Source organism: Dama dama, chromosome 8 (genome assembly GCF_033118175.1).
Source record: "Dama dama isolate Ldn47 chromosome 8, ASM3311817v1, whole genome shotgun sequence".
NCBI lineage: Eukaryota > Metazoa > Chordata > Mammalia > Artiodactyla > Cervidae > Dama > Dama dama.
In genome coordinates, this window is record NC_083688.1 from 7574074 (window position 1) to 7717500 (window position 143427).

The 143427-nt window shown below is 44.4% G+C and overlaps 2 protein-coding genes, 1 long non-coding RNA gene and 1 other non-coding gene across 16 annotated transcripts in view; 3 read left to right on the top strand and 1 right to left on the bottom strand.

Moving 5' to 3' along the window:
• The first annotated feature begins 206 nt into the window (after nt 1-206).
• RCAN3 (RCAN family member 3) lies at nt 207-108700 on the top strand. 6 transcript variants are annotated; one of them, XM_061148217.1, is made up of 5 exons: nt 207-374; nt 13019-13273; nt 98546-98636; nt 102867-102951; nt 105371-108700. In XM_061148217.1, the coding sequence occupies exons 2-5, from the start codon at nt 13079-13081 to the stop codon at nt 105510-105512; spliced, it is 513 nt and encodes a 170-aa protein (XP_061004200.1). In that variant the 5' UTR covers nt 207-374; nt 13019-13078; the 3' UTR covers nt 105513-108700. The 6 variants fall into 6 exon arrangements, with proteins under 6 accessions (XP_061004200.1, XP_061004197.1, XP_061004198.1 ...); XM_061148214.1 differs by lacking the exons at nt 98546-98636; nt 102867-102951; nt 105371-108700 and adding exons at nt 38218-38391; nt 39428-39599; nt 40842-46540 and having other exon boundaries at nt 216-374; XM_061148215.1 differs by lacking the exons at nt 207-374; nt 98546-98636; nt 102867-102951; nt 105371-108700 and adding exons at nt 4320-4516; nt 38218-38391; nt 39428-39599; nt 40842-46540.
• LOC133060627 (uncharacterized) lies at nt 90944-103682 on the bottom strand. The gene is made up of 4 exons (XR_009693792.1): nt 103081-103682; nt 102822-102998; nt 100085-100298; nt 90944-91371 (listed from the first exon to the last, which is right to left on the bottom strand). It is a non-coding gene; the product is annotated as an uncharacterized LOC133060627 (long non-coding RNA).
• A 19351-nt stretch (nt 108701-128051) lies between the features above and the next one.
• Nucleotides 128052-128123, top strand: TRNAE-UUC (transfer RNA glutamic acid (anticodon UUC)). The gene has a single exon. It is a non-coding gene; the product is annotated as a tRNA-Glu (tRNA).
• A 12618-nt stretch (nt 128124-140741) lies between these two features.
• SRRM1 (serine and arginine repetitive matrix 1) overlaps nt 140742-143427 on the top strand; it is a 29356-nt gene continuing 26670 nt past the window's right edge. For 4 of the 8 annotated variants that reach the window (XM_061148223.1, XM_061148227.1, XM_061148224.1 and 1 more), the window contains exon 1: nt 140742-140893. In XM_061148223.1, the coding sequence (XP_061004206.1) occupies nt 140873-140893 (21 nt within the window). In that variant the 5' untranslated portion in view covers nt 140742-140872. The remainder of the gene's footprint in view (nt 140894-143427) is intronic. The other 4 variants (XM_061148221.1, XM_061148225.1, XM_061148222.1 and 1 more) reach the window with 1 other exon arrangement.

The window sequence follows — 143427 nt, forward strand, 5'->3', positions numbered from 1 at the left end:
TGTCCAAGCCGACATCATTTCTGGTCTACCTCATTGTAATAACACTATCAAACCAGTATTGCCATCTTATCGCTGGTGCCTGATCTTTACTGATTTCCCTTTCTTTGGGTAATAAAAACTTGAATTATCTTTGGTGAGTGTAACCGTCAAAGTTCCAGCAGAAGGTTAATCTGAGCTGAGTTTGGTAAAGGGTGTGTACAAATGTGTGGGCAGGGTTAAGGGAAACAGGAAGAAATGATGGGATGAAACCCCAAGGCTGCCAGCAGAAGGGAGCTATTAATACCACCACTCCTAGGAAAAGAGAAGGGAGACTCGACCAGAACCAGGGGCAAGAGCGGTGTGAAGAGCGGCACACGACAGAAGACTCAGTAGAGGTATGTAGCCAGCCTGCAATGACACAGAAAGGCAAATCCTGTGGGATAATACTCTTACTTCATCCTCCCCAACTCTCTGAGTTCTTCCAATGTCTTTTATGGATAAATCCAATGATAAGCCAGAGTATAAGGGACCCATTGAAGCAGTGTATGCAGGTCACCCCAGAGACACAAATCAGGAAGAAAAAAAGTAGAGTAGATAAAGGGACCAAAAGAAAATTTTTCGTCAAAGAGAAAGCCCCCTTTCCCCAGTTCTCAGAGATTTAAGAGCTGCTGATCACACCTTAAGGGCTTCCCAGTGGCTCAGTGGTAAAGAATCCACCTGCCAATGCAGGAGACGTGAGTTCCACCATGGGTCAGGGAGATTCCCTGGAGGAAGAAATAGCACTCCACTCCAGTATTCTTGCTTGGAGAATCCCATGGACAGAGGAGCCTGGTGGGCTACAGTTCATAGGGTCGCAAAGAGTCAGACATGACTGAGTGACTGAGACTGCATGCATGCACACACGACCACACCTTAGCTCTAGAGGTTAGTACATGACCCAGGTCCGGGCCGTCAGAGTATTCAATCCCCCTTCTGAAGAGAGTGGCTTAATGATGCACAAGAAACCCAAGTTAGATCAACAAAACGTAGTTCTGGGACTTTCTTTGAAAGCATGGAGGAAAAAAAACCTCTCTGCCAGTAAGGATATGATTTGAAGTTGTTAGCAGTCATTCTCCCATCTCCTGAAGAAAGACAGCCTGGGAATGAAGTCAACACAAAGGAAAACAGAGTTAAGAAATGGAGATCAAATTCTGATGTCATATTTTTAAGCCCCTAGATCCAGCCATGCCTGAAGCCCACATTTCTGAGTTACATGAGTTAATCAATTCCATTTATTGTTTAATCCAATTTGGGTGGCTTATTACATGCAAAAAAAACCCTGTTGAATAATATTTAATACTTATCCCAAAGACCAATGCAAAGACATACCTTTATATCTCTAAATATGCCACCATTTCTAGGGAATGTCCTTTTCCATATTCTCCACCTAGAAAACTCCTCCTCAAATAACTTAGCCTTCCCTCAGTTTTCCAGGTAGAATTGCTCTCTTCTTCCTCTGCATTGTCAGCACTTTGCAAATGTCTCTCATAGTGTATATATAAAACTGTGTTGCGGTTAGTTGTTTGTTTACCTACCTGTGAACTCCTGAAGTGTAGATTTGTATAAGCCTAGTACCCAACACAAGGCCTCATATCTCAGGGAAACCCTGAGTTAAACAAGGCTAAATCAGTCTTTTTTTAGGTTTGACTAGCTCCTTCTAGTCAAGGCTATGGTTTTTGCAGTAGTCATGTATGGACGTGAGAGTTGGACCATAAAGAAGGCTGCGTGCTGAAGAACTGATGCCTTCAAACTGTGGTGCTGGGGAAGACTTTTGAGAGCCCCTTGGACATCAAGGAAATCAAACCAGTCAATCCTAAAGGAAATCAACCCTGAATATTCATTGGAAGGACTGATGCTGAAGCTGAAGTTCCAGTACTCTGGCCACCTGATGCAAAGAACCGACTCATTGGAAAAGACCCTGATGCTGGGAAAGATCGAAGGCAGGCAGAGAAGGGGACGACAGAGGAGGAGATGGTTGGATGGCATCACCGACTCGATGGACGTGAGTTTGAGCAAGCTCTGGGAGCTGGTGAAGAACATGGAAGCTTGGCTTGCTGCAGTCTGTGGGGTCACAAAGAGTTGGACACGACTGGGTGACTGAACAACAACAAACCAGTCTTTTTACTTTAGGATCTCTCAGAGCCATGTCTGTGTAAGATGGATTAGTGGATCCTCATGCAGTGGTACAGAATGCAGCAGTTTCCAAATTCATTTTAAACTAAAAACTCAATTTTTGCTGAAGTTGCTGTGTTTGAGAAATTTAGAGAAGAAAAACTGCAGTTCTTAGGGGGACTGTAACAGATGAAGTGGCTCTCAGTAGATGTTTAAGTGTATGAAAGTGAGAACTTGGTAGGGGGTAGAAGGCAGCAGGGTTGGAAGCAGCAGAAACATCAGAAGCAATGAACAGGAAGCCAGAGGGGTGATCCCCTGGACATATCTCTGTGATGGTGCCAGGTCAATTGTTAAGAGTGATTGGGACCATAGTTTCCTTAGTTTAAATCTAACGGAGATTACATATATTCTACACACATTATTTTTTAATTTTTATTTTGTTTTCATTGGAATCTAGCTGCCTCACACTGCTGTGTCAGCCTCTGCTGTCGAGCAAAGTGAATCAGCCATAACTATTCATATATCCCCTCTTTTTTTGATATCCTTCCCAATTTAGGTCACCACAGTGCAACTAGCAGAGTTCCCTGTGCTACGCAGTAGGTTCTCATTCACTTCAGTTCAGTCCCTCAGTCGTATCCAACTTGTGATGTTGGATGAGTCGGTGATGTCATCCAACCATCTCATCCTCTGTTCCCTTCTCCTCCTGCCTTCAGTCTTTCCCAGCATCAGGGTCTTTTCCAATGAGTCAGCTCTTTCCATATTGGAGCTTCAGCTTCACAGTCCTTCCAGTGAGGATCCAGGGTTGATGTCCTTCAGGATTAACTGGTTTGATCTCCTTGCAGTTCAAGGGCAAGAGTCCACATACATACATACGTACATACATATATATGTTTATACACTATATTTCTTTTTCTCTTTCTGACTTACTTCATTCTGTACGAGTCTCTAGGTTCATGTATTCTACACACCTTAAACCTTCTTCCTGTCCCCTGAACCCAGAGGCTAAGTGCCTAGCAGCAGGGTTTCCTTGATTTTGACCCTCAATTTGCTTCACTTTGCCTCAGAGGCAGCTATGTGTGAGAGATCAGAAACTGGTTTTCTTCTAATTTCACATCCTTCAGACAAATTCCCTTCCTGTTCTGTGCCACTGTTTACCTCTCTGTGAACTAACAGGAGACACAGGCTCCCTGCCAGGCTTGGCTCAGATGCCTGGGGGGAGGGGGGCGGAATTTTTTTTTTAATAACCTGCCAAAGGAAGCCTCGGTCCTCAGCACTGTAACTTTGGGCAACTTATTGAACAGCTTAGGCCTTTGGTCTTTCTATTTGTAAAATAAACGTAAGTATGCCCCCACTGCTTCCGGAGAATTCAGGGAGAATTAAGAAAGACTATGCCATGAAAAGTGTTTTGCAAACAAGAAACAAAATATTAGAAATATAAATATTATTAGTATTGTACATACTGGAGAGAAGGGAAGGGAGAGTGGAGAGAAAGGCAGGTGAGAAGGCACCAGAATTCCACCTTGGCTCAGAGCCCAGAATAAGGTACAGCACTCCGATGCAACCTATAGTTCAGCCACCCACCTAACTAGCTGCCTCTCCACGGGCAATTAAGCCCCTGGAAGCCCATCTCGTCTATAAAAGGAGGATAACAATGTTCGGTTCGCTGCTTGTGAGGTTACATGAGGTAAAAACTGCAAAGCACGCGGTGCAGTGTACATAGTAACTGGCTCGCAGTAAATGTTCGTAATATTCCTACTAATTATTCTTGCCATCGACATAATGGGGCCAAACTGGATTAAAAAAAGGGGGAGATAAGCTATTTTTGGTCACGATGCAAGACGCAAAGTTCGCCTAAGGTCCAGCCGTCGGGGGAACCTTAACACCCCACCACCCAGCGTGACGGCCCAAGCGCCCTAGCTCTCCGCCAAAGAGAACACCCGGCCAGGCAAGCCAAGTGCGCGCGCCCGTACCCCGCCCACACGGCCGCGCCCCGCCCACACGGCCGCACGCGAGGGGCGTGGCCGCTTCCCGTCGGCGTCGGGGCCCGGCGCGCCCCCGCTGGGCGGCCGACCTCCAGCGCCTGCGCCGCGCGCGCTCGCCGGAGGCGGGGCTGAGCCGCGCGGGGCCGGGCGCGCGCGCCCGACGCCGACCGCCCAGCTTGCCCGGTCGCGGCTCGCACCCCGAGCCCAGGCAGTAGCTCGCGCCGGGGTCGAGGGCGTGGCGGCCCGGCAGCCGGCGCCGCACAGACTCTGCCGCGGCCACCTCCCGCCGTGTCTCCCCGGAGGCCCAGCCCCTTTGCGACTCCCGAGCTCCCGCATAGCCCGTCTGGCAGCCCCGGCCTCTCCTTCCCTTACCTGCCTGCCTGCTGCGGCGACCACGCGCGCAGGTGAGTCTCCGCTTCGCCGGGTGGGGCCCGCGCCCGCCTCTCCTAGCAGGCTCTGCACCCGGCTCTGGAGAGGATTGGGGTGCACTGGGTGTGGAAAGTTTTAAAAAAAGCCAAAACAAAACAGTCCGCCTGTGCCCTGGAAGGGTGGGCGCTCCTGTGCGCCAGACCCCAGAGATGCTGCGCCTTTGCCTCCCGGGTCCAGCCCTTCTCGCGCCCAGGGTCTTCTCTGACAGCTCTGGGGTGGTGTATTTGCAGAACACAACTAAGAGAAGGGATCTGTCTCGCAACAGCTGTTTGACTTTTTGAAAAGCTGACAGATCCAGCCTGCTCCTGAACGCAGAAGGGGGGCAGTTGGTAAAACGGAGCGACCAGAAGGTGGAAGCCCATCTGTGGTGTTGTTGCTCCTTTCTCAGTGATGCGTCGGTAACCATCGCGTTACCTGTTGGATAACTTCTTGAAACTTGTCTGTCTGCTTCCTTCTGCTGCCTGGGCCGATAGAGCAGTAGTGGTCTGTTTTCAGCTTGCTTCGTCTCAGCTTCTGTGCAAAATCTGATCATCTCCTTCAGGAGATTAGGAGTCTAGGGCACGGAGCAGTTCAGATCCGTGTTGCAGATACTAACAGAATTATTTAACGTGATGCTTTACTGCAGTGCTCGAAAGTATTAACTCCCTCTTATTGAAAGTTACCTGTTGTTGTTGTTGTTTAGTCTCTAAATCGTGTCCCACTCTTTGTGACCCCATGGACTGTAGCCTGCCGGGCTCCTCTGTCCATGGGATTCTCCAGGCAAGAATACTGGAGTGGGCTGCCATTTCCTTCTCCAGGGGATCTTCCCAGCCTTGGGATGGAACCCACGTCTCCTGCATTGGCAGGCGGATTCTTTACCGCTGAGCCACTGCGGAAGCCTGGAAGTCTCTGCGTTTCATAGAGTCTCACATGTACAATTTGATAATGGATTGAGGGATTCCCTGGTAAAGAATCTGCCTGCTGGTGCAGGAGACTCAGGAAACACAGGTTGGATCCCTGAGTCGGAAGATCCCCTGGAAGAGGAAATGGCAACCCACGCCAGTATTCTTGCCTGGAAAGTCCCATGGTCAGAGGAGCCTGGCGATTACAGTCCATGGGCTCACAAAGAGTCAGAACCGATGGAGAACACACGCATGACTCGTTGTAGCTGTGGTTACACAGGATTTACAATGATTAGTTTTAAGAGTGTTTCATTAGTTGAGGTTCAAAATACTAAATTAGAAAACACAAAATATTGAGACTCAGAATATAGATGTTTGTGTATCACGCGACGGTCGTGCTTTTTGATGGGGGTTTTGTATTGGTTTTCTAGAAATTGACTTTTGATGCAGGAAGACAGTGAAAGGCTTGAGAACTCAGCTCCCCTTCTTTAGCCACGCTGTCAGCTTTATGTTTTACTGGGTTAGCAAAACTTATTTCTTAGAGTGGGAAGAGATTTCAGTGCTTTTCGAGAAGGCAAGATTTTTTTCCACTGTTGAATTATAACATTTGTAAAACTTTTAAACATGTGCATGTTAATGGTTACAAATGAGTACAGGTTGTGTATGGTGCTGGAGGATACACTGGTTGAAAGACTTCAGCAAAGCATCATGAAAAATAGTGTGATTTGGAAATCCATTAGACTGAAGTCTGTGAGATAATGGGAGCTCTAAAGTTCAATGCCATTTATTATCTAGACCCAGAGAACCACAGGAGGTGGAGGTCAGACAGTGGATCTCCACTTTTCCCCTCAAATGTAGAGCTTATAGTGAGGGGAAATGAATTCTGTGCTGTGAAAGAAATAGCATCAGTCCTTTTATCTCTACTTCAGTTCTTTAAAACCAGTTACTTTCATTTGTTCTGTCAGTTGGTTATTGTTATTTCTCTCTCCCGCTGAAAAGTACTTCACTGCATCTCAGTAATTATAACAGGACCATTTCTGAATTACATATGAAAAGAGGGCATAGGTCGTTGAAACATACAAAATTCAAATATCTAATTTTCGCCTTTACTGTGGCACCATTTTTTTTTTCTTACCACAACTACTAGAAAGTAGTAAGATTATCTGCCTGCAAGTAGTGAATGGGGAGGAAGTGGAAGATAACAGACTTACAAGATAGCTATTTGAAACCCTCACACTGACAATCCAGAAGGTTCTTTTTTTGGGAAAAAAAAAAAAAAAAGGAATTTAGTCTAAACTTATAATATGGAAATTTTAAAAAGGTATTTAGTAGTTCAACAACATCTCTGAGTATTTTGCTCATTTTATACTGAGAGGACAAATGTAACTCAAAAAGCCAGATGACTTTTCCCAGGTTATTCAGTAGGGCACTTGTGGAGCTGGAAATGAGATATTTGTTTGCTTCCAGTATTGATTGATCACATCAGAAAATAATAAATTGCATTTAGCTAAGGTATGTTAAATATTCACCAAGTTGAGAAGCATACTATTTTGAAAAATTATTATTATTTTTTAATCCTGGAAGAGGAATTTACCTTTTCCTGATCAGAATTTAAAATGCAAAGTCAGATTCATGTGCTTGACATTTTCCCTTGATGATTACTTTTGTCACAAGACTTGTATCTGAGCAGATGGTCATGCTCCTTGGAGTTTTCCACTCATTTAATATTTCCATGAGGAAACAATTTGCTAGAAGCCAGCCACAGCTACAGTTGTGCTGCAGATGATGCTAGACCCTGATTACCACAGACTTTTGCTTATAAAAGCTGATGGATATTGGTCCAGCCCTTTCCGATCCTATTTCCCTGAATTAGGAAATTGAGGGACACACTAGTCTTGTAGGAGTTGCAGCAGAGCAGAGTTAACAGACTCCAGTGTACTTCTGTAAATTTTTTTCTTAATAAAATCAAGCTATTTCTTAAGTACCAGCTGAAATAACTTATGATTTCTTTACAGATGTGCTAAGATTGTTTTTTCCACTGGTTGATTCTGATCATATCTCTGTTCACTTCTAGCTGCATTTGTAATATCAGAAAATTATGAAATGGTTGACAGTGTTAATTGAAGCTATATCCAAAAAAAATCTCACAGGAGGCCTTTGGCAAGAGAACCATCAGGTGATAGATAATGTCTCTAATACTGCATGTGCTGAATTACAACATAAAGTTCTTTGAGGTCCTTGAAAAGTGCACTGTGGACTTTTTTAGCTAGCTCTTTGTTTTTAAATCTTTACATGATTTCACATTGGAACTATAGCACCATACCAGTGGTTGCCCTGGAGCTGGTTTTATTGATAGCTGCGACTGAACAGTTTTCTTGAAATGATTCAAAGTGTTAGTTTTGTTTTTGTAGCTTTATTTTTGTGTCCTTTTTGTTGCCTGGCATTAGATCATTTGGGTGTGTATTTTTCTCATTTTGTAATTTTAATATCAGTTCCATCAAAGGTTCTGATATTATTGGGATCCTTTCCACCCAAAAATATGTTGGCATAGATCGTGCCTGTGTAAAAATAATTAATTATTGAGCACCAACTATATGCAAAGCATCATTCTGAGCACCCAATATGTATTCTCTGATTTAGTACTTATAATATCCTTATTGGATAAGGATTATTATTACCCCCATTTTATAGTTGAGGAAACAGAAAAGGAGGCAAACTAATGTACCTAACATCGAATACTGGGGCGGGCCTCCCAGCTGGTGCAGCAGTATCCATCTGCCAATGCAGGATGTAAGAGACGTGAGTTCGATCCCTGGGTCAGCAGTACTGGGGGCAGGAGACAGAGTTTAACTCTAGAAAATTCTGATTATCGAGCCCAAATCTTCCTGAGATGTATATTTAAAGATTGTTCAGACTTATTTGTAGTTACTATGGGATTTCATTAATCCATCCTTTTAAACTGTATCAAATATACACTAATGTATAAGTGAAGAAAATGTAGCAATACTATAAAGATTATTGAAATAATTTTTGATGAAAGGCAAATGATTTAACAATTATCTAAAAAAATTGAAGGGGAAATACCTATAAAATAACCTATGTAAGTTATAGGGGATAACCGGCAAAACTTGAAAATAGACTCTGATTTCAGTAACAGTGTTATATCATTGTTAAAGTACTTGGTTTTGATAATTGAACTGTGGATTATACAAGAAAGTGATCTTGTTCTTATACAATGAAGTATTTGAGAGTGAAAGGAGCAATACTGTCTTAATCTCAATGGTTCCAGGGAAAAACGTGTATATAGAAAAATGAGGGAATGATTTTTAAAATGAGTCAAAATGTAAGTAATTGGTAACTCCGAGAAAAGGGTATACAGGACTTTCTCGTACTATTCTTATAGTTTTTCTGTTTGAAATTATATCAAAAGAAAAAGTTGCCCTGAAATGAAGGTAGAAAACAGGAAATGAAGGTGTAACATTCTAAGAATTTTTTCTTTTAAGTCAGGTGAAGGATTGTTTCTTGTGCCCTGATTTTTGGTTTTTGTTTTTTTTTTCTTTTTGGAGGTTGGAAGAAGGTACTTGAGACCAACGGAAAATCTTACCAAACATAGCTTGACTTTCTCAAATTTTAAAATCTAGCCATTCAGAGCTCCCTGACTCTCCAACCAAATCGTGTTTTCCTTGCCTCTTTTTAATGGGGCGGGGAATAAAGCTTTAGTGTCTCTAAGAGTTAAGAGATAAAAAGACTGCCCACTTTTAGTGATACTGGAAGTTTAATTGCCTAAAACTTTCAATACCATGCTACTATTGGCTAACTCTTACATTTGTATTTACTTTTGTCTGCGCTGGGCTCTCCTCGCTGCACACAGGCTTTCTCTGGTTGTGGGGTGTGGGTTGCTGCTTGTGCTGTCTTCTCTAGCCGGGGAGCTCGGCTCCAGAGTGCAGCCTCAGCGGTTGTGGTGCCCAAGGTTCGTTGCCCTGCGGCATGTGGAGTCTTCATGGACTGGGGATCGAATCAGTGTCCCCTGCAATGGCAGGCGGATTCTTAACCACTGGACCACCAGGGAAGTACTAGAATTGACTGCTTTTAATGTCGGATCTCTGTAACCCTACTTTCCAGGCAGCCTGGCCCAACCCACCTTTCTCACTGTGTTTCCTGCCGGACCATCAAACGTGGTCCACTCCGGCCACATCAGATCTTATATCTTGTGCCTGCTGACCTTTTTGTCTCCCCGCCTTTGTCCATGGACTGTTGGCTTCGCCTGGAATGCACCCCATTCTTTTCTTGTTGAAATTCTCTTCCGAGAAGCTGTTTTTCATCCTCCTGCAGAATGAAATTTTCCTTTGTGTGTGCTGCCGTATCACAGCGCTATCTGCTTTCATTCAGCAATCCTTACGAAGCATATACTGTGAGCCAGAAACTGGGCCAGGGACTGGGATCCAAAGGCATTCATGCTCTGTTAGCTAAGAGTGATCTGTGAACAAACAATCATAAGTACTGTAACAGCGAAATGAGCAAAGTGCTGTGAAAGCTACAGACTACCCTACACAACTTAGTCTTGAAGAAAAGGTTACAAGGAAAGTCACAGTGAGATGCCACGTGCGCCCTATCAGGCCCCTTTCCTGATTGGAGATTTCCAGCACAATAATGTACTGGAAGAAGTTTTGAACAATTGTAGTGCCTGTGGGCTACCCAGTTAGGCATATTCAGTGGAAAGCTAAAAAGACGAGTCTGCAAGTCTAGATCTCAGGAGAGAGAGAGGCGGAGTCCGGGTATGTAACTCACACAGACCTGTGATTTTCTGTGTGCACAGGCAGGAAGGACTTGGGGGCAGATTAGAATCTCTCAGGGTCACGTTGTTTTTCAAACCACCATCCCCTCCAGAGCCCAAGATCCTGCTTCCCCCTTCACTTAGGTGACATCTTTCCTGACTTAAGAATAATTGTCGGAAGCGAGAGACCGTCTTGATAGACACGTGTCACGCGGGTGAACCACAGGGAAGCAGGAAACCAGTTGAGAAACACTGGTGGCGGAGTAGTTAAATGCTGGGGCGTGGATAAAAGCTCAGGAAGAGTAAGATGACGAAGAGGATGGGGTTGAAACCTCAAGGAGACAGAGTTGTAAAGGGTGAGTGGAGAGAGCGGAGCCACTGTGAGGACAGATGCGGAGGAAGGAGAGCTGGGAGAGACGGGGCGATGGGAGGCAGGGGCACAGAGACATCCCACGGGGCACGGGTGGGACCGGGGGCCGCCCGGAGGCAGGTGCCATCCCGAGGAGGCTGCTGCTGGCCAGTCGGGGCCGGTTCAACCGGAAGGTGGCGGCCGGAGTCCAGCTGCCCGGAATTTAGGGGTGATGGGAGTCAAGGAGAGTCCTCTTTCCAGGACGCCCCTAGAAAGGGGGAAGGAGGGACAGAGGGAGGTGGATTGAGGGGCAGGCAGACTCCAAATAGAAGATTTTTCTTTTTTCAAGACTGGGGCGGGGTGGGGGCAGGGACTCAGGAAGAAGTGTGTTTGCTAAGAAGGAAGAAAGAATGGGTGGAGACGGATACATTAAAACTATAGGAGGCAGGACTTCCCTGGCAGTCCAGTGGTTAGGACTGTGTGCTTATAATGCACGAGGCACAGGATTGATTCCTGGTCAGGGAACTAAGATCCTACATGCAGTGCAGGGCAGTCAAAGAGGAAAAAAAAAAAGTCTGAGCTCTAAAACAGTGAGAGAATAAATCTGTGTTTAAAGGGAAAAAAAGTATAGGAGCCCATGGTTAAGAGCCTGCACTCCCAATGCAGGGGACCCGAGTTTGATCCCTGGTCAGGGAACTAGATACCGCATGCCACAACTAAGAGTTCACATGCTGTGAAAAGGAATGAGTTTGAATCAGTTCTAGTGGAATGGATGAACCTAGAGCCTTCATACAGAAAGGAGTAAGTCAGAAAGAGAAAAATATCATATAATAACGCGTATATATGGAATCGAGAAAGATGGTACTGATGAACCTATTTGCAGGGCAGGAATAGAGACGCAGACTTAGAGAACAGGCTTGTGGACACGGTGGGGGCGCAGGGGGAAGGAGAGAGAGGGGGGAATTGAGAGTAGCCTCGGAACATATATATTACCATATGCAAAATAGACAGCTAGTGGGAAGATGCTATATAACTCAGGGAGCTCAACTAGGTGCTCGGTGACAACCTAGAGGCGTGGGATCGGATACAGGGTGGGCCGGAGGTTCAAGAGGGAGGGGACCTATGTGTACCTACGGCTGATTGATGGTGTTGTATGGCAGAAACCAACACAACATTGTAAAGCAATTATCCTCCAATTAAAAAAAAAAAAAAAGAGTTCTCATGCTGCAGCTAAGACCCAGTGCAGCCATATTAAAAAAAAACACACACACACACACACAGAAAACAAAAAATGTGTTGGTGCCAAGATCCTTTTGAGGTGGGTGGTGGTGTTGAGGAGAAATTCTTGCTGGGTGGGAGCTCCTTGAGGGTAGGAAGCATGCTTTATTCATCTCATATCTCCCTGTACCTGGCATGCAGTATATATTCGGGAAATGTTTATAAAAACAAGTGAAGATTTACTTTTTAGAATTAGTGTTTCCTGATTGATTTAGTGGAATAACGGGAAAATCACTATTTTTCCCCATAATTAACATTTTACATTGTATCTATGTAAGCAATCTATTTGCAACTTCATGTTCTTTAAAATAAAAGAGAAAAATCACAAATTAGATAATATTGAGGTAGTAATAATCATGCTTATTTAATTTTCCTGTGCCTGATAGGTATGACTTAAATTCCAGCATCTTGAAATGTGTTATGGTCAAGGCACCTGCCTAGTGGGTGTTGTGTTCAGTTCATCCAAAGAGATAAAAATGGGTTAAAACAGTCTTATAAGGCAGTCACTGTTCATTATTTAACAGGGGGACACCATCCACTCCATGCTGGTAAAATGATATATTTTTAAGCATTCAGAGAAAGGACATTTTTTAAATGTCTTCTATGTCAGATTTTGTCTGTAGTAAATATTTCTGATATTAACAAAGACTGACTTTATATAGAGCTTTTGGTTCTGTGTAATTTAGTTCTTCGAGAGTATATTCAAAAGAACAGATTGGTTAAAAAAGGTAAAGTCAGCTCATTGCAGGCTATATTTCAGGGTGCAGATGGTGAGTGGATCCGTGTGGGTTTTCTTCTGCTCTGCCAAGTTTCAGTCTTGTGGACTTACATCCCAAACAAATATGTGAAGGAGGTTCTGGTTCACATTTTCCTTCCCCCTGCTTGTAAACTGGTGTATATGTTGATAGTATCTTATTTTGTATTATTCCCCCCCACCACCACCTCATTTCACTAGAAAACTTCCAGCCTTTTTTTTTTATAAGTCATTGCCTGTGAAATATCTTATGTAAAATATGCTAAGCAAATCAAATTAGTATATATAGAATTCATTGCTGAGGACCGTGATGAGTTGATTTCAATGTTGATTGATCTTTCCTGAATAAAATTGCCTCATTTGATGAATTGCTGTCTTGAGAACTGATTGGAACGTTATTGGACCTTCAATATCGTTGTTGTTTTCTCTTTTTTTAAACAGTTGATGCCTGGTAGACATCTTTGAACTTTAAAAACGGAGAAGACCTGCTTTTAGAGGAAAATGCTGAGGGACGCTATGAAGTCTTGGAATGATAGCCAGTCAGATCTTTGCAGCACTGACCATGAAGAGGAAGAAGAGATGGTTTTTGGTGAAAATGAAGATGACTTGGAAGAGATGATGGATTTAAGTGACCTGCCTACCTCACTTTTTGCTTGCAGTGTCCATGAAGCAGTGTTTGAGGTGCCGGAGCAGAAGGTAGGCATACACCCTACCTTTCTCTGTCTTAGGTAGTGTGTTGAATGTGTGTGGATTCGGGGAAACAGCTGATGGCTGCCTATTTGCAAAGTTTGTTATTGGTCCATGGCAGGTAGAGAAGTGTGCACCAAACTTTAGACATTGCTTTGGCATTTTGGGGCTCCCTGGTGGCTTAGAAGGTAAAGATCTGCCTGCAGTGAGGGAGACACAGGTTCAATCCCTGGGTTGGGATGATCCCCTAGAGGAGGGCATGGCAACCCACTCCTGTATTCTTGCCTGGAGAATTCCATGGACAGAGGAGCCTGGCCGGCTACAGTCCATGGGGTCTCAAAGATTCGGACACGACTGAGCAACTTTCACTTTCAGCCTTGCTGGCATTTTTATTATGTTTTGTGAGAATATCAGTCTGCAACAGACAGGAAATGCTTAAAATCCAGTCCTACCCCATGAATATTAGAAGCACTGGTTTATAGTGAATGCTGAATGAAGTCTTAATAAGTTCATCTATTGATTCACTCAGTCATTCATTTTTGTAGCTTGTGGTTAAAGAAAAGCTAAGTGACTTTTAGCCTGGCTTCCTATTACTTGGTAGTAAATTCACAAAGGAAGGACTTACTTTAAGCCTTTTTCTGAGGCTAATAACATAATTAGGACTGTTTATGATTTCATTTGGGGCTTCCCAGGTGGCTCAGTGGGAAAGGATCCTCCCTCCAGTGCTGGAGATGCAGGAGACGTGGGTTTAGTTCATGGGTAGAGAAGATCCCCTGGAGGAGGAAATGGCAACCCACTCCAGTTTTCTGGCCTGGAAAATCTCATGGACAGAGGAGCCTGATGGGCTACAGTCCACAGGGTTGCAAAAGAATCAGACACGACTTAGCGACTGAGTATGAGCACAATGATTTCATTTTAACAGAGTTCTTAGTATTTCTTTTTTTACTTCCTGCAACCTGCCCAGGGCAAAATGATTGAGTTTATTTGTTTATTTTTTTAAAGATGGCTACTCTTTAGTTCATTCATTATTTGCCTATAAAAAAAGAGAACATGTGTGTGCGTTTCATTCCATGGTGGCCTCACAAAAGCCTGTAGAGCTTAAGTTACACAAAAGTAAAATATTTCTGCCATTGGTATGAAATTTTGCGTGTTCTAAGACTTTGTTTCAAAATCCCACCATGCTGCTTTTAATTTGTTATCTATGTCTTCCAAGTATTTTTCTTTCTGGTGACTCTTGTGGAGCAGAACTTGATACGATGAATAGTTTGACTCAGTACATACTTGAATGCCTTGAGTGTATAAGGCACTGTACCAGTGGCTTCAGGGGATACAGCAGGAACTTAAATAGTTCTGCCTTGAGAGCCCTGCAGTGGAGAGGATAAGTAATTTGATGTAAAATATAATACTTATGCCTTTAGAGATGCCTGAAAGTACTGAGTGTAGGGAAAATTAAATGTTTCCTTTGTAGTTTTCTTCTGTCAGTGTCTTCTTTTGCTTTAATTTCTCCTGGTCTAATCTGTTTGTGCAGCTTGTCCACATGTGTGCAAAAGACAAAGCAAAATAAAAAACCCTTCTCTTGGATTATGGGCAGAATAATTCTGATTGCAATTAAATGCCTTATTTTCAAAAGAATTTTAGTTTTTTCCTGATTTGAAAAGGTTTTTGTTTCTGTATAACTTTGTAATTGTTGGAATGAATGAGCTTCTACCCTCTTCTGAGTGGTCAACCAAGTGACACAGGGACCACTGTCATCTGAAGCTGAATCTTTATTTCAGTTGCTGGATTGTGGCTCTACGTTTTCCCCAGTGTTTCCTGGAAATTGTGTGACGTGGCAGAGGAAAAGTAAAGAATATAGTAAACTGTAAGAAAAATAAGCCAAGGGAAAATTTATCTCATAACTGCTGTTTCTGCAACAGCCTGGTTGTTGGCTTTTTTCCTTGTGCTCAGCTAATCAGCGGCTCAGGCCAGAGCACTGCAGGTTTAGATCCTAATTTTCCCGTAACAGGTTGGAATTCATTCCAGTGTTATTGACTTGCTGTTTTTAATCCCAGTTTTCCCTTTCTTAAAATAAGGAAAAATTAAGCAGGCTTCTGATTTGAACATGAGAGATTTTCAAGATTTAATTTAGGTTTTTATGGTGGGGGAAATTGGAGTGCTTCTCCTTTCTGCTTTAGGTCTATGTGTCTGAGGGATCTTGGTAAATGTTGATGCAAAGCAGCACTCCAGCTGGGGCCTGACTTTATAGAGAAATGCATGTAGCTTTTGGATTAGTCTGTTCTCAAAGCACTACCCTTTGTACATAAAACTGTTTCTCCTGACCTATTTACCGTACGATTTTGGATTTGTTTTTCTAATGACAAAGGTTGGGATATATTAGGACATCTCTACTTGCTCTCCTGGTCCTGCTTCTTGATCAGTGATACCTAGCATCTAATATAGTTGCCTAGTACAGAGCAACACCTGTTAGGCTGAATGAATGGATTCTGTAAGATATCTGTTGAGGATTAGTGATACAGAGTTGTGATGGAGAGACAGACGTACTCAGCTGAGTGAGGTTCAGTTGAACGTAGGAGATTTAACCTGAAATTGTGATTTTAGATACACTGGCACAAATTTCTCTGTGGTCCGTGTAATCATATGCATGATACAAACCTTCCTGTTGAGCATCTGGTTTCTATATCCTACATTTAAAGATGAATAGAACATATTACTTAAGAAAAATAAATGATATTTGGAAGTTAACTGAAATCCTCTGATTCTCCTAATCAGTTGTTGAATGTTCTAATACAACGTTCAGTCCAGAAGAAGTAAGTCTTTTGAGGAAACTGATTTGTTTTAAATCTGGAAATTGAAAATGGAGATTCAAAGGAAGAATGTTTCTATTTAGTGAACTGTATTTTTAACAGTGCCTGGAAGGTAACAGTTTCAGTAAATAGTTAATTGAATCTGTAGTATCATTCTGGCCAAGAATTAGTAAAAATTTAGTTAACTTCAAGGCTAGATTAAATACTAGAGAATCATAGAAGTTTAGAGCTAGAAGAAATCCTATTCAAGTCTTCTATACAGTAGTTCCAGAGTAACAGAGTAATTGAGCTTGCTTTTAGAACCCATTTATCACTTATTCACTGAAAACTACAAAATATTGCTGAAAGAAATGAAAGACAATACAAATAAATGAAAAGATATTCATATCCGTGGACTGAAATACTTAATATTTTTAAGGTGTCAATACTCCCTAAAGCAATTTACAGATTTGGCACAGTCACTATCAAGATCCCAAAGATATTTCCTGCAGAAATAGGAAAACTCTTCCTAAAATGTATAGACTCTCAGGAGACCCCCAAATAACCAAAACAATTTTGAAAAAGAACAAAGTTGGAGGACTCAAACACTTTCTGATTTCAAAACTTAATACAAAGCTATAGTAATCAAAGCAATGTGGTACTTAATGTCAATTGTATCTCAGTTAAAAAAAGAACAATATGGTATTGGCATAAAGATAAACAGGGGCTCTGCGTCAGCCTAGAGGGGTGGGATGGGGAGGGAAATGGGAGGGAGGTTTGAGAGGGAGGGGACATGTGTACACCTATGGCTGATTCATGTTGATGTTTGACAGAAAACCACAAAATTCTGTAAAGCAATTATCCTTCAGTTAAAAAATTAATTAATTAAAAAAAAGAAAGCTCCCCCCCCCAAAAGATAGACATATTGACCAGTTAAATAGAACAGAGTCCAGAAATGAATCCTTGCATATATGGTCAAATGATTTTCAACAAGGATGCCAAGACCATTCAATGGGGAAAGGACAGTCTTTTCAACTAATAATGCTGGGAAAACTGGAAATTCACATGCCACAGGATGAAGTTGGACCCTTACCTTACACAGTATACAAAAGTTAATTAAAAATGGATTCAAGACCTAAACGTTAGAGCTAAAGTTATAAACTTAGAAGAAAACATCGAGGGAAAGCTTCCTGACATTGGATTTGGCATTAATTTCTCCAGTAGGACACCAAAAGCACAGGCAGCAATAGAAAAAACAGATGCAAAAAAAAGAAAGGAAAAACAGACACATGAGGACTTCATCAAAATTAAAACAGCGTGCATCAGTTGACACTAACACTATTCACAGAGTGAAAAGGCAACCTACACAATGGGAGAAAATGTTTTCAAATCATATATCTGATAAGGGATTAATACCCAGAATATATAAAGAACTCTTAAAATTCAACAACGAAAACCAAATTGGGTATATACAACCAATTATTGGGCAAAGGATTTGAATAGACATTTCTCCAAAGAAGATGTATAAATGGCCAATAACCACAGGAAAGAAGCTCAATGTCACAAATAATTAGGGAAATGCAAATCAACTTCACAATGAGATACTTCACACCCAATAAAATGGCTTATCATAAAAACAGAAAACAAGCATTGACAAGGATATAGATAAACTGGAACCTTTGTGCGTTGTTGGTGGAAATATAACATGCTGTGACTGCTGTGGAAAATGGTAATGGCAGTCCTTTAAAGAATTAAGCATAGAATTATCACACAATCCCATGATTTTACTCCTGGCTTTATACACAAAAGAAAGGAGAGATTTGACTATATATGTGTGCAGCAGTGTTCACAGCAGCATTATTCATAATAGGCAAAAAATGGAAACAACTCAAATGTCCATCAGTGAGTAAATTAATACGCAAAATGCAGTGTATTCAGACAGTGGAATATTATCCAGACTTTAAAAACTAATGAAATTCTGATCCTGTGGATAAATCTTGAAAAATGCTCAGTGAAATAAGCCAGGCACAAGAGGATAAATAATGTACGATTCCACTTACATGAGACAGAAGGTAGAATGGTAGCGGCCATGGGCTATGAGAAGTAGGGAGTTAGTAGTTACAGTTTATGAGTACAGAGTTTCAGTTTGGATGATGAAACATTCTAGTGGATAGTGCTTATGTACAACAGTGTGAATATACTTAATGCCTCTGAATTGTACACTTAAGAATGGTTAAAATGGTAAATTTTATGTTTATCACAATCAAAAAATGCAACCCCCTGTTTTTCTTGAGTTGATTATTCTTTGTAGTATGCTTTTGTACATATGTATAGAATATGTACACATGCGTGTACTGTGTATGTGTACATATGTATGTAAGGTGTTGGAGAAGACTCCTGAGAGTCACTTGGACTGAAGGAGATCTGACCTGTCAATCCTAGAGGAAATCGGTCCTGGATATTCATTGGAAGGACTGATGCTGAAGCTGAAGCTCCAATACTCTGGCCGCCTGATGTGAAGAACTGACTTGTTGGAAAAGACCCTCTTGCTGGGAAAGATTGAAGGTGGGAGGAGAAGGGACGACAGAGGATGAGATGGTTGGATGGCATCACCGACTCGATGGACATGAGTCTGAGTAAGCTCTGGGAGTTGGTGTTGGACAGGGAGGCCTGGCGTGCTGCAGTCCATGGGGTCGCAAAGAGTCAGACATGACTGAGCGACTGAACAGAACTGATGTGTATATGGGCACCTCTCATGCCCCACTTTGCATCCTGTTGACCCACGTGTGCGCTCCAGCTGTTGCCAGAGCACTCAGCCGCGCGGATGTAACCTGGTGGCAGCTGTCCTGCACAGCGCAGGGGCATCTTGCCTTTGTCTCAGTGTTTCTCTGCTGCCTGTGCACATTTTCTTGGCCATGCAGAGAGGGCCATCCTTGGCTAGTGGGGGGGCTGAAGCCAGTGAGTAAGTCCCTCCTCTGACTCTCCAGCCTCCAATTCCTTGGCTCCTTCCAGAGCTCCTGGCAGGATCAAGCCCCCGTTACTCACAAAGGTGACCAGCTTGGTAACACAACCTGGACAGGAGGACAGACTTTTCCTGTCTTCCTTCTTCCAACCTTACCCCATGGGGTCACTTCCCAAAACAAGCTTCCTGTGTGTGCCCTTGCCTTGGATTCCACTTTCCCTGGGAGCCCAGGGAAGACACAGGCTAATGACTTCCAAGTTTGGTGATTCTTCCTGTGCGGAGGCACTATCTCAAGCTCTCAAAAATGGGCAGTTTCTAGGTTGTGCGAAAAGGTAAAGACTAATGTAAAGAAAAACCATGGGCCCACCGTATTTAGCAAATAAAATTTTACTAATACAGTTGAGCCTCTTCTCTCATCGCCCAGAGATAACCATTATCCTGAACTCTATACTCTTTGCAACCCCATGGACTGCAGCATGCCAGGCCTCCCTGTCCATCACCAACTCCTGGAGCTTACTTAAACTCATGTCCATCACGTCGGTGATGCTGTCCAACCATCTCATCCTCTATCGTCCCCTTCTCCTCCCACCTTCAGTCTTTGCCAGCATCAGGGCCTTTTCCAGTGAGTCAGCTCTTCGCATCGGGTGGCCAAAGTATTGGAGTTTCAGCTTCAGCATCAGTCCTTCCAGTGAATATGAAATTGGTGTATTTTTAGACCAAAATGGTCTACTTTCCCCCTCTCTCTGAAAGTAGTTTTCCTATGAAACCTTCTGTAAGCTGAAATGGTATAAAGCTGAAAAGCAGTTCCTTGGGGCAATCTTGCTAACAGATGCACAAAATAAATTAAGGTAAAGCACAGATGCTCACAGACCCAGTTCCAGGCTAATGTGCTTGATGCTGCGAAGCTGAGGGTAGTTTCCTAGGAAGGAGCTTGGTGGAGCCACTGTCACCACTCGGGGCACGCTGCCTCCATGACAGCTGCTGCAAAACAGATGTTGAATGCGATTTTCACCTTTTTTCATAAAAGGGAGAATCCTCGGACTTTTTTCTGTTATAGAAAGTAGGTACTAGTGCAGGTCTTTTGTAAAAGCAAAGTGGCATAAAACAAATTTTTAAAAACTGGCAGATGCCTGAATTGGCATTTCTTCTAGTTCACACTTAATACTCTATGTATGTGTATATACAAATTTCAAATTTTGCTCTATTTTCAGTTGACATGATTGTCTATTTAGAAAGGAATCCACTTAAAAACTCTACTAATAAGTGAGTTTGGCCTTTTATACAGGCATCCTGCAGTCCATGGGGTCGCACAGAGTCGGACATGACTGGGTGACTGAACCACAGCAATAAGTGAGTTTAAGAAGTTTGTAGGATATAGGGCCAATATATAAAATCAACCACATGTCCATTTACCAGCAGTCAACATTGGGAAGTTGAAATTTAAAAACATAACAATAGCACCATGAAATACTTAAATCCAATGGAGTATATGCAGGATCCATATGCTGAAAACTATACCACCAATGAAATACATAAGATTTTATATTTTTTAATTTTATATAAAAGGCATAATTAGATCAGTTTTTTTTCTCAATGTTGTATCTGTAAGATTAATCCATACTGAAATATATGTTGTTTCCCTTGCTATATATACTGTCCTAGTTTACAAATATACCATTATTTATTTATTCATTCCTATGTTGGACATTTAGGTTATTTTTGAGATGTTGCTATTGCAACAGTGATGTTGTGAATGTTCTGTATGTGTCCTGTGTATGTCACAGTGGAAGTAGGGGAGTCTCCTCAGGGTATGTAAACAGTAATGATGTTGCTGGCTCATCAGGTTGTACTTTTTCACAATCATAGCAGAGATTGTCAAATAGTCTGTGAAGCTACAACAGTTTGCATTCCTACCAGCCATTCAAGAGTTCTCATTGCTCTATAGCACCAGTTCTTTATTTTTTCAGAATTAAGCATTTTTGCCAGACTGGTAGTTAACATTTTTATTCCTTTTAACATGCTTTTGCATAAACTGTAGATAAAAGCTTCTCAAATGTATTGCTTTGTGAAGGACCAGGTTTTCTCCCAGACTATCACAGATTTATAAAATGCAGTAAGAATATTATAGCAGTGCAAACTTTCTATAATGTTCCTAGACACTTCCTCTCAATTTCTGTACCAAACATTGTTGTGGACCAGAAGCAAAGTTCCTGGACTAGTGCTGGGTCCTCTGCTGCCCCATGTTAGATAGAACATTTAGGAATTTTCAAATGTAAGATTTTGAAATGAAGAAGCTATCTTCATTTATCTTCTATTATATTTGTAGCTTCCCTTGTGAATACTTTGTCTCAAAACCAAGAGTTAAAAAGTATCTTAGATCATTTAGTTTGGAATTTAGTTATCCTAACTATCAGGCATATTAAGAGATCACTGAAGAGTCAGGTTAGCTGTGACGTTCTTAGAGACCATTGGTTTACAGACTCTACGGCTGACCTTGAATTGTGTATTCAGTAAGTGTTTATTGAGCGTTGTACCAGTCAAGGTTAATGGTTCTAGGGAGACAGTGGTGGACACAGTGAAGCTCCAGCTCCAATGGAACATTAGAAGAGGAAAATATTTAACATGCAAGTAAGTGAATCAGAAGTTCAGATAATACAAGTACTATGAAGAAAAATAGGCTTTCTCTTTTTTTATTTTTTTTTTCATTTATTTTTATTAGTTGGAGGCTAATTACTTTACAGTATTGTAGTGGGTTTTGTCATACATTGACATGAATCAGCCATGGAGTTACATGTATTCCCCATCCCGATCCCCCCTCCCACCTCCCTCTCCACCCGATCCCTCTGGGTCTTCCCAGTGCACCAGGCCTGAGCACTTGTCTCATGCATCCAACCGGGGCTGGTGATCTGTTTCACCATAGATAATATACATGTTTCGATGCTGTTCTCTCGAAACATCCCACCCTTGCCTTCTCCCACAGAGTCCAAAAGTCTGTTCTGTACATCTGTGTCTCTTTTTCCGTTTTGCATACAGGGTTATCATTACCATCTTTCTAAATTCCATATATTTGTGTTAGTATGCTGTAATGTTCTCTATCTTTCTGGCTTACTTCACTCTGTATAATGGGCTCCAGTTTCATCCATTTCATTAGAATTGATTCAAATGAATTCTTTTTAATGGCTGAGTAATAGTCCATGATGTATATGTACCACAGCTTCCTTATCCATTCGTCTGCTGATGGGCATCTAGGTTGCTTCCATGTCCTGGCTATTATAAACAGTGCTGCGATGAACATTGGGGTGCACGTGTCTCTTTCAGATCTGGTTTCCTCAGTGTGTATGCCCAGAAGTGGGATTGCTGGGTCATATGGCAGTTCGATTTCCAGTTTTTTAAGGAATCTCCACACTGTTCTCCATAGTGGCTGTACTAGTTTGCATTCCCACCAACAGTGTAAGAGGGTTCCCTTTTCTCCACACCCTCTCCAGCATTTATTGCTTGTAGACTTTTGGATAGCAGCCATCCTGACTGGCGTGTAATGGTACCTCATTGTGGTTTTGATTTGCATTTCTCTGATAATGAGTGATGTTGAGCATCTTTTCATGTGTTTGTTAGCCATCTGTATGTCTTCTTTGGAGAAATGTCTGTTTAGTTCTTTGGCCCATTTTTCGATTGGGTCATTTATTTTTCTGGAGTTGAGCTGCAGGAGTTGCTTGTATATTTTTGAGATTAATCCTTTATCTGTTGCTTCATTTGCTATTATTTTCTCCCAATCTGAGGGCTGTCTTTTCACCTTGCTTATAGTTTCCTTTGTTGTGCAAAAGCTTTTAAGTTTCATTAGGTCCCATTTGTTTATTTTTGCTTTTATTTCCAATATTCTGGGAGGTGGGTCATAGAGGATCCTGCTGTGATTTATGTCAGAGAGTGTTTTGCCTATGTTCTCCTCTAGGAGTTTTATAGTTTCTGGTCTTACATTTAGATCTTTAATCCATTTTGAGTTTGTTTTTGTGTATGGTGTTAGAAGGTGTTCTAGTTTCATTCTTTTACAAGTGGTTGACCAGTTTTCCCAGCACCACTTGTTAAAGAGGTTGTCTTTTTTCCATTGTATATCCTTGCCTCCTTTGTCAAAGATAAGGTGTCCATAGGTTCGTGGATTTATCTCTGGGCTTTCTATTCTGTTCCATTGATCTATATTTCTGTCTTTGTGCCAGTACCATACTGTCTTGATGACTGTGGCTTTGTAGTATAGTCTGAAGTCAGGCAGGTTGATTCCTCCAGTTCCATTCTTCTTTCTCAAGGTTACTTTGGCTATTCGAGGTTTTTTTGTATTTCCATACATATTGTGAAATTATTTGTTCTACTTCTGTGAAAAATACCGTTGGTAGCTTAATAGGGATTGCATTGAATCTATAGACTGCTTTGGGTAGAATAGCCATTTTGACAATATTGATTCTTCCAATCCATGAACACGGTATGTTTCTCCATCTGTTTGTGTCCTCTTTGATTTCTTTCATCAGTGTTTTATAGTTTTCTATGTATAGGTCTTTTGTTTCTTTAGGTAGATATACTCCTAAGTATTTTATTCTTTTTGTTGCAATGGTGGATGGTATTGTTTCCTTAATTTCTCTTTCTGTTTTCTCATTGTTAGTGTATAGGAATGCAAGGGATTTCTGTGTGTTAATTTTATATCCTGCAACTTTACTATATTCGTTAATTAGCTCTAGTAATTTTCTGGTAGAGTCTTTAGGGTTTTCTATGTAGAGGATCATGTCATCTGCAAACAGCGAGAGTTTCACTTCTTCTTTTCCTATCTGGATTCCTTTTACTTCTTTTTCTGCTCTGATTGCTGTGGCAAAACTTCCAAAACTATGTTGAATAGTAGTGGTGAGAGTGGGCACCCTTGTCTTGTTCCTGATTTCAGGGGAAATGCTTTCAATTTTTCACCATTGAGGGTAATGCTTGCTGTGGGTTTGTCATATATAGCTTTTATTATGTTGAGGTATGTTCCTTCTATTCCTGCTTTCTGGAGAGTTTTAATCATAAATGGGTGTTAAATTTTGTCAAAGGCTTTCTCAGCATCTATTGAGATAATCATATGGTTTTTATCTTTCAATTTGTTAATGTGGTGTATTATGTTGATTGATTTGCAGATATTAAAGAATCCTTGCATTCCTGGGATAAAGCCCACTTGGTCATGGTGTATGATTTTTTTAATATGTTGTTGGATTCTGTTTGCTAGAATTTTGTTAAGGATTTTTGCATCTATGTTCATCAGTGATATTGGCCTGTAGTTTTCTTTTTTTGTGGCATCTTTGTCTGGTTTTGGAATTAGGGTGATGGTGGCCTCATAGAATGAGTTTGGAAGTTTACCTTCTGCAATTTTCTGAAAGAGTTTGAGTAAGATAGGTGTTAGCTCTTCTCTAAATTTTTGGTAGAATTCAGCTGTGAAGCCATCTGGTCCTGGGCTTTTGTTTGCTGGAAGATTTCTGATTACAGTTTTGATTTCCTTGCTTGTGATGGGTCTGTTAAGATCTTCTATTTCTTCCTGGTTCAGTTTTGGAAAGTTATACTTTTCTAAGAATTTGTCCATTTCTTCCAAGTTGTCCATTTTATTGGCATAGAGCTGCTGGTAGTAGTCTCTTATGATCCTTTGTATTTCAGTGTTGTCTGTTGTGATCTCTCCATTTTCATTTCTAATTTTGTTAATTTGGTTCTTATCCCTTTGTTTCTTAATCAGTCTTGCTAACGGTTTGTCAATTTTGTTTATTTTTTCAAAAAACCAGCTTTTAGCCTTGTTGATTTTTGCTATGCTCTCTTCAGTTTCTTTTGCATTTATTTCTGCCCTAATTTTTAAAATTTATTTCCTTCTACTAACCCTGGGGTTCTTCATTTCTTCCTTCTCTAGTTGCTGTAGGTGTAGAGTTAGGTTATTTATTTGACTTTTTTCTTGTTTCTTGAGGTAAGCCTGTAATGCTATGAACCTTCCCCTTAGCACTGCTTTTACAGTGTCCCATAGGTTTTGGGTTGTTGTGTTTTCATTTTCATTCATTTCTATGCATATTTTGATTTCTTTTTTGATTTCTTCTATGATTTGTTGGTTATTCAGAAGCGTGTTATTTAGCCTCCATATATTTGAATTTTTAACAATTTTTTTCCTGTAATTGAGATCTAATCTTACTGCACTGTGGTCAGAAAAGATGACTGGAATGATTTCAATTTTTTTGAATTTACCAAGACTAGATTTATGGCCCAGGATGTGATCTATTCTGGAGAAGGTTCTGTGTGCACTTGAGAAAAAGGTGAAGTTGATTGTTTTGGGGTGAAATGTCCTATAGATATCAATTAGGTCTAGCTGGTCCATTGTGTCATTTAAAGTTTGTGTTTCCTTGTTAATTTTCTGTTTAGTTGATCTATCCATAGTTGTGAGTGGGGTATTAAAGTCTCCCACTATTATTGTGTTACTATTAATTTCCTCTTTCATACTCATTAGCATTTGCCTTACATATTGCAGTGCTCCTATGTTGGGTGCATATATATTTATAATTGTTATATCTTCTTCTTGGATTGATCCTTTGATCATTATGTAGTGTCCTTCTTTGTCTCTTTTCACATCCTTTATTTGAAAGTCTATTTTATCTGATATGAGTATTGCAACTCCTGCTTTCTTTTGGTCTCCATTTGCATGAAATATTTTTTTCCAGCCCTTCACTTTTAGTCTGTATGTGTCCCTTGTTTTGAGGTGGGTCTCTTGTAGACAGCATATATAGGGGTCTTGTTTTTGTAACCATTCAGCCAGTCTTTGTCTTTTGGTTGGGGCATTCAACCCATTTACATTTAAGGTAATTATTGATAGGTATGGTCCCGTTGCCATTTAGTTTGTTGTTTTGGGTTCACGTTTATACAACCTTTCTGTGTTTTCTGTCTAGAGAAGATCCTTTAGTATTTGTTGAAGAGCTGGTTTGGTGGTGCTGAATTCTCTCAGCTTTTGCTTGTCTGTAAAGCTTTTGCATTCTCCTTCATATCTGAATGAGATCCTTGTTAGGTACAGTAATCTAGGTTGTAGGTTATTCTCTTTTATTACTTTAAGTATGTCCTGCCATTCCCTTCTGGCCTGGAGGGTTTCTATTGATAGATCAGCTGTTATCCTTATGGGAATCCCTTTGTGTGTTATTTATTGTTTCTCCCTTGCTGCTTTTAATATTTGTTCTTTGTGTTTGATCATTGTTAGTTTGACTAATATGTGTCTTGGGGTGTTTCGCCTTGGGTTTATCCTATTTGGGACTCTCTGGGTTTCTTGGACTTGTGTGGCTATTTTCTTCCCCATTTTAGGGAAGTTTCCAGCTATTATCTCCTCAAGTATTTTCTCATGGCCTTTCTTTTTGTCTTCTTCTTCTGGGACTCCTATGATTTGAATGTTGGGGCGTTTCACATTGTCCCAGAGGTCCCTGAGGTTGTCCTCATTTCTTTTGATTCTTTTTTCTTTTTTCCTCTCTGCTTCATTTATTTCCACCATTTTATCTTCTACCTCACTTATCCGATCTTCTGTCTCTGTTATTCTACTCTTGGTTCCCTCCAGAGTGCTCTTTATCTCATTTATTGCATTATTCATTTTTAATTGACTCTTTTTTATTTCTTCTAGGTCTTTATTCAACATTTCTTGCATCTTCTCAATCTTTGTCTCCAGGCTATTTATCTGTAACTCCATTTTGTTTTCAAGATTTTGGATCATTTTTATTATCACTATTCTAAATTCTTTTTCAGGTAGATTCCCTATCTCCTCCTCTTTTGTTTGACTTGGTGGGCATTTTTCATGTTCCTTTACCTGTTGGGTATTTCTCTGCCTTTTCATCTCGTTTAGATTACTGTGTCTGGAGTAGGCTTTCTGTATTCTGGAGGTCTGTGGTTCCTTTTTATTGTGGAGGTTTTACCCAGTGGGTGGGGTTGGACGATTGGCTTGTCAAGGTTTCCTGGTTAGGGAAGCTTGCTTCAGTGTTCTGGTGCATGGAACTAGATTTCTTCTCTCTGGAGTGCAATGGAGTGCCCAGTAATGAGTTTTGAGATGGGTCTATGTGTTAGGTGTGACTTTGGGCAACCTGTATGTTGACGCTCCGGGCTATGTTCCTGCGTTGCTGGAGAATTTGCATGGTATGTCTTGCTCTGAAACTTACTGGCTCTTGGGTGGTGGTTGGTTTCAGTGTAGGTAAGGAGGCTTTTGGATGGTCTCTTATTAGTTAATGTTCCGTGTAGTCAGGAGTTTTCTGGTGTTCTCAGGTTTTGGGCTTAAGTCTCCTGCCTCTGGATTTCAGTTTTATTCTTCCAGTAGTCTCAAGACTTCTCCAACTATATAGCACTTCTATAATAAAACTTCTAGGTTAGTGGTGAAAAGGTTCTCCACCGTGAGGGACACCCAGAGAGGTTCACAGAGTTACATGAAGAAGAGGAGAGGGAGGAGGGAGATAGAGATGAGCAGGAGGAGAAAAGGAGGGACTCAAGAGGAGAGAGACAGATCTACTCAGTTCTATGTTCCCAAAGTGTTCTCCATAGCCCAGACACCCACAGAGATTCACAGAATTGGATTGGGAAGAGAAGGGGGAGGGAGGAAATAGAGGTGATCTGGGGGAGAAAAAGGAGAGTCAAAAGGGGGAAAGAGTAATCAACACACTCCTGAGTAAAAATGGGTACTGAATATTGGATTCTTAAATGTCCAAAATTTATATTACATACTGAAAACAAAGATTAAAAATCTAGAGTAGAGGTTAGACTCTTAAAAATACAATATTAAAAACACAAACAAAAAATTTTAGAAATATATATGAAGTTCAGTTTAAAAATAGGGCTTCTTTTTTTTTTTTTGCAAGGTTATAGTGAAATGAAAATGAAAATTAAGGAGTAGTAGAGGAGTAATAGAGGACTTTAAAAGAAAATAAGAGAAAAAGAAAAAAAAAAAAAAACATTTTTTTCCTAATTAAAAAAATCGTAAAAATCTATGAAAATGAAAGTTAAGGAGTAATGGGGGAGCAATAGGGATTTTTAAAAGAAAATAAAAGAGAAAAAATAGAAAAGAAAAGAAAAAATATATATTTTTTTAATTAAAAAAAAAGGTAAAAATATATCTAGGAATTTCTCTGGAGCTGTTGCAGTCAGTGTGGGTTCGGTTCAGTTTCAGATAGCTCCTCGTTCCAGCTTACACTTCTCAATCTCTACAGGCCCCTTCCGGTGTAGTCAGTGTTTTCTACAGGGATTTTAATCTGTTGCACTGGTCCATTCTGAAGCGGTTCCCTTTGTTTATTTGGCTTCTGTTTGCCGGTCTCTTCAGTGCCTAATCTCCGCCCTGACACAGGCGGGCGGAGGTGGTCCCTTGTTCAGGTTGCTAGTTCCGTCGCGTTGCGGGGAGGGAGGGGCCCGCTTTCCCGTCTAGGCTGCTCAGGCTCCCGGCTGCTCTATATGGAGCGGGCCCTGCGCTGCGCGCGGTTCCAGCCCACAGGTGTTCCACAATAGCGCGGACTCGGCTGCGCCTGCGTTTTGTGCCTTCCCCGCCCGAGCGGCTCGGGCAGCCAGGAGCTTGAGGGGCGCACTCTCCCCGGGTGCGGTGCGCCTTCTCCCCTCCGTGGCCCCGGCCCCAGCCCCAGTCCTCGCCGCACCAGTCAGGTGCGTGTGCCTGGTGTCTAGCCGCGACCCTCCCGGTGGATGTCGACCATCCAGAATCTCAGAAAGTCTTTGGTTAGAAACTGGAGGCCTGTTTGCAGTGTGGTAGGGGATGCGGTCCTTGGGGCCGAGCCTGCTCCTTTCCCCTCCTCCCTGCTTCCTGCCTCCCGCGGGGCTGGGCCGGTCCGCAGCCTGCGAGCTCTTCTCTGGACTTGCTCGGTCCCTTTGTTCTGCAAATGGCCGGCAGTGTGTTCCAGCCGGTTAATTTTCTCTCTCTCTTTTGCTATCCGACAGTTTAAGTTGGTATCTCACAAAAGCTCCCTCGATTGCCCTCAGGGCACTCAGGCCTGGTCCTTGCCCTAAGCAATGCCGCCCGCTCCTCTCCGTTCCGCCCCCACTTGCTGGTGGCGGATGCGAGCGTCTGGGGTACTTTTCTGCTGGGAGTTGCTTTTAGGTACCTAATCTGTGGGTTTTATTTATTTTTCCTCCCATTTAGGTTGCCCTCTGAGATTCAAAAACTTCCCCCAGACCCGCCAGTGCCAGGGTTTCCTGGTGTTTGGAAACTTCCTCTATTAAGACTCCCTTCCCGGGACAATTCTCCATTCCTAGCTCTTTTGTCTCTCTTTTTTCTTTTATATTTTGTCCTACCTCCTTTCGAAGACAATGGGCTGCTTTTCTGGGCGCCTGATGTCCTCAGCTAGCGATCAGAAGTTGTTTTGTGAAGTTTGCTCTGCATTCAATTGTTCTTTCCATGAATTTGTAGGGGAGAAAGTGGTCTCCCCATCCCATTCCTCCGCCATCTTGGCCCCCCCCCCCCCCCCCCCCCCCCCCCCCCCCCCCCCGGCCAAAATAGGCTTTCTAGTTGGCTCGGTGTTAAAGAATCTGGTCGCCAAAGACGTGGATTGGATTCCCTGAGTGGGAAAGATTCCCTGCAAGAGGAAATGGCAACCCACTCCGGTATTCTTGCCTGGGAAGTCCGGTGGACAGAGGAGCCTGGCGGGCTGCAGTCCACCCGGTTGCAGAGTGTCAGGCGTGACTGCGCACACACACGAAGAAAAAACAGTGGAGCGGGGCTTCCTTGGTGGCTCAATGGTAGGGGATGTGGGTTCAGTCCCTGACCCGGGCAGAAGCCGCGGAGCGACCAAGCCCGTGCGCCGCAACCCCTGAGCCTGCTGTGCTGAGCCCAGGAGCCGCAACCCAGAGGCCGCGTGCACTTGGGAGCCTGTGGTCCGCAAGGGGAGAAGCCCAGCAGGATGAGAAGTCCAGGCGTCACAGCTAGAGGGTAGCCCCCACTGGCTGCAGCCAGAGAAAAGCCTACCCAGCAGTGAAGACCCAGCACTGCCAAAAATGAATAAACAAAATTACTTTAAAAAAATAGAAACAGAGGAGGGCTAGAGAGTGGCTTGATGGGTGACGATGTTTAACTAGAGTGGTCAGGGAAAGCCTGCCTGGAGAAGTGACACTTGAGGTCACTGAATAATAGAACTGCTTTTACTAGTTTGGGTGTACAAAGGACTTCTTCTCTAAGCCATTTTAAGAGTAAGTTGCCAGCCACAGTGGCCATTACCCCCAATATTTTAATATGTATTTGCTAACAAACAAGGGCATTCTGAAAAAACAAAACAAAAACAAAATCAGGAAATTAATGTTGACACATTACATCGTTCTAATCCTCAGACCCCATTCAAGTTTGCCCATGGTTCCAGTAATGTCCTTTGTAACAAAAAAATCCAGCCCCTTATCACTCAATGTATTAGGTGGTCAGGGCTCTTTATTTCATCTCTTTCAGCCTGAAGCAATTCCTAGTCCTCCCCGTCTTTCAGGATGCTCACACTCTTGGAGACTGCAGGCTGAGCCTGAACTTCCCGCATCTTTCCTGCTTCGTGGGCAGGGAGAGCAAGAAGGAGGAAGTGGGGATCCAGGTGGACACCCTAGAGGGGGCTTTGCAGGCTTCCTTGTGCAGCTGCATCGGTGGACAGTACTGCCCTTGACAGCTGCAGCCTGAGTGCTGGGAACAGAGCAACTGAAACTGCATTCCTCGTTCCTGGGGCAATTCTCATGGTTTTTAGGGGAAGAACTCATGTTTGTGGTTTTCTTCAACCTCTGATGTTTTAGATCAAAATTGTTGGGAACTTCCCTGGTGGTCCAGTGGCTAAGACACTGTGCTCCAATGCAGGGGGTCTGGGTCAGGAAACTAGACCCCATATGTCTAGTTTAAAAACTAAGAACCCAGTATAGCATAAATAAACAAATAAATGTTTTTAGGAAAAAAACTGTTTGAGCCCAAGTACATGGATGCATTTGCAAACCTGAGGTGTTTTTTGCAGGCCATTTTGAGTCTCAGATTGGATAACTGCCCTGTAATCTGACTGCTTCTTCAAAGTGCCCGTGAGACAACAGAGTAGCTTGGTAGGGCGCCAGAGGACTGTTAACAGGAGACAGAATTCTCTGCTCCTCCATTTGTCCTGTCTCCCTACTTTTGTTCCACCTGTTCTTTCCTCCAGGAGGCCTTAAAATCTGCTGCTCTGTCTTCCCTGCTCTTTTTAGTAAACAACTAAACAAACTTTAGGGTGAGAAAAAGAAAAAAGACAAAAACCATGGGTGCTGCTGGGGGGCTGTCAACAGCTGGGACCTCATGAGAAGTTCTCCTAGTTATGGTTTTGAAGACTGTGCGGCTCTAATAGATATTCCCCAGAAAAACCAAATGAAGTGTTTTTGTTTATTGATGGGCTGCAGGGCTTCAGTATCATTAATTGATGAAGTCAGTACCTTTGTAACTTGCAGATTGTGTGTGAGTGAGTGTGTGTACGCACATGTGTGTATGTGTCTGAGCTTAACTGTTAATGTGACCAGGTAGTGGCTGTGGTTGTGGGTCTCATTCCCCTCCTGAAGTGGCAGACTGCGTTTTCTCGGTGTTTAGGGTAAGCAGTTACCCCATAAACTGCTGGAAAATGACTTCATTGTGCACACATCTTCTGTAAAGCATCATTATAGAATCCTTTCCACCTTAGCCATGGGAAAAAGGCAAAACCAATAATCTTGCCTCTGGCATCGGTGAACCTGTAGCCACTGGACTCTGGATGGGTGGAATTTTCTGTCTCAGATTTACAGAAAGAGAATGTGAAATTATCTTGCCTTAGGACTCCAAAGATAATTTCACTGCTGAATGGATTGAAACGTCACTTCTGTGCTTCCCTGATAGCTCAGTTGGTAAAGAATCCTCCTGCAATGCAGGAGACCCTGATTCGATTCCTGGGTCGGGAAGATCTGCTGGAGAAAGGATAGGTTACCCACTGTAGTATTCTTGGGCTTCCCTTGTGACTCAGCTGGTAAAGAATCCACCCGCAATGCAGGAGACCTGGGTTCGATTCCTGGGTTGGGAAGATTCCCCTGGAGAAGGGAAAGACTACCCACTCTAGTATTCTGGCCTGGAGAATTCCATGGACTGTATAGTCACAAAGAGTTGGACACAACTGAGCGACTTTCACTTTCCAACTTAATGTACAGAAATGATGGATGCCTCAGGATTTTTTGGCTCAAGGCAGACGGGTGCAGCACAATCATTTTCATAGTTTGTCCCTCAGTGAATTGATAAACATCACCTTCTCTGCCTTGGGCAGGAGACCAAAGAGTAGAGCGACCATAATTCTGGAAAGGTTGAGAAATGCGCACCTAGCAACCGTCCTTATCTGTCACTCCCTGAAGCCTGTTTTCCCATCTGACCTTCCCATTTTTCCCTTCCGTGATTTTAGTGTACCCACGGCCCAGCTGCAGAGTAACCTTGAGTTCCCAGGAAAGTGTGTTGGTTGTGTGTTATCCTTAACATATTCTAGGTGCAAGGTATTTGTAATCATTTTTACTGCTCACTTACTGCACGGGTGATTTCTGCATATGAAGGCAGCTCTGGTCTCTAGTTTATGGAAAAATTACATAACAGGAAAAGCCTGGGTTTTAGGCCAAGTTATTTGTGTCTTCCTTATAACTGTTGTACTGCCCGAGACGAATACTAAGTGATCTCTGAAGTAGAGTGGTCAGTGATGCCCTGGATCTTATGGGATCCCGGCCATCTTCTAGGGAATAAATGGGCAGTTGTCACCCGTTTAATAGGATGGTGTTACTTTTATATCATTAGGGAATTCAGAAACCTATAAAAGGGAATTATTTCTACAACTTTCCTGGTAGTCCAGTGGTTAAGAATCTGCCTGCCAAAAAATAAGATCCCACATACTGCGGGGTCATCAAGCCCGCTCGGCACAGGGCCTGAACCTGTGCGCCCTGGAGCCCGTATGCCGCAACTACTGCGCCTGCCTGCCCGAGAGCCGCGGCTCCTCAAGCAAGAGAAGCCGTCCACTGAGAAGCCCGCGCACTGCAACCAGAGAGGAACCCACCCTCTGCAGCCAGAGACAGCGCGAACGAACCCAGCGACGAAGAGCCCATGCGCCGCGATGAGGGCGCAGTGCAGCTCGGGTGAATTATTTCTAAAGCAATTTAAGGAGGAAAAAAAAGAATTTGGTTTCTGAATGGATTCTGTTTGTCCTGCGTCCTTTCAGTCCATCGATGTCCATAGGTGTCCATAGATGAAGCCCTCACTGCCTGTCTCCATTCTTCCAAAGCCCTTTTGTGCTGTTGCCGGGATGTCAGGGACAGCTCAGGAATCCACGTGCTGTCTGTGGACACGGTGAGGGGCGGAGCTACCAGCTAAGGGCACTTACCTTTTTCCTCAAATAGGAGACAGCAAAAGTTTTGCCTCTACTTGATTTTTCGTATTTTCTGCTCACCTCGGAGCTTAAAGTCACACAGTTCATAAGCTGTATTTATGCCACATTAAGGGGGAAATGCATGTGAAAGAGAGGGAAAGAAACAGCAAAACTTTCTCATCAACTCCTGCATGGCTTCATTTTTTACTAATTCTTCATCAGTTTACACATACGGGGATTTAGAAGAGAGAGAGAGACATATAACTCATTGCTGTCATCTGGATGTTACATTCAGTTTTGGTGTATTTCTGGAATGATTTTAACAATTGGTTTGAAAGGAAATAGGAAGAGGGATGTGATTATCAAGTAGCTATTTATCTACACACATTTTTAGGAGGTATATTTAAAACAAAAGAATACATAAAGTTCAGAAATAAAGGATGGGAATTGAGTTCTGTGCAATATACAGTTGGCTCTTGAACAACACAGGTTTGAACTGCACAGGCTCTCTTATATGCAGATTTTTTCCCAATAAACTACAGTGTTACAGTCTGCGTGGTTGGGTGAATTCATGGGTGTGGAACCGTGGATACGAAGGGCCCCTGCAAAGTTATATGCAGACTTTCAACTGGGCAGGGTTGGTGGCCCTGACCCCTTTGTTGTTCAAGAATCAACTGTATGACCAACAGAAAGCTACACCAGCTGTGTTAATATCAGATGAAACAGACTTTAAGGCAAAAGACATTCCTAGAGAAATAGACTACTAACTAATGGTAAAAGATTTAGTCCACAAGGAAGACAAAACAATTCTAAACTCGTCTTTTGTTTTTCTTATTGTTGAGTCGCTAAATCGTATCTGACTCTTTTGTGACCCTATGGACTCTAGGCTGCCAGGCTCCTCTGTCCATGGGATTTTCCAGGCAAGAATACTGGGGCAGGTTGCCATTTCCTTCTCCAAGGGGTCTTCCAAATCTGAGTCTCCTGCATTGGCAGACATGTCCCTAAAAATGTATGAGGCAAAAGTGAGCAAATTACAAGGAAAAATAAATCCACCTAATAGTGGGAAGTCTTAAGAAGCCTCTTGGTAATCAGTGGTTCAAATAGACACCCCCTCCAAAAGAAATCAGTATATAGATTTCTATATTCTATATTCTTCTAAAGAACACAAGCTTAATATACTGAATATATTTATGGTATAGCATCCAACAGCTGCAGAAAGACATGTCAAGCACACATAGCAGATTTATGAAAATAGATGAAATATTGTAACAAAAACAAGTCTCAAAAATATTGGATTGATATCTTTTATGGATAAAAACCTCTGATCATAGTGAAAATAAATTAGATGTTAAAAAGATAACAAGCAAAATCTCCCACTTATTTGGAATTTAAGAAATACCTAAACAATTCATGAGACAAGGAAGAAATCATAATGGAAATTAAGCTAAATATTTAGAATCAAATAATAATGAAAGTAATATATATACAAACTTGTGGGAATAACTAAAAAATAATATTTAGAAATATATATTCCTTAAATGTTTCTATTAAAAAGGAGAAAATTGAAAAATTATAGACTCAGCATCCGTCTTAAGGCCGTAGAAAAAGGAAAAACTCAAAGAACAAAGAGTAGAAATTAATGAAATAGAGAGTAAATATACATAGAATCAATAATGTCAAACAGGTGATTCCCTGAAGAGAAAGTGGTGTGTGTCTCTACTTATTTGGGTCTTTAATTTCTTTCAACTATGTTGAATAGTTTTCAGTGTACTGAGGGAAGGATAATCATTTCAACCATGGGTGCCAGAACAAAGAGATAGCCATATGGGGAAAGAAAAAAGTGAACAATTACTCTTGTCTCACATACAAAAATTAACTTGAAGTGGATCCTAGACCTAAATGTAAAAACTAAGCTATAAAACATCTACAAGAAAACATAGGAGAAAATCCTAGTGACCTTGGATATGGCAGAGATTTCTACATTTGATACAAAAAGCACAAAGTAGTTTTTTAAAGTCAACACATGGGCTTCATTAAAAAAATTTTTTTTTAATTTGCTTTTTAAAAAGTACTGTTCATAATGAAAAAGGAAAGCAAGGACAATATTTAAAACATAGATTTGACAAAGGACTTATATCTAAAATATATAATAGAATTCTTACCACTTAATAAGGTAGCCTAAGTTAAAAATTGGGGAAGATTTGAATAAATTTGACCTACAAAGTTATAGAGATGGCAGATATACTTATGAAAAGATGCTCAGTGTCAGGAATCATTAGGGAAATATGAATTAAAACTACAGTGAGATAATTCTGTACTCCCAGTAGAATGGCTGAAATTAAAAAGACTGACCATACCAAGTGCTGGTGAGGATGCAGAGCTGCTAGAACTCTCATACACTGTTGGTGTGAATATACAACAACTCTGAAAGACAGTTTAGTAGTTTTTGAAAAGTTGATCATATACCTATCATATGATTCAGGTATTTACCCAAGAGAAATAAAATCATATATCTACCCAAAACCTGTACATGAATGTACATAGCAGCTTTATTTGAAATAGTTCAAAACTAGTAACAACCCAGTTGCCTGTCAGCAGGTATTTGCATAAATATCCTTACAGTGGAGTTCTACTTGATAATAAAAAGGACCATAAAAGAGAACCCAATAATATGACTCTCAACATGATTATGCTCAGGGAAAAAACCCAGGACCCCCCCTGCCAAAAGTACATTTTTATGAAATACTAAAAAAATACAATCTTCTAGAGTGATAGAAAAAAAGATGGTGGTTACTGGTGGGAGTGGGGTGGGCATCTCATACACTTTAGTTTTATGGAGAGTATGGAGTTAAATATGAAAGGTAAAATCATAAAATTTTAAGACGACAATCTGGGAGAACATCATTGTGATCTCAGAGTATACAAGGATTTCTCAAGACACAACACAAAAGGAAGAAAATGGATACATTTAGTAAGGTTCAAATTTAAAACTTGTATTTTTCAAAAAAAAAAAAATTGGGAAAAAGTATTTATGGCACCTATATTTAACAAAGAATTAGCACCCCTATAGAACTCCCCTTCCTCAATTAAAAGAGACAACCCAGTAGAAACATGGACAAAAGATATGAGCACGCGTATCATGGATTCTGTAGGCAAGAATACTGGAGTGGGTTGCCTTACCCTCCTCCAGAGGATATTCCCACCCCAGGAATCTAACTGCTTCTCTTTTGCCTCCTGCATTGGCAGGCAGGTTCTTTACCACTAGCGCCTCCTGGGAAGCTATATCATGTTAAGAGGAACCCCAGAAGACCCATAAACATGAAAAAAGGTTCAACGTCTTTATTTTTCAAAGAAATGTGAATTATAACCAAAATTAGAGCCTATTTCATCTTCCTTACTTTGCATTGGTAAAAATTTAAAGGTCTGTATCAAATGTTGGCATAGATGTGAAGCAACCAGAATACACTTTCACTCTTAGACAGTAAATTGGTACAAACACTTTGGAAAACTATGTGGCATCATCTACTAAAGTAAAAGATATGTCATTGTTGAGGCCCAGGACGCGTGCTTAAAAGACGCTTGCTCCGTGGAAAGAAAGCTATGACAAACCTAGAGAGTGTATTAAAGAGCAAAGTCGCGACTTTACCGACAAAGGTCCATATAGTCAAAGCCATGGTTTTTCCAGGAATCATGTATGAATGTGCGAGTTGGACCATAAAGAAGGCTGAGCACGAAAGAATTGATGCTTTCAAATTGTGGTCCTGGAGAAGACTCCTGCAAATCCTTTGGACAGCAAGGAGATCAAACCAGTCAATCCTAAAGGAAATCAATCCTGAATATTCACTGGAAGGACTGATGCTGAAGCTGAAGCTCCAGTATTTTGGCCACCTGATATGAAGAGCTGACTCACTGGAAAAGACCCTGATGCTGGGAAAGATTGAGGGCAGGAGGAGAAGGGGGCAACAGAGGATGAGATGGTTGGATGGCATCACTGACTCAATGGACAGGAGTTTGAGCAAACTCTGGGAGATAGTGATGGACAAGGAGGCCTGGTGTGCTGTAGTCCATGGGGGTCTCAGAGATGGGACATGACTTAGTGACTGAACAACAAAGGCCCAGTGATCCCACTTGTAGTGTGCACACCAGAGAATCCCATGCATATGGGCACCAAGAATGTTCATAACAGCATTGTAGTAGCAAAAACTGGAGGCAATCCAGATTCCAGCAGCATTAGAGGAATTGTGGTATAGCTGTACAATGGAATATTATACAGTCCTGAAGAGGGTGGCTCACAGTTAGTTACACACAGCAACAAGGAAGCATCTTAGGAAAAAAGGCAAGTCATAGAAGAATATATGCAGCATGATTCAATCTTTAGGGGAGCTTATAAATGTTGTAAAACTATAAAGAAAAACAAAAATAAGCATGAAATTCCAGAAAATAATTACTTTGAATCTAAAAAGGAATAGGATGGAGGTAAAAACTCTGGCATGCTGAGGACTTCAAAATGATAGTGATGTTCTTGTTCTATCATTGGGCATGTTTTTATCATTTTATACCTTACATTCATTTTATAATACTTTACATTTGATTTTATAATATGAACTCTACATAATATAATATTTAATAAATTTATTTTTAAAATAAGTGCAAACTGCAGAATTTAGCATATGACTAACAGGACACCTGTTCTTGTGTACCTACAAGAATAGAATGCTGCTTTGGGGAAAAAAAACAAATTATAATGAATTCTACTCCACTACTTATGTTTAATGATTTAAATTTCCTCTTGGTAAAGGTTTTCCTCCCCGCGCCCCCCCCGCCCCCCGTGCCCTTATTCTCTCTGCTGTGCTGCCCCTCACTTTGTAGGAGAGATTTGAAGCACTCTTCACCATCTATGATGACCAAGTTACGTTTCAGTTGTTCAAAAGCTTTAGAAGAGTCCGAATAAATTTCAGCAAGCCTGAGGCGGCGGCACGGGCTCGGATAGAACTCCATGAGACAGACTTCAATGGCAGGAAGCTGAAGCTGTACTTCGCACAGGTACTGACTTCATAGTGCAGAGGGCAGCGTGTTTTCCTCCATCCAACGATGCTGTCCACTCTCCGTATTCTCTATTATCGTATCAGAGGTCTTTGAAATGAACAATCCTAATCAGCAAATCATGTAAACATATGTTTCCTTTGTTTTACAGATACATAAATGTATACATTTATTAAGCCTATTTGCCCTCCTAACTTTGTTTTGCTTAGCCTAATAGTTAGAGGGCTTCATTTTTTTCTGGCAGCTTTTCTCAACTGGGGAACACCCAAGCCTTTTCTCCTGTCATCTAGAATGGCACTTGTGATGGGACATCCTTGGAAGATGTGAGAAAAGCAGCCTCTGGACTCATTTCCATGGTCTGTGATTCCTAAGAGGCACCCTATTGAAATTGGCTCCCAGCCCAAGGGGTGAGCAGGGAGCAGACAGAGAACGTACAGAAAGGCTGTCCTAGACTTTGGAATTGCAGAGGACCCTGCAAGTTAATGAGAATTGGCTATCCTTATTATTCTAATCCTCCATTGATAGGACTCTGACAAACCAATTACTTCTTGGAAGAATTAGTGAAATAAAAGCATTAGATCAGCTGTTAAGTGCACTGTTTTATTTTTAACAAAGCATTTTTTTCCCCTTGGTCTAGCTTTCAAAATATTTTAAAAAAAAAAAAATTAAGATGGGGTTTGCTGTCTGACATTACAAATGAAACCTATGTTTGGACACGTCTTGGTGGAGTCGATGGTGACAGTATAACCTAATCTCTTCTAAAACTGGAATTCAGTGCTTAGTACGATTCATTGTCCATTCATCTACTCATTGATTTTTCTTTCTATTTGACGAATATTTATTGGGCACCTAATGCTCTGTGCCAGGCTCTAAGTGTTCAGTGGTGAACCAGACAGACTCTGGCCCAGCCACTGGAAGATATTTAGCCTGTCAAAGAGAAATTTTACATTTTCTCCAAAGAGATGCTTTAGTTAATGGGAAGATGAAAGTGAAAACATGGCCTGGTCATAAATTGTGAGCATCTCCCTCCCTGCAGGTACAGATGTCCAGTGAAACACGGGACAAGTCCTATTTACAGCCGCCCCAACCTGCCAAGCAGTTCCTCATCTCCCCTCCTGCATCACCTCCGGTGGGGTGGAAGCAAGGGGAAGACGCAACGCCTGTTATAAACTATGATTTACTCTGTGCTGTTTCCAAGTTGGGACCAGGTAACAAGCTTCTCTCTCTCCTGTTTTTTTCTCCAAGAAACTTTTGTTTTAAAGCCCACTTTCAGCTATTTGTGTTCTAGCCGATGAACGGCAACATGATCAGCATGGAAGATAGGGTCACACAAACCTGGGTTTAGATTCTAGTCTTTGCTAACTGTGATCTTGAGCAAGTTATTTAGCTTCAATTTTCTGAGCCTCTGCTTTCTCATCTAAAATAGGGATCATAGGAGCTACCCTTCAACATGGTTCTAAAGACTAAGGGCTTCCCCAGGTGGCACAGTGGTAAAGAATCTGTCAATGCAGGAGACACAGGAGATGCAGGTTCGATCCCCGAATTGGGAAGATCCTCTGGAGAAGGAAATGGCAACCCACTCCAGTATTCTTGCCTGGAGAATCCCATGGACAGAGGGGCCTGGTGGGCTACAGTCCACAGAGTCACAGAGCTCAACATGACTGAGCAAGACTGAGTGCACACGCGTGCACACACACACACACACACACACACACACACACGAGAACTAAGTGATACATACGTAATAGTAAATCTAACTGCAGTTTACTGCTCCACATTCTAGTACATGACAGATCATTAGAGCATATTAGTTGCCATCAAAATCGCAGACAGACAACTTCTACACTGAACAGTTTATCAAGGAATTGGTGGTGATACCATATCATCCCTTCAGATTCTTCTCTTGGGTTTCTTTTCCCATCTTCTTTTCCTTCTGTTTAATTTCTCTCTCTCATCCCTCCAAAATAATAAAATAAATCAGTGCCATTGTTGGTTCATAGTAGTTGTCCACCTAAAATAATGTTGTGTCTTCATTAACATTAGGGGATACAAAAGGCATTTGAAGAGTTGTTTTTAGACATGAGAGCTATATCTTGGATCCCTGAGGTCCTATAAGAGATTGCCGACGCTGCCTGAAACCTTACAGGTGTCTCCCAAGGGGAACCCAGAAACCATTATGAAGTTAAGCAGGAATACTTGCATTGTTCACAGAACAGTAATTAGCACTTGCGTTTTAACTCCCAAGACCTCATTACTCCTCACTACTAATTTCTCAAAATGCCAAAATTTTTTAAGAACCTTAAAAAGCATCAATTCTCTAATGTCTAAACAGGATAAAGTACCATGACATAGGATTTACAGATTGAAAAGCCAGTAATCAGCAATGAAAACATGCGTAGAACAAGACGTTTCAAGGTTCAGAACCTTTCCTTTGCTGTTTGCCTCCGCAGGAGAGAAATATGAACTTCACGCAGGAACCGAATCCACACCAAGCGTGGTGGTTCACGTCTGTGAAAGTGAAACTGAAGAGGAAGAAGAAACAAAAAACCCCAAACAGAAAATCACCCAGACACGGCGCCCAGGACCTCCGACCGCAGCGCTGAGCGAGCCTCGGGCCTTCGACTGTGCACTTTGAGGCTTTGGTGGCGTGGCGCGGAGCCGCTGCCCACCTGGCCTGGGATGGCGGGGACATGCCCATCCGTGACCTTGACCACTGCTATGCCAAGGGGAGGCCGGGGGGCATGGAGCACCCACACTGGGGACAGTAGAACACGGAGTAGCAGTTTTAACTGATCAGTTAAAATCACAGCTTTTAACTGATGTTCTGAACAGAATATTACTTTAAAGGATTAGCCCCCACCACGTGGCAACTCTTGACCACTTTTAAATAGCAAATTAGGAGAATGGCTTCCTCCAGAAACATTGATTTCCCTGATTCTGGATAGCACGGGGTACCCCAAAGTGAAAACTGTAGTCACCCAGGGCAGTTCCATTTTTGAGAACTTAAAAATAGTCGTATAATTAAAAAAAAAAATTAGTCTTACAATTTTAATAATCTAGTTGGGTATGTTTGTACCAGTCTTTTGGCTTCCAACAAGTCTGTTGGTCAAAGATTCATTGCTATTCAATATACATGGAATTTTTGGCCCAGAAAGAGACCTGACATAGAGAATAATTCATAGAAAGTAATTTTTTCTTCTCAAGTGGTTTTTTTTTTCTTTAGCTTTGGGGAAGAAATGCCGAGTTCCCTTCAACTGTCAGAATCAAGGTGCCCAAATCTACGTGCACACTGTTCTCATCAGAGTGATACATAATAGACCCCAGTTCCTGATAGGCGCCCAGGCAAAGAGCTGCTGCTTTGGGAACGAGACGCATCACCTGTGAGCTTGATGCCTGTGACCTCATGCGGCTGCCACACTCTCCCATTTGTGACACATCCTGGCCTGTAGCTCGGACTGTCTTCAACCACCAGTTGGGTGGTCATTATTCATATTTGTGTGTCATCATTCATAGACTTTAAATCAGAAAAATACTGATAAGATTTTCCGAAGACTGTTTTTAAATTGTCCATTCAAACATTTTTCTGTTGGCTTTGACACAGAAGTCACACACATAGTATTTCTGTGAGTTAAAGAAAGATGTAACAGATAGGGATAATTCATTGGTCAGAGTTTCTTTTGGGTGAAATTTGTTTACTGTGGCTTCCCGTTGGCATTTTCCCTTAAAACAGAATTGTTTCCTGCTTGTGTTTGAGGGTGTATCATTGAACAGACATCTTCTTAACTCTTTTGTGGTCTGTTTGAATTTCAAAGTACTTTTTGTAGAAAAGTGTCGTAACTAAGAATGCTTTGCTTCAGGTCAGGTGGCCATACTGGTTCTCTGCTCCCTCCAAGGTTTTCTTTGTAAGACAAGTGTCTGGGGCTCCTCGCTGTGTCTGTGCAAGGACTTGTGAGTTTGGACTAATAAACCAGTGTGGCTGCCACGACAACAGAAAGAAAAATGCAGAAATTCAGATCATGCTTTCGATACATTTTTGGTAATGTGTTTCAGTGGTCTAGATGTTCTTATTGTGGTAGAATTTATTTCTAAGGACTTAAACTTTATTGCAAAAAAAAGTTTTCTATATTTTCCTTACCTTAAAATATGCTGAGATGATCGACTCTTCTGTTTGTATATATCCACCACTGGTAAGCCTCGATGTAAAATTCAGTTGAAATTTGTGATTCTGCAAGCAGCTTATTAAACTTATTAATTTATTATTTGGCAGTGTAACTGGCAGTCACTAATACATTTACTTTGCAGTTCTAAATTCAGCCAGATTTTAATCTTATCTAGGTGCACGAACTTATCATTGCAGAACAAACTCTGTAAGTCAGGAAATGTATGTATTTTCAATGCTTGGAAATTTTTGAGTTTTCTTTTAGGTAATATTTATTCACTGTAATTTTCTAAGTGATCAAAAGTCATGATGCTTTTTTATTTGGCTTGGCTTTCATGCTCTACCTTCCAATTAAAGAGTATTCTATCCCTAACTTAAAACTGCCTTTTATAGTCCAACAATGCAAATTTAAGCGTTAGTTGCTCAGTTGTGTCTGACTCTCTGTGACCCCATGGACTGTAGCCCACCAGGCTCCTCTGATCATGGAATTCTCCAGGCAAGAACACTGGAGTGGGTTGCCATTTCCTTCTCTAGGGACTCTTCCTAACCCAGGGATCAAACCCAGATCTCTTGCATTGCAGGCAGATTTTTTACCGCATGAGCCACCAGGGAAGCCCCCACCCCACCAATGCAAATTACCTGAATATTTCTTTTTCTCTTTTCTTTATTTTTTTTCAGTGTTGAATAAATTGAAGAAAAACTTAAACCAAGATTAAGTATATATTAAATAATATATTTTTAATTTAATATATGTAAAACTTTTCTGAGGCTTTCCCCAGTGGTCCAGTGGTTAAGACTCCAGTCTTCCACTGCAACTTTTCTGAATGGAAAACATTAATATTTTTGTTCTTTCTAGTATATTATTTCCACAACATGAGCTCTGAAAGAAAAACTACTAAATCCATTCACTTTTTAAAATTTTTGTCTGTAACCCACAGCTTGAGAGAATCTTATTTCCTTGACCAGGGATTGAACCCAAGCCCTTGGCAATGAAAGCACCAAATCCTAACCACTAGACCCCCAGGAAGTTCCTACCCATTAACATTTTAATATTGTGAAATCAACCAGAATCTCCCCAGGTATTATGATCTCTGATCTGTTTTGACTATTGTGTATCCAATTCATGTGTCCATCTTGTGAGAGACGAGTCTCATTCATCTTTTATTTAAGTACCTTTTAATAAGTTTTATCTACATTTCTTCTTTGAAACCGAGTCATCACTTAGATTTAACTGTAGCCATGGTTTCTTTAGACACCATAATCTCAGGAATCAGGTTAGGCAATTGTGAGGAGAGAAGATGATGCTTTTTGTTAGGAAAAAACATTTGTAGAAGATAAAATCATAAGACAATAAAAATAGTCAACAGAACTTGCAATGCATGGGCTCTTGTGGTCTAGATTCTTTCTCTCTACCCACCTGACGAAACCAGAAGTGAATCTGTTATATTTAGAAGTGTACGCCTCTGAGCATCTACTAGTTTAGGTGCTAAGAGGCAGAAGTGGTAAAAACAGTTCCCTTGCCTTGAAGAGCTGAAAATCGGGTGAAAGCAAACTAGTCTTTCCACATTCTGCTTCTCCAAAATGTTGTCACTAAAACCTATCAGTAATGAAGAGTCAAGTAAAAGCTACTGGGAACTTTTAAGTTCAACATAAAGGGTATTTTTTAAAATTGAAATATAGTTGATTTTCCAGTGTTCTGTTAGTTTCTGCCGTACAGCAAAGTGATTCAGTATAAATTCAGATACATATTCTTTTTTATATTCTTTTCCATTGTGGTTTATCACAGGATATTGACTATAGTTCCCCGTGCTATACAATTGGACTTTGTTGTTTATAACATAAAAGTTTAAATAAACATTTTGGTTTATGGGATATTCAAATCAAAGAGATGCCAGGAGATAGTAGCACTTTGGTTCTTCTAGAATATGATTGTTTTTCCCATTCGCATTAATCCCATCTTTTTAAAATGTTGTGATATAAGGTGAAAATATTTGATTTCTCAGAATCTCAATTACAGAGCTGAAGGCATCTTTGGAAATCGTATAGTTTATCCTCGCGTTGCTTAGATTACAAAGCAGGAGATGTGACTTGCTACGAAGCGCACAGAAAGCAGCCCAGGCTCTAGAATTGCCAGTCCCAACTTCCGGGCTGTGGCTTGTGTGTACTTTTTCTTGCATTGACTTCTTAAAGACACTCAGAGACAGCAATAACCAGCCATAAGAAACAAAAGGGGAAAAAATTCCTTTTCCCCAGTGAGGTACAATGAGTAAGAAAAATCTTATCTGATGACGTCAGTGACTTAGTAATTTCAATGAATGAATTTAATGTTCCATGTTTTGTGTTTTTGTTGTCATTGTACCATTGGATTTGGAATCTACTTAATGTTATTTTGGTAGCCAGGAATTGTGGTGACATTTTATGTAGGCTTTCCTAGATTTTCATAATAATCAGATTAAAGTATAAATAGGCGTCCTTGAGACATGACTGTAATGAAGCAGAATGAGATCTAATGTGATTTGGAAAGAGCTTGCAGTGGAAGGGCACCTCACTCAGTGTGTGTGAGATGGAATTCTGGTAATGGCTGAAGGCTGATCTGTGCTTCGTGTTTTTATATAGACTTTTTTTTTTTTACAGCCCATGGCTTTATTTTTAAAAGGGAAAATCTAAAACATAATTAAGTGTTGGAAATGACAAAATTCTTCAGTGTGTCAAGCTCACTGTTTGGTGGATGTCTCTTTTCTCCAGAGTTGTGTACTTCATACCTGTCCTACAGTGAGATCAGTCAGTCTTTCCCTTCTTGGCTCACTTGCATTTCTATCTTCCTGTAGGAAAGGAAAGGAATTTCTTACAATAAGTATGCTAATATAAAGAAACTAAAGACTCGGAGAAGTAGTTGCCTTCTAGTTGAAGAAATAAGTCCATGTTGTAGAACTGTGTCTTTTAAAAGGTTCAACAAATTTAAAGAATAAGATTTATGAACCTTCTCCAACAATTTGATAAATACATGTTTTTTAAACTTCCATTGGAGTGGGGTCAGTCAGAGCCCCTTCATTGGAATGCCATTGTTTTTTAACCATGAATCAGGGGGAAATTGTAATAATTTGTAGAGTGTCGTTATTAACGAATATACAAGCAACAAAGCAACCGAAATTTCCAATTCCTAGATTCACTGATCAAAAAATTATAAAGACGGTCAAATTAGAACTTTCCAGCTAGGGTTAAAAAGAGCTAAGCTTGGGCTGAGTCAAAGTATCCCTGTCCATTTAAACAAAAATTTGAAGGCCTTTTGCTACATCAGTCATGTGGTCTCTCCTGTCAACCTACATTTCTAAACAAAACCATGTTCTGCAGGCTCTTGGAACTCCTGCGTGGCTTTGACTGACTGTCCATTCTTGTCATAAGGGAAGACTTATATCTCTGCACCTAATCTGGGTTTTCTGTGCTGTTTTCTCTTCAGTCCCCAGGCTTCTAACTCAGACTGGGGACTGAGGAGAGAGAAAGGTGGCTAGCCCTGCTATTGTGCCATACTCCTCCCACCGCTTCTCAGCCCAAGTGGGGGCCCCGTGATTTCATTCCTCCTATACTGTGTGTAGCCTCCAAGTTCAAGAAATGTTTCTCCACCATTTCACTTCTGTGTTAACTGAACGCAGGAGTCAGATTTATTATTTTAATCTGCAAATGTCTGTTATCTTGTGTTACATTTTGGGGCACGTTACCTTTCTGCTACTATCATCTGTAGTGAATATTACTGTACTTCCAAAAACTGGTCAATAATTCATATGTGTATATTCTGCCCTTTAGTATGCTTAAAGTGGTGATTCATAGTCTGTAGTACTTTGTCAACTTTGGCTCTTCTGTATTTTGAGGACATTTAAACATTCCTTGTCTTGTCAAGGTGACAAAAGCATAATGTAATTTTGGGGGAAATCTTTGTGATTAATGGTAACAGTTTTGTTTTTAAAGCTAATAAAGTTAGTTGTTTTTTTTTAATCCTGTGAATTGAGTTCTCTTTGTAGTATTTTCAATAAGTATCACTTACGTTTAGGTAATAACGCAGAAAAGGCAGAAAAATGAAATGTGTTAACCTGATCCCACTTCATGTTAGTTCGGTGTTTATGCCAGAGTTAAAGGTGGTGGTGACTCGCCACTGACTCTGGAAATAACCACTCTGGTTGATGTTCTTCACCAAGAAAAGTTTTTACCCTGGTTTGCTTCTCAGCTAGAAATGATTTAGCTTTGGGCTTCCCTGGTAGTCCACTGATTAAGAATCCGCCTTGCCGTGCAGAGGATACCAATTCCATTGCTGGTCCAGAAAGATCCTACATGCCATGGAGCAGCTAAGCCCGTGCACTGCATCTGCTGAGCCCCTGAGTTGCAGCTACCAAAGCCCAAGCACCATAGAGGCCGTGCTCCACAAGAGGAGCCACTGCAATGAGAGACCCGCATACTGCAACAGAGAGCAGCCCGCTCGCCGCAACTAGAGAGAGCCTGCACACAGCAGCGAAGACCCACCACAGCTAATAAATACATAAATCTTTTTTAAAAATTATTTATTTTTGGTAAAAACTTGTTTTCTTAGTTTAAAAAAAAAAACTCCAAAATGTTGAAGCTAGAAGAAATGACTGTAAAGATTATTTAGTACAGTGATTTTTTTAAATATACATACCACTTTTAAAAAAATATTATTTATCTGTTTATTTATTTGGCTCCATAGGGTCTTAGTTGCCAGGCTTCTCTCCAGTTGTGGTGCTCGGGCTGAAGAGTGCGTGGGCTCAGTAGTGGTGGCGCCAAGGCTTAGCTGTCCTGCAGGAGGTGGGATCTTAGTCCCCTGACCAAGGATCAAACCTGTGTCCCCTGCATTGGAAGGTGGATTCTTAACCACTGGACCACCAGGGAAGTACCCATACCAGTTTTTAAGCCATCTGCTCTTTGTTCAAATAAAATCTTACATAAATCCCAGTGTAAAACTGATTACAAAAAAAATAGGTAAATAAAGCTGCTTCTTTTGAAAGGAGGCAGGGTGGGGAGAGTGGAGACCCTAACTCCCCTCCAGCCCCTGTGATAGCTCACAGAACAATTCAGAACACAGTATTTCAATGGCCTCCACCCCCCCGCCCCCACGCCGCCTACTCACACCTTCACAAGCAAAGGGCCCAAGAGACATCGCCAAGTTCACACATGTGGATGGTGGCCCGCTTGGGAGATCTGAGTTTCTTGCCTCTGTCCCCAGGTTCTCTCTCCCACACTCTTCTACTCTGTTAAACTGAAATCTTTTGTTTTTCAGGAGGAAACATACTAGGATTCAAAGGTTCTTAAAATTAGTCGCGTTTTTCTGTTTTAATCCCACTAACTCAGAGTTGTTGGGGACATTGCCGTTGTCCCAGATGTGTTGAAGCTGTGTTCTGGGGGGTGGCCTCCAGGTGGAGCTGGGCCTCCAGGTGACCGGGGCCTGGCAGTCTTTGTACATAATGACCTTAAAATAAGATTTCACTGGAGCTAAAAATTCTTTCCTGAAACAGCAAGTTGGAAAAACACTGCAAATAACCTAAAAATAAAACACTGTTGTAATGCAGAATGGAGAATACAAGAATTAAGCTTTAGGTAATTTACCTCATAATAGTAGACTGACTTAAATAAAAGAAAGAAAATGGGGGAAAAAATAGACTCATTTAAAAGTTAAATTCAACAATGTTTGTATTGGAATTGTATTATCACCAAGAAACATGTTAGATATGAGGAGTGAGCAGTAACCCACTCTGCCTTCACTGAACACATCAAAATATAATTCTAATCTAGAAGAAAAAAAAGATTTAAATCTAAAGCTTACAGGAAAGATCTAAAATCTTGCCAAACTTCCGCTGGTCTTCTGAGACATAGAAGGTATAAGTAATTTGTAGGTTAGATATTTAAATAGGATGTATCAAAATCTGTTATTTGGGAAAAGCTTGTTGTCTGAAATGTTTGGAAAAGTTAAACAGCTTCTATATTGCTGTGCTTCTAGGAACTTACAAATTGGTACATTCTGAGTCTCCAAAACTCTATCAACTATGGAGCCCTTTTGCTTAGGAGTGTTTCATTGCACTGGTGCATGAAGAACACTGAGAGAAACTTTCTACTAAAATCCTGACTTTAATCAATTAAAGGATAGATTTACAGATTAAAATTTGTTTAATAATTTCTCTAAGTAAGAGTATTATTAGATTGGGGCATCAGAAGGAAACTTCATGGTTTGATAAATGTAGAATCCAAGTGAAACTATCAGAATCTCTAAGAAGGTACCGTGATGTTGCTGAAGAGAATAATTTCTTTGAAAAATCAGTAGCATTTTCTTCCACTATTAATAGCCAAACTGTAACCAATAAGATACCACTCATAATTGCAACAAAACAGCAGTGGAAATAAACTTTCAAACTCTAATCAGAACATGGATAATTAAGTCTATGCTTTTAAATGTATATGTAATTATCTAAGTATAGGCTTTTAATTATCTACCTATATGCTTTTATGCTTTTAAAACCACAGTCACAGAAAACTGAACAAACTGATCAAATGAACCACAGCCTTATCTAGCTCAATGAAACTATGAGCCATGCCATGTAGGGCCAGCCAAGATGGACTGGTCATGGTGGAGAGTTCTGACAAAAAGTGGTCCACTGGAGAAGTGAATGGCAAACCACTTTCGTGTTTTTGCCTTGAGAATCCCATGAACAGTATGAAAAGGCAAAAAGATAGGAAATTGAAAGATTTGAACTCACGAGGTCAGCAGGTGCCCAATATGCTACTGGAGAAGAGTGGAGAAATAACTCCAGAAAGAATGAAGAGACAGAACTAAAGCAAAAACAACACCTAGTTGTGGATGTGACTGGTGATGGAAGTCAAGTCTGATGCTGTAAAGAACAATATGCCATAGGAACCTGGAATGTTAGGTCCGTAAATCAAGGCAAATTGGAAGGGGTTAAACAGGAGATGGCCAGAGTGAACATCGACATTTTAGGAATCAGTGAACTAAGATGGACTGGAATGGGCGAATTTAACTCAGATGACCATTATATCTACTATTGTGGGCAAGAATCCCTTAGAAAAAAATGGAGTATCCCTCATAGTCAACAAAAGAGTCTGAAATGTAGTACTTGGATGCAATATCAAAAACAACAGAATGATCTCTGTTCGTTTGAGGGCAAACTTCAGTATTACAGTAATCTAAGTCTATGCCCTGACCAGTAATGGTGAAGAAGCTGAAGTTGAACTGTTATATAAAGACCTATAAGACCTTCTAGAACTAATACCCAAAAAAGATGTCCTTTTCATCATAGGGGACTGGAATGCAAAAGTAGGAAGTCAAGAGATATCTGGAATAACATGCAAATTTGGTCTTGGACTACAAAATGAAGCAGGTCAAAGGCCAACAGAGTTTTAACAAGAAAATGCACTGGTCAAAGCAAACATTCTCTTCCACAACACAAGAGAAGACTCTACACATGGACATCATCAGATGGTCAACATTGAAATCAGATTGATTATATTCTTTGCAGTCAAAGATGGGGAAGCTCTATATAGTCAGCAAAAACAAGACCAGGAGCTGACTGTGGCTCAGATCAAAAACTCCTTATTGCCAAATTCAGACTTAAATTGAAGAAAGTAGGGAAAACCACTAGACTGTTCAGGTATGACCTAAATCAAATCCCTTATGATTATACAGTGGAAGTAACAAACAGATTCAAGGGATTAGATCTGATAGAGTACCTGAAGAACTATGGACAGAGGTTTGTGACATTGTACAGGAGACAGGAGTCAAGACCATCTCCAAGAAAAAGAAATACAAAAAGGCAAAATTGTCGGAGTTCAGTTCAGTTGCTCAGTCATGTCCAACTCTTTGTGACCTCATGGACTGCAGCACACCAGGCCTCCCTATCCTTCACCAATTCCTAAAGACTACTCAAACTTGTGTCCAATGAGCCAGTGATGCAATCCAACAACCTCATCCTCTGTTGTCCCCTTCTCCTTCCACCTTCAATCTTTCCCAGCATCAGGGTCTTTTCAACTGAGTCAGTTCTTTGCATCAGGTGGCCAAAGTATTGGAGTTTCAGCTTCAGCATCAGTCCTTGCAATGAATATTCCTGACTGATTTCCTTTAGGATGAACTGGTTGGATCTCCTTGCAGTCCAAGGGACTCTCAAGAGTTTTCTCCAACACCACAGTTCAAAAGCACAATTCTTCGATGCTCAGCTTTCTTTATAGTCCAACTCTCATATCCATACATGACTACTGGAAAAACCACAGCCTTAACTAGGTGGACCTTTGTTGACAAAGTAATGTCTCTGCTTTTTAATATGCTGTCTAGGTTGGTCATAACTTTTCTTCCAAGGAGTGTGTGTCTTTTAATTTCATGGCTGCAGTCACCATCTGCAGTGATTTTGGAGCCCCCAAAATAAATTCTCTCACTGTTTCCCTGTTTATTTGCCATGAAGTGATGGGACTGGATGCCATGATCTTAGTTTTCTGAATGTTGAGGTTTAGGCCAACTTTTTCACTCTCACTTTCATCAAGAGGCTCTTTAGTTCCTCTCACTTTCTGCCATAAGGGTGGTGTCATCTGCATATCTTAGGTTATTGATATTTCTCCCAGCAATCTTGATTCCAGCTTGTGCTTCATCCAGCCTGGCATTTCGCATGATGTACTCTGCACATAAGTTAAATAAGCAGAGAGACAATATACAATCTTGATGTACTCCTTTCCCGATTTGGAGCAAGTCTGTTGTTCCATGTCCAGTTCTAACTGTTGCTTTCTGACCTGCATACATTTTTCAAGAGGCATGTCAGATCGTCTGGTATTCCCAACTCTTGAAGAATTTTCCACAGTCTGTTGTGATCCACACAGTCAAAGGCTTTGGCCTAGTCAGTAAAGCAGAAGTAGCTGTTTTTCTGGAACACTCTTGCTTTTTTGATGATCCAGTGGATGTTGGCAATTTGATTTCTGGTTCCTCTGCCTTTTCTAAAACCAGCTTTAACATCTGAAAGTTCACAGTTCATGTACTGTTGAAGCCTGGTTTGGAGAACCTTGAGCATTATTTTGCTAGCGTGTGAGATGAGTGCAATTGTGCGATAGTTTGAGTATTCTTTGGCATTGCCTTTCTTTGGGATTGGAATGAAAACTGACCTTTCCAGTTCTGTGGCCACTGCTGAGTCTTCCAAATTTGCCAGCATATTGACTTTCACAGCATCATCTTTTAGGATTTGAAATAGCTCAACTGGAATTCATGACCTCCACTAGCTTTGTTGGTAATGATTCTTCCTAAGGCCCACTTGACTTTGCGTTCCAGGATGTCTGACTCTAGCTGAGTGATCACACCATCATGATCATCTGGGTTGTGAGGAACCATTTTGTACAGTTCCTCTGTGTATTCTTGCCACCTTTTCTTAATATCTTCTGCTTCTGTTAGGTCCCTACCATTTCTGTTCTTTATTGAGCCCATCTTTACATGAAATGTTCCCTTGGTATCTCTAATTTTCTTGAAGAGATCTCTAGTCTTTCCCGTTCTATTGTTTTCCTCTATTTCTTTGCACTGATCACTGAGGAAGGCTTTCTTGTTTTTCCTTGCTATATTCTTTGGAACTCTGCATTCAGAAAGGCATATCTTCTCTTTTCTCCTTTGCTTTTCACTTCTCTTTTTTCCCTCATAGCTCAGTTGGCAAAGAATTCACCTGCAATGCAGGAGACCCCGGTTTGATTCCTGGGTAAGGAAGATCCCCTGGAGAAGGGATAGGCTATCCACTCCAGTACTCTCAGGATTCCCTTGTGGCTCAGCTGGTAAGAAATCTGCCCGCAATGCAGGAGACCTGGGTTTGATCCCTGGGTTGGGCAGATCCCCTGGAGAAGGAAATGGTGACCTACTCCAGTACTCTTGCCTGGAAAATCCCACAGACAGAGGAACCTGGTAGGCTACAGTCCATCGGGGCCCAAAGAGTTGGACACAACTGAGGGACTAACACTTTCATACAACTTCATTTTATTAATGTTTTAATTACCTGTTTAAATGCCAAATCTCCAATCATATTCTGAAGAAATTATAAGTTAGGACTTCCAACATAGGAATTTTCAGGGAGTGGAAGGGATAGGAATGGGGGGAGTGGAACACAATTCAGCCTATAACAGAATTATGTTGAATAATATAACAGTTGAATTTGGAGTGATCAACAGCCTGGCCATGGCTGAAAACTCACGCAGTTTCTTAGCCTTCAGGTAAGAGAGCCACTGGGCTTCCCGGGTGGTGCAGTGGCAAGGAGGTCCGACTCCTGGGTTGGGAAGATCCCCTGGAGTAGGAAATAGCAAACCGCTCCAGAATCCCCTGGACAGAGGAGCCTGGCAGGCTACCGTCCATAGGGTTACAAAGAGTTGGACACGACTGAGTGACTGAGCGCACGCTTACGCAGTGACACTGAGCCTGGGGGAGGAACCATCTCCAGTTTCAGTAGGTCATCCCCTCTCTATGGTCACATGCTGCTCTCCACCCTGGTCACACATCAGTATCACCTGGATGGTTGTAAGAAAGGGTGTGAATGTCTGGCCCTGCCCTCAGAGACTTAGGTTCCAGGGACTCTGCAGAGCGACTTTGATCTCTTTTCAAAGCACTTGGGTGATTCTGAGGGACTGCCAGATCCCTGGGCTAGAGGATGTCCAAGCTCCCTTCCTCGCCCCGGCTATGATTCAAGCTGACTTGGATTCTCCATTCCTGGATCACCACATTCTCCAGGCCTTTAGGATCTTTTGAATATGTTTTCATTGAACAAAACATTATGATATTATAATTATCCTTTACATTTGCATAGCCCATTACTGCTTGAGGAAGTAATTTTAGGAACATCAGCTCATTCAGTCCTCATGGCAACTCTCTGGGTAGGCAGCAGACAGATATCACCTTCCTTTTATTTTTCCTCAAATCACTTACCACCTTCCAACATGCCCTATCCCTGGCTTATTTATTTTTATTGTTTTCCCCTCATATCGGAATGTCAGCTTCATCAAGACAGCGGTCGTTGTCTCTTTTTTTCATTGCAGGCACATAGCGAGCACTCAGTATTTGCATGGATGAATGAATCATAGAAGAGTAAACTAAAACACAGAAAGTTTAGGAGATCGGCCTGGGGTCACACAGAAGGAAACGGAGTAGCTTCTTTGTGTGTGTATATTCCTTCTACTCCTGCTCTGGATTTCCTAGGGTGACTGTGATATTAGAGGGGACCAGGAGGCACCAGGGGAGAGCGAATCCAGCAGCCGAGAGAGATGCAAATAGGCTCACTGCTGCCAGGAAGCGCTCCTAGAATCCTAGATAACAAGACAGTTTCCTTGCCAAGGTGAGGAAAGGCAGCTTGCACTGGTGGCCAAAGGGCTTCATTTACAGCCTCTCATTTTCACCCTGGGGACAGAAAAATTTTCCCTGGCAACCAGTGAGATTGAATGATAGGGTTCCTAAAAATTATCATAAAAATGAGGAAGTTGTCAGGTGTGACATGGGCCGGCTGGTTAAAGGGACAGTCCTGAGAGTCAAACTCACTGGAAGAAGCCTCAGATACAAAACAGCCCAATCTGCCATTTTACAGACATGAAAACAGAAGCCTCGAGAGATCAGGTGGCTTGCTGGGGGTTCCAGAAGCCTGGCTCAGTCTTGGTCACTCTCTCCTTCACCTTCCATCACCCAGATGCTCCCAGAACTCAAAAGGGAATTAATCCAAATGCAGGACCACAGCTTGGGGGAATGGGATCACATCTCCTCCTCTGGATCACATCTCTGGGTACCACAGAGTACACATTTTAAGAAATTTATTTATGTATTTATTTATTTGACTGTGTCGAGTCTTAGCAGTGGCACACGGGGTTTTTGTTGTGTCATGAGGGATATTTCAATGTGGCACGTGGACTCTCTAGTTGCAGCACCTGCTCCGGAAGTTGGAGCATGAGGGCTCAGCAGTTGCGACTCCCAGGCTCTAGAGCACAGGTTCAGTAGTTGGGGCCCACGGGCTTAGTTGCTCCGTGACCTCAGTTATGCAGATGATACCACCCAAGTGGCAAAAAGTGAAGAGGAAGTAAAAACACCTCTTGATGAAGGTGAACAAGGAGAGTGAAAAAGCTGGCTTAAAGCTCAATATTTAAAACACTAAGGTCATGGCATCTTGTCCCATCATGACATGGCAAATAGATGAGGAAAAATAGATGGGCAGGTTTTGTTTTCTTGGGCTCCAAAATCACTGAGGATGGTGACTGCAGCCATAAAATTAAAAGCCGTTTGTTCCTTGGAAGAAAATCTATGACAAACCTAGACAGTGTATTAAAAAGCAGAAACATTACTTTGCCAACAAAAATCCATATAGTCAAAGCTATGGTTTTTCCAGTAGTCATGTATGAATGTGAGAGTTGGACCATAAAGGCTGAGCGCCAAAGAATTTATGCCTTTGAAATGTGGTGCTGGAGAAGACTCTTGAGAGTCCCTTGGACAGTAAGGAGATCAAACCAGTCAATCCTAAAGGAAATCAAGCCTGAATATTGATTGGCAGGACTGATGCAGAAGCTCAAGCTCCATCTGATGCCAAGAGCCAACACATTTGAAAAGACCTTGATGCTTAAAAATTTGAGGGCAGGAGAAGGGGACAACAGAGGATGGGATGGTTGGATGGCATCACTGACTCAATGGACATGAGTTTGAGCAAACTTCAGGAAATAATGAAGGACAAGGGAGCCTGACATGCTGTAGTTCATAGGGTTGCAAAGAGTCAGACATGATTTAGCAACTGAACAACAACAAATGTGGGATTTTAGTTCCCAGACCAAGGATTGAACCCATGCCTCCTGCATTGCAAGGCAGATTCTTTACCACTGGGCCACCAGGGAAGTCCCCAAAGAGTACTATTTATATGGGCAACAGTCACGTGGACAATCACACAGTGTGCACTGTAGATGGTTAAGAATCATGGCTTCTGAGCCTTTTGGCCTTTGTTGCTGTCTTCATCCCTTTGGCTGAGAGGCAAGGCATTGATTTCAGAATCAACTGGCCTGGGTAGGTTTGCTTCTTCTTTTTTGTGTGCTGGCTGAATCAGTGTGGACTTGGATGTCTCTGGATTCATGAATCTCTGTGCTTTGTCTCCCCTGGAAATTGCATTCTAATCCTCTGTGACATTTGTCTTGTTTCCCGAGCAACCATCTCAAAAGCCATAAATAGCAGATTAAGGCTTTGAGGGCAGAAGTGAGAGACTGCACAGTTCCAGCCAGGAGATAAAAACCCAGGTGCTCAAAGGCTGGTTTGCAGCAACACCCTCTGCTAACAAGAAAACGGAGGTTATCTCGGTGCATTTGAATACCTTCTATGTGGAAAGAGCAGTTTTTTGTTCTTTTTAAATCTCCCAGCGCCTAAGGATCCATATGGTACATCTGAAACAGGGGTGGTTTGTTGGGTAATTTCATGAGCCATTTTCACTGACTTAGAAAACTGTTTAACATAAACACCATCTTCTCTACAGGGAAAAAAAGAACACGGAAAATCCCCACATTTTATTTACATTCTGCCAAACTCTTCAAATCTTCATCAGTACATGGACATACATTTTGTATACATACACGTGCTGTTTTTATTTTCTGTTTCTACACTCATGCAAAAACATACTCAGATCTTCTCTGCTCTCAATATGCAGCTTTACTTCTGACACTTCTGGCCAGCAAATGTGTTCTGGGGAAGGGGGCGGGGGAGGGGTAGGTAGTTTTCTTACATCAAGCAGTTGTGTGACACCAGCAAATGCCCTACAATTTAACTCAGTTCTGACACTGTCTCCCTGGAGATAGCATCTGATCCCACAGGTTAAGGGCTCAGTCCTACAAGACTGAGTCTCACTGCAGATGCTAATTAATGGTCCAGGTTATTACCTGTGCTTCTGATGACCTGGTGTAAATCAGAGGTTCCCAGGACCCTCTCCATGGGCTTGATTGATCTGATACAGTGGCTCACAGAACTCGGGCAAACTTTTTACTTACTAGGTTACTAAATTATTAGAAAGGATATTAAAGGGTATGAACGAATAGCCATATGTATAGATATATAAGGCGAGGTTCAGAAGGGTCCTGACCACAGAAGCTTCTGTCTCCATGGAGCCTGGGGTGCGCCACCCTCCCAGCATGTGAACATAGTCGTCTTCGCCCACTGGGAAATCTCTCTGAGCTTCCTTTTGGGTTTTTTATGGAGGGTTCATTATCTAAACACAATTGATTAAATCTTGGCCACTGAAGACTGATTCAATCTCCAGCCCCTCTCCCCTCCCTGGATGTGTGTGGGGGGAAGGGGACACTAAAATTTTCAACACTTCGGGACTTCCCTGGTGGTCCAGTGGCTAAAATTTCACGCTCCCCATGCAGGGTCCCCCGTTTGATCCCTGGTCAGGGAACTAGATCCCACATGTCGCAACTAGGAGTTTTGCATGCTGTAACTAAAGATCTCGCATGGTGCAACGAAGATCAAAGATCCTGCATGCCACAACTAGGACTCAGTGCAGCCAAATAAGTAAATACATAAGATAAATATTTTAAAAAAAATTCTAACCTTCTAATCATTCAGCTGGTCCAGCAACTAGCTCTCATCCTTAGGCTACTTGGAGGCCTTCCTAAAACCACCTGATCAACATAAACTCGGCTATGGTTGAGAGGGGTTTGTCATGAATCACAGATGACACTCATTTCACTCTGAAGCTATTTTAGGAATTGAGGACAAAAACCAATTATTACAATGAAAGATGCTACTATTACTCTAATCACTCAAGAATCACAAGGTTTGGGGAGATGTGAGCCAAAAACCGTGGGCAACTACTAAAACATATATTTCTTATTCTAAATCACAATTTCACACTCGCATGTCTCCACAGCTAGAAACACCTGAGTCTTTTACATCTGGTGCATCTATTATGAGGCACAGTTGGCTTAACATTCTCTTCCCATTTGGGACTGTGATCATTCTAGTCTTCACACGCAGAGTATCACTTGATAATCCCTTTGCCTGGTGTGGCACCTTGGATGACCTGTTTGTGGTTTGCCCAAGGAATAAATCCTGGCCAGTGGGTCAGGCAGGTTCTGGACTGGGAGCTAGGAGGCCTCTGCCTTTACCTGGGCATGTATCTCCACCTCTCCAGGCTCTGTGGCGTAAGATCCAGGGACGACCTGAAGTTGCATCCAGCTCAGCGGAAGGAGGGGCAGTGATTCTGGTCATGGAACTGATTCTGGTCATGCCCACTGTTCAGGGCATGAATTGACTTGGCAGCAGATAGATGACTACGTGGCCTTCTTAGAACCTTCCTCTCTGTCAGAAATTCCTGTCTGCCTATCCTGCAGATTATATCTCAAATCTGACCACTTCTTTCCTCTTCCACTGACGCCCCCTGTTCCACACCACCCTCCTACCTGTGCTCCCTTGATCCATTCTTCTCAGCCAGCCAGGGTGATCTATTAAAAAAATAGGTTAGGGACTTCCCTGATGATCCAGTGGTTAAGAATCTGCCTTCCAATTCAGGGGACATGGGTTTGATCCCTGGCCGGGGAACTTAGATCCCATGGGGCAGTTAGCCCACACACCACAATTAGAGAAGCCTGTGCACCACAATGAAGACCCAGCAGAGGCAAAAAATAAAAAACAAACAGGTTAGATCAGGCCACTGCCTTTCTTAACTCCCCATCCCCTGGGTTTCATGGTTCGTGGAATGAAATCTGCAATGCGGGGGACCTGGGTTCGATCTCTGGGTTGGGAAGATCCCCTGGAGAAGGGAAAGGCTACCCACTCCAGTATTCTAGCCTGGAGAATTCCATGGACTGTACAGTACATGGGGTCTCAAAGAGTCAGACATGACTGAGCAACTTTCACTTTCACTTTCAAGACCTTCGAAGATCTGACCTCGGCCTGCCTCTGATCTCATCCTGTCCACTCTGCCCTCCGCCCCCACTCCAGTCAACCACACTGACCTGGTAGGCTTTCCTTGCCTCCAGAACACTCCCCCAGCCACAGCTCCTCCTACACCTACCTGCTTGTCCTTTCCATCTCCCAGCAGATGGTACTCACCCTTCCCTCTGTTTCTGAAGGAGCTCCTGCTCTCCCACCGCTAACAATCAAAAACAGCATGTTATGTCCTTCAGGGAACTTTTCACAGACTGTCCTTCTCTTGTGTTACCATCTTTTGTGCTTACACGTCAGCTGTCCCCATAGCCCCCCGGAAGGTGAAGTCTACGATGGGGCAGGGCCCCCACTGATGCTGCCTCACCTTGTGGAGTACCTGGCCTGTAGTGAACAGGAGGACGTAATAAATAAACTGAGAGAAGTAGTTTAACGAGAGCCTTTTTATGCCTCTGCCTCACTGAGCTTGGCTTGTGTGTCTGACCCTGGTCAACTCCTTATGAGGGAGGCTGGTCAGAGGAAGAGTTGTTGCCAGACTGAACTTGAGTCTGCTCACGTGCCACCAGCATAGCCAATCTATGGACACTGGGTTGTGCCGAGGGAAAGTACAGCATTTATTGCAGGGCATCAAGCAAGGAGAACGGGCAGCTAGGATTCAAAAGACCTGAACTCCCCTGGCCTTTAGGCAAGAGTTTTAAAAGTATTATAGCATTAGGGATAGGTCAGCAGGGTACATGATCAGCTTATGGACATTCTTCTGATTGGCTGGAGGTGAGGTAACAGGGAGGTGGTTTTTGAATCTCAAGCATCCACCTTCCTGTTCCAACCAGTCTGGAGTCTGTGTCCTTATGGTCAACATGTAGTCACCATTCTCCAGTGAGTGGGGGCAGCTTAGTTTCTGCAGGACAATGCAAGGATATGTGTCAGATTATCACTACATGTCTTCAAGAGGAAGCAGGAGTCCTTGACTCTATTTTCTAATCACTGACTGCTTGAATTTACTCTTTGGAACTGGAGAAGGCCAAATAAGAAGTCAGGGACACAGAGGGTCTTGTGCCAGGCAAGGCTTTGCAGGGTCCTGCTGAGTTTCAGAGTTTTATCCCCAGATCCCTCATGGCAGGTGTGTGCAAAGCCATTCTGACATGGCAAGTGTCCTATGACTTGGTAGGCCTGGGTTAAGGGAGAAGCAGAAGGTGGGGTAGAGCCAGGGATGACAGAAGGCTGAAGGTCACTGACCTTCAGGTCAGAGGAGACCCTACCAGAGATGCTAAGGTCCCCTTGGGTCAGTATGTCCACCACCCCAGCCCCTACCACCTAGCATAAAAATTCTTCCATTTATCTAGCGTTTTGTAAGCATTATCTCATTTTTAATTCTCACCACAAGTATACTGGGGTAAGTATATTATCTTCATTCAACTGAAAGAAACTGAGTCTCGAGAGGTTTTATTTAAAAAAAAACAAAAGCAAAAACTGCTCCTGCCTTGCAATTAGCAAGCAATGGAGTCAGGATTGGAACTTGAGACCATCTGACTTTAGAGCTCTTGACCCCCTGCACAACCCAGCAAGAGCTTCTGGAAGCATCTTGAGGTGGCCTCATAGATCTCAGTTCTCAAGGCCAGAGTGATCTCTCAGTGGACTCTCCCCGCCTTCTGCCTTCCTTCAAGCCCCTGCTGTGAAGACAGTCTGCCTCTCCCATCACAGAGGAGCTCTCTGAAGCCAAAGACCATATTTCAAGTATTTGGTGAAGAAGCAGAAACACAGGCTGCTCTGACTTCCCATGTCCTGGGGCAACTCTTGCCTTCTGAGATGAATAGCATCCTGCCTATGGAAAGTGTCTCTGTCTCAATAAACCTGCTTTCGCTTAAAAAATAAAAAAGTAGAATGATAGAATTACACTTCTTTTTTTATTGAAGTGTAGTTGATGTATCAATATAAGTTACAGGTGTACAATATAGTGATTCACAGAATTTCACTTCTTAACCAATCCTTGTTAATAAACATCACCAGAGTTTCCTATGAAAACACAGTGGTTCTCTCTTAGTCCTCAGTCAACTTGGGAGGAAGTTATTAAGGCTTTGACAGCATCTCATAGGCACCAGTGGCAAAGCAATAGGCCCCAAACCAAACACTTCCTAGAAATAATTTGAAAACACAGTGGGGAAATCTGATTGTACTCCTGGTTCTGTCATTCCCCTGCTGCATGACTGTGGGCAACTCACCTCTGCTTCCTGGGCCTCAGTTTCCTGTTTGTAAATGGGGAATCCCCTAAGATCTCTTCTCCTTTTCTATAAATATTGATTGAGGGCCCATTGTGTGTCCATAATAGAATGCTAGGCTTCACGGATCCAGCCACAAACCAGCCTGACATAGGGGACCGCCAGATTCTATAGGGCAGAGCTTTTGACACTCATCAGCTGGCAAACCTCCCCTGTAACATTCTGTGATTGGCCAGACCCCAACCTCCCTCAAACCCTTCAGTCCGATTAGCATAATCCCAATTCATTTACTTATTTGGCCTCACCATGCAGCTTGGAGATCTCAGTTCCCAGACCAGGAATGGAACACATGCTCCTTGCAGTGGAAGCGTGGAGTCCTAACCACTGGACCGCCAGGGAATTCCCCACACAATCCAACTTTAAAGACAGCTATACAGAGACAGCCACTACAGAGAATAGTACGGAGGTTCCTTAAAAAACTAAAAACAGAACTACCATATGATCTAGCAATCGCACTTTTAAGCATAAACTCAGAGAAAATCATACTTCGAAAAGGTTCCTGCACCCTAGTGTTCATTATAGCACTATTTACAATAGCCAGGACTTGGAAGCAACCTAAATGTCCGTAACAGAGGAATGGATAAAGACATGGTTCATATACTGCTCAGCCATTAAAAAAAAAAAAATTTAATGCCATTTGCAGCAACATGGATGGGCCTAGAGATTGTCATACTGAGTGAAGCAAGTCAGACTCAGAAAGACAAATATCATGTGATTCAGCTTAATGTGTAATCTAAAAAAAGGGTACAAATGAACGTATTTACCTGAAGTAGAGTCACAGACCTAGAGAAAAATTTATGGTTACCAGGGGATGGGGGAGTGGGGAGGGATAAACTGGGAGATCGGAATTGATATATACACACTACTGTATATAAAATAGATGACATTAGTATAGAAAGTAAATGACTAATGAGAATCTATTGTATACAATAGGGAATGCTACTCAATACTCTCTAATGGCCTGTATTCCAAAAGAATCTAAATAAAGGGTGGATATAACTATTTGTGTAATTGATTGATTCACTTGGCTATATAAGTAAAACTAACACAACTTTGTAAATCAACTATACTCCAATAAAAAAATTTTAAGGCTACAAATATTATTTAAAAAAAAAAAAAAAAAGACACCTAACAAACTCCCTGCAGTTCACATCTAGCTAGCCTGGCGTATTTAAAGCTCCTTCTCCCTTTCGGCCCTGGCTGAAGTGGCCTTGGTGGACCGAGGGGCTGGGGGTGGGCGAACTGGATCCCCAAGAAGGACCTGAGCCAGGAGAAGCGCGAGGACGCGGCGGGGAATCGCCGCCCAACCAGTGCCCCGAGCCTGGAGTCCCTGGGGCGGCCCCCAAGGCTGGGACCGAGGGGGCAACGGGGCCCCTCCCGGGATCACCTGCGCGCGATGGGGCGGGGCCGGGGGCGGGATCCCGGGGCGGCCGGAGCCGGGGCGGCTTCTGCGGCGCTGGCGGGAGGCAGATTGGGGCGGCGGCCGGTGCGCGGGGCTCCCCCGAACAGGTAGGAGGCGCGGGAAGCGGGGGACCCCGAGGCTCCGGGGGCACGGGTGGTCCGGCTCGGGCGCGACGGGTCACAGTCCACCTGCCGGCCGCGATCCTCGGAGGGGAGCCGGGAGAGGGAAGGTGAGGGGTCCCCAGGTCCCACCCATCCCCCTTCGTTGGGGGAAGTGCCTGGGGTCTGCGCCCGGAGGGCGGTGGTCTGTGATCCGAGTGGAGAGGGAGGTCGGTTGTCTTTTTCGGGCTTTGGAAATGGGGATGGGACACGCGTCGCAAGCTCGACCCTCGCGGAGAAGCCTGCATTTGGGGCGTGTTATTCCGAGCATCCGGCTGGCGAGTTGTTTCCTTGACCCACCTCCCTCACTAAGCCTCGGGCGGAGGGACCGAGACTCCCAGGAGAAAAGAGACCCGGCCAGCCAGGAGGTAGAAGAGATTTTTAAACCACTTAGGACCTCTGTTGGCTTCATCTGTGAAATGGGCGTCTGTGCGGAGGCCCCTTTTGGAGGAAGATCTGCAGTGAAAACCCACAGCCAGGAGGAAGAACCCAGGGTTCTAGTTCAGATCAGCCAGCTCAGCAGCTCGGGAGAAAGGAGGCGGACACGTTCTGTGGTCTGGGTACCTGTCAGGAGGAGCACAAGGGTGTGTCATATACTAGGCGGGCTTCGAAGGATCTAGGAATCTCTCTAGTCTGGGAGGAGGGCCAGGAGGGTTATTTTCCCAGGTATCGTGGGACTGAGTATCTTCCCAGGTAGCGCTAGTGGTAAAGAATCCGCCTGCCAGTGCGGGAGCTGCTGGGTCAAACACATGTTCAATCCCTGGCTGGGGAAGATTCCCCTGGAGAAGATTGCCAGGGAAGCCCCATAGACGGAGGAGCCTGGCAGGCTACAGTCCATGGGGTCACAAAGAGTCAGACACGACTGAGTGATGAAAGAACGACCAATAAAGAAAGCCTAGTGCTAAAGAGCTTTGGAATCAGTCAGCCTGGGCGTTGGAATCCCTGCTTTGCCCCTTAGGCGGCCGATAACTTAGTCTTGGGCAGGACTTTCCATTTCTCTGTGGTTTGCGTTACTCCATAAACAAGGCAATTTCTTTGACAGATTGTCAGATAGTCCATATAAAGTGCTTAGGACAAGGTCTTTATGTTATAGGCACTCAATAAAAATGAGCTATTAATTTCCACCAGATTGTAGCTCCTTGGGGACAGGGGTCTATGTCTCTTTGGTTCACCATTATTGGTGCCGTGTGGACTGAGGAGCCTAGTGGGCTCCAGTCCCTGGGGTCACAAAAGAGCCGGACACGACTTAGAGACTAAACAACAACAAAAACAGTAGGTCTCGCCGCACATTTGTTGAATGAATGAACGATGAGTGAGTATGTAGTACCACAGTTGGCGTGTGGCAAGTAGTCAATAAATAGTGAATTTAGAGATGGCCAGACCCTAACAGATGGGTATGGATAGGAGACAGTGGTCTAGGTGGATGCAACAGTGTAACAGATTAAGAATAAGCCCAAAGCAACAGATTTGGGGCACCCCTTCTTGAGGGGGCAGGGGAGCAACATGATAAGCTCAGCAGAGCGCAGAGTAGGGGAAGGCACACAGAATCCTGGGATCCTGACCTAGCGGCCACATGGAAGTACATGGAGCAGCTGGAATCTGGGTCGGTCAGCTGCCTTTCTCACATCCTCTAAGTGTCCATCCCCAAGCCGCAGGGGTCAGGGGTGCCAAGAGACAGCAAAGGGCTGCGGGTGCCTGGTGAGAAGGGAAGATGAAACGGGAAGGGGGCTCCCGTGGCCCCTTCATGGCAGTGGGACCTCCCTCACCTCTTCCTGCTATCTCCTGGCTGCTGGTGAGGCAGCTGAAGGGGGCAGTGTGGGGCCAGGTGGGCGACCCGCCGGCATGTGTGCTGAGCCAGGCTCATGGGGAGCCGGGCCAGGGGATCATGCTGGGTCTCTGGGGAAATCTGCTCTCGTGGAATCAAAGCTCATCCCTGCAGCCGGTTCTCATGTCCTTCGTCTCCTCCTGTGGACCGTGGCCTCTGCCGCCTCAGGCCAGGAGGGAGCTGTGTCCTTGAGGTGGAACCACTCTTAGCCAGGTGGGGAGCCTACAGCCTGTCTGACATCCTGGCAGGCAGCCTGTTGATGGTCCCATCTCCCTGCGGTGACTAGGAAAGCAGAGATCTGAAGTGGAGGTGAGAGATTTGGGAAAACCCATCAAGAGGACATGGGGAGGCACTGTATCTCTCTAAAGAGCCAAGTTCAAAGCGTTTCCTCTTAGCGCTTTCCATAATTGCTCATAATCATTTGATATCTGTGTTTCCCACTGACTTGTAGACTCAGGGAGTAAGCCTGCCTTCTTTCTCACCATATCCCCACCTACCATAGTGCCCCGCACTTAGCAGGCATTCAGTGAATGTCTGTGGAATACATGAACCCAGGCTGAGGACTGGGGCTCTTGGCTCCGAGAGGAGATCTTTGATGCTCCAGGGAGAGCATCTCTTTACCGAAGTGAAGTAGACACCCCAAGTTCTGCCCCCCACTGCCACCCTCGTCTCCCATCCAATCCCCACCCCCTAGCTTGAAAGGCATGTCCCCAATCACACGTTCTGAGCCTCTGCCCTCTCTCCTGCCACCATCAGGGTCTTTTCTCAAGGAAGAATCCCCTGCTGGTAGAATTTACACCTCAGGGACAGGCCTGGACACTGTGCTGCTTCTCCCAGCCTGACAGTCAGCCCCCTAGAGACCCCCTAGGCTCTGAGAGGAGGAGAGAAACATCCAGTCTGATCCCTGTCCTGCAGGATCACAGGGGATAGGAGCTACAGTTCAGTTCAGTCACTCAGTCGTGTCCGACTCTGTGTGACCCCAGGGACTGCAGCACGCCAGGCCTCTCTGTCCATCACCAACTCCCAGAGTGTATTCAAACTCATGTCCATTGAGTCGGTGATGCCATCCAACCGTCTCATCCTCTGTCGTCCCCTTCTCCTCCCACCTTCAATCTTTCCCAGCATCAAGGCCTTTTCAAAAGAGTCAGTTCTTCACATCAGGTGGCCAAAGTATTTGAGTTTCAGTTTCAGCATCAGTCCTTTCCATGAATATTCAGGACTGATTTCCTTTAGGATGAACTGGTTGGATCTCCTTGCAGTCCAGGGGGCTCTCAAGAGTCTTCTCTAATACCACAGTTCAAAAGCATCAGTTCTTCAGCGCTCAGCTTTCTTTATAGTCCAGCTTTCACATCCATACATGACTACTGGAAAAACTATAGCTTTGACCAGACAGACCTTTGTTGCCAAAGTAATGTCTCTGCTTTTTAATATGCTATCTAGGTTGGTCATAACTTTTCTTCCAAGGAGCAAGTGTCTTTTAAGTTCATGGCTGCAATCACCATCTGCAGTGATTTTGGAGCCCAAAAAGATAAAGTCTGTCACCGTTTCCACTGTTTCCCCATCTATTTGCCATGAAGTGATGGGACCAGATGCGATGATCTTAGTTTTCTGAATGTTGCGGTTTAGGCCAACTTTTTCACTCTCCTCTTTCACTTTCATCAAGAGGCTCTTTAGTTCTTCTTTGCTTTCTGCTATAAGGGTGGTGTCATCTGCATATCTGAGGTTATTGATAGTTCTCCTGGCAATCTTGATTCCAACTTGTGCTTCTTCCAGCCCAGCGTTTCTCATGATGGACTCTGCATCTAAGTTAAACAAGCAGGGTGACAATATACAGCCTTGACATACTCCTTTTCCTATTTGGAACCAATCTGTTGTTCCATGTCCAGTTCTAACTGTTGCTTATTGACCTGCATACAGATTTCTCAGGAGGCAGGTCAGGTGGTCTGGCATTCCCATCTCTTGAAGAATTTTCCACAGTTTGTTGTGATCCACACGGTCAAAGGCTTTGGCATAGTCAATAAAGTAGAAGTAGGTGCTACAGGAACCCTTAAAGGCAACAGAGGGCTCCTTCAGGTGAGGACGCTGGAGTCCAAAAAGGATGAGATACACGCAGTGAAGAACTGTTAGGAGAGACCTCAAGTCCCCTTATCTGAGTGCTTTGTCACTGCCATGGGCTGGGAGGTTCTCTGGGAATATGAATAGCTACAACACTTCCCTTTACTTTCCAGTCTTCCAATAAAGTAGAATGGAAGGTTATAAAAAGAAAGGTAAAGTGGATTTTAAGCTGCCCAGTAAACCTTTTTAATTGAAAACAAAACAAAACCTCATATATGTTGAAAGTAAAGACCCCAAATCATATACATTCAATTTACTTTTTAAAAGATATATGTTTGATATTGGAGAAAAATAATCCAAAGCAGGAACCTCTCCAACCTGGGCCAGGTGTTGCTGGCCAAGCAGTGCCTGTGCTGGGGTGTACCCTGCAGGCCGCCACGCCAGGGCCTCTGCAGGCAGCCCAGAATCAGCGGTGGGTTGTTTCTCCTGGACCACCTCCAAGCATGGAGCACGCTGCCCTATCGGTTTCTGCACCTCCATCCATCCGGCCTCCTGATGCAGCCATTGCATCTGGGTTTCTGACATCCCACTCTTTGCTTCGGGATCTGGCAGGGTGGATCCCTCTTTATCTTCTTTCAGAGGAGTTCCTCATCAGGACGATAGGTCCTCCGTGGGCAGGAGGAGGCAGGAAGAGAGAAAGGGGACTGAGCCAAGGCCAGAGCCTACCAGTCAGCAAGTCTCCGTGGATTCCTCAGCAGGGCTGGGTGTCAGTACAGTTGAGGGGTAGGGCCAGAGCGTGGCAGCTGGGCTGGAACCTCTCCTGTGGTTTGAAGCTCCCGGGGGTGGTGGCTGCAGCTTGGCCTAAGGAAGGAAAAGGGGGTGTGCCGATCTCTAAAGACAGGAGAGGCCTGTTCTTCAGCCAGGCCTGTGGTGAGGGGCCCCCTGCCTGGGCCGGACACTCCTGAGCAGTTGGGGCCCTCAGCAGGGCTGCCAGGTCCATGGTACCCAGTGGGCGGCTCGAAGAGGTGGAGGGGGCGGTGTTGGAAGCTCCTGGCATGTCAGGCATCCGTGCAGACCCTGGATGGCCAGGGCAGCCTCAGCCAGCAGGGGAGGATGGGGCGCAGAGCAGGGAGGGAGGCCTTGGTTTTCGAGCTGTGGGATTTTGTTCAAGCCACATCACCTCCCTGAGCCTCGGTTTCCTAATTTATTAAAGAGGATGCTATCCAAGGCCCTCACTTATAAAGATGAGTTTCCCTTCCCCTTCAGAGAAGTTTGTGTCTTGCGACCTGTTGAGTCAGCTGTTCAGGCCAACGAGCGTCAGGGTGTTTCAGTTCTTCCACAGTTCACTCATCATTCATTCATTCATTCACTCAGTCACTCACTCATTCTTCAGGACTAACACCTGCCTCTGGCCTGTGCCGGAAGTTCAGAGAGACCTCTTTTTCCTGCTGTGTGTCTGGTTCTTGCAGAGCCCCCAGCACAGGGGGCCTGACCTTCTGCAGCTTCCATCTCTTCCTTCACCGGCGATCATCTCTTTCAGTCTGCTGTGCAATAAAAAGCAATAGTGTGGGACTTCCCTGGCGGTCCGGTGGTTAAGTCACTGTGCTTCCAATGCAGGGGGCATGGGTTTGATCCTTGGTTGGGGAACTAAGATCCCACATGCTGCACCACATGGCCAAAAAATAAATAAAAATAAATGAATAAAAAATTTAAAATGCAGTTGTGCAACTTGTTCCCCCAGCTGCCATCCCTGATCCCCTAACTCTCCTTCAGATATCCCTAAGGTTTTAGCCTTCAGGTCTCAGAGGGAAATGGTTAACAGTTAATGCCTGTTTGCTGAGGGTTTGCCGGGGCCCACACAGCACTAAATGCTCCACATGTCTCAGCCCTTTCCCACCCACGGCAGCCCAGGATGTGAGTAGTTTTCCCTCGCTCCCTGCTGAGGTTCACAGAGGGCTGGTGGTCACAGAGCTAACTGGGGACGACATTTTGCCTTCATGGGCCCCTTCCTCCATAAAAAATATTAAGTTATATTAATAACTGTATTGGTACATTTAAACGTTTTCTTCATCCTAAAAGTTCCTGTTTTCTTCTGATTTTGAAGGAAATAAGAAACATTTTTTGTGAGCCCCCAAAAGTCTTGTGAGCCCTGGGCAGTGGGTCTCCTGGGTCCTGGAAAGACGCAGGCCCTGAGGTTCGGCAGAAGTGAGACTGAGATTCCAGGAAGTCCTAACCGCCTCCCTGTATTGCCCTTCAGCAATTAAGAAAAAAAAGAAGAAGAAGAAGAACAGGCAAGAAACTGCAGAAAAGGGACTAGTTATCCAAACTTCTAATGCCTGTGGTGGTATTAGTAGTTCTTTCTGGAAAATATCACTTGGTTTATTTCCTCACCTCCCCACCAACTCCTACCCTCTTCCTCACTATTTCTTAACCAAAATTTTTTCAAGAGCCAAGTCCACTCCGTCCTCTTTTGTGGAAACTGTAGATGCCCTATGTTGGTCTTCTCTCCAGTCTCAGACCTTAACGGTAACTGGTTTGCCCAGAGGACAAAAGAGGATTTATTTATTGTACAGAAGCAGCTCCATGTTCCTCCCTAATCCCCAGAAATGATGTCACTGCTCATAGTAATAATAACAGCAATTCATAATTTTGAGAGCTTTCGGTGTGCTGGGCATTTGCTAATCATTTGTAATCACTTGGCATGAACTGTCTCTTGAAAACCTAACCCTCTTGGAGAGAAAAGGTGGCAGAATGTGAATCTGGAATCAAGGTTGACAAATTTAGTTATCTTTAAGCATGAGGTATGTCGATTAAAGAAAAGCAAGATGATATTTTTATCATCTCCATTGTGCAGATGAAGAAACTGAGGCTTAGAAGGACTAACTGAGATGCTCGAAACGCAGGGCCGGGATGGGGACCTTAGTAGGGCACTAGGCTGGGTCTGTTAGTTTGTTGTCAGAGCATGAACCCCGTGACGGCAGGGACCATATCCCACGGTCTGCCCCATCTTCTAGCACAGTGCCTTGGTACACAGACTTTCAGCGTGGAATGAGTGACTGACCTCTGCACTGTTCTCTAAGGACACTTACCCGCTTTGGGCCCCTGCTCCTTGTCTTGGGACAGTCACTGCCTCCTGTCCCTGCAGTGCAGAAGTTGGCAGCTACAGTCCTGGGGGAGTCTATTGTTGTTTTAGTCGCTGAGACATGTCCGACTATTTTGTGACCCCATGAACTGCAGCCCACCAGGCTCCTCTGTCTGTGGGGTTTCCCAGGCAAGAATGCTGGAGTGGGTTGCTATCTCCTTCTCCAGGGGATCTTCCTGACCCAGGGATCGAATCTGAGTCCCCTGCATTGGCAGGCAAGTTCTTTACCACTGGCTCACCACGGAAGCCCTTGGAGCAGCTCAAAGCCCTGCTGAGATGAGGAACCAATCAAAACAGACCAAGGCTCAGGTATTCACTTGCCCATCGCTGCCCTTCCAACCCCGCCCCCCACCCCAGTCTGTAGAATCCCACCGATGGAGTTGACCTCCTGCCAAGGCTACTGCTCCCTGGAACTCAGAGATGAAGCCTGCAGACACACAGGCAGAGTGCCAACCAGAAGAGAGTGGCTGAGGGAGTCTGTGTCCCTCTGCCCCCGGGCTCATTTTTTCTTTTCCTAGTGCCTCTGGCTCTTCCACAGGGCGCATTACCAGGCTGAGAGAAGTTCCCCCAGGGGAACTTGAATTCACTCACCAAAATAATTAGATGCCTAAGAAGTACAACTGTTCTAAAAGACAGTAAATCAAGCAGCAGATGTCATCTGAAGCAGAATGATTGAAGTAGATGGAACCAGATTTTGAAGTAAAGCATGATACTTTTATTAATACTTTAAAAGATAAGGAAAGACCTTTGTAGAATAATACAAGAACAAGAAGTCATAGGAGAGAGCCAAAGCAAAAGATTAGCTATGAAACTTATCGTTGTTGGTTAGTTGCTAAGTCGTGTCCCACTCTTTCGCCACCCCATGGACTGCAGCCCACCGGGGTCCTCTGTCCACGGGATTTTCTTGGCAAGAAGACTGGAGTGGGTTGCCATTTCCTCCTCCAGGGGATCTTCCTGACCCAGGGATCAAACTGTGACGCCTGCTTGGCAGGTGGATTCTTTACCCCTGAGCCACCAGGGAAGCCCATGAAAGATATACTATTTAAAATGAAGGACACGACCTGGCAGAAGTCCTTGCCTCCCCTCCACTTAGCTTCAGGTCAGAAGCGCCACAGAGGAAGGCACTCTGTTCTCACGTTCCGTCAGAGCTCTGCAATCCAGCTGGACCCTGTGCTCCAGCGACGAAAGAGGCATTGCCATCTCAGCCTGTTCCTTTCTCCACTTCTTTATTCAGAAATGCTTCACATCGCCTCATTATACGTCTTGGGCCAATGTGGCTGAAATATCAACTCTGAATCAGGCTCTTGCGCAAAAGAAAATAAAACAAATTTGTAGTGAAAAAAAAATAAAGGACACAATAGATGGTATAAATATCAGGTTGGATACAGCTAAATTAACATTTCCCAGGTGGTGCTAGTGGTAAAGAGCCTGCCTGCCAATGCAGGAGACATAAGAGACGTACATGGGTTAGATCCCTGGGTCAGGAAGATCCCCTGGAGGAAGGCATGGCAACCCACACCAGTATTCCCCTAGAGAGTCCCATGGACAGAGAATCCTTTCCAGGCTGTGGTCCATAGGGTCAGAAAGAGTCAGACACAACTGAAGCAACTTAGCACGCACGCATGCAGTAAAGAGGAAAATCAGATTGAGAACTATCCCAGAAGGAAGCAGGAAAAAAATAAAGAGATAACAAATGAAAACGAAAATCTAAGAGAGACGGAGAGAAGTAGGTCTCCTGAAAGGAGAGAAGATGAAAAATGGAGAATAAGGAAGAATCGAAGGACTAATAGAGATTATATGTTCCAGGATTAAAGGAAAATGAATGAAATCAGACTGAAAGGACTCATGGAGTCGCCAACAGCAGAAAACTCCACACAAAATATCGTGATAAAATTGAAAATCTGAAAGACAGAAAGGGCAGAGAGAACTAGTCTCCCTTACAAAGCGCCAAGATTTAGACTAATGTTATACATCTCAATAATAGCACTTGATCAAGGAAGTCAAAAAATAATGTTATTATAAGAATTAAAAGAAGAGAACCCTTTCAATCCAGAATTTTAAAGGCAGCCAAATCGTCATTCAAACATGAGGTCATACTAAAAATATTCTTAGACAAATAAAGCCTTAGAAGGTGGAATACACAAAGACCCACATTGAAAATACTCTGAAGGAACTACTTAAATAATAAAAGAAACAAATCCAGGAGCTGCTGCAGGAGCTGCCAGAAGTCAGGGTGTTTAAGCCTGGGGTCAATGCAAGACACAGAAACAGAACTCAGCATTTTCGGTAGGAAGGGATTTTATGCACCCTGTTCTTTTAAAATACTGGAAAGGCTGGAGGCTTCCAAAGCGCTGCAGACTGGAGCGCTCTGGCACCTGCCATAGTCAGGAAGGTGAAGGACTCACGAAGCTCGTGCAACTGCTGAACTGAAGGATACACAACCACGGTCATGTGATCCAGGGATTCAGACGCTGGTCTGCTGTAACTGCCTGGATTCTGAATCTCAGAGTCTGGCTGCAACACTCACTCCTTTTTTTAAAAGAGGACCTGCCTTGGGCCCAGACCCTTTGGGAGGTAACACTGTCCAGCTAGAATGACATTGATCTGTTTCATCTAATTTATTTTGTTGCTTTCTATTGATGGCAAGTTTTCCATTTCCAGAAACGACAGAATTATTCTGTTTACAGGTTATTTTTTGAATGTTTTAAAGGATAAGTAGGTCCAGGGATCTCAAGCCATCGTGATTGGTGCAAACAATTATAAGATTATAAGTAGTCAGAGGTGGAAGAGGTGTTCTGGGGAGGAGGAGACAGTTGGGTGTCATGACCGAGGAAGGTTTAGATTGGGGTAGCATTGGGAAGAGGGCACTGGAGAAAAGGCCAGTTTGCTGATTATCTGTCCCTGTGTAACCAACTGCTCTAAGACTTCGTGGCTTGATGGCTGTATAGGTTCAGCGGGCTCATGGGAGAGGTCTTCACTTGGGGTCTGACACGTGCCTTCTGCCTGACATTCACAGCTCACGGCTCAGCTGGCCTGGGTGTCTGTGTGGCTCACTCACGTGGCGACTTAGTGACACGTGGCTGACAGCTGGGACCACAGCCGGGGCGGTCAACTAGCACATCTGCCTGTGGCCTCTGCACGTGCCTGGGGCTTCTCAGAGCATGTCAGCGGGGTGCCGAGAAGGAGCGAACATTCTGAGAGGCAGGAAGCAGAAGCCTCCCTGAAGGGCTTTACCCCAACAGCCAGTGTCGCTCCTGCCATATCCCAGTGGTCCCAGCAGTCATGGGGCCCACCTAGATTCAAGGGAGTGGAGAAACAGACTCCATCTCTTCAGTGGGGAGATACTGTGCAGCTAGTAATAGCTTCCCAGTATGGGAGGCACAGGTGAGGCATGGGTGAGTTTAAGGAGACAGGAAGTCACTCATTCCCTGCCAAGGGTTGGGAAGAAAGGGAGAAGACAGGGGCTGGTGGATAAAAGTAGAAAAGGTTCATGGAAGACTTTGGTTGATAAGACAAAGAATGATGGCTTTATTCTGTGACCAGCCAGAAGTAGATGGATAGTATTGGAATAAAAGAGAGACACCATGCAGAAGGCCAAGGTCACAGCAATTTTTTCTGCAACAAGGGATCCTTAGGGAAGACAGCTAGGAGCTTCTGTTCCTTTACAGTAGAATATCCCAGGAGCATGAAGGGGTAGAAAATACACAGACACACACACACACTGCCCTCAATCCACTAAGCACTTGTTAGACAGTTATTGTATGGCAAGTGCATGGCCAGACCAGGCACTGTGGAAATAAGTCTATGATTCATAAACCACTGGGCTATCCTGCAAACTCTGGTATTTCTACATTCATTCTATAGCTTCTAGTTCTCCTCTTGGACTCCTTGTGGACCCAAAATCTTTGCTAGGACAATAAAAAGGCAAAAAGATAGGACACTGAAAAATGAACTCCCCAGATTGGTAGGTGCCCAACATGCTATTGGAGAGCAGTGGAGAAATAACTCCAGAAAGAATGAAGAGACAGAGCCAAAGCAAAAACAACACCCAATTGTGGATGTGACGGGTGATGCAAGTAAAGTCCAATGCTGTAAAGAGCAATATTGTGAAGGAAACTGGAATGTTAGGTCCATGAATCAAGGCAAATTGGAAGTGGTCAAACAGGAGATGGCAAGAGTGAACATCAACATTCTAGCAATCAGCGAACTAAAATGGACGGAAAAGGGTGAATTTAACTCAGATGATCATTATAATTTACTACTGTGGGCAAGAATTCCTTAGAAGAAATGGAGTAGCCATCATAGTCAACAAAAGAATTATAAATGCAGTACTTGGATGCAATCTCAAAAACGACAGAATGATCTCTGTTCATTTCCAAGGCAAACCATTCAGTATCACAGTAATCCAAGTCTATGCCCCAACCAGTAATGCTGAAGAAGCTGAAGTTGAACTGTTCTATGAAGACCTACAAGACCATCTAGAACTAACACCCAAAAAAGATGTCCTTTTCATTATAGGGAACTGGAATGCAAAAGTAGGAAGTCAAGAGATACCTGGAGTAACAGGCAAATTTGGCCTTGGAGTACAAAACGAAGCAGGTCAAAGGCTAACAGAATTTTGCCAAGAGAACACACTGGTCATAGCAAACACCCTCTTCCAGCAACACAAGAGAAGACCATCATCAGATGGTCAATACTGATTTCAAACTGATTATATTCTTTGCAGCCAAAGATGGAGAAGCTCTATAGAGTCAGCAAAAACAAGACCGGGAGCTGACTGTGGCTCAGATCATGAACTCCTTATTGCCAAATTCAGACCTAAATTGAAGAAGGTAGGGAAAACCACTAGATCATTCAGGTATGACCTAAATCAAATCTCTTATGATTATACAGTGGATGTGACAAATAGATTCAAGGGATTAGATCTGATAGAATGCTTGAAGAACTATGGACCAAGGTTCATGACATTGTACAGGAGGCAGGGATCAAGACCATCCTCAAGAAAAAGAAATGTAAAAAGGCAAAATGGTTGTCTGAATAGGCCTTAGAAATAGCTGAGAAAAGAAGAGAAGCTAAAGGCAAAGGAGAAAAGGAAAGATATACCCATTTGAATGCAGAGTTCCAAAGAATAGCCAGGAGAGATAAGAAAGCCCTCCTCAGTGATCAGTGCAAAGAAATAGAGGAAAACAATAGAATGGGAAAGACTAGAGCTCTCTTCAAGAAAATTAGAAATCCCAAGGGAACATTTCATGCAAAGATGAGCACAATAAAGGACAGAAATGGTATGGCCCTAACAGAAGCAGAAGATATTAAGAAGAGGTGGCAAGAATACACAGAACTATACAAAAAAGATCTTCACGACCCAGATAATCATGATGGTGTGATCACTTACCTAAAGCCAGACATCCTGGAATGTGAAGTCAAGTGGGCCTTAGGAAGCATCACTACAAACAAAGCTAGTGGAGGCAATGGAATTCCAGTTGAGCTATTTCGAATCCTGAAAGATGATGCTGTGAAAGTGCTGCACTCGATATGTCAGCAAATTTGGAAAACTCAGCAGTGGCCACAGGACTGGAAAAGGTCAGTTTTCATTCCAATCCCAAAGAAAGGCAATGACAAAGAATGGTCAAACTACCGCACAATTGCACTCATCTCACACGCTAGTAAAGTAATGCTCAAAATTCTCCAAGCGAGGCTTCAACAGTAAGTGACCCGTGAACTTCCAGATGTTTAGGCTGGTTTTAGAAAAGGCAGAGGAACCTGAGATCAAATTGCCAACATCTGTTAGATCATAGAAAAAGCAAGAGAATTCCAGAAAAACATCTACTTCTGCTTTATTGACTATGCCAAAGTCTTTGATCATGTGGATCACAACAAACTTTGGAAAATTCTGAAAGAGATGGGAATACTAGACCACCTTATCTGCCTCCTGAGAAATCTGTATGCAGGTCAAGAAGCAACAGTTAGAACTGGACATGGAACAACAGACTGGTTCCAAATCGGAAAAGGAGTTCATCAAGGCTGTATATCATCGCCCTGCTTATTTAACTTAGATGCAGAGTACATCATGCAAGTGGCAGGCTGGATAAAGCACAAGCTGGAATCAAGATTGCCAGAAGAAATATCAATAACCTCAGATATGCAGATGACACCACCCTTATGGCAGAAAGCAAAGAAGAACTAAAGAGCTTCTTGATGAAAGTGAAAGAGGAGAGTGAAAAAGTTGGCCTAAACCTCAACATTCAGAAAACTAAGATCATTGCATCTGGTCCCATCACTTCATGGCAAATAGATGGGGAAACAGAAGCCCAATTTTCTTGGGCTCCAAAATCATTGCAGGTGATGACTGCAGCCATGAAATGAAAGATGCTTTCTCCTTGGAGGAAAAGCTGTGACCAACCTAGACAGCATTTAAAAATCAAAGACATTACTTTGCCAACAAATGTCCTTCTGGTCAAAGCTATGGTTTTCCAGTAGTCATGTATGGATGTGAGAGTTGAACTATAAAGAAAGCTGAGCATTGAAGAACTGATGCTTTTGAACTGTGGTGTTGAAGAAGATTCTTGAGAGTTCCTTGGCTGCAAGGAGTTCCAACCAGTTTATCCTAAAGGAAATCAGTCCTGAATATTCATCAGAAGGACTGATACTGAAGCTGAAACTCCAAAACTTTGGCCATCTGATGTGAAGAACTGACTCATTTGAAAAAGACCCTGATGCTGGGAAAGATTGAAAGTAGGAGGAGAAGGGGACGACAGAGGATGAGATGGTTGGATGGCATTACTGGCTTGATGGAAATGAGTTTGAGTAAACTCCAGGAGTTGGTGATGGACAGGGAGGCCTGGAGTGCTGCAGTCCATGGTGTTGCAAAGAGTCAGACACGACGGAGTGACTGAACTGAGCTGAGGACAAGTGTCCTGAGTTTTGACTAAAAAATTGTGGTACAAGTGCAAGTCCAATTATTTAGCCTTACTGTATAAATAAATCAGGCATTTGTGAGGGTTTTGCATGCATAAGGCATTTAGCAATGCTTTTCAAGCCTCTAGGAGAGTGACTGATGCTTTGTGTTGCCATTCAGTTGCTAAGTCGTGTCTGACTCTTTGTGACCCCATGGACAGCAGCATGCCAGTCTCCTCTGTCCTTCACTGTCTCCCAGAGTTTGCTGAAATTCATGTCCATTGAGTTGGTGATGTTATCTAACCATGTCATGCTCTGCTGCCCCCTTCTCCTTTTGCCTTCAGTTTTTCCCAGCGTCAGGGTCTTTTCCAATGCATTGGCTTTCACATCAGGTAGCCAAAGTATTGGAGGTTCAGCCTGAGGCATAGTGGGCATTAATAAATACTAGTTTCCTCCTCCAGGATCTGTCCAAAGCCTCCCCACGGATCTCAAGTAGGTCAATCTTTTCTGAGAATTCCCAGCACCTCACAGGTATACTTTGCTTATAGCACTTATCACATGAAAGTGTTATAATTAGCAAACAGATCTGTCTTCCCTTCTATTTTAGGAGCTCCTTGGGAAATGAATTCATGCAAACATAGAGGCTGCATGGAAGAGATGAGTCCGCTTATTATTAGCAATGATTATCTTATTTGATTTTTGCAACCAGGGAAAAGACAGGAATCACCAAGTCTAGTTTACAGATGAGGAAACAGACTCAGAGAGGTTAAGTCACAAGCCTAAAGACACTCAGGTCAGAATTCAAGTCCATTGTTGTTCAGTTATCAAGTCGTGTCCAACTGTTCGCAACCCCATGGACTGCAGCATGCCAAGCTTCCCTGTCCCTCACCCTCTTCCGGAGTTTACCCAAGGTCATGTCCATTGCGTCAGGGACGCCATCCAACCATCTCAGCCTCTGTCCCCCTCTTCTCCTTCAGGCCCGTGTCTAACTCTAAACCCCCACCTCTGTCACCCTCAGCACACCACCATGTCACGGGAAGTGGAGCACTTTCCAGGAGAGGGCCGAATCCTGTGGGGTTGTAGGGGACTCCGTAGTCCCAGAGAACCAAGGTTAGGGGTGTGTGGGTGCCAAGAGGGAACGGGGGAGGAGACGGGAGAGAGATGGGAAGGGCTTCGAGTGCCGGGCCTGGATGCAGGGAGCAGGCTGGAAAGGCCTGCCCGAGGGTCCCAGCGTTCCCCAGATCACACCGTGATCTCGCCTCCCAGTCACTGGTCGCCTGATGTCCACGTCCTCCCAGTCAGGACTGGGCCTGGAACGCAGGTCTCCTGACTCGCAGCCCTGAACTCACCTCCCCCAGCTTCCTCCCTGTCACAGCCTCCCTTTCAGGCTGTGGTGTTTGCTCAGAGCCCAAGCCCGGGGCAGAGAGCAGAGAAATATTTATTTATGTCACCGCCAGCCCTGCCTCCTGGAGGCCCCCAAGGGCCCCCTCACAGAGAAGTTCAGTTATATAACCCCGAGTTGACACAGCAGGAAGGAGGAGGACATAAATTATAATTACTCATTTTTTTTGCAGTCTCGGATGCACTTCAGATAGCTTGACACTTTGGATACCTCTCTTCTTCCTCATTGTACGGACCTGGGGCCTCCAGGGGGGCCTTGGTGGTTCTCAGTCAGCCGATTTTAGTCTCAATTCGGGTGAGCCTGGGGCTTTGAGGAGACCTTCCTAGAGGCTGGGGAAAGGAGAGAAATGAGATCTCAAAGGGCTGCTTTATTCCAAGCACTCTGCCAGGGGCTTTATATTCATAACCTCATTTTTACCTCATGAAGAAGGTTCTGTTTATTACCTCCATTTTGCGGGACAGGGATGGATGCCCAGAAAGTTTAAGTAACTTCCCAAGGGGCATTCAGCAGAGCCAGGTCAGGAGCTCACAGCTCGCCTGGAATCTGTGACATGGGGATTCTGGAGAGATTAAAGTGTGCTAGCATCTGCCTATGCAGGAAATTCTTCCATAGCTTAATCCCCAAACATCCCTCACATTCAGTCTCCACTCTGACCTTGCCTGGACACTCAGCTCCGCTGTGCTGGGACCCTCACAGCCCCACCCCGCTCACTGCCCCACCCGCCTCCCCAGTCTCACACTTCCCTTTCTAAAGTGTTCGTCCTCATCCCCATCTCCCAGTCTTCATGCCCACTGTTCTTCCCAGCTACAGTGTCCCTCCTCCTTTCTCCACCTGACAAAATCCTAGCAAATTAATAATAATAATGCACCTTCATAGAGCAGAAGGTGTGGAGTGGAGTGGTTAAAAGAATGAAACTCCAGCTAGTTTCATCACTTTTGCTGGCTGTGTGACCTCAGGCAAGTTAGTTAACCTTTCTGGACTACAGTTTCTTCACCTGTAAGATATAGTGATACCCAGTTGACCTGGAAGAAGGAGAAAAAGTGGGATGAAATGAAGTAAAAATAAATAAAAATGATAGAAGTAACTTCTTTGTAAATTTCTTAGAAAAGTTCTTGGCACAGAGAAAGTGATGAAATGTTCACTCTAATGGTCAAGCCTTTGAAATGTGGAGCAGACCCTGAAGTCGGGTTGCTTGAGTTCACGTCCCACCTCGGTTGGTGACCTTAGACCAGTTAGTTAATCTCTCTGGGCCGTGGTTTCCTCTGTAAAAAAATTTCAACAGCAACATGCTTTCCACTTACGGTGGATGAGACAGTCTATTAGACTTAAAGTACCCAGAGGATTTGGCACTTAGTGACAGGTAAATACGGGCGTTCAGATACAGATCTCAAAGCCCTTATTTAATTAAACCCTTGTTTAGCTTCCCTGGTGGCTCAGATGGTAAAGAATCTGCCTTCCATGCAGGAGACCTGGGTTTGATCCCTAGGTTGGGAAGATCCCCTGGAGAATGGAATGGCAACCCACTCCAGTATTCCTGCCCAGAGAATTCCATGAACAAAGCAGTCCATGGGGTCGCAGAGTCAGACGCGACTGAGTGACTAACGCTTGTTTAATATGACCACATGGTGCCACTCAGCTTTTCCCTCTCTGAGCAGCTTGCCCTTTTCTCTTGTCCCCTGCTCAGCACCGTCTCCCCCACTGAGCTCCAGAGCATTCACGGCCCGTCTGTGTCTTAGCGTCACATTACTGGTGGCCACTTGTGGTGGGAAGGCTCAAGCCCTATGACCTGTGTTTGGTCCTTGCTGGATGCTTTGGTTCAGCCAACAGCTATTAAACCCCTGTGCTATGAGGGTGCACAGCATGGGAATTTGAAGTGATGCTTGGGTTAAAGTATCAGAAATGCCAGGAGGTGAGGAAAGAGTGCTCTGGCATATGCAAAGGTCCTGTGGCCACAATGGGACAGAGTTACAGGGCAGAACTCAAGACAGAGAGGAGACTGGAGGGGTCTGAAGAATACAGATCCTATACAGGGGCCTTGCTGATGATGGTAAATTCTAGTGTAAAGTAGACTTGAGGTTTTTAAAGATCGCTGCAGCTGCTGTGGAGGATTGCAGGGACCCAGAGCAGAGGTAGTCCTGGCCCACTGGGCAGCAATGGCAGCATCCAGGTGACAGAAGACAGAAGCCTGGACCCCAGCAGGGATAGGGATGCTGGAGGAGATTAGTAAGGAGGTGTGTATGAAATGAAGGTAAATCTGAAAGGGCTTGTTGATGGGGGTGGCAGACTGGTGACAGGTGATGACTTCAGTGGGTTTCTGGCTTCAGAGGCTCCGTGGATAGCAGTGACATTTCCTGCCATGGGGAACTCTGGAAGAGACCAGATTCTGTGAAGTGCTGGGGCATGACAAAGCCCAAGACACTGCCCAGGCCCTCAAGCGGGGGAAAGCAGACATATAATGATGATGATGATGATGATGGTGACCACAATGGCTAATTGAGTGCAGGATTTGGACCCAGTGGTCCAACTCCAGAACCTCTGTTGTAACACCCTGCACGATACAGCCAACAGGCCATCATCTTCATTTTCCTTTTGTTTATTTTTTCCTCTTGGCTGCGCTGGGTCTTTGTTGCGGCACGTGGGCTTAGTTGCGCTGAAGCATGTGGGATTTTTTTTTAAATAATTAATTAATTTATTTATTTTAATTGGAGGATAATTACTTTACAATACTATGATGGTTTTTGCCATACATCAACATGAATCAGCCACGGATGCACATGTGTCCCCCCATCCTGAACCTCCTTCCCACCTCCCTCCCCACCCCATCCCTCTGGGTTGTCCCAGAGCGCTGGCTTTGAGAGCCCTGCTTCATGCATCGAACTTGCACTGGTCATCTATTTTACACATGGTAATATACATGTTGCAATGCTGTTCTCTCAAATCATCCCACCCTTGCCTTCTCCTACAAAGTCCAAAAGTCTGTTCCTTACATCTGTGTTTCTTTTGCTGCCTTGCATATAGGATCGTCATTACCATCTATCTAAATTCCGTATATGCATATTAATATGCATATTAATATACAGTATTTGTCTTTCTCTTTCTGACTTACTTCACTCTGTATAATAGGCTCTGGTTTCATCCACCTCATTAGAACTGACTCAAATGTGTTCCTTTATAGCTGAGTAACATTTCGTTGTGTATATGTACCACGACTTCCTTATCCATGCATTTGTTGATGGACATCTGGGTTGCTTCCATGTCCTAGCTATTGTAAACCGTGCCGCAGTGAACACTGGAGTACATGTGTCTCTTTCAACTCTGGTTTCCTCGGTGTGTATGCCCAGAAGTGGGATTGCTGGGTCATATGGCAGTTCTATTCCCAGTTTTTTAAGGAATCTCCATACTGTTTTCCATAGTGGTTGTACTAGTTTGCATTCGAGCATGTGGGATCTTAATTCCCAGATCAGGGATGGAACCCAAGTCCCCTGCATTGGGAGGTGGATTCTTGACCACCAGGAAAGTCCCATCTTCATTTTCTAAGTGCCTACTAGGTGCTGAAGACTGTGCTAGGCACTGGGATGTCATCTCTGAACAACAAAGACCAGTGCCTGCTCTCACAGATCTTAGGGTCTGGAGGGTTGGATGGGTCACCAACAAGATAGTTTCTGCTGGTGGTGGATCTAGGAAGGTTAAAGAGCGTAAGTGAGACAATTCCTGGGGTTGGGGGATAGTGAGCATCTTAGAGTGATGACATTTAGACTGACACAATGGTAAAATCACACAGTCACACAGTTAATAGTTCAGAACCCCAGCAAGGATTGGGGGTGGGAATGAACAAACTGTATGAGGTAATTTTCTTTTTAACTGAAACATTTGACATAAGTGCTTGAAGGGTTGGAAGGTTTGGGCTTTGAAGTATAGATAGGAGTTCACCAGGCAGACAGGATTAAGAAGTCATTTTACAGAGAAGCATGAATATGAGCGGTGGCAAGTAATGCTATGGGATCTATGTGTGTTATTGTCCAGTCACTCAGTTGTGACTGAGTGAACACATCAGGCTTCCCTGTCCATCACCAGCTCCCAGAGCTTGCTCAAATTCATGTTCATTGAGTCACTGATGCCATCCAACCATCTCATCCTCTGTCGTCCCGTCCTCCTCCCACCTTCAATCTTTCCCAGCATTGGGACCTTTTCCAGTGAGTCAGCTCTTCGCATCAGGTGGCCAAAGTATTGGAGCTTCAGCTTCAGCATCAGTCCTTCCAATGAATATTCAGGGTTGATTTCCTTTAGGATTGACTGGTTTGAGCTCCTTGCTCAAACCAGTGTAGGACACAAGTATAGTTCATAAGCTCCGTGTGGGCACAAATGCCAGGCCTATATTGTTTCCTCATTGCCTCTAATGTTTAGCATATAGCAGACGATTAGTGAATATTTACTGAATGAATACATTCATGAAGAAACGAACAAATGGGGTCTCCCCTGGTGGTCCACTGGTTAGGACTCCACACTTTCACTGCCAAGGTCCCAGATTCAATGCCTGGTTGGGGAACTAACAACCAATGTGGTATAGCCAGAAAAAGAAGAAAAAAAAAAAAGAACAAATGAATAAGCTAATGTGGGTAGGAGAGGCAGTGGAGAGAGGAGACAGGACAGAGTATAAATGTGTTGTTCAGTATATCATGCGCCACATACGTAATTTTAAATGTAACCACATTAAAAAAGTAAAAAGAAACAGATTAAATTTTGGCAATATATTTTATTTGACCCAATATATGCAAAGGGCCTGTGACTCATTGGGAAAGACTGAAGGCAAAAGGAGAAGGGGGTGACAGAGGGTGAGATGGTTAGAGAGCATCACCGACTCAATGGACATGAATTTGAGCACACTCCAAGAGACAGTGGAGGACAGAGGAGCCTGGCCTGCTGCAGTCCATGGGGTCCAAAGCGTGGGACACAACTTAGCGACTGAACAGCAGTAACAATCCCAATATTATCAAACATCTAATCAATTTTTTTAACTTACTAAGATAAGCAAGATATAAATTACTTAGCTCTTTTATTATGTTCTAGGTCTTTGAGGTCCCACAGGTATGTTACACATACAACACATCTCAATTCAGACCAGCCACATTTCAAGGATTCCATAGCCACCTGAAGCCAGTGGCTACCACATTTTTGAGTGCGAGTCTACATGCTAAGGGGTTTGAACTTCATTCATCTTAGCTGGTGAGATGTCACTGAAGGTCTAGGCAGAGGTGACCAGGGTCAGATTTGTTTCTAGAAAGCTTGCTCTCTGGGGTGGCCGTAAAGCTGATTTTTTTTTTTTTTTTCCTGATTGTACTATGTGGCATGTAGGATCTTAGTTCCTCGACCAAGGATCAAACCCATGCCCCCTGCATTGGAAGCAAAGAGTCTTAACCACTGGACTGCCAGGGAAGTCCCTAGCTGATGGTTTTTTAGTGGAGTGGGCCCTGTCCAACCTGTCCGCTCTGAGTAGAAAGGTCACATTCAGGGCGTACCCCATTCCCCCGGCTGCGGTGTGACTGGGTGGAGCAGGCAGCCTGCTTCCAGCAGGAATCTCCCTCCTCTGGCTAACGTCAGGGCCAGAGCCCCCAGCCTACAATGCCCAGAGCCCCCAGCCTACAATGCTCCTCGGTGACTCTGAGCTCCTCTTTCAGGGGCGGGGCTCCCTGAGCAGCACGGGCTCTGCCATGGTATGTGGGTAAACAGGCGCAGCCCTCCACAGTTCAGTGAGAAAATGAAGTGCCTACAGGCATGTTTTGCAGCAGCCCCGCCTGGCGGAGTTTCTTGCTGGCTCAAGAAATCAACACAGAGGCAAAAGCTGGCACGCTGGCCCTGCCCCCTTCCCCTGCTCTGCCCACCACCCCCGGGAGGACCCAGGTGCGCCTGGCACACTCAACCCCTAACACACCTCTCACACCCTTCCCGGCTCTGCTCTCCTGCTCATTTTCGTATTTCCTTGGTCCCCAGACTCACACTGCCTTGCCATGTTCTGCACACCCTCCAAGCCTCTTCCACGTTCCCATTGACTCTTCAAAGATGGTGGGGTAGGTACCGGGAGGCCTCCTGGTTTGGGGAGTTGAAGCCTGGATCCTTACCCTGCTCTGTGACTTTGGGCGAATTGCTTGAGCTCTCTGAGCCTCAGTTTCCTTGGGTCTCAAGCAGAATGGGTGTGATGAGGGGTGAAGGAGATTATGAATGTGAAGCCCCAAGTACAGTGCTAGACACAGAGGCGGTCCCAAAACGGAGCAGGGGCGACGTGAGTGGTAAATGCCCATCACCCCCAACCCCAGCTCCTTGAAAGCCAGGCTGACCTACACTCCCAGGGCCTCTGGACTCTCCCCACCGCCACACCTGCCGAGCTCCTGGGGTCCATCAGCCACGGCAACAGGGCTCATATCGCATTGAAACAAAGATAATGGCAGAAACGAAGGCCCATGGGCTCAGCTCTGGGGGGCTGGGGGAGGCGTCAGGGACCCAGAGGTGGCGCTGGGGGCCCTTCCCGGGACAGGGCAGCCCTGCCAGGACCCTGACCCAACACCAGGCCGACTTACTCACTGGGTAGAACAGACACAAGGCTGTCTAAATGTTTTAATTTCTCTTAAAATCGGGAGTGGGGTGGGAATCCATTTTAGGGCACAAGCAAATCTCACTTCAGAACAAATAAAATGTTTAAAGCCCATGAAACTTTATTACGCTGGAAACAGCCTGCAAAAACCACACCGCAGCCCTGACCACGTCTTCATTCATTCAACCGCATATCCTGGGCAGGGTACTTCCTGTTGGTTCTTATTTGATCCTTATGATCTTGTCTGGTGGCACACACATCATTTTTCTCCCTGAGATGAGGAAGGTGAGGCTCCCGGAGGGTAAAGATGTTGCCCACAACTTAGATGTGACAGAGGTGGGGTTTAAATGCAGGCCCACCTGAGTCCAAATGCTTTTCTTCCCTAGATCACACCCTTTGCAAGTTCATCATCTTATTTGATTTATAGCATAATGGTGGGATAATCAGTCCCACATTGGTTATTTTTTTTTCGGCTACACCATTCAGCTTATGGGATCTTAGTTCCCTAATCAGGGATCAAACCCACACCCTCAGCAGTGAAAGTGTGGAGTCCTCACCACTGGACTGCCAGGGAATTTTCAACCCCATTTTATTTTCTAAGGTGTTTTTTTTTTTAATGTGGACCATTTTTAAAATCTTTATTGAACGTGTTACAATATTGCTTCTGTTTTATGTTCTGTTTTTTTGGCCACAAGGCATGAGGGATCTTAGCTTCTCTACCAGGGATCCGACCCACATCCCCCTGCATTGGAAGGTGGCCTGAACCACTGAACCGCCAGAGAAGTCATCCGACCCCACGTGAAAGCAGAGGAAACTGAGAAGGGGACCCCTTGCTCCCTGGGTCCTTTCCTCGTAGTCAGTGAGCGTGGGGAACCAGCCCCTCCTCCTCTGCCCCTCCCTACGGCCCCCTCCGGCCCAAAGCCCTTTCCTGCACCCCCCACGGTGCCCACCCCCTGCCCTCACTGCGGGCACCCTGTCCACGTGGCTCGCCTGCCCTTCTCCCCGCCTCCTTCCTCCTGTCCCGTTTCCCAGCCCACAGAGGAGCTGCCCACATCCCACCTCCTAGCAAAGCTGCCACCTGAGAGGGAGGGAGAGGAGAACGCGAAGGTTCAGATGCAAACCTGGGTCCCCCAGACAAACGCCCCTCTGTATCTCGGCGGTGGAGACTGGCTGCGGGCCAGCGCTCCCTGCGGGCGGGCGGCTTGAATGGCCGGGATTGTTCCCGCACCTCCTGTCCCTGTCGGCTGCCCAGCGCCTGCCAGGCTCCCCCCCCCACCGCACGGGCAGGAAAGGGGAGGGCCGTCCCTTCTGGAATGGAAGGTGTGGGAGGCAGGCGAGCCTTGGGGAGGGTGGGGGGTGGGTGGTGTGTCCTGAACCAAACTGGGGAGGCGGGAGAGTCACAGGAGGGAGGGAGCGTGAGAGGGAGGTCACCGTCCCAGCCCGCGCCCTTTGCAGGGGAACAGACTGAGGCGCAGACGGGACAGGTGACTTGCCCAAGGTCACACTGCGCGGCAGTAACAGAGGTAAGACTCGAACCCTGGACTCCTAACTTCCAGCCCAGGGCCCCTGGCCTCCCACGTCTGGCCTCACGGTTGGGGTTTGGGTGCTGAGCCTGCTGAACCGGTGAGGTTGTGAGCGCCATAGCCTGGGACTTGGAGACGCAAAGGAAGACTGTCACGTAACAGGCTCCACAGCACTCGGGTTCCTCTAGCTCTGTAGTCAAGGGCAGATGCTGCAGGCAGAGTTCATCCTCGACTCCTCCATGACAAAGACTCGAAGGTTGGCCAAGCCTTTGCCAAAGGTGGAGGAGAGACCGAGAATCAAAGGGAGACCGCTGAAAAGTCAACATCAGGGGTGACCTCAGATGACTGGATCTTGTAGGATGGCACTGGCCTGGGTTCTTAAATTAGAAGCAGTTAGCTGGGGGCACTGGGGGTCAGGGCGCCTGGTTCTGAAGAGACTTGGGTTTGGTTCTTCTCTGCACTCCCAAGCCCAGTTTTTTTTTTTCCTTAGGAGGTTCAGAGTGGCCTGCCCAGGGTAGACACAACTCAGTTACACCTCTGTGTTCTTGCTTCAGCAGGCGGCAGTGAGAAGGAACTCCGAAGCCTCGGTTGGTGTGTTTTAAGACGCAGCACAGCTACCAGGCGGGGTGGTTGAGGGCAGCGCTGCGGGGGGAACACTGGGCCAGGCGGGACCTCATTGCGCTCCCCGGCCGGGGTTCCTTTGGGTTGTCTTTGGCTCTTGCTGTTGTTGTTACTGACCTTGTCTTGGGTGAATCAGAAAGGCGTTCTGGAAAGAGTACCCAGTGAATGACCAACGCGCCCTCCCATCCGTGTGCCCCGGGCACCTCGCTGGCCCCTAGCTTTCCCATTTGTAAGGAGAGTTTTCAGAGTGGCTTCCACCAAACCAATGATCACAGGCACTGCCTCCTAGGATCACCGCAGAAGGTGTGGGGACCAGGGAAAGAAGCCTCGTGGGGAGAGGAGTGGAAGGGAGGAGCCTTTTGGAGGCGCTGAATTTTCCATCATAAGTTCATCCCACAAACTCTCCAGCCAAGAGTGGATCTCCTTTCACTCTGGACAAACACATAGAAAATCGACCAGTTTCACTTTTTTCTTGGCTGGCAGAATTCTCCCGCACCTCCCTCCACCCCTTGGTCGGACTGGCTACCCACAGCATCACCCGGGCGCCCCCTGGTCCCTGGGTCCTTGGAGCGTCTCCTGCAGCTCACTCTTTCGCTTTCATGGGGCAAATTCTCCAGGAAAATGTGCATGGGGCGGGGCGGATTTTTTTGTGTGTGAAGCTTTTTGTGCCCCTAAATGTTGTTCTTCTACCCTTCCACTCCGTATTTAGTTTGGCATCTGTCCACTTCTAGGCTGGAGATAATCTTCCCTTAGAATTTTGGAGAGTTAGCTCAGAGCTTCAGGACTGCTGCTGTCAAATCCACGGACGTTCTGCTTTCATCTGAGTGTTGATCCTTTTCTGGATATTTGACCTTGTTTTTTTTTTTTTTTTATAATTGATAGATGTGTGGGACATTCTCTTTACACCCCGTGTTCTGGGAGGTAATGATGACAAGCCCCGTTGTGCATCTTTTATATTCACTTTTCTGGTGAGTCCACCGTTTTCTTATTCTGAAAATTCAGGTCATTCATTTCTGGGAAATTTCCATGTATTCTTTGATAATTGCTTCCCCTTGATTTTTTTCCCACTTAATCACTTCTGGAATTCTTATCATTAGAATGTTGGACCTCCTGGAGTAATTTGTTTTTGCCTCTTTTATCTCTCAGTCTTTTTTGATTCCACTCTATGAGACATTTCCTCAACTGTCTTCAAATGCTTCTATTGAACTTTTACATTTCTTTTGTCATATTTTAAATTCCTAGCACTCTTTCTTGTTCTTGGAATATTCTTTTCTTATAGCATTCTGTTCTTGTTTTATAAATATAGTATCTCATCTTTCCGAGGATGTTGAAGTTTTCTTCTGCCCTTTGCATTGTCTCCGTTTGGCGGGGAAGGGATGGATTTGAACTGCAAATTCCTCTTTCCAGCCCCATTTCCTACCCTGGCTTTTAGTAGTATCAGCAGAATCTGGGGTTTCTTCTGTGCCTTCAGCTTTTGTTGGTTTCCCCAGTCTGCAGGTTTGAGCCTCAGTCTTTGCCAGGCTGCTAGTCACACTTAGCCTTCAGCTTTTCCAACTTTCAAACCTGGACTGGACTCTCTCCAAAGTGGTTGTCATCTCTCCTTTCCCTTTTGACCTCGTGGTGTCGTATGTCTGAATTCCTTTACTGCCATTTGTGGGGGGTAGGGTGAGTTTCAAGAGGAAGCAGAGATAATTATATTCCATTTGCTCTGGTTAACCAGAATTCCCTCTTGCATTTTTTTTTTTTTTTTTGGTCTACATTGAGCTGCCTGCTGGATCCCCCATCAGGGATCGAACCCATGTTCCCTGCAGTGGAAGTACAAAGTCCTAACCACTAGACCACCAGAAAAGTCCCCCTCCTGCAATTTTTGAAAAACAAAGATAGATCCTACAATTGTTTCTCCTAGGATGAAGCAAACCAGAGTTTGTCCTTCTTACCTGTTGTTTTCCTCTGGGCCCAGAGAAACCACCGCTGAGTCACTGCAGAGCCTGAAAGCTGCTGTAAGAGGTAGAAGGCTCTGCTGCCTGTCTGGGGGATGGAATGCCCGGCTCACCCACCCCATGTGAGTTCTCTAACCTGTGAAGAGATGGGTAGGCTCATGGAGGGGCCAGGACATCCTTGCAAACCAGAGCTGGGCAGGGAGGGGGCTTATAAAACTAAAGACATTCTAAGCCCTTGGCAGGGAAGAGATTTGTCTGTTCAGGCAGGAACGGGCAGGGGAGGCTGGAGAGGATTGAATACAAACCTTTGGGTCTGACAGATTAGAGTCTGAATCCTATATATTAGCTCCCTTAACAGGGAGGAGATTTGAAAAGGAAAAATTGAGAATGAGACTTCCCCGGTGGGACTCCAAGCTTCCAATGCAGCGGGCCCGGGTTTAGACCCTCGTCAGGGAACTAGATACCACATGAAGCTAAGAGTTCACATGCTCCAACTCAAGACCCAGCATGCTGCGACAAAGATCAAAGGTCCTGAGTGCCACAGCTAAGACCTGGTGTGACCAACCAAATAAGTAAAAAGAAAAGAAAAATTGAGAATGGTCACCAGTTAACTGGGCAAATTAATCCCACTGATGGGACCAAACTGGGCAAATAAATCCCACCAATGGGACCGAATCCTGGCAGGCACAGGCTAGAGCAGGGTGGTCCTTCGGGATAGGGTGAACTGCAAGTGTATTTGTAGTTAGGCTGGGAGTAGGTGCTGAGATGTGAACTCAGCTCATGCAGCAGGGACAGAATCAGGCCTTCCCAGTTGCCTCTTGAGCCCGCTCCCCACGCCCCTGCCCTGCCTGCCCAGTGTCTCTAGGACCCCTTCTCTGCTCCTCTCACGGCAGCTCTCCCATACTACCTCCCAATGTACCTCGTACCTGCTACCCCTCGGCGTGTCTGATCGACCTCTGCATCTCCTGCAGCACCTGGCCTGTGAGATGTGTCAATTCAGGCAGGATGGGGCTGAGGAAACAGGTGTGAATTGACTACAGACCTTGAAGTCCAACAGATATGGGTCCTGTCTATGAGGCTGAGTAATGGTCCCCTCAAAGATATCCGCATCCTGATCCCCAGGTGGCCAAAAAAAAATTCATTAGCATCCCCTTAAATTCCTTAGTTCCCTTAGTTTCCTCTCCTTCCTGATCAGAATGTTGGGGTTGAATTATCTTCCTCTGACATATTTGCATAGAGCCATCAACTCTTTACCCTTGTGCCTTTTTTCCCTTGGGGACAATGGGACACCTGGAGATTTATATAGGAGCTCAGGTATATTTGAGGACCCTTGGAAGCTGGGCCCTTGGCTGGAGCCCAAAGACTGAGGGGTAAATGTAAGGCACAGGTCGCATTCCGGCTCTCAGTCAGTCTCAACCAGAACGCCCACTGGTCTCCTCCTCCCACTGACTCCTGGCACATCCTATGCCTCCCATTTGGCACCAGGCATAAGTCTGCCTTGTGACCACTTTCGTCTGGGATTTCTATCTGTAACTTTGTACATGAAAATTAGACTTGCAGGTCTTGGGTGGGAAGCTCCTTGAGGCATCTTTTCTATACAATGTGGGCCACAAAAATCAGAAACACAGGATGTTCAAGCCTGAAGTTGACAGGTGGGTAAATAAAACTTAATAGATGTGGTAGACCTGGAACCCAGACTTCCAGATCCACAGGCCACTGCCTTTTCCAAAGGACTTCAATATGATGTTAATCAGCCACCTCTCTGTGATCAAGGCTGGGCCAGGCATGAGGGGGATGATCCCCACTAACTGCTGATAGAAGGAGATTTTCTTAAAAGAAATAGTTTCATCCTCTTTGTCTGAGCTGTAGAGACATGATCCCCATGGCCCCTCTTTGAATCGTCTCAGAGCTGATGCAAGTCTAATTTTCATGTACAAAGTTACAGATAGAAATCCCAGACGAAAGTGGTCATAAGGCAGACTTATGCCTGGTGCCAAATGGGAGGTGGTGGGTGCTTGTTGAATGAATGACGGAAAGTGGACAGAACAGGTGGGAGAATGACTGAGCACAGTGGGTGGGTGGGTGGGTGGATGAGTGGATGGGAGGATGGAAGAGTAGATGGATACATGGAACAAGAAATGGGTGTCCTAATTTCTAAGAGCCAACTGCAAGGAACGTAGTCAGTATGTAATTGTGGCGGGGGGTGGGGGGGACTAAGTTCAAGGTAGTATGATGCCAGTTTAGCCCCCACCTTCGGGGGCTCTGACACACACAGGGACAGAGCCACGTACAGGCAGAGCAATTAGAGTGGGGGAGAGATGACATGGGACCCAATAGGAATGGAGGGTGTAGGAGGGAGCCAGTCTGGATTCAGGCAGACTGGGATCACCATGTACTCAACAGAGCTTTTGGAGGTTCTTAGCTAAGGGTCCCATATGCAATCTGCTGCCATGTCAAACCCCTCTGTAGAGTTCTCCCTGTTTTATTCCAGTCTCAACTACCTTCCAGGAAGGATTCCTGCCTTCCATCCTGAATTGTACACACCGTCTTCCCTCATCCAATATCTCCCGAGTCGATAGCTACAAAGAAAGATGAACTTTTGGAAAACACAGGTTCTTGAGATCAGCTATGAATGGCTGGTCCACACCCTAGAACCACAGGTGGAAAGGCCCTTAGAGATCATCCCCAAACTAGGCCATTTTGCAGGTGGGAAAATCAAGGTCTAGGGAAGATGATGACTTTCCAAAGTCTATGGCAAGTGAGTAATAAAAGGAAACCCATGTCTCCTGAGTCTTACCCCAGGTTAAGAATTCTTTAATGCTTTTTCCCTGCATACCCAGCAGCCCCCAGGCCCTACCAGTCCCATTAGGACTTTTGCCTGCTTGGGGTTGGTTTCACTCTTTCCTCTGTCTCTGCCCTCGGTGGAGATGGAGGAGAAGGTCAAAGTTCTGGATGTTCTGACGAGTCTCTCCTCGGATCCCCTTCTTGGGATATCAGCCTTCACAGTCTGGCTCCCTGACTGCTTTGTTCATACTTGAGCTCGACCAAGCACAGCAGACACTTGATCAGGTGGAGAACTGGGGGCTCCAAGAAGAGTAGGGGAAACAGGAGAGAAAAGAGAAAAGGAGCTAGGATGGACATTCACTGATCACCCACCAGCCAGCAGGCACTTTGTTCAATGCTCAGGTGCTCGGTTCTGTCTGAGTCTTTGCAGCCATGGACTGCAGCACACCAGGTTTCCCTGTCCTTCACTGTCTCCTGGAGCTTGCTCAAACTCATGTCTGTGGAGTCAGCAATGCCATCCAACCAACTCATCCTCTGTCGCCCCCTTCTCCTCCTGCAGGCACTGTGCTGGGCAGTTATAACATCTCATTTATTCTCAGAACCCCACAAGATAGGGAACGTTTTATAAATGAGACTGTTTTTCCTGTTTTATAAATGAGACCACTGAAGCCTAGAGAGGTGGCTTGCAGAGCTGGTCAGCAGGGATCCCAAGATTAAAACCCAAGACTTCCTGACCCCAAAGCCCCTGCCAGGTCCCGAGCTCCCAGACCGTGTGCTTTGTCACAGTGACACCAAGAGTTCTCGAAGCACCAGCAGGAGCTGGAGTTTCTCTCCGAAGGACCCAATCAACAAGGTCAAGGCTAACAGGAATCAGTGCAAAGTCCTGCATGTAAGTTCAAAAAGACAACTGCACAAGAGTGTCCTGGGGGTCTGGTTACTAGACCACAGCTCATCATAATATCATCACCATGCGTAATATAACTATCATTGCCTTCTAGTTCCAAAGGACTCTGAGTGTAGAAAGTCCTTTCATGTACTGATCGTAGGGCTTTGACTGACCATAAACAAGCACAAGATAAGTCAGGAAAAGGTGTCTCAACAGGGTGTGTGGAGCAGTGGGCTGTAGCTGCTTGAAAAGCTGGTAAGCTATTTGTTTGCATTAATCCAGTGTAATATCAATAGGTTTTGTGCCCAGTCCCTGTGCTAAATGTATCACATGTTTTATCTCATTTAATTCTCACATGACCCTGTGGAGTCTATAATTCTTGTTTTACGGATCAGAAAACTAAGAAGTGAAGAAAGTTGACCAAAGTCACGCAGCTAGTAAATAACTGAATTCAAGCTCAGATCTGATTATTGTCAAGAAAAATGTCATTCTGGACAGTTCAGGTCCCCTTTGGAGTCAAGCATACGGTTTAGGGTATTTTATTTAAGGAAGACACTGACACATAAAGAAACGAGGAACCTATTCATGAGGGATACTAAAGATGGTTTGAAGAAGCTGAGAATATTTATCCTGGAGAATAAAATCATCGGAGAACATATAGTTGCTGTTTTCAAGGGCAGAAAGCATCTCTACTTAGAAACATGTTGGATTCACAGGACATTTGTATGTGCTCAGTCATGTCTAACACTTTGCAACCCCATGGACTGTAAGTCACCGGGTTCCTCTGTCCATGGAATTTTCCAGGCAACAGTACTGGAGCAGGTAGCCATTTCCTATGCCAGGGGATCTATCAAACCCAGGGACTGAACCACCCGTCCTGCACTGGCGGGCGAGTCTTTACCACTGAGCCACCTGGGAAGCCTGACAGGACATTTACCAATCATTTGTTGGTTAAGTTCAAACAGACATACTATAGTGAAAGAAAGAAAGTGAAGTCGCTCAGTCGTGTCCGACTCTTTGCGACCCCATGGACTGTAGCCTACCAGGATCCTCAGTCCATGGGATTTTCCAGGCAAGAATACTGGAGTGGGTTGCCATTTCCTTCTCCAGGGGATCTTCCCGACCCAGGTATCGAATCCCGGTCGATATTGTAGGCAGACGCTTTACCGTCTGAGTCACCAAGGAAGTTCAAAGGGACATACTATAGCCAACTGCTATTGCCACCTACTGGTAGAAGGTAAAAATGACATGCTGATTTCAGCCACCATCACTGTTCCATTCATAGAACCTTAACTTTTTGTACGTGGAAGGGCTTTTAAAAAGGTCCATTGTCATGTGTAAGAGGTAATGGGTTGCCTCTGTGGGAAAAGAATTAGGACCAATGGGTTAAAATCACAAGGGAAGAGATTTTGGTCCCAGAATGAAAGTTACTTTTCTGACAATTAAACCATCCCACTAACCTAAGGGACAGCTTGGGAGTAGTTAGGTTTTTGTCTGTGGAAGAAACCAAGTCATGCTAAATCTCCCCTCTCTCAGAGGAATGAGAGAAATCAATCCAGTGTCCTGGCAGGTCTCAGGCATTCATGGCTTCCCTATTCTGAGTTATAGTTGGCCATTTGGGTAGGGGTCTGCCAGGCTTGATAGCATATGGGTTTTCTTATCCAGGGAGGAATGTCTAGGCTAGGTCAGAGAGAAGAAGGATACTGTGGGGGCAGAGCAGAAGGGAGGGGGATATTCTGGACAGGTGGCAACATTGATCCTCGCGTTATGACCTTATGGACTTCCCTGGCTTATGGCTTAGACAGTGAGGCATCTGCCTAAAATGTGGGATACCCGGGTTCAGTCCCTGGGTCAGGAAGATCTGGAAAAGGAAATGGCAACCCACTCCAGTATTCTTGCCTGGAAAATTCCATGGACGGAGAAGCCTGGTGGGCTACAGTCCATGGGGTCACAAAGAGTCAGACACGACTGAGCGATTTTACTCACTATGACCTTATACTTGACCAAGGAACAGAGAAGGACGGTTCAGCGAGTAAATGGTCATGACTCTCCATCTCTTCCCAAAATGACCTCTCACATGAGGCCATTTGTAAACAACCCAAGGAAACAACAGCTCCTTGTAGATTCTGTAAATGTGATTAAGGCTCTGCTGGAGACAGAGGTTCAGAGTATAGGCAAGGTCAGGTACCAGTCTGGGTCAGGGTTAGATGAAGAGCTCTGGCCTCTCTCTTCCACAGCCTCTGAGGGTCTTCTCATCAAAGCCCTACATTGATTTGGCCCCCAGATGCTGGCCATTGCACCTTGTGCATTCTCTGGAGAACAGTCTAGTGAGAGTTTATGGAGAAGGGGCTGTGAAATTAGACAAACCCTAGTTTGAATCCTAGCATAGCTACATATTAGCCCTATGAAGTTAGATTGATATCTTCTCTGACCTGGGTCTCAGTTTCCCCATCTGTAGAATGGGCACAGTGACTGTATTCTAATCAGACAGATATGAGGATTCAATGAGACCTCTCACATAAATCACTGAGTACAGTGCCTGGGGCACATGGTATATTATTATTATTATTATTAAATTAACCTCTGTCCATGAAGATCAGCCTCACCTCCCTGTACACCCCCCCATTTTCTGTGGCCATGGGCCCTGGTCATGGACATATTTGACACTGACATCTCTCTGCTGGACCTCACTTGGTTAACAAGAATCACAGGGGCCCGACACATGAAAACACCCACACCCTTGGCTATCAACGCTCCACCACCCTCCCTCCCACCTTCTCTATGTGGTCGGAACAGAGATGTAATTGAGAGCCCTTGGCCCTTAGATGAGGCAAAATATGCTCTGGGATTGCTCATTCTTCTCCCAGAAAGAGGAGCAGCCGGGCCCTTCTGAAAGGGAGTCCCTCCTGGAACCCGGCACCCAGGAGGTCACCCTGAAGGACCTGCGGAGGAGCCTGTGCCCTGGCGGCCCTAGACAGCTCCGTTACTGGTGAGTGTTGTATCTGTGTGCATGTGTGCGGGTTCCTGTAGTGACTGGTCTTGAGCCCCCATCCCCACCCCGGGTGTGTACCAGGGGCAGGTGATGCGGAGGGAAGGATACAGGCTTTGAAGTTTGCAGTTCTGGGTTCATTTGCCAAGCCTGCAGCATTCAGGCCATATGGAAAGTCTCAGGGTGCTCATGTGAAACAAGGGGAAAGGAAGACCTATTTTACATGGCATTTGCTAATTAAATCAGAGGATGGATAAAAAATATCTGGCACAAGGTCTTTGCACATGGCGGACACTCAGATGATGGCTTCGGTCAATTCTGTGCTTGTTGGTTTAACGGGGAATGAGTCCATGATAGAGTTTAGTTTATCTAGTGATTATGCCATGTCTCTCTCCTTAGGTGACCTTTGGTCAATGGCCACCTATTTGCCTCTTTTTTCTATTTTTAAAAGGAATTGTGGGTAACTCCCTAGCGGTCTAGTGGTTAGGACTCGGTGCTTTCACTGCCACGGGCCTGGGTTCAATCCCTGATTGGGGAACTTAGATCCTGCAAGCCACAAGGTGTAGCCAAAAAAAAAGAAAAAAAGAAGAAATTGTGAGAAAGCATTACTGGTGAGTGTGCTCAGCTTGATATTGGTGGAGACAGAAGCAGAGAGTTTAGGCAAACGCATATTAAAAGCCTTTATGTGCCAAGATAGGGAGTGTGTGTTGTGGGAGGGAACCTCTCCCTGGGAGTAGGAGTTGGGGTTGGATGGTTGGGGAAGACTTTTATGCCATGTTCTCTTATTGGTCCATACTTATTTTTATAGAAAGAATTTTTTTTTTTCCTGTTTTGAGCTCCTGTCTCTAATTGGCTCAGCAAATACTCACTAATACCTGCTAAAAATCCTAAGAGATACCCTTTATTGAGCACTTAAAGCACTTTTCATACTTAACCTTGAACCCTCAGTTCCCTTGGGAAAAGCTGCCTCCTTTTACAAACAGCAAACCCAGCTGGGAGAAGTTCAACCACTCACCCAGGTCCTTCCACCCACAAAGGTGAGGAGAGCCAGACTCTTTTATCTGAAGGAGGCAGAAAGATGTGGGGGGAAAGCCAAAAGCGGTCTCTAACTCAAGGACCTGACAATGAGCACGGAAAGTTGGCTGCCAGACGCAGAAGGGAGCCACCGGCCGTGGCGGCGCGTCTAATGCGAGGGAGAGCGGAGAGCAGGAGGATTGATTCTGTCTGGCGGGAAGTCTTCCTGGAGGTGACCAGGCTGAGTCTGGAAGGTTCCTTTTGGAGGGGGAGTGGGCAGCGGAGCATGGCTGGCAACCCAGGCCTGTTTAAGGTGGTCGGGAGACAGGAAGCTCAGCCAGGCGGAAAGGTTGGCCAGTGTGGGGACGTCAGAGGGGTCCTTCAGGGAGCCTGATTCATCCAAGTCCTGAGGATCTGGTTCCGGGGAGGAAGGGACAGACAAAGCGGGGCTTGGGGCTGTGACTGAGGCAGGACTTCAAGGCTTAAAGGAGGGCAGAGACAGACAAAAAAAAAAGAAAAAAAGAAGAAATTGTGAGAAAGCATTACTGGTGAGTGTGCTCAGCTTGATATTGGTGGAGACAGAAGCAGAGAGTTTAGGCAAACGCATATTAAAAGCCTTTATGTGCCAAGATAGGGAGTGTGTGTTGTGGGAGGGAACCTCTCCCTGGGAGTAGGAGTTGGGGTTGGATGGTTCACCTTAAAGGTGAAGGCAGAGCCCATCCTGTGGATCAGCAGACCCAGCCACGCGGGGTCACTCTGAGGTTGAGAATGGGAGCGCTGGCCGGGAACAGGTCATAGTCTCCAGAGCCACCAGCCTGGCTGCAGGTGACCCCGATGGAGGGGTGCTGGCCCCTGTTTCCATCACGAGCTGGCAGAGGTAGGGGACCTGGAGGGGGCCAAAGCCTGGGGCCGCAGCTCAGAGACAGCAAAGACCGGGAGTGACGTGGGAGGACGGAGTGGCCCATTGTCCCAGCGATTTGACAGAGGTTGTTGTGGGGAGCCAGGAGGCTGAAAAGGGGGTTGGAAGCAGCCAGTGAAGGCCTTTCACTGCCAGACGTTCGGGTGTGGGTGCCCAGGAGATGACTGTTTTTTTTGAGCCCGGGAATGCCATAATCAAACCTAGGGTCTCACTCTCACCAGAATGCGAGCTTCTGGAGGCAAGGAGTTGTTGGCCTTTGGGCCGAGTTCCACGTCTCGCTAGCTGGGAGAAGATGCTCTCTCTGCTTGGAGGGCTTTGCGCCAACTTCAGCGGCGTTCTCTCCCCTCTCACCCCACCCCCAGCCCAAACCACGCCCATCCTTCAAGGCCCATTCAGATTAATCTTCTTGAAGTCACTGTTCACAACCCAATAGTTCCTCTCACTGACTGCTTAATAATCATATATCATAGTTAGTTTTTTTAGCTTCTTCCCCCCACCCCCATCTTAAATTGTAAAGATTTTGAAACCAGAAACAGCATTCAGGCATTGTAGAGTGGCCAAAGTCTCACTGATGCCCTGGGTTCAGTTCTCTTGCGTAAACTTGGGGCTCCATGTGGTATTGGGAGCTTCAGTTTCATTAGTAAAATGGCAACAATAACCTTCCTCACACATTTTCCAGAAGATCAATTTAGATACTTGGTGTGAAACATAGTTAGGAGGAGTTGAATAAATATTGTTGAATGAATTGAAACTGCTTTGAAAAATGGAAGTCTTTAAAAATGTCAAACCTTATTTTTAACTCCCCATTGTTCCTTGTTCAGTTGCTAAGTTGTATCCAACTCTTTGCAACCCCATGGGCTGCAGAACACCAGCCTTCCCTGTCATCCACTATCTCCTAGAGTTTGCTCATGTTCAGATCCATTGAATCAGTGTTGCTATCCAACCATCTCATCCTCTGCCGGCTTCTTCTCTTTTTGCCTTCAATCTTTCCCAGCATCAGGGTCTTTTCCAATGAGTTGGAGCTCCAATAGTATATGGTAAAAGGCCTGATGTTTACTTGCTGCTAAGAGAAACTTGCCAACAAAGGTCCGTCTAGTGAAGGCTATGGTTTTTCCAGTAGTCATGTATGGATGTGAGAGTTGGACTATAAAGAAAGCTGAGCACCGAAGAATTGATGCTTTTGAACTGTGGTTGTCGGAGAAGACTCTTGAGAGTCCCTTGGACTGCAAGGAGATCCAACCTGTCCATCCTAAAGGAAATCAGTCCTGAATATTCATTGGAAGGACTGATGCTGAAGCAGAAACTCCAATACTTTGGCCACCTGATGCATAGAGCTGACTCATTTGAAAAGACCCTGATGCTGGGAAAGATTGAAGGTGGGAGGAGAAGGGGACGACAGAGGATGAGATGGTTGGATGGCATCACCAACTGAATGGGCATGAGCTTGAGTAAACTTCAGGAGTTGGTGATGGACAGGGAGGCCTGGCGTGCTGCAGTACATGGGGTCGCAAAGAGTCAGACGTGACTGAGCAACTGAACTGAACTGACTGAAGAGAAACTACATGCTTAAATATTTTCTCCAGTCACCCAGATGAAGACCAAAAGAGGTATCATACAGGGATTATAAAATGACTGGTTTTAACCAAAATTTCACCTTCCTTCTCAGCACGTCGAGATGACCACAGCCACCCCTTTGGGGGGTAACACCGTCTACTCACTGAACATGACCACCAGGGGAGAAGACTTTCTGTATAAGAGTAAGGGCAACTTGGCTTGGCGGCCAGGGGATCAAGGGCGGGACAGGGTTTGCCTTCAGCTCCTGGTGTCAAGGTCAAGGGCGTGGCCTCTGCAGACAAAGCGAGTGGGTCTCGATGATGCCATTTGCCAACTGCACGCACCTGAGCACATGACTTCACTGCTCTGGGCTTGTTTCAGCATCTGTGTTGTTGTTGTTGTTTAGTTGCTGAGTTGTGTCTGACTCTTTCGGGACCCCGTGGACCGTAGCCTGCCACACTCCTCTGTCCAGGGGATTTCCCAGGGAAGAATACTGCAGTGGGTTGCCATTTCCTTCCCCAGGGAATCTTCCTGACCCAAGGATCAAACCCGAGGCTTCTGCATTGGTAGGCAGATTCTTTACCACTGAGCTACCAGGGAAGCCCTCCTTATCTGTACAATGGGAGGATTAATGATCTGCCACATAGGTAGCTGTGAGGGCTACAAGTGATAATCCATTTGAAGAATTTAGAATAGCCTCCATGCCTGTGAAACATGATGATTAGTCACTAAGTTGTGGCCTGATGGACTGTAACTTACCAGGTTCCTCTCTGTCCATGGGATTTCCCAGTCAAGAATACTGGAATGGATTGCCATTTCCATCTCCAGGGAATCTTCCTGATCCAGGGATCGAATCCATGTCTCCTGCATTGGCAGGTGGATTCTTTACCACTGAGCCTAAGTACTTAATGAGTATTATTATTATTATTACTACCATTACTTTTATTTTCATTATGGAGTTTGGGGGCTTGAAGGGCAATGGAAATTTGAATCTCTTGTAAGATAGCCCTGCATGGGGCTTCCCTGGTGGTCCAGTGCTTAAAAATCCACCTTCCAATGCAGGTAGTGGGGTTCAGTCCCTGGTCAGAGAACTAAGATTCCACATGCTGTGGGGCAACCTAAGCTCACATGCCACAACTAAGATGTAATGCAGCCAAATAAATAAATAATTTTTTTAAATGGCCCTATACGAGTCACCTTAAAATGCAATGACTTTCATTTTTTGGGGGGAGAGCAAAAACATCCTGTCAATTTACAAAGAAGTCAGTGAATGTAGGTGGGAAGAGCTAGTCCTGGGGAGACCTTTGCAGGAACAAGAAGAGGGCTCCAGAGGAGAAAAGTGAGGACCACTCCTCAGAAAACCAACTGATTGTATTAGGTGAAGTTTGGGTCCATTTTGTACATGCATGCATGCATGCTAAGTTGCTTCACTCATGTCTGACTCTTTGCCACCCTGTGGACTATTCCACCAGGCTCCTCTGCCCGTGGGATTCTCCAGGCAAGAATCCTGGAGCGGGTTGCCATACCCTCCTCCAGGGGATCTTCCCAGCCCAGGGATTGAACCGACATCTCTTTCATCTCCTGCATTGGGAGGCGGGTTCTTTACCACTAGCGCCACCTGGGAAGCTCCCCTCCCCCATTTGGTACATACCTTTGCGAATGGAACAGGCCTCCCAACATACATGGAGCAGTGATAAGCAGTGATAATCAGCTCCAGACTGTGGTACTGGCAGCAAGCTAGATTCGTGGCAGGATGTGTCTCTTACATGGAGACCCGCTCTTGGGACGGGGTCTCACATGTTAGCCTGCTCTTTGCTGGGTGCAGAGACCTACAGAGGCCTGCTGAGGAGTGTCTCAAAACAGTTCTGAAGGGAAATGCAAAGCAGATAGAATTAGTGTCAGCAAGGTGGGACTAATAATATCAACCAGGCAATTTTGCCCCTTAAATAGGATTGCCAGATTGAGCAAATAAAAAAGAACAGATTACCAATTAAATTTGAATATAAGATAAACAATTGATAGATTTTTAGAATAATAAAGGATATATGTAATATTTCAGACATATTTTGAAATTTATTATTATTTATCAGATATTCTAATATACTTGGGTATCCTATATTATATCTGGCAACCCTACCACCGGAGATATTTGGCAATGCCTGAAGATATATTTGGTTGTCCCATCTGGGGGTGTGTGGGGAGAAGCGCCCCTGGCATCTAGTGAGTATAAACCAGGGATGCTGCTGAACACCCTTCAGCACAGAGAACAGCCCCCATGACAAGGAATCATCTGGCCACTGGTTGAAAAACCCACTGGACTCCCCAGGAAGGACAGGAAAGCAAGTTACTCCATGATGGATTTCCCACCCCCGCCATTTGTCCCTCCCAATCTTTCTTCCTATGAATAATTGCACAGGTCTTTTTTTTAAAGTAAACTATTTTTTGGCCATGCTGTGGGAGGCATGTGGGATCCTAATTCCTTAACCAGAGATCAAACCTGTGCCCCCTGCAATGGAAGCGCAGAGTCTTAACCACTAGACTTTCAGGAGGGAAGTCCAAAAGTAAGCTTTTTATAAAAGCATTACATACATGCAAAAAATGGCACAAATGATAAGTGCATAGCTGGATAAATTTTCGGAGTGCACACAGCTGTGTGACCAGCACCCAGATGAAGGAGCAGACCACCATCGGTGTGCCAGAATTTCCAGTGCTCCTTGCAGTCATTAGCCCCTGCCCACTCATAGGAACCCACTTATAGGAACCCACTCTTCTGATTTCTACCACCATAGATTAATTCTACCCTGGTTTTGAACTTTGTATACATGGAATCATGTATCTGTATCTTTTGTATCTGACTTCTTTTGCTTAATGTTATGTTTGTATGTACATATTTTAATGGTTGTACATATTTTACATATGTACATGTAAATCCATGGCTGATTCATATCAATATATGACAAAACCCACTGGGAAAAAAAAAAAAAGAAAAAAAAAAAAGAATTATTGTATAATACTTCAAGGGATAAGTATACCATATCTTTTTTAACCTTTTCCATATTTAGCATATTTATAATGTAATAAGCATTTTCATTTACACAGCTTTTTCTTTATTGGGGATTATTGCCTATGATCAATTATCCAGAATCAAATAGATTGGTTTAAAGTGTGAACCTTTTTTATGATTCTTGATACTTTCAATATCAATTCTGGCAAGGATATTGATCTTGAACCTAAAATTAGAAATTGACATTAGGACTGGGTGCTGATATTGAAAGTAGAATCTGAGATGTTAAGCTATAAGGACATTCATTATAGCCTTGTTTTTAATAGTGTAAAATTGAATGCAACATAAATATCCTCAATAAAGAACTGGCAAATAAATTATGGCCAGCCAAACAATGGAGTACTATACAACCTTCAAAAGTCATGAAGAAAACTATATACCTATATAGCAATATGGTCAGGATATTTTGTTACAAAACAGTTTATGGAACATGGTTCCATTTTTATCAAATGCATATTTTTCCATATTTATGAATATTTTCTTAAGATAGATTTTTAGACAGGATTATTAAATTATTGAAAAGATTATAGATATTTAATATGTGTATATGCAAAAATATGATCACACTGGTGAATGTATACATATGTAGACTCTCAATGGTTCTTGGGGCAATGAGGTCTTATCCTCCCCTCCTTTTTGGCTTATATTTATATTACCAAAATTATCTACAGGGGCTTCTCTGGCAGTCCAGTGGTTAAGACTTCAAACTTTGAATGCAGAAAAAAACATGGGTTCAATCCCTGACCAGGGAACTAAGATCCTACATGCCATATGGCACAGCTAAAATACACATATAAATCTACAAAAATTACATATTGCTTTTATATTATGAAAAAGAAGCAAGGATGTTTTGTTTCATGAAAGAAGTTTGGAGTTATGTTGGGGATGATAAGAGCAGGACTGGACCTACAGCAGGATTTTGGCAGGTAATGTGCCGAGGGCCCTCACACACACAGCAGGTAGCCGTGCTCTGCTACCCTAGAGCGATTCTCTTCTGGGGTCAGCAGTGAGTGTTCCAGCAGTGAGTGTGGCTTTCACGCCTCTCCTCAACCCAGTGAGGATGCAGGGAGCCACTGTATGGGTCTTGGCGCTCACCTTCCCAATCCTTCTTTGGATTTCAGTTTGCACACTAGCCCAGGCTTCCCCGGTGGTTCAGACTGTAAAGAATCTGCCTGCCATGCTGGAGACCCAGGCTTGACCCTTGGGTCGGGAAGGTCATCTGGAGAAGGGAATGGCTACCCACTCCAGTATTCCTGCCTGGAAATTCCCTGGCGTGCTACAGCCCATGGGGTCACCAAGAGCCACACGTGAGTGAGCAACTAACATGTTCTCTGCACATTGGCCATCTCCACGCCTCTCTTCCTCGTAGGTTCTGGAGCCATCATTGCTGCCGTTGTGGTGGTTGTCATCATCATCTTCACCGTGGTTCTGATCTTGCTGAAGATGTACAACAGGTACGGAATGCGCTGGGCTTTAGAACCATCTGGTCCCTTCAGTGATGCTAGAATGAATGGAAGCTCACGTTTGTAGTTGCCTGTTATCTGCACAGCAGTATCTTTGAGTCCATTTTCAAATGCTCTTACCTTTTGTGGGTCCTTTTTTGATGTTTATTCTACTGGAAGAATAAACTTGACTGGTGGCTCAGACGGTAAAGCATCTGCCTGCAATGTGGGAGACCCAGGTTCTGATCCCTGGGTCGGGAACATCCCCTGGAGAAGGAAATGGCAATCCACTCCAGTACTCTTGCCTGGAAAATTCCATGGATGGAGGAGCCTGGTAGACTACAGTCCATGGGGTCGCAAACTGAGACCCAACTGAGCGACTTCACTTTCACTTTCACTACTGGAAGAACTTCACAGTGGCCATAGATTTTTGTATTTAGAGAAGTATTTTCGATATACAATAATGATAATGACAGTGGAAGTGTCTCTAAATAGACATTGCTCCAAAGAAAACACACAGGTGGCCACACTCAACATGACTGAATATTAGAGAAATGCAAATCAAAGCTGTAATGAGGTCGAGTTACACATGTATCAGATATACTTAGGGTTGCCAGTTGGTAAGGAGGGAGGGATAAATTGGAAGATTGGGATTGACATATAAATACTATTCTATATAAAATAGATAATCAATAAGAACCTACTGTATAGCATAGGGAACTCTGCTCAGTACTCTGTAATGCCCTATATGGGAAAAGAATCTAAAAAAGAGTGGATATATATATATATATATATATAGCTGATTCACTTTGCTGTACAGCTAAAATTAACACAATATTGTAAGTCAACTATATTCCAATAAAAATTTGAATTAAAAAAAAACCTATAGTGAGGTATCACCTCATACTGATCAGAATAGCCATCATTAAAAAATCTGCAAATAATAAATGCTGGAGAGGGGGTGGAGAAAAGGGAACCCTCCTGCACTGTGGGTGGGAATGCCAATGGTGCAGCCACTGTGGAGAACAATATGGAGGTTTCTTAAAAACCTTAAAATGAGAGTAACCACATGTGCGCGCCAAGTTGCTTCAGTTGTGTCCAACTCTTTGCAACCCTGTGGACTATAGCCCACCAGGCTCCTCTGTCCATGGAATTCTCCAGGCAAGAATACTGGAGTGAGTTGCCATTTCCATCTGTTCAGTTCAGTTGCTCAGTCATGTCCAACTCTTTGCAACCCCACGGACTGCTGCATGCTAGGCTTTCCTGTCTACCGCCAACTCCCGGAGCTTGCTCAAACTCATGTCCATTGAGTCGGTGATGCCATCCAACCATCTCATCCTCTGTCATCCCTTTCTCCTCCTGCCTTCAATCTTTCCCAGCATCAGGGTCTTTTCCTGTGGGTCAGTTCTTCATATCAGGTGGCCAAAGTATTGGAGTTTCAGCTTCAGCATCAGTCTTTCCAATGAGTATTCAGGATTGGTGTTCATATGAACTAGCAGTTCCACTCCTGGTATATATCCAGAGAAAAACCATACTTCAAAAAGATACATGCACCCCAATGTTCATAGCAGCACTACTTAACAATAGCGAGACATGCAAACAACCTAAATGTCCATCAACAGATGAATGGATGAAGAAGATATGGTATGCATACAGAATGGAATACTCCTCCATGTAAAAGAATAAATAATGCCATTTGCAGCAACATGGATGCACCCAGAGGTTATACTAAGTGAAGTAAGTCAGAAAAAGACAAATATCATATGATATCATTTATATAAGGACTTCCCTGTAGCTTAAACAGTAGAGAAAATGCCTGCATTGCAGGAGACCAGAGTTCGATCCCTAGGTCAGGAAGATCCTCTGGGGAAGGGAATGGCAATCCAATCCAGTATTCTTGCCTGGAGAATCCCATGGACAGAGGAGCCTGGCAGGCTACAGTCCATGGTGTTGCAAAGAGTCGGACATGGCTGAACGACTAACACACACACATTATTTGCATATAGGATCTAAAATCTGATACAAATGAACTTATTTATAAAACAGAAACAGGGGCTTTCCCTAAGTGTGGCTAAGACACCACACTTCCAATGCAGGGTGTGCACTGGTCAGGGATTCTTTTTGGCAGTGTGGCCTAAAATGAAATAAGTAAATAAGATAAAACTGAAACAGACTCATAGACATAGAAAACAAACCTATGGTTACCAAAGGGAAAAGGTGGGGGTCGGGGGAGAGGAATAAATTAGGAGTTTGGGGTTAGCAGATACTGTATATAAAATAGATAAACAACAAGGTCCTACCGGATCACACAGGAAATTATATGCAGTAGCAGTATCTGCAGTGATCTCCTCGCTGGAGCTGTGGTTACAGAGCCTGTTCCGCAGGGCACACAATGAGGAAGACTCAGCCCTGTGTGGGTATCTCATTACAGGAAAATGAGGACGAGACGGGAGCTGGAACCCAAGGGCCCCAAGCCAGCTTCCCCTTCTGCCCTGGGCGCAAACAGCAACATCAGCCAACAGCCTGCAACGGTGACCTTCAGCCCTGTTGATATCCACGTGGAGGCTCGGTGACGCCCACGCTGGTGCTGGCTCAGCCACCAACCAAAGAGCCTTCAGTCAAGACCAAGAAGTACATTTCTCCTCTGGCAGCTTCACGATGAGTCCCTTCCGGTCAGGTTGACTGGGGCATCTCTTACTCAATCCCTTATGCTTCTGGTGACTCCCAACCCCATCCTGCCCAACCCCCGCCCAGCTTCATCCGTATCCCTGCCGCCACCCTTCCTAAAAGCTCTGCTACGTTGGGAATCCACTGATGTGGGTTTAGCTGTCTCCCCTAAACACAACAGCTAGACAGACAGACAGGTAGGCAGGCATGCAGGTAGCCCAGGTGTCTTCTGGTTAGGAGTCAGGAGTCAGGGCATGCTCCTGAGAGTCATGGGGTCTGCCTGGGGTCATATCAGAGGAAGGGCCCTATCCATAGCTTTGCAGCCGGAAATACTCGATCCCATAATCAGGCACAGGGGAACTAACTGGGACTCACTAACCAAAACTCAGCTTGTTCATGTGCAACTTGTTCTAGAACTAAATGAACACTAGCTAGCTTCTGACAACTGATCTGCACATTTCTCCATCTTTAAGAAAGGTTATAGAAAAAATTGAATTCTCCAAAAGTGTCTACATCTTTAGTAAAGAGTCAAAGTCAAGGACACAGGATGACCTTGGGAAGACATGGGAAGAATGGCTCTAGGATGAGAGCGTATTGCAGTGTCCACGGGCCAAGAATGAGCCTGGAGACTGGCCAGGGCCCCTCCCACCCCAGGGGGTGGTGTGGCTGGGTTAACCTTGACTCGGGCTCATTTCTTGGCGTCCCTGTATTTGGATTCTGAGCAGTCCTCACTCTCCAGTTACCACCTTACCTCCAAGGTCAGGTATTTGGAGACTGATTAGATTACAACTCTATTTATGTTACCTCTAGCCTTCCTGGTCACTTTACAAAGATTCTGGATATATTCAAAGTACCATATTCACAAACCATTCCCCTGGACAGAACTTATCTCTTTGACTCCTTAGCCTGGAGAACAGTTGAAAAAGGAAAGAATTTGGGATTAAAGTGATCTGTTTTCTAAGCCCCACTTCCTGTTTGTGAGACCATGGGAGAGTGACTTGACTCCTCCCTATTCTGTTTCCTAACTTGAAATGGAATAAAGTCTGCCCCACTGGATAACAAGTCAAGCACCTAGTAAAGTAGCTCAGGTGGTGCCTGGCACCCAACAGATGCGCTCTAAATGGGAACCAGCATTATTATCATGAATTTCTTCCATTGCAAGACATACGCTTGTTCCCATTTTAATGATTCTGAAGTCAGAATATGTTTTAAAATTGATGGACCCATTAACAAAGTTGTATTTTTTTTCCTCTCAAAAAGCTGGTTTTTTTAACCAATTGTACATTTTATAATTGACAACATCTTGGAAACAAGGTAATAAATCTGTATTCTGTTACAGAAAGTGACACACTCTGACCTTTAATCTTAAATTCTAGGAGTCTCTCCTTCTTGTAGTCAGATATCCCTTTCGAGGGAAAACTGAGTATCTTGGAGGTAGGAAGACTGACCCAGAGTTATAAAGCTCCTGTCATCCCACTATAGAAGTGCTCACTTCAGATTGTCTGGAGAGGAACCTTCCTGGCAGTCCAGTGGTTAATACTTCACACTCCCAATGCCGGGGGCATAGGTTCAATCCCTGGTCAGAGAACTACGATCCCTGAGGGCCATGTGGCCAAACACACACACACACACACACACACACACACACACACACACACAAGAATATGTCTGAAAAAACACTGGCAAATTCTTTCTTCCCAGACATCTCTTCTCCATCCTGTGTTTAAATATCCACCAGACACTTTGCAAGGTACTTTCATATAAATTTTCTCCTGGGATTTGTCTTTCCCAGTTACCCTGGGAGATGCTATTTTTTCCATTTGCCACTGAGAATTTCAAACTCAAAGAGAAAAAATACTTGCCAAAAGTCTCACAGCTAGTAAGTTGCAAAGACAAGACTCAGATCCAGGTCCAGATCCAGGACCTTGACTCCAAGGTCCATCTTTGTATTGTTTCACACTCTTCCCTAACACCCTGGCTCAAAGAATGTGGATTCTTCTGTGCGTTGAACAAGAGTAGGACAGGTTTATTCATGTGTCTGAGTGGAGGTCAGGGTCTAGCTTCCACAACAAAAGTGGGGTAAATTCACTTTGTTAGCTTCTTTGGGCTTCTGTAGCCAAGGGGGCCCTTTCCAAGTCCATCCAAGCTCTAAGGAGTCCTGCTTCATTCCCCCTACCATTTAGTCTCAAGGAGCAAGGCATGAGATGCCTCAAACCAGGGCAAAGCCATTTAAGGACTCAAGCACACATAGATATGTTTCCCAAAAGTATTTTGCTTTAAAAAAGAAAAAAGTTGGACCATAAAGAAGGCTAAGCACCAAAGAACTGATTTTTTCGAACCGTGGTGTTCGAACTCTTGAGAGTCCCTTGGACATCAAGGAGATCAAACCAGTCAATCCAAACAAAATTAACCCTGAATATTCATTGGAAAGACTGATGCTAAAGCTGAAGCTCCAATACTTTGGCCACCTGATTCAAAGAGCCGACTCATTGGAAAAGACCCTGATGCTGGGGAAGATTGGAGGCAAGAGGAAACGGGGACCGCAGACGATGAGATGGCTGGATGGCATCACTGACTCAATGGACATGAATTTGAGCAAACTCCCGGAGATAGGGAAGGACTGTGTGCTGCTGTTTATGGAGTTGCAAAGGGTCAGACACGACTTAGCAGCTGAACAACAAAAACAACTCTAAAACCAAACTCTTCTGCCCACAGTGGAATCTTCCAAGAAAAAAAAGCGTATTCCTCTAGTATAAATGAAAGTTTGGAAATGGAAAAGGAGGGTAGAGAGGTGAGGGGGAGGCAAAGAAAAAAGGATTGTTGTGTTTTGGTTTTCACTGATGACCATGAACTCAATAAACGTCCTTAGGGCTCCTGTGTGCCAGTTGAGGTGCTACTACACACAGTAAGCATGGTCCCTGCTCCCAGGGAGTCTGCAGCTGGCCTCCTGAGACAGGCATCTTGCAACACAGTTGTATTTTGTTTCTGACAGGTGCCTTTCCACACTGAGCAGGTGGTGCCTTATTTGGCTACTGAATCAAAGAAAGATATTAAATGCTTAAATGTCTAAAAATAAAAAAATGTTTAAGTCAAATATTTGTTGAGTTGATTTCAATTTGGAGCTAACAAATACCTTTTCTGGAAACTTTCTTTCCTTGACAATGTAAACAGGATCCTGAGGGAAGGCCAGAGCTGCTTCAAACATTGCACTCTCAGTTCTGAAGGATGGTGGAAAAGGTGGACTGCTCTGTGAGCTAGAAAACTTATTAACTTCATTAAATATTACAAAGGGAATTCCATTTCACAGTAGGCTGAGATGCCAAAGTTTGGAGACCCCTAGGAGTGGAGGAGACATTAGAATGGAACCCAAATTACCAATAATGATGTTTACCATTAATTAAGCTCCTCTCTGTGCCAGGCATAGGATGAGTCCCTTCTACCCACTAGCTTCTTTAGCCGTTACGACTCCCATGCATAGGGTGAGCATTATTTCTATTTTTTGGATGAGGAAACAGGTGCAAGTGAAACAGGGAAGGGGGCAGGGCACAACCTTCAAAAGAATGGTACAGTCCAAGGACACGACATAAACTTATTAGAACTAAATAGGTTCAAGATGGTGGATTTGTCAACTTCCACTAAACCTGGAGCCTCAGTATGCATTCATTGTAATACGTCAGCAAGCTAAATGACACCCTCACAGTTGCCATGACAATTTCCAGGCAGACCTTAAAGGTCAAAAAGTGGTTGATGGCCCAATTCCTGGAAATCTCCACCCCCTTCCCCCAAAGAGCTGAAACACTTCTTCCACGCATTAGCCTATGAAATTACCCAGCCCATAAAAGCTAACCACATCATATTTCGAGGCCACTCTTGTCTTCTGAGATGATTCACACCCTCTGTGCGGAATGTATTCCTCTCTAAATAAATCTACTTCTGGCTTCCCTGGTGGCTCAGATGGTAAAGCGTCTGCCTACAGTGCGGGAGACCCAGGTTCTATCCCTGGGTCGGGAAGATCCCCTGGGGAAGGAAATGGCAACCCACTCCAGTATTCACGCCTAGAAAATCCCATGGACCGAGGAGTCTGGTGGGCTACAGTGCATGGGGTCGCAAAGAGTTGGACATGACTGAGCAACTTCACTTCACTTCACCTATTACTTTGTCTCTCATTGAATTGTTTCTGCCATGAGACATCAAGAATCTGAACTTCCTTAAGTCCTAAAACCAGATGTGTGATCTCAGTTGGAAGATCATGGATTTTGGCTGGATTTGAGCCCCTGCACCTGAGTTCAAGTCCTACTCTGAGATGAATGGTCTCAATATCATTGACATTTGTCCTTTTGGTGATGTTGACTTCATTTGGCTGGTTTAATGATTGCTGCTGCTGCTGCTAAGTCACTTCAGTTGTGTCCGACTCTGTGTGACCCCATAGATGGCAGCCCAACAGGCTCCCCCGTCCCTGGGATTCTCTAGGCAAGAACACTGGAGTGGGTTGCCATTTCCTTCTCCAATGCATGAAAGTGAAAAGTGAAAGTGAAGTCGCTCAGTCGTGTCCGACTCTTAGCGACCCCATGGACTGCAGCCTACCAGGCTCCTCTGTCCATGGGATTTTCCAGGCAAGAGTACTGGAGTGGGGTGCCATTGCCTTTTCCAGGTCTAATGATTAAATCGACACAAAACAGATTAACAGGAGAAAAAGATTAATTCATATGTACAGAGGTCAGAAATGAGACCTCCGAAGTGAACAAAGCAGGATATTTGTGCAACATCATTTTTGGTTCATTGTGAGGGGCTTCCCTGGTGGCTCAGATGGTAAAGAATCTGTCTGCAATGCAGGAGACCCTGGTTCGAACCCTGGGTCAGGAAGATCCCCTGGATAAGAAAATGACAACCCTCTCCAGTATTCTTCCCTGGAAAATCGCATGGACTGAGGAGCATGATGGGCTACAGTCCATGGGGTCACAAAAGAGTCAGACAAGAGACACAACTCAGCGACTAAACAATAGCAACAACAGTGAAACAGAGGCTTGGGCTTGGAGTAGCCGATGGATGAAGAAGTGACAGTATTTGTTTACACAGTTTTATTAGCCTGGCATTCCCTAACTCTGCTGATAAGGATGCTCTCTCTCCTCCTGGTAGAAGGAGGATAGCTTCACATGGGAGATTTATTTCCCACTATCAAGGAGAGAAAGGGACGTTAGGTTTTTATAAATATCATTTTTTTTTCCCACCAGCTGTTTCCCAAGCAACTTTAATTCAAAATAATCAAGAAGCCATTGTGGCATATCTTGGGGGCAGGCTACTCTGAGCACCAACAGTGACCATTCTTGTGTTTGGGAAAACTTCTACTTAAAAAGAGGTAGGTTCATCTCCTGCTATAAAAGCTGGAAAGGCCAGATGTTCATTTTCTCAGAGTCCCTTGCAGTTAGGGCGAGGACACATGACCTAGGCTCTGCTAATCAGACACTCCTGCCACAGACTTCAAATCCAGAGTTGGCAACATCAAGGGATAGGAACTGTGCAGAATCTGCTCCGGTGGTAGGTGTTGGCACCCTCCACTTCAAGGGGCAGCCACATCAGGGATTCGAGCTGCCACATCAGGCATTCTTTTCTTTTTTAATTTTTCTTATTTTTGCTTTGTGTTATTAATTAATTTTATTTTTGGCTGTGCTGGGTCTTCGTTGCTGTGAGTGGGCTTTCTCTCGCTGCAGCGATCGGGAGCTCCTTTTCAATGCGGTGCACGGGCTTCTCCTTGTGGTTTCTCTTGCTGCAGCGCATGGACTCGTCTAGGCGCACAGACTTCAGTACTTGTGGTGCACGGGCTTAGTTGGCTCAAAGCATGTGGAATCTTAGTTCCCAGAATGGGGATCAAACCCATGTTCCCTGCATGGAATCCCCTGAACAGGCAGATTCTCAACCACTGGACCACCGGGAAAGTCCCAGGGGGCATCCTGGAGTCCAGCCCCGGTGCCCGTTGGACTTGGCTGTGTGAGCTCTACCTGACAGCCACAGCCGCGGGATCTGTCCCAAACTGGTTCTATAGTGTAATTTTAAGCATCATACTTGGCATCATACCTGTGAGCCTGCTTCTGGCCTTCTAGGAATTCTAGCAACTACCTGATTCCTTTTTCTGCTCAAGAGTCACTTCCTGCTGCTTGTAGCTAAGTACCGTGTGGCTGTGGGGGACTCAGGTCTGTGGCCACCCACGTGGTAAGTGGCTGGCTCTAGAACCCAGGTCCCCAGAGCTCTCTCTCTTTCCATGCAGATGCTTCCAGGTGTGTGATCAAAGGATCCCAAAGTGCCATGAGACCATAGAGGAGGTAGAGTTACCATCAATTCCTCTTAACCCAGAGACTATGTGACTTTTTGAATGCTATTGAGGGAGTATTTTAAAAGTACATGGAAGAATGGGTAGGATTTTTTAAAAACTTTTTAATTGAAATATCACACACACACACATACAATGTGTGTATGCAGCTCAAAAAATGTTCACAAATTGAGCACACTTGTGTAACTGGCATGCAAATAAAGAAGTAAAGTATTCCCAGCACCCTAGCACCTCCCTCTTCCTCCCACCCTACTCACCGCCCACAAGGAGTACCCACCATCCTACCTTGTTCCACCATAGAACGACTGTGTCTGTAAGTAGCATTACAGTGTAATCCAGAACTCTTGTTTCTGGATTGTTTTGCACAGCATGGCATTTGTAATACGGGTTCATCTCGTCACCTGTAGTTGAAGAGCATCAATTCTCACTGTGGTAGTATTTCATCATGTGACAAAAATTATGTTTAATTTTTTTTTCTTTTTTTTTTTTGGCCTCAACATGCAACATGTTGGATCTTAGCCCCACCTCCACCCCCCAACCCCACTCATTGGAAGAGCAGAGTCTTAATCACTGGATCACCAGGGAAATCCCTCGTTTTGTTTTTTAACTTGTTTATTTTTAATTGGAGGATAACTGTTTTACAACATTGTGTTGGTTTCTGCCATGTATCAACATGTCAGTACGGTTTTAGCTTGTATTCCCTGATGATGAGTGGAATTCCCTGATTTTCATGTTTATTGGCCATTTCAATTTCATTAGATTTCCTCTTTCACAAAGTTGCCTTTCCATTTGTCTATCCACTGTTTGTGTTTTGTTGTTTCCTTTTTTATCATTGACTTGCTGGAGTTGTATATCTGTTCTGGATATAAGTCCTCTGTCATCTTATGGCTTGCCTTTTAAAAAACTAACCATTTTTTTGGTATGTAAATTGCATTCCATCAAGTTCACCCTTTTAAAGTATGCACCTCAGTGGTTTTTGGTATTTTCACAGAGTTGGGCAGCCATCACCACTATCAAATTCCAGAAGACGGTTGGGTTCACTTATTCCTTCTCTGTGTCTCACCTTCATGGGCACTGGAGAGGCGAAGAGGGTGGGATAGACGTCACTGAACTTCCCGAGTAGCAGGAAAGACAATTAAACAAACACCTGCAAATGGATGGAACAGTTATGCTTGTGATAGAAGAGAGTTCAGGATGTTGTGGAAGCCTCTTGCTCGGGCACCTAGCTCAGCCCAGAGGTTGGCACGTAGGGAAGAAGCTTCCTCGGTTGAAACAACATCTGTGTGAAGACAGAAAGACTGAGTAGGAATGAGCAGGGGAGGGTGGGAGGAGAGGAGGAAACAAAGAGAGCCCTGGTGGAGGGAGAAGCTTCAGCTGAGCAGGTGTTCAAGGAAGCAGTGGGAGATGGGTGAGGGGAAGAGATGAGGGGTTCCAGGATGAAGGATCTTCGGGGCTTTGCTGTTTAAAGGCAATGTGGAGCCATGGAAAGTGCTGGAGCATGTAAGTGAGCAGATCAGAGCTGTGCTTTATGGAGATGGATCCTACTACAGTGTGCAGAATGGACTGGTGTGGGAGAGACCAGAGGCTGGGAGGACAATTTTGAGTCTATTGCAAGAAGTAACAGGAGCGTCTGTTAATTTTTAAATGCCTTTTCTAAATAACCCTCGAATTGTGAAGTTTTGTTCTTTTCCTTGTTTTTAAGTAGCTATTTGTGGGTGTGCAGTAACCCAACAAAAATGTCTCCAGGAATCGTCTCGAGCCCACTGGACGGTAGCACACAGCGGGGCATTGTGTCAGCTCTGTAGCCCTTTGTCCTCAGACACTCACTCCCTGCACAAAAAATTTCCTGGCAAACAGGCGAATAACTGTGGTTCAGTAGATACTACTGTCCTGGACTCTGATGGTCTGCCCACGTTCAGGAGGAGCAGGTAAAAACAAAATGACCTTCAGGTCTCTAGTGACACAAAACCCTTGGTCTGATCACAGCCCAGGTATTAGCAGAAAGGGCCCCTTCCCGGCTCAAACTCAGTCTCTTGAATTGAACAGTACCTGGGACCCCAGATGCTCTTTAAAGATGTTGCAGTGTCTTAATTGATCTCAGAGAAACAGAGCAACCAATTCATTCATTCTTTCTAGCTTTTCAGTTCTTGTCTTAGGAGGCATATGGAGTAAAAGAGATAGAACACATTAATGTCTGCGTATTCACAGCATTGAATGGAAGAATTGTGAATTTGGCAGTTTGCTGTGTATAATAAAGAACAGGAGGGGAAAAAAGGGTGTTGTTTTGTTTCGTTTTATTCTGTGTGTTTGCTCCTCCACCCTGCCTGGCCTCCAGCAGAGACAGCTCCACCGTTTTCTCCAGGTTATAGCTCTGTCATCCTTGATTTTCTGTTCTCCACTTCACCCTGGCCTGCTGCAGTCCATGGAGTCCCAAAGGGTGGGACACAGCTTAGCAACTGAACAACAGTAACAACATCACCCTGAATTCCCACTCCTGCTTTCTTCTCCACCATAGACACTCCCTTTAATTTTTAAAATTTATCTCATTGAAAACAAATGAGCAAAAACTTTCCATTGGCCACGCAGGTCCCTCCTGGCATTGGGCCACATCTCTGCTTTCCCTGATACAAAACTCTTCCAAAGTGCTGGGGAACAGTCTTGGGAACAGAAAGGAATGGCGGAGTGACCCATAGAAGAGGGCCTGAGTGTAATAAGACCGACCCCGCACAGGTATAGAGCTGAAGGTTAAGTGATGTCACTGCCTCTGTCCCTCTGGTCAGCTCGGTGGTTGGAGGCCCGGGGGTCTACACTGGGTGGCCATGGGGCTGCTGATGGCCAGACACGAGGGTCAGGGAGACCTGCATGAGGACTTCCATGGTCACGGCTAGACACCCAGGTGTGGCTTTCCACCCAGGACACTCACAAGAGCATCCAGCAGAGGCACACCCATGTCACAGCCATGGAGGATATGCCCCGTGCCCCTATTTACCACTCCCGTGGCCACCTCTCCCACAGAGGACGTGGATATGACCGTGAGCACAGCCTATGCACTGGGGCCACAGCACTGATCTCTGCTCTGCAGCTGCATTTTTCTTTCCCTTCCTTATCCCCAAGGAGTCCAGTTCCCCCAGCATCGCTCTCCACCCTCGATCTTATTCGGTTTTGCTTGGGGTGGGCTCCGGGGAGAATGATGTCTTCTGGCACCTTGACCTTCCACCTGCTCTGAAACCTCATCCCCCTCCACTCTCTGGAGCACCACGGGAGGTCCTCTCTGTGTCTCGAGACAATGGGTCCTCAGGAGAACTGTCACCTCTTTGTGAGACATTTTAGAAGGATCGGCACATGCTCTGATCACACATCGAATTCACAGACGTGGAAGATGGGTGGGTGGGTGGGGGGAATCCTCTGAAGGAGAAGCAGAGCTCAGAGGAAGAAGAAAAGGAACTGGGAGCTGGGTGGTCTCAGGTGAGCAGAGGGAGGGGCACAAGACTCAAAGATGGGGCTGCAGACCCCAGAGAACCAGAGGACAAACCAGGTTCAGACCTGTATGCCTTAGGCTGAATCTGGCTGCCGATTGGCACCAACTTCACAGGTGGTCTGGAAGTCCAGAGCTGACCACAGCGGACTGTCCTGCTGCAGGAAGTGCCCCATGGAGTTGGGGACTTTGCCTTGTTGATCCAGTCTGGATATAGGGGCGCAGTGGGTACAGCCTGTGCCCTCCTCACTCAAGGAGGGGCCTGGGCAGTAACGTGCCAGTGGTTCAATCCTAGCTGGGCTCTGCCACTCACCGCCTTATCTACAGACCAACTTTGCCCTGTGTGTGGGCGGCCTGAGCTGTTAAAGTAGGCATCGCCATTGCAGTCACTTCAGAATATGCCAGGGCAAGTTGTCATGATGGCACTCACGGTCCATTCATGTGAGAGTTGGCATCAACTGCCCCAAACTTCTAGCCTCTGATTCCTCAAGGTCAGGGGTCTGTGGAGGTTGGGGGACCTGGCCAGGGACCTGTGCTAAGGAAGGAGCCATATCCGAGGGAAACAGTGGCTTTGGTACAAGGACCACTAGAGTCTGGCAGTCTTACAGGGCCTGTAGAGATGAAATTGAGAGGCCAGAGGGACGGTGCCTTTGGGCACGGGCTGGCCACATTGTTGGATTTGGGAAGGGGGGTACCTGGGGTGACGACGAAGGCTGGAGGAGAGAGAGGGGATGGCAGCCCACTCCGTGTACCCCCCTACCTGTTCTCAGATGACCAAGCTGCCACACACAGAATTTTCCAAGGTCTGCGTCTCTTTTCCCTCCTGATGGTGCAGCCTTCAAGGGAGGTCAGAGTCCTGGAGACATAGGGAAGCAGAAGGAGCTGAGGATAGACATCCCAAGTTAAACTTAGGACTTTCCTGATGGTCCAGTGGCTAAGACTCCCCTATGCCAAGGGCCCAGGTTCTAATCCTGATCAGGGAACTAGATCCCACCTGCCACAAATAAGAGTTCACATGTCTCAACTAAAGAACCTGAGTGCTGCAACAAAGACTGAAGATCCTGCAAGCTGAAACTAAGACCAGGTGCAGCCAAATAAATTAAAAAATCTTTTTTAAAAACCTTTGACCTGATCCGGGAGTGACTGGGGAGGTAAGGGATTAGCTGCTAATCTCATGACCTGATTTGTATATGAGTGTGTGTGTGTGAGTCAGTGTGTGTGTTTCTATTCTTTTTATATCACTGTTAGAATGGAGAGCAGAGGTGGTAACTGGAAATAGAGTTCTCGAGTCTTCCAAGCCACCCCCCACCCCCCGACACACACACACACAAAGTGCTGTCTCTACTTGCTTTACTGACTTCTTTTCCTGATCTCTCTAGAGCCCTTTCTAGTGAGGCTTTTAATTCCATCATTGCATTAAGTTAACTTTACCAAAACTCTTTCGTGCTGCCTCATTTTATTAACTTATCAGTAGAATTCAGTTCAGTTCAGTTCAGTCCTTAAGTGGTATCCGACTCTTTGCAACCCCATGGACTGCAGCATGCTAGGCCTCCCTGTCCATCACCAATTCCTGGAGTTTACTAAAACTCATGTCCATTGAGTCGGTGATGCCATCCAACCATCTCATCCCCTTCTCATCCAACCATGTTGTCCCCTTCTCCTCCCACCTTTAATCTTTCTCAGCATCAGGGTCTTTTCCTTTGAGTCAGTTCTTCACATCAGGTGGCCAAAATATTGGAGTTTCAGCTTCAGCATCAGTCTCTCCAATGAATATTCAGGACTGATTTCTTTAGGATGGACTGGTTAGATCTCCTTGCTGTCCAAGGGACTCTTGTGAGTCTTCTCCAACACCACAGTTCAAAAGCATCAATTCTTCAGTGCTTAGCTTTCTTTATAGTCCAACTCTCACATACATACATGACTACTGGAAAAACCATAGCTTTGACTAGATGGACCTTTGTAGGCGAAGTAATGTCTCTGCTTTTTAATATGCTGTCTAAGTTGGTTATAACTTTCCTTCCCAGGAGCAAGAATCTTTTAATTTCATGGCTGCAGTCACCACCTGCAGTGATTTGGAGCCCCCAAAAATAAAGTCTGTTACTCTTTCCCCATCTATTTGCCATGAAGAAATGGGACCAGATGCCATGATCTTAGTTTTTTGAATGTTGAGTTTTAAGCCAGCTTCTTCACTCTCCTCTTTCACTTTCATCAAGAGACTCTTTAGTTCTTTGATTTCTGCTGTAAGGATGGTGTCATCTGCATATCTGAGTTATTGATATTTCTCCAGGCAATCTTGATTCCAGCTTGTGCTTCATCCAGTCCAGCATTTCTCATGATGTACTCTGCATATAAGTTAAATAAGCAGGGTGACAATATAAAGCCTTGATGTACACCTTTCCTGATTTGGAACCAGTCTGTTGTTCCATGTCCAGTTCTGACTGTTGCTTCTTGACCTGCATACACATTTCTCAGGAGGCAGATAAGGTAGTCTGGTAGTACCATCTCTTTCAGAATTTTCCACAGTCTGTTTTGATCCACACAAAGGCTTTGGCATAATCAATAAAGCAGAAGTAGATGTTTTTCTGGAACTCTCTGGCTTTTTCAATGATCCAACGGATGTTGACAATTTGATCCCTGGTTCCTCTGCCTTTTCTAAAACCAGCCTAAACATCTGGAAGTTCACGGTTCATGTACTGTTAAAGCCTGGCTTGGAGAATTTTGAGCATTACTTTGCTAGTGTGTGAGATGAGTGCAATTGTGCGGTAGTTTGACCATTCTTTGGCGTTGCCGTTCTTTGGGATTGGAATTAAAACTGACCTTTTCCAGTCCTGTGGCCACTGCTGAGTTTTCCAAATTTGCTGACATATCGAGTGCAGCACTTTCACAGCATCATCTTTTAGGATTTGAAATAGCTCAACTGGAATTCCATTGCCTCCACTAGCTTTGTTTGTAGTGATGCTTCCTAAGGCCCACTTGACTTCACATTCCACGATGTCTGGCTTTAGGTAAGTGATCACACCATCATGATTATATGGGTCGTGAAGATCTTTTTTGTATAGTTCTTCTGTATATTCTTGCCACCTCTTCTTAACATTTTCTGCTTCTGTTAGGTCCATACCATTTCTGTCCTTTATTGCGCTCATTTTTGCATAAAATATTCCCTTGGTATCTCTGATTTTCTTGAAGAGATCTCTAGTCTTTCCCATCATATTTTTTCCTCTATTTCTTTGTATTGATCACTGAGGAAGGCTTTCTTATATCTCCTTGCTATTCTTTAGAACTCTGCATTCAAATGGGTATACCTTTCCTTTTCTCCTTTGCCTTTAGCTTCTCTTCTTTTCTCAGCTATTTCTAAGGCCTCCTCAGACAACCATTTTGCCTTTTTACATTTCTTTTTCTTGAGGATGGTCTTGATCCTTGCCTCCTATACAATGTCATGAACCTTGGTCCATAGTTCTTCAGGCACTCTGTCTATCAGATCTAATCCCTTGAATCTATTTGTCACATCCACTGTATAATCATAAGAGATTTTATTTAGGTCATACCTGAATGGTTTAGTGGTTTTCCCTACTTTCTTCAATTTAAGTCTGAATTTGGCAATAAGAAGTTCATGATCCGAGCTACAGTCAGTTCCTGGTCTTGTTTTTGCTGACTCTATAGAGCTTCTCCATCTTTGGCTGCAAAGAATATAATCAGTCCAAAATCAGTATTGACCATCTGATGATGTCCTTGTGTAGAATCTTCTCTTGTGTTATTGGAAGAGGGTGTTTGCTATCTATGACCAGTGCATTCTCTTGGCAAAACTTTGTTAGCCTTTGACCTGCTTCATTCTGTACTCCAAGGCCAAATTTGCCTATTATTCCAGGTATCTCTTGACTTCCTACTTTTGCATTCCAGCCCCCTATAATGGAAAGGATATCTATTTTGGGTGTTACTTCTAGAAGGTCTTGTAGGTCTTTGTAGAACCATTCAACTTCAGCTTCTTCAGCATTACTGGTCAGGGCATAGACTTGGATTACTGGGATACTGAATGGTTTGCCTTGGAAACAAACAGAGATCATTCTGTTGTTTTTGAGAATGCCTTCAATTACTGCATTTGGGACTCTTTTGTTGACTATGATGGCTACTCCATTTCTTCTAAGGGATTCCTGCCCACAGAAGTAGATATAATGGTCATCTGAGTTAGATTCACCCATTCCAGTGCATTTTAGTTCGCTGATTCCTAAAATGTCGATGTTCACTCTTGCCATCTCCTGTTTGACCACTTCCAATTTACCTTGATTCATGGAGCTAACACTCCAGGTTCCTATGCAACATTGCTCTTTATAGCATCGGACTTTACTTGCATCACCAGTCACATCCACAACCGGGTGTTGTTTTTGCTTTGGCTCTGTCTCTTCATTCTTTCTCGAGTTGTTTCTCCAGTAGCATATTGGTCACCTACAGACCTGGGGAGTTCATCTTTCAGTATCCTATCTTTTTGCCTTTCATACTGTTCATGGGCTTCTCAAGGCAAGAATACTGAAGTGGTTTGCCATTCCCTTCTCCAGTGGACCACGTTTTGTCAGAACTCTCTACAATGACCCGTCCATCTTGGGTGGCCCTACATGGCATGTCTTATCATTTCATTGAGTTAGACAAAGCTGTGGTGCATGTGATCAGACTGGTTAGTTTTCTGTGACTGAGGTTTTCAGTCTGTCTGCCCTCTGATGGAGGATAAGAGGCTTATGGAAGCTTCCTGGTGGGAGAGACTGACTGAGGGGGAAACTGGGGCCCATTCTGATGGGGTGGGGGGGTGGTACCTGGGTCAATGAAGAAGGCTGGAGGAGAGAGGGGGGATGGCAGCCCACTCCGTGTGCCCCCCGACCTGTTCTCAGATGACCAAACTGCCACACAGCCTTTTCCAAGGTCTGCATCTCTTTTCCCTCCTGATGGTGCAGCCTTCAGGGAAGGCCAGAGCCCTGGAGAGAGAGGGAAGCAAAAAGAGCTGAGGATAAACATCGTTTAAACTTGGGACTTTCCTGATGGTCCAGTGGCTAAGACTCTGCATTCCCAATGCCAGGGGCCGGGGTTCCATCCCTGATCAGGGAACTAGACCCCGCAACTAAGAGTTCACATGTCTCAACTAAAGAACCTGAGTGCTGCAACAAAGACTGAGGACCCTGCAAGCTGCAACTAAGACCAGGTGCAGCCAAATACATTAAAAAATCTTTTTTAAAAACCTGTGACCTGATCCGGCATTGACTGGGGAGGTAAGGGATTAGCTGCTAATCTCATGACCTGATTTGTATATGAGTGTGTGTGTGTGAGTGAGTGTGTGTGTTTCTATTCTATTTATATCACCGTTTGAATGGAGAGCAGAGGTGGTAACTGGAAATAGAGTTCTTCCAAGCCCCCTGCACGCCCCCCCCACACACAAAGTACCATCTCTACTTGCTTTACCCACTTCTTCTGGTCTCTCTAGAGCCCTTTCTAGTGAGGCTTTTAATTTCATCATTGCATTAAGTTAACTTTACCAAAACTCTTTAGTGCTGCCTCATTTTATCAACTTATCAGTAGAATTGGGCACAGCCTATTGCTCCTACCTTCTGGAAATACTTTCTCGCTTGCCCTCCAGAACCCTACCCTCTCTTAGTTCTTTTCCAACCTCAGCGACCATTTCTTTCCAGCCCCTTTGCTGGCTCCTCACCACCTTCCCTCCTTCTAAATAAAGAAGTGTCTCTGTGCTTGATCTCAGTCTCTCTTGCTCATTCCTTGGTGACTTCATTTAATTCCTTGACTTTTTGTGTAGGATATGATTAATATAAATAAATTAAATACAAATCTATTATATTGAAATTATTAATGACATCAGTCAAGATGTTCCTATTCTTATTTTTTCTGCACTTGATAAAATATTCTCAGAGAAATGTTAGTGTGTCTCACTATGATTAAATATGTTTTCTTTTCCCTTATATTTTTCTTCTAATTTTTGCTTTATTTATCTTTGTGGTTAAGGTATCTAATGGTTTATGATGTCTGTCTTCTTTGTGAAGTGTACCTTTTATCATTAAAAATATTCATCTTTGTTTCATTTAAAAATAAATAAACTTTAAAAAAAAAAATCCCCTGATTTAGAGACTTCCCTGGTGGTCCCGTGACTGAGACTCCTCACTCCCCAGGAGGGCCCAGGTTCTATCCCTGATTAGGGAACTGGATCCCACATGCTGCGGTTGGGAGTTTGTGTGCGGCAGCTGGGGACCCTGTGTGTCCCGGCTAAAGACCCCGCATGTTGCAAGGACGACCAAGGGTCCCAGGTGCCACAACTAAGACCTAGTGCAGTCAAATAAATAAATACTAAAAGAAGAAGAAGAAGTGAGATACAAGAGTACATACTGTATCCAAAAAAAAAAAAAAAAAAATCCCATGATTTAAATACCTCCTATCTATTGCAGCTTCTAAAAGTGTAACCTCAGAGCTCTCCCCTGAATTCTATTCTAGACAAACGGCCAATAGACTCCTGATACCTCCACTTGGGTGTCTAATGGGCATCCTGAACATTCAAACCAAACTCCTGGTTTTTTCACCAAAACTTACTCTCCTTCCCAGTCTTTCTATCAATCTTCCGGGTGCTCAGGCCAAAACCCTCAGCAACATCCATGGTACCTCCAGTTCCCTCAACACCCATTCACTCATAAATTGTCTGCTTTTTTAAAAATCCTCATTTTTCTCCCAGTTTATAGCTGGTCCTTTTACTCTTGGTGGTATCTTTTGATGAACAAATGTTTTTCATTTAATGTAGTCAAATTTGTTTCTTTGATGCTTAGCACTTCTGAAAATATTTTGTTTGAGGTATTTGTTCCCCATCCCTAGTCTTTAAAGATATTCGCTGGTAGCTTTTCACTTTTTCTCTGAAGATTGGCCTTTCACATCTCTCATACCACCCTCTTCTAAATCACCATCACCTTGTCCTGGATTGCTGTAATCTCTCATTAACACTTCCCCAGCCTCTAGTCTTAGCTCTGTACAAAAACCGTGGTGATTCTATAAAATAAGCCAAATCATTTCACTCCTCCCCTAAAAACCTCTCATTTTGCTCCAAGCAAAACCCTAAGTGAATACACAGCCTGTAAAGCCCTGTGTGGCCTCGCCTACTACACCTCTCTCTTCCTATGCCTCACTCTCTCTCTACTCTGACCACGCATTTAGCAACTTAATGTTTCTAAAACATACCAAACACACTCCCACCTCAGGACCTTTGCACATACTGTTCTCTGCCCAGAGTTCTCATTCCCCACATATCCAATCTTGTTCCTCCTCTTAAAGAGTTTCCCTTATCAGAGAGGACTTCCATGCCCACCCTGTATTAAAAAATAGCACATCTCTGACTTCTCTGGTGGAACAGTGGATAGGAATCTGCCTTCTAATGCAGGGGACACAGGCTCCATCTCTGGTCCGTGAAGATTTCACATGCCACAGAGGCCCATGTGCCACAACTACTGAGTCCAAGTACTGCAACTAGTGAAGCCTGAGTGCTCTAGAGCCCATGATCTGCAACGAGAGAAGCCACTGCAAAGAGAAGCCACAATGAAGAGTAGCCCCTGCTCGCCACAACTAGAGAAAGTCCATGTGCAGCACCAAAGAACCGTGCAACCAAAAATAAATAATAGAAAAATACAGTGAGTCTCTTAAAAAATATACCACATCTCCTGCATCCACAGTCTTCATCTTGTGTTTGTCATTTATTTTTCTTTATCATCTCTTTTCTTCTAGTAGAATGTAAGTTCTATAAAAACCACAATGTTCTTAGTTTGCTACTATATCCTCAATGTCAGGAGTGGTACCTGACATATAATAAGTATTAAAGAATACTACTGAATACTTGATGGAGTGAATGAATGTGTCTTGAAAAACATAGTGTTCATTTAAGAATAAATGTTTTGACTGTACATAAGTTTACATAAATGTGGTATAGATATTCTGCTTCTTGCCTTCTCACTGAATGTAAATCCAGTTCATCATTTCTAACCACTGTATAGTGTACCATCAAAGGCCATATTTTCTCATTTGTCTTCTTAATGGTGGACGCACCATGGTTTGCCTCCAGCTTCAGCTACGTACATAACATGAAATAAATATTCTGAAATGTTACTGTTGTTTTTATTCACTAAGTCGTGTCTGACTCTTCTTTTATATTATTATGTTTTTGTGTGGGTCCAGCTCTTTTGTGACCCCAAGAACTGTAGCCTGTCAGGCTCCTCTGTTCGTGGAATTTCCTAGGCAAGAATACTGAAGTGGGTAGCCATTTCCTTCTCCAGGGGATCTTCCCAATGCAGGGATCGAACCTAGGTCTCCTGAATTGGTAGGCGGATTCTTTACCACTGAGGCACCAAGTAAGCCCTCTTCTGAAACTCACACATTATGAATCTGTGTGAAAGGTCTTTTTGGTATTTGGGGGGTGGGGAGTGGAGGGAGTGGGGTGGTATATACATAAATACTCAGGAGTAGAATTGGTGAGTCACAGGACAAACAGAGATATACTTATCTATGTACAGCGTTTTGGGACAAAGCACGCATAAATTCATGCCTCCCTCCATCAGCAATTTGTGGAAAATTCTGTTTTCTCCATATCTTTACTGGCCCTTTGAATTGCCTTGAGTTTCTACTTTTTGGCATTATAACAGATATAAAATGTCATCTAATTGTTGCTTTCATTTGGATTTCTCTGATTACCAGCTAAGAGCTCATAGAGTTTTAAGTTCTGACATTTGCAATGTTTGGAGGTTTTTTTGTTTGTTTTGTTTTGCTTTGATTTTTGAGGGGAGAGAATCCCTTCTCTCCCCTTTCTCTAGGGGAGAAATCTCTATCTAGATACTAATAAGATTTATTAAGTCATATATTCTCCTTTATTCCCCATATCTCATCACTTTCTCCTGGATTCAGTTCTCTTCTTGCTCTGTGCTTACTTTAGGAGGCATTTCAAAGGTCTTTCATGGCAACATTCCTGAGGTCTTGAATAAATATTTATTTTCCTGGAGTATTTAAATGACAGTATAACTAGAGATAAAGTTCTTGTTCCAAAGTTCTTTGCCTTCTAGCACTTTGAAAATATTAGTCCATTGTCTTTGGCATCCCAGCTATTAAGGAGTTCAAAGATATAATAATATGGCCAGGAATTTTTCTCTGCCACATTGTATTGTATTTGTAAAATACCAAATATGAAACATTTTTGGACTTTTCTGGTGGTGCAGTGGTTGAGAATCCGCCTTCCAGTGCAGGGGATGGGAGTTCCATCCCTGGTCAGGGAGCTAAGATCTCACATGCCATGGAGCAACTAAGGCTGTGCGCCACAACTAGAAGAAGCCCTTGTGCCTCAACAAAGACCTAGAGCAGCCAAAAAAAGAGTAACATTTCTAAAAACTGGCTCTGAACACGCCCTGATTCAAGAGTTGGAGCATTACCAGGGCTGTTTAAAAATCTACCTCCTCACTCCTTCCCTATCTTATCTTCTATTCTCCACCATCAACCCATCAGGGAACCACTTTCGTGAATGTTCCTCACTTTAAAAATAATTTTGTTATAAATGTGTGCTGTCTTAAAATAATACATGGTTTAGTTTTGCTATGTTTTTTTTTCAGCTTTTAATAAATGAGCTCATATTGTACATGTGAAGCTAAATTGAAGTGAAGGCCTCTCAGTCTTGTCTGACTCTTTATTACCCCAGACTGTAGCCTGCCATGCTCCTCTCTCCAAAAAATTCTCCAGGCAAGAATGCTGAAGAGGTTAGTCATTCCCTTCTCCAGGGGATCTTCCCTACCTGGGGATGGAACCTGGGTTTCCCACATTGTAGGCATATTCTTTACCATTTGAGCCCCCAGGAAAGCCATCATATTGTGCATAGTCTTCTGCAACTTTTTTTTTTTTTACTCAGCTTTAGATTTCTGTTTCATCTATTTTGTTGAATGGAGCTGTACTTAATCCTGATTCTTTTTGCATAATATCCCACTTTGGAATCATATTACAATCTATCCCTTATCCTGATGACAGACATTTAGGTTTACATTCAAGTTTTTGACAGTAGAAAGAATATTGTTATGAATACTTTATACATATCTCTTGGTACATGCATACAACTGTTTGGAGTAAGGGTCATAAGGTTTGCATATCTTTAATTTTATTCAATAAGGCCAAATTGTTTTCTGGAGTGATTGTAAAATTTCCCTTTTTTTTTTTAATTGCATTATAGTTGCTTTACAGTGTTGTGTTAATTTCCACTGTACAATGAAGTGAGTATGTCTGTGCACTTCAGCTAGATGTACACACTTTTCCACTTCCTCATGGATCTTCCTCCCCAGCAACCATCCCACCCATCTAGGTCACCACAGAGCACCAAGGTGAGCAACCCGTGCTATACAGCAGGTTTCCACTAGCTATCTCTTTCACCCATGACAATGTACATATATCAATCCCAATCTCCTAATTCACCCTGCACCCCATCTTCCCCACGTTCACACATCTGTCCTCTGTAGGCATCTCTGCTCCTGCCTTTCAAATGAGCCTGGGTCCTGCAACTACTGAACCCTGGGCGCCAAGAGCCTGTGCTCCACAGTGAGAAGCCACTGCAGTGAGAAGCCTGTGTATCACAGCAAAGAGTAGGCCCCACTTACTACAACTAGAGAAGGCTCAAGCAAAAGGCAGTGAAGACCCCGTGCAGCCAAACATAAATAAATTAATCCATTTTTAAAAATTATTTGACATTCAACAAGACGGAAAACTGTGATCTGTAATGAAGAGAAAGATCAGTCAATATACAGATATCCACAAATGACCCAAACGTTGAAATTCGCAAAAAGTTGAAATAACATGGATGAATTTGTCAGAGTCTGCAGAAGATCTGCATAATGACTGAAGAGATGGGAAATTTCAGGAGAAAGTTGGAAACTATAAAAGAAAAACCAAGTTGAAATCCCCAAACTGAAAATGCCATATCTGCAGTCAAAAATGCTTTGGATGTGATATAGGTTGGATATAACCAAGGAAATGACCGGTGAACGTAAAAACAGATCAGTAGATGGGAGTTGCTTGGTGGCCTAGTGGTTAGGATTCAGGGCTTCACTGCTGTGGCCCGCCTGGGTTTAACCTCTGGCAGGGGAACTGAAAACCTGAAAACTGCATGGTGTTGGGAGGGGGAGGGAGAAACAGATCCGTGGATATGGTCTCAACCGAGAGAATGAAAGGTCCATAATCAAAAAGGAAAAAAAAAGGACAACCAATTAATGCCCAAAGGGCAATAACACAGTAATCTTTGGAGTTGTCTTTTTCTTTTTAATTTAATTTTATTCTTGGCTGCGCTGGGTCTTCATTGCTGCTAGGATTTTTCTCTAACTGCGGCGGTGGGGCGGTGGGGGGGCTGCTCTATAGTTGCGGTGCACAGGTTTCTCATTGCAGTGGCTTCTCCTGTTGAGTTGGCGAGCTTCAGTAGTTATAGCACGTGGACTCAGTAGTTGTGGCTCCCCGGCTCCAGAACACAGGCTCAATAGCTGTGGCTCACGGGCTTAGCTTCCCAGGGGGCGCCAGTGGTGAAGAAGACGCCTGCCAATGCAGGAAGACCTGAGACATGGGTTCCATCCCTGGGTTGGGAAGATCCCCTGGAGGAGGAAATGGCAACCCACTCCACTATTCTTGCCTGGGAAATCCCATGCACAGAGGAGCCTGGCGGACTACTGTCCCACGGGGTCACAAAGAGTCAGACACGGCTGAAGCGACTTAGCACGCACGCACGGACTTAGCTGCTCCTCGGCGTGTGGGATCTTCCCAGATTAGGGATCAAACCCGTGTCTCCTGCATTGGCAGGAGGATTCTTTACCACTGAGCTGCAACGGGAGCCCTGGAATTATCTTTTTTTAGTAAAATAATTTTTGTATTGCTATTGGACAGAATAACATGGGGTTTCTGTGGTGGCTCAGATGGTAAAGCGTCTGCCCGCAATGAGGGAGACCCAGATTCGATTCCTGGGTTAAGATCGCCTGGAGAAGGAAATGGTAACCCACTCCAGTATCCTTGCCTGAAAAATTCCAAGAACAGAGGGGCCTGGTGGGCCACAGTCCATGGGGTCGCAAAAAGTCGGACACGACTGAGCGACTTCACTTTCTTTCTTTCTTTCACTTTCTTTCTTTCTGGACAGAAAGCATTTGAGTTAAGCTCGTTAACCGAAAGCTCGGCCTCTGTACACCCTTGCCGAATCAAATCCCAGAGACAAGAGTTTGGGGTGAAGCAGGAAAGGATAGCTTTATTGCTTTGCCGGGCGATGGGAGACACACACTGGGCTTTTGCCTCAAAAACCTATGTGTCTCAAATCCAGAGAATTTAATGACGGTTTTTATAACAGTGGGTCAAATGTAGGGTCTTTGAAGGAAATGGCAACCCACTCCAGTACTCTTGCCTAGAGAATCCCATGGACAGAGGACCCTGGCCGGCTACAGCCCATGGTGTCGCAAGAGTTGGACGCGACTTAGTGACTAAACCACCACTTGACAAGACTGGGTGTGAAACTGTTTGCACCCCCTTAACCTCCAATCGGGTGGTTCCTCTCCTGAACTTGATGAACGGCTCTGGTCCCTTTCATCTTGCCTCACGTAGTTTCCTGGCCGCCCCGCCCTCGTCTTCTCCCACATGGTCTAGCGGTTAGGATTCCTGGTTTTCACCCAGGCGGCCCGGGTTCGACTCCCGGTGTGGGAAGAAAGAAGCTTTTTGGACCTCCTAGGTGGCGCTAGTGTAAAGAATCCTGTCAACGCAAGAAACAGTAAGAGACTCCGTATTCTCTACCCCTGAGTCACCAAGGAAGCCCTTAATTAGCAACCATTCAAAAACGCTCTTTCTAAATCAAGGAAGGTGACGGAGGCAGGAGTCTTGCCTACTAGAAAAAGGGATCAGAAAGATCTCCATGCCTGGGAACCCCACACGGCCCTTCTCGGTTTCAGCCTCAGCCTTCTACAAATTAATATCTAGCATAACATACTTTCTAAGTGTTTTGATCAATAGTAAATAATAAATGAAATAAAAGAACACCCTTGTAAAGAATTGGATAATCCGCCTTGAGGGCAGATTCTTTACCAGCTGAGCCACAAGGGAAGGCCGAGAACACGGGAGTGGGTAGCCTATCCCTCCTCCATCTCATCTTCCTGACTCAGGAATCGAACTGGAGTTTCCAGCATTGCAGGTGGATACTTTACCAACTGAGCTATCAGGAAAGCCCATAGTTTTTAAATGTTTTAATCAATAGTAAATAATAAATGAAATAAAAGTACACTCCTCTAAAGAATTGGATAATCACTGATAAGAACTGCTAGGCAATGCCCCAAAATATTAAAAAGAAATGCAATAATTCCTTTTAGCCTATTTCCAAACTTTGAGTAGTTTTTCCTAAACAAGAGTTAAGAGCTAAGACTTAAAAGATAAACATGGCTTTTAAGAGCTAAGACTTAAAAGATAAACATGGCTTTCTTCTTTTCTTCTCTTTTTCTCTTCTTTTTCTCTCTCTTGAAGACGTCTAGAGTTTTGTATATACCAAGAACTACGCTAAACATTTTAGGAATATAAACATGTTTAATCAGAGTAAAAGACAAATTGTCCCAAATTTGATCTAGGGCAAAATGCTTTTGTAGGATCTAATTCACAGCTTCCCTCTAGGAAAAACAAAAACAAAATTTCTGAGAATATGTTGTCGACTAAAAAGATGCACAGGGTGAGAGTTAAATTTTATTTAGGGCAGAATGAGAACTGCAGCCTGGGAGACTGCAGCACCTCAGATAGCTCTATGGAATTACTCCAAAGAGGCAGTGGGGGAAGGTCAACATATAAGATGTTGGTGAAGGGGGAGTTCAATGCAATCAAGCGCCTTACAAAAGGTTTTCTACTAGTCAAGAGGAGCTGGTGTCACCATGAAGGGATTTAGGACTTTTCTAGACATGAGGAGATACAAGAATTGGGATCATGAAATTAGTTTCTGAAAACAATGGCAGATTTTATTGAGCTCCAAAATCACTGCAGACAGTGACTGCAGCCACGAAATTAAAAGACCCTTACTCCTTGGATGAAAAGCTACGACAAACTTAGCGTATTGGAAAGCAGAGACCTCACTTTGACAACAAAGGTCCATATCGTCAAAGCTATGGTATAATCAAAGCTATGGTTTTTCCAGTAGTCATGTATGGATGTGAAGGTTAGACCATCAAGAAAGCCGAGCGCCTAAGAATTGATGGTTTCAAACAGTGGTGCCGGAGAAGACTCTTGAGAGGCCCTTGGACAGCAAGGGGATCAAACCAGTCAATCCTAAAGGAAGTCAACCCTGAATATTCACTGGAAGGACTGATGCCGAAGCTGAAGCTCCAATATTTTGGCCACCTGATGTGAAGGGCCGATTCATTGGGGAAAACCCTGATGCTGGGGAAGATTGAGGGCAGGAGGAGAAGGGGGCGACAGAGGATGAGATGGTTGGATGGCATCACAGACTTAATGAACATGAGATTGAGTAAACTCCGGGAGGCAGTGAAGGACAGGGAAGTCCGGCCTGCTGCAGTCCACGGGGTCACAAAGAGTTGGACACAAGTTGGCTACTGAACAACAAAGACCTGTTCCACCAGTTTCCTGAGAACACAGAATGCCTCACTCTCCACCCTAAACTGCCTTCAGGGCATGTCAAAGGTCAACAACTGCAGCCGCACAGTATGCAGTCCCCACAGAGGCAGATGGTGAATGGCCTTGTTGCTGTTCAGTCGTTGACAAACACTTTTGGCAGGTACCAATTTGTACTTGACATGTTTAAATCTGGAGAAGGACATGACAACCTGCTCCAGTATTCTTGCCTGGGAAATCCTATGGACAGAGGAGCCTGGGAGGGCCCATAGGGTCACAAAGAATCAGACATGACTGAGCAACTGAGCACGCACTTTAAAGCAATTTTCTGATTAATTTTAATGGGATCAAGACATTCTGGAACCTAGTTTCTTGTTGTTGCTCAGTCATTCAGTCGTGTCCGACTCCTTGCGACCCCATGGACGGCAGCACGCCAGGCTTTACTGCTCTTCACAATCTCCCTAAGCCTGCTCAAACTCACGTCCATTGAGTCGGTGATACCATCCAACCATCTCGTCCTCTGTCATCCTCTTCTCCTCCTGCCTTCTATTTTTCCCAGCATCAGGGTCTTTTCCAATGAGTCAGCTCTTCGCATCACGGAGCCAAAGTATTGGAGCTTCAGCTTCAGCATCAGTCCTTCCAATAAATATTCAGGGTTGATTTCCTTTAGAATTGACTGGTTGGATCTCCTTGCTGTCCAAGGGACTCCCAAGAGTCTTCTCCAATGCCATATTTCAAAAGCATCAATCCTGTGGCACTCACACCAGGAAAACCTGGTGTGCTACAGTCCATGGGGTCGCAAAGAGTCAGACACAGCTAAGCGACCTCCTTTATGGTCAACTCTCACATCCATACCTGACTACTGGAAAAACCTTAGCTTTGACTATGTCGACCTTTGTTGGCAAACTAATGTCTCTGTTTTTTTAATATGCTGTCTAGGTTGGTCATAGCTTTTCTTCCAAGGAACAAGTGGCTTTTAATTTCATGGCCGCAGTCACCATCTGCAGTGATTTTGTAGCCCAAGAAAATTAAGTCCGTCACTGTTTCCATTGTTTCCCCATCTACTTGCCATGACGTGATGGGACTGGATGCCATGATCTTAGTTTTTTGAATGTTGAGTTTTAAGCCAGATTTTTCACTCTCCTCTTTCACTTTTATCAAGAGGCTCTTTAGTTCCCCTTTGCTTTCTGCCATAAGGGTGGTGTCATCTGCATATCTGAGGTTATTGATATTTCTCCTGGCAAATTTGATTCCAGCTTGCGCTACATCCTGCCCGAAATTTTGCTTGATGTACTCTGCAGAGAGCACTTACCGGGCTTCCCTCATAGCTCAGTCAGTAAAGAATCTGCTGCAATGTAGAAGACCCGGGTTCAATTTCTGGATGGAGAAGTACCACTGGAGAAAGAAATGGCAACTCACTCTAGTATTCGCACCAGGAGAATCCCATGGACAGAGGAGCCTGGCAGGCTACAGTCCATGGGATCACAAGAGTTGGACACAACTTAGTGACTAAACCACCACCACTCTGTAGAAAAGTTAAATAAGCAGGGTGACAATATACTGAGTGACTGAACTGAACTGAGCACATACACACACACTACCCAACTGATTTCTATCTGAGAGTCTTCTATCAAGAGTCTAGAAACTCTTTTTTTCTTTATCTGATCGAACAATGGTTGTCTATCCATTTTCTTTTTTCCATAATGGAGCAAATCTTTTTTAAAAAATCTTTTGGTCATGCAGCATGGGCATGTGGGATCTTACTCCCCAACCAGGGATGGAACCTGCACCAGTACACTGGAGTCTTAACCACTGGACCACTAAGGGAGTCCCTGGAGCAAAATTTTTATTTGGCCTACTAAAAGCCTTTTCCTTTGGAACAAGATTATAATATAATTTTGACATATGCTATTAACTAAATTATCTATAAAATCCAATTTTCTATAGCAACCCTCAAAACAACTCAAGAGATCTAAATAGAACTCTACCCTCCTTTCCCACCCAATGTTTGTGGCTCAAAATTTCAAACACTTTCTTTTCCCTGGATGAAAGCGAAAGTTAAAGTCGCTCAGTCACGTCTGACTCTTTGTGACCCCATGGACTATACCATCCATGGTATTCTCCAGGCCAGAATACTGGAGTGGGTAGCCTTTCCCTTCTCCATGGGATCTTCCCAACCCAGGGACTGAACCCAGGTCACCCTCAATTGCAGGTGGATTCTTTACCAGCTGAGACACCAGGGAAGCATCTTCCCTGGAAGATGGCATCACAATTCAGAAGTTTATGGCAGACACAATATGTGTTTGGATTCACAAATGTCCGTTGGAGGAAAAAAGTGATCTACCATCAGTTCACACCAGAGTGATCACAGAGGACCATCTATCAAGATAACAGAGTATTTCTAGAAATTCAGATATCCTGGAGAAATAACCTGAATTTCAAGATAACCTACATGAGCAGATTAGGTTATGGAGTTCCTGGAGAAAGAGAACCAGGAATGACTTTCTGAACATAAGAGAACCCATTTTGGCCTAAGCCATTTTGTGATCTAAGCCTGGTTGCAATGCTTGCCCTCCAACAGGTCTATTACTAAGGTTTTAAGAATCAGCTCTCAGGGTCTTCTTAGTGAAAAATCAAAACAGTGTTTCTCAAAGTAAGATTCCCTATCAGAATTATCTGGGCATGTTTATTTAAAATGCAGATTCCTGCCTTCCACATAGATCACAACACTGGGGGTGAGGCCCAAGAATCTTCATTTTCTAATCAGGCCGCCCAGGCTCACCATCTTGAACTTAGGGTGAAACAATAAAGACAGTTCAGGTGTGCCTCATAAATGTTCAAGGGAAATGAAGTCAGCCTCCACAACTCCAGGGTGTCAAAGCCACAGAGTGTCTGTGCAGTGAATTGTTCTGTATTCACTCAGTTGGCTTTAATATATGAAATATATAAAATACAAACAGATCAGAGGTAGCCTTTTAAAAAAAACTTACGGATTTTATTATAAGATTATTTAATACAACAAAAGATTTTCCAATATAAAATGTCTAATCTACCTATTCTAGACTAACATTTTTATTAATTCACTTTACATTTACACACACTTCTTTGGAATGAGGTTATAGACCATAGCTTCTTAGCCTTTATTGGGTCCACGAGTTGCCTTGCAGGTATGGAAGCTCCTCACTCTTTCCAGCTGCTGCCTGGGTCTTGGGAGAGTGGAGGAATGACAGGAATTCCTACTGTGGCCGTAGGTACCTAGATATGATCAATGCATATGCTGGCTCTACCACCCCCACTCATCTGGTTGTCGGTTTGACAGGTAAATTAAATAACCTCAATTAATTGATAAGACATGGTGAACCTCGTTGGGATGTAAGCAATGGGTCAAGTCATAATTCATACATTCTACATCTGGTCTAAATGTCTTTATCAATTGCCTGTGGGCCACTGGACCACAGCCCCTCAGGCGTTCTACAAGATCAAAAGTGAAAGTGTGTGATCCAAACTTATATTTGCTGACTTGCTTCCCTGTGTTTGGTCTCTAGCCAGCCCTACATTTACAAGACAGTGTAAAGGATCCTGCTCATCGAGGGAATTTGGGTGTGGGAGATAAAGAGAAAAAAGAATGACCTCTTAGAATGACAGGATTTGTTGCTCATTTTAAATGAAATCAAGAATGATTTTCAATCACTGACCACTTATGGTCGCCACTGCCAGAAGAGTTCTGGGCCAGAAGGCGAAGGAAGTTGATCCAGGCCTCTCTGGCTTTCCCTTCCTCTCACCTGGGTGAGACTGGGAGGCATTTCATTGCCCAAACTTGTTTGCTTACTGACCAATAGGATAAGGTCTGTCTTCATTCCCTTCTCCAGTCACTTGCTTAATACCTACATGAATGTCAAGCCATTTGTAATGTTGTGGTTGCAACCCCCAGCAGATAAATCAAACCCTGAACCTGAGTTTGTTGTATGCCAGCTGTGTGATTTTAGGCAAGTATCTTCTCCTTCCTAGGTCTCACTTTACTCATCTCTAGAATAAGGATAATACCTATGCATTAGCTTGTGAGGGCTGTTCCAACAAAGTGACACAGACTGCGTGATTCCAACAGAAACGCATTTAATTTTTTAAATTTGATTTATTTATCTGGCTGCATCAGGTCTTGACTTCCCAGGTGGTGTTAGTGGTAAAGATCTTGCCTGCCAATGCGGGAGATGTAAGAGGCCAGCATTCGATTCCCTGGAGAAGGGCATGGCCACCCACTCTAGTATTCTTGCCTGGAGAATCCCATGGACAGAGGAGCCAGGTGGGCTACAGTCCACAGGGTCGCAAAGAGGTGGACATGACTGAATTGACTTGGCACACACGCACAGTCTAACTTGTAGCAGGCGGGATCTTCTTTCTGGCATGGGGATACTTCGTTGTGTGCCTTCTCTAAATTGTGGCATGCATACTCGAGAGTACTCAGGCCCAGTAGCTGTGGCACATGGACCCAGTTGCCTGACCAGGGATCAAACTCATGTCCCCTGTGAAACTGTTTACCACAGATTGGGACTTGAACCCATGTGCTGGGACTCGAACCCAGCCAAAACCCAGTTTGGGACTTGAACACATGTGGCTGGTACTCCCAAGCAGGGTTTGGCTGGTTCAAGTTCCAGTCATGTGGGTTCGAGTCCCAAGCAAGGTTGTGGCTGGGTTTGAGGTGGCTTGGATGGTAAAGCATCTGCCTGCAATGTGGGAGACCCAGTTCGATCCCTGGGTCGGGAAGATCCCCTGGAGAAGGAAATGGCAACCCACTCCCAGTACTCTTGCCTGAAAAGTTCCATGGACAGAGGAGCCTGGTGGACTACAGCCCATGGACTTGCAAAGAGTCGGACACGACTGAGCGATTTCACTTTCACTTTGAGTTCCAGCCACGTGGGTTCAAGTCCCAAATAGAATTTTGACTGGGTTTGAGTCCCACGAAAGGTTTTGGCTGGGTTTGAGTCTCAGCACATGGGTTCAAGTCCCAAGCCGTGGTAAATGGTTTCACTTGCATTAGAAGGTGAACTTTTTTTTTTAAAGAAATTATTTTAGTTATATTTATTCATTTATTTTTGGCTGTACTGGGTCTTCGTTGCTGTGAGGGCTTTGTTTTTGTTTTTCTCTATTCGGGAAGATCCCCTGGAGAAGGAAATGGCAACCCACTCCAGTATTCTTGTCTGGAGAATTCCATGGACAGAGGAGCCTGGCGGGCTACAGTCCACGGGGTTGCAAAGAGTCGGACACAACCGAGTGACTTCACTTTCCACTTTCTTCTTTCTTTATGAAGAGCATGGGCTTCTCATTGCAGTGGCTTTTCTTATTGCAGAGCACAGGCTCTATGGCTCTCAGGCTTCAGTACTTGCAACACACGGGCTCAGTAGTTGTGGCTCTCAGGCTCGAGAGCACAAACTCAGTAGTTGCGGTTCACAGGGCTAGCTCCTCCAAGGCATGTGGGATCTTCTTGGATCAGGGATTGAACCCATGTCTCTGGCACTGTTAGATTCATTGGCAGATTCTTTACCACTGAGCCACCAGAGAAGCCCCTAAACAACAGAAATGTATTTTCTTTCATTCTGGAGGCTAGAAGTCTGAGATCAAGGTGTTGGCACGGTTGGTTTCTAGTGAAACTTCCCTCCTTCTTTGGTTTAGATAACCACGTTCTCTTGGCATCTTCACATGGTCCTCTTTCTCTAATTATAGCATCCATGTCCTTATAAAGGCACCGACCATACTGGTCTAAGGCCACCTAGGGACCTCATGCATGGGTGTTCAGTCTCTGCAGTCATGTCTGACTCTCTGTGACCCTCTGGACTGTGGCCCGCCAGGCTTCTCTGTCCATGGCATTCTCCAGGAAAGAACACTGGAATGGGTTGCTATTTCCTTCTCCAGGGAATCTTCCCAACCCAGGGATCAAACCCATATCTCCTGCATTGCAGGCAGATTCTTTACCCACTGAGCTACCTCTAATGACCTCATTTTAACTTAATTATCTCTTTAAAGACCTTAACTTCAAATACAATCACATTATGAGGTACCTGGGCTTAGGACTTTTAATACTGAATTTTGGGAGGACACAGTTCAGCCCGTAACAACCTACTAGGTATTATTGTGAGGACTGAATTTTCTAAAGTGTCTAAAGCATTAACATAAAGCCTGACATGACTTCCCAGGTGGTGCAGTGGTAAAGAATCCGCCTGCCAATGCAGGAGACTCAGGAAACACCAGTTTGATCCCTGGGTTGGGATGATCCCCTGGAGAGGGAAAGAGCAACCTGCTCCAGTATTCTTGCCTGGAGAATTCCATGGACAAAGGAGCCTGGCCGGCTACAGTCCTTGGGGTCACAAAGAGTTGGATATGATGGAATGTGGACACACGCACTGACATAGTATGTCCCGCAAAATGGGAAATGCTATTATTTTGTGGCCCTATATAAAAGAAAGATTCTGTCATTGAAACACAAGATAACGCAGATGGAAAAAGGGAATTCTCCCAATTATGGCTTCTCATTTCCCATCTAATGGATATTTTGTGTTCTTCAAGTCCTTCTGTTAAACATGTGCCAACACAACATCTGAACACAACATCTCGGGGCGGTGGGGAGGGGACTTTCTTCTGGCTAGAAAGCAAGACAGACAACTAACAGTATTCTTCTTTGCCTGTTGCTGTTATCCTTCTGGCTATATTATAAGCTCTTTGAGGACTGCCTTAAATTTCCTTTGTGTCTCTTATTATATCTAAGAACACTATGCTGAGCATAGAGTAAAGGCTCAGTAAAAAATAAATCAAACCACGAGTCTTTGTGATAGACACTTATTTCTAGTGTCAAGTTCTGGCCAAAGGGGTACTCCTGAGAGAGTAGACCGCCATCTAGTGACTCTTGTTATTAATATTAGACTGGGAAAGTGCGAGGTTCAGAAAATCCTAGGTTGCTACTGCTATATTTCATATATTCGATATTTATATATGCAAACACAACCACAAATCTTACAATTGGACAGCTTGATTAATTAATGATACACTCAACTAATCTTTTATTTTCCTTCATTCCCAAGAGATTTATCACTCTCAAAACAAAACAGAAATTTACCAAATAATCTATATAGACTAAAATAATCTCATAGCTGAATAAAAATGACTGGATAAAATCTGATACATTTTGCACTGGAAAAGTGTCTTTGAGCACAGCGGTGAATGTATTTTCAGTAGGAGTGATTCTAGAGGACAGAGGAAATCGGCAACAAGTGAACAAGCAAGCAACAAGCAATGAGAATAAGTGATAGAGGAAATGGAGCCTAGAGGATCAGCACCAAGGCTGGATGCCTATTAGCTTTTTGAAGTTCAGAATTTGAGGACTTAAAGACCAGGCATAGCCAAGAACCATTAGTGACTCCCTGGGGATGGTTTCTTGGTTTAAGGCCCATTTTCAACTGCAGAGCATCTGAGCTTACAGGAGATGGTGTCTGTAAATACCTTCACTGCCAAGTGGAGAAGTATCTCCACTGCACCTCTAGGGTGGAGGCTTCTCAGTCTCAGCAAAGTTTCAATGTGGACTTTTCCTTATAGAATCAATGGTTATATTTCAAAGACCAGATTCACTCATTGGTAGAAATGCTTTTGGTGACTAAGCCTTAGACTCTCGCTCATACATTCATTCAATAAGTATTTATTGATGTCCAAGAATGTGCTAGATACTGTTCCAGACACTAAGGCTTTAATGGTGAACAAGATGGACAAGATTTTTGCCCTCACAGAGCTTCCTTTTTTTTTTTAAAGGGGGCAAAGACAGTAAGCATGTAAACAAATAGATAATAGTCATGTACTATAAAGAAAAAATAAAGCAAGGTAGGATGGGGGTGGTGGTGGTGGTGAGGGTTCTGCTATTTTCCACAAGGCTGGTCAGGAAAGGCATATTTGAGGAGGTGACACTTCAGTCACTTCTTAAGTCACTTTTGGCTTACCAACATACAGACCCAAAACTGACTTTTGAAACCTAACCTGTTCATAATTAGACTAGAGTCTATAGCTCATTGTGGCTGCAGTTTAGAAGTGAGAGATGGGGAAAGGGAGCTGATTAACCCAGGAGATGAGTCTGGAGAAGGGAGCAGTAAACAAACCGTAAAGGGCTTTGTAAGTCACTGTAGCTGGTTTGGACTTTATCTGGAGAACAACAGAGAAGCCACTGATGAATTTTAAGCAAGGAAGCAAAAGAATCAAGATTATCATCTTAAAAAATCACTCTGGATATAAGATGGAGACATCAAACCCTGAAGGCAGAGAAAATGGTCAATAGGTTAGTGCAATGAGCCAGACAATAACCCAAACTGCCTAAATTAAAGAGGCAATGGGGCTAGAAGGAAGTTGAGGTGAGAAGGCAAGTTTTGATGGTTGTAGAGTGTGAAGAGAAGAATGATGACAGGGAGAAAGGTGTGCTCATTAAATAATAAGAAAACAGAGGGTGAGACAAGTACAAAGAAGATGAATTCAGTTTGAGCTACCTACAGACATCAAGCAAATGTCAGCAGGAAGTTGAAAATACAGGTCTGGGACAGACCTATATCCAAGATACGCAGGTTTGAGAGACAAAAAGGTAATCAAAACCACGAGAGGACAGATAGGTCAACTTCTTTTTTTGAGAAAAAGAGTTAATGACAGAACCAGAAGGAAAACCAACTTTTACAAGATAGGCAGCAAAAGAACAAAGGCAGTGAAGGAAGGATAAAAGAGAATAACTGATCAGAATCACACAGAACAGTAAGACATGCATTGTGATTTCATAGGCCCATCTAGTTAACTGCCTTGTTCTGTGGAAACCAGTCACTTCCCCATCTTTGACCCTCTGACAAAGCTTTTGTTAATTCAACAAAATCAAGCCTATACTATTAACATGTGCCAGACACTGTTCTGCGCCATCAGTGTACCAAAAAGACACACACCTTGACTTTATGCAGCTTACATTCTAGTGTGGGGAACAGACAAAATAAACACACTAAATATAGGTAAACAAATACTAGAAAGTGATATATGCTATGGGGAAAAACAAAGTAGATTAAGAGGTATCCCAGATGCAGAGGGAGTATGTGACTAATTTCCAATGGGGCAGTCATGATAGCCTCATTGAGAAGGTGATGCTTGAGTAAAAATCTTGACATTTGCAAGTAGGTATCCGGGGGGAAGAGCATTCTAGGCAGAAGTTAAAACCAGTGCAAAGACGTTGAGACAGAAGCTAGCTTAAGAAGTTTAAGCACTGAGCTGTGCTAGGGTACTAGAAGATGAAATCAAAGAAACGGGGAAGTCAGGTGGAAATACCAGGGACTACTGGGAGGTCTCTGAGCTTAGGACACACTTCTAAGTTTTTCTGTTTTGTTTTTTTTTTTTTTAAATGGGGCCACTCTGACTGCTGTATTCAGAACAGATACTGAGTGCCAAGGGTAGAAGCAGGAAGGCCAGTTAGGCCAGGGCAGAAGTTCAGGCCAAGGATGACGGTGTTTTGAACTAGGATGATAGCAGAGCGAGTTTCTTGATGGTTTGGAAGTGGGATATAGGAGGAAGAGGAATCAAGAACACCACCAGAGTTTGTCTGCAATTAAACAAAACTGCCATCAACCAAGGCAGGGACGACTTCGGGAGGAGAGGGTCGGTTTTTGGTGGAGTGGAGGGTGTTCCAGAGAGAGGAGGAGGAACCAGGAGCTCAGTTCCGGGTCAGGTTAAGTAGGTGATGTCTTTCCAGTGGAAACGTCCAAGAGGACGTTGCCAACACACGTTTGAAGTTTGGGAGAGAAATCTAAGGTGGAAATCTATGAAGCTGCTAGGAGGGAGCTGGTGTTCAAAGCCGTGAGAGTGAATATAGTCTCCAGATGAGTGCTGTGAACAAAAAGCAGCAAAGGGAGGTGAGACTGTGTGTTGGGGGAATGACAAAAGGTGGCCAGAAAAGGATCACATGCTTATCAGAGAAAAAGAGCGCTTAGAGTAAGTGTAGCAGAAGATATCGATGCTGGAGTCCTCACAGTCGGAGCAGATCGCTGGAGAGGCAGAGCTGGGCCAGCGAGGTCGACGCCCTGGCCTCCGGCCTGGAGACCGGCCGCTTCTCCATCAGGCCGGCAGGGTCACAGCTTTCCTCAGCTTCCTGCCCGTAAGCGTGGGGACCGGATAGCCGAAATCGAAACTTATCTAAAGGGCAGTTCCAGCTTCTCCCTAAAGCTAAGGAGTTGTACGGAAACGGGAGCTAGCCGAGGGAGCGGGGCCAGAATGCAAACTTCACTCATACTACGTAGCTCGGCTACTTCAGGGCCGAAGTCAGTAACTGACAAACTCGTAAAACCAACACAATCACAACTTTCATAACGACAGAGGAGGCCGTAGGCTTTTCCTCTGCGCAACGGCGGCCTCACTAGCGTCACTCTGAGGTAACAGTCCTTTTCTTGAATCGCTCCGTGGAACCCCCAAAGCGGGAAGCCTCCCACACTACGGGTAGAAGGACGGGTCAATTCACGGTCGGCGAACGGGGCGAGATAGGCACCACAAAAGGATTCGCAGGGCAGGGCAAGTCAGTGACTCTCGCACGCTTGCATTGGCTGAGATCGCGAGGCTCTCCTCACGGACCGGCCAATGGGGAGGTTCAGAGCCCGGTAGCAACCCCCACGCCTTACAAAACGCGCGTGCGCGTGTGTGACGCGCGCTCACCACACTGAGCAAGCGCAGCCTCGTGTCGGCTGGAGGGGCGGGTGTAGCGGCGCGCGCTGCGTCCCGGCGCTCGGCTTTCCCTGCCGGTCCCGCCCTCCGTCGCGGCGGCGCGGTGCACCTTGGGATAGGGAGCGATCTCCGAGCGAGGCAGCAAGATGGACGCGGGATTCTTCCGCGTAAGTAGGAACGCGGGGACCTGGGGTGAGGTTGGAGGGGGGGTTATCCGCAAAGCCCGGCAGGACCCCTAAGCTCAGGACGGGGTAGCCGGCGAGCAGAGGCTTCGAAGATTCTGGGGATCCTCGGTAGCAACGGACGCTCCCCCCTGCCCTGCGGCGGGGACCGGTGCGCCCCTGCGCAGTCTCCTCCTCCGGAATCGTCCCCCCTACGCGGCGGCGACGACGGTCGCCGGAAAATGGCGGCGGGAATGGCAGGGAGCGATACCTCGCCTCCCGGCCTGCCTGACGGGGCCTGCAGACCGAGCCTCGCGTTCCGCCGGGTCCTGGGGCCTAGTGGGCCCGCGAGGAGGAAGTCCCTGGGGGGAGGCGGAGGGAAACCCTGAGGTGACTGGCTGCAGAAGGGTCTTGAGAGACTACGGGTTTGAGGGTACCGCCTCAGGAGAGCGTGGTCCGGAAGCGACGTTGAGCAGCTTTTCTTGAGAAAGCGGGCTCCTGTCCCCCCACCCCCACCCCCAACCCGGGTCTAAGCCTTCGGGAAGGCTCCGGGTCAGAGTTCGCGGGAGCTCCCGCCCAATTTGATATCTCTTCAGGGAGGGGAACGCGGATAATTTTGTGTTCAGAACGTTTGAATCCGAGACTCTCTGAGCAGAGAGCGCAACAAAAAGTGCGCGTATATGAAGGCGGGGTTATGGAATGGATCTGCTTCTCCTTCCCGCTCACCGTACCCCCACCTCTCCAGTTTGTTTTACTCTTTTGAAAGTCTGCTCGAGGAAAGATGCCTCTAGATTCTCAAGGGTCTGCGGGCCCATCACTTACCAGCAGGGACGCCTCGAAATTGGCCCTCAGGGCCCATAATTTATCGAGCGCGTGTTGGAGCCTGTTCATCCCCTTTTCCACTCGTGTAGGAAATGATCACCCAGTGGAGATCTAGATCCTGGTTTGGCAAGTGACACTAAGAGATCTAGAGTTTGCAGGTTCTTTTTAATGCTGAACGGACCATGTAGAGACCAGTTGGTTAAGTCAGAATATAGGTTGGCTCTTTCCACTCCCTGGAGTATGAAATATGCAGCGCGCGTGTGTGTGTGTGTGTGTGTGTTTAAAGGAAAAGTTAAAAGAGTATGAAATATGCAGCGTGTGTGTGTGTGTGTGTGTTTAAAGGAAAAGTTAAAAGAGGGGAAGACCGGGACTTTAGTAAAGAAAACTCTTGACACTCCAGAACCAGCGTTGAAATTTCTTTTCCGTTGACTTTAAATGTGTTAGTTTTTCATTAAATGTTGAAGTGTTATTCCAGGCGTTTGACTTAACACAGCCAGTTATATGACTGTTTTTAGGTTGTGCAAACAGTACTGTAGTTGTTTATGTAATGATAGTTTCTATTGAGTTTATCAAATTTTCACACTGCAAATTGTATCAAAGTATTTTGTAGTAAGTACTGAGTATTTCCTGTAGTGTTAATGTAATATTTTAAAACACAAGCCTATTCTTTGGTATTTTCATTATTTCGCATGGAAAGGCATTCCTAAAGGAAAAGAGCAAGACGATTGATAAATTTACGAATGAGGTTTGCTTTTAGTGTTGGTAAAAATCTGTAAGAAAAGGGTATAATATAATCCTTAGGGGGATTGATTGGATTTAAGCTGAGTTAAAAGATTTTAGGACAGTTATTCCTTTAGTACACGGCCATTCAGGTAGTAAGATAGAAATAGTAGCTTTCATTTGCTGGACTACTGCTATCTGCCAGTTACTTTAAGTATATAATTTCTGATATACACAGCCCTGCGAGATATTGAATAGATTTTAGCAAGTAAGGAAACATTCTCAGAGAGATTTAGTAAGTTTGAGGTCATATGACTTAATGTAGTGGCAGAGTTGGGGTTCTAATCCACATTCTTTACCTTCCTAAAAGAATTTTCTTGATCACTTTCCAAGGGACAGTGGCCAACTCTGTGAACCATTCGGTAGTTTTCATAGCTCAGCCAGCTATTTCCGTGTTTAATTGGGCCAATAGGAATGACAAAACTCACAGTGATTACTTGATGGCCCAAGTGGTGTTTGATGGCTCTCATTTTTCCAGTTTCTTTGCAGAAATTGAGTTTATTAAAGTAAACCTGCTATGTTTTTCATACATCTCAAGTTCTAAAAGTTGTGAAACCTAACACAACTTGGTCTCAGGGTGTTCTTTTTCCTTTCCCCCCTGTTTATATGCATTGTCACAATAATTTTGCAAGCATGCTACTGGCTTTCAGAAGAGGATGAAGCTTAATGGTTTTGTTTAAAAAGGATATGTTAATATTTACTATATTTCAGTGTGTTCTCATTTAAAAACACAAACCAAGAACCACCTTAAATGTCTTAGCATAGAAAGAGGTGAAAAAGATATACATCAAATGTAACTTGGTAATGGGGGAGGTGTTAGGTTTATGCTATATTCTGTGTATTGTGTTTGACTTGTTATAGTGAGCATATATTTTGTAATTTTTTTGTTGTTTTATTTTGTAATTTTTAAATACAGTCAAATTTTCAAAATGTTAACT

Bases quoted from the DNA above. Each gene is read 5' to 3' on its own strand.
- RCAN3 (XM_061148214.1), top strand. From the start codon at position 13,079: ATGCTGAGGGACGCTATGAAGTCTTGGAATGATAGCCAGTCAGATCTT. The intron at 13,274-38,217 runs GTAGGCATACAC...CTCACTTTGTAG, and splicing joins TTGAGGTGCCGGAGCAGAAG to GAGAGATTTGAAGCACTCTT. The intron at 39,600-40,841 runs GTAACAAGCTTC...TTGCCTCCGCAG, and splicing joins TGTTTCCAAGTTGGGACCAG to GAGAGAAATATGAACTTCAC.